This window comes from Oryctolagus cuniculus, chromosome 12 (assembly GCF_051225735.1).
Source record: "Oryctolagus cuniculus isolate XC-2025 breed Fujian yellow rabbit chromosome 12, ASM5122573v1, whole genome shotgun sequence".
Taxonomy (NCBI): Eukaryota; Metazoa; Chordata; class Mammalia; order Lagomorpha; family Leporidae; genus Oryctolagus; species Oryctolagus cuniculus.
The window spans coordinates 100,335,114-100,473,497 of record NC_142878.1 but is presented as its reverse complement, the minus strand read 5'-3'; the positions used below and the strand labels follow the sequence as shown (position 1 = coordinate 100,473,497).

Here is a 138,384-nt window from a genome sequence, read left to right as displayed (position 1 = left end):
AAGTTCCAGCGGGCAAGTGTAACAGAAGACGGTATAATGAACTCCCTTGTGTCCACTTTCCAGCCCGTAATTATCCACACATGGTCCAACTTGTTTCACCCCTGCCTCCGCCCACACCCCCCTTGGGTTATTTTGACAAATCCCAGATAGACTGCCATTTCAACCGTAAGTACTTCAGGATGTATCTCGTAGCAGTGTTTCTCAACACAGAGCAAATCTGCTGCCTGGGAGACATTTGGCAATGTTTAGAAATGTGTTTTTATTATCCTGATGAAGGGGTGCCTACTAAACATCTTATAACACACAGATCTGTCCTCACTACAGAAAGTTACGCAGCCCTGATAGTCATAATGCCTGGGATGAGACTCTGCTCTTCCAGCTAAGAACTTAAAAAAAAAATCGCGATACCATTCTAACATCTAAAAAAGTAGTTTTAAGGGGCTGATGTGTGCAGTTCAGGGGTAAGCCACTGCGTGCAACACCAGCATCCGTATCAGAGAGGGAGTTCGAGTCCCAGCTGCTTTACTTCCAATCCAGTTCCCTGCAAATGCGCCTGGGAAAGCCGCGGGAGATGGCCCAAGTGCTTGGCCCCTGCCACCCATGTGGGAGACAAGGATGGCGTTCTAGGCTCCTGGCTTTGGCTCCAAATGGCTCTTTAGGGCATTTGGAGACTGAACCAACAGATGGAAAATCAATCTCTCTCTCTCTCTCTCTCTCCCTCCCTCTCTCTCCCTCTCTCTCCCTCTCTCTCCCTCTCTCTCCCTTTCTCTCCCTTTCTCTCTCTCTCACACACACATAAATAAGTATAAATAAATTTAAAATACCAAACATGCAGTGTTTAAATTTCCCATTCTGGCCAGCGCCGCGGCTCACTAGGCTAATCCTCCGCCTGCGGCGCCAGCACACCAGGTTCTAGTCCCAGTTGGAGCGCCAGTTCTGTCCCGGTTGCTCCTCTTCCAGTCCAGCTCTCTGCTGTGGCCCAGGAAGGCAGTGGAGGATGGCCCAAGTGCCTGGGCCCTGCATCTGCATGGGAGACCAGGAGGAAGCACCTTGCTCCTGGCTTTGGTCAGACACAGCAGCGTGCCGGCCGTAGCGGCCATTTGGGGGGTGAACCAATGGAAGGAAGACCTTTCTCTCTGTCTCTCTCTCACACTAACTCTGCCTGTCCAAAAAAAAAAATTTTTTTTAAATTTCCCCACTCCTCTTATAATTATTTAAAAGGTTTGTGTGTTTGGATCAGGTAAACAAGATGTACACACGGCATGTAGTTGATAGGTCTCTTAAATCCTTTAGAAATTCTGTTTGTTTTCTTGAAGTATATTTGATGTGGATCCTGTACTATCACATTCTGGGTTTCTCATTTCATCTTTGTGGATCAGACTCCGCCTCTCTCACATTCTGTCACTCTGCCTTTCAAGCAGATGAAAATCAAGAAACATTTTTGAGGCCGGTGCTGCGGCTCACTAGGCTAATCTTCCGCCTGTGGCGCTGGCACCCTGGGTTCTAGTCCCGGTCGGGGCGCCGAATTCTGTCCCGGTTGCCCCTCTTCCAGGCCAGCTCTCTGCTGTGGCCAGGGAGTGCAGTGGAGGATGGCCCAAGTGCTTGGGTCCTGCACCCCCATGGGAGACCAGGAGGAAGCACCTGGCTCCTGGCTTCGGATCAGCGCAGCGCACCAGCCGTAGCGGCCATTTGGGGGGTGAACCAACGGAAGGAAGACCTTTCTTTCTGTCTCTCTCACTGTCTAACTCTGCCTGTAAAATAAAATTTTTTGAAAAGGTTTTGAAGTTCTTTTTTATAGCTAATGTGATTTTTTAAAATATATTTATCTGAGGGGCCAGCGCTGTGGTGTAGCAGGTTAAGCCTCCACCTGCAGTGCTGGCATCCCGTATGGGTGCCAGTTCAAGTCCCGGCTGCTCTGCTTCCACTTCTGATCCTGCTCTCTGTTATGGCCTAGGACAGCAGTGGAAGATGGGCCAAGTCCTTGGGCCCCTGCACCTACATGGGAGAAATGGAAGAAGCTCCCGGCTTTGGATCAGCCCAGCTCTGGCCATTGCAGCCATATGGGAAGTGAACCAGTGGATGGGAGACCTCTCTCTCTCCCCCTGCCTCCCTGTAACTCTGCCTTTCAAATAAATAAATAAATAAATAAATAAATAAATCTTTTTTAAAAAATAAAGAAGTATATTTATCTGAAAGGCAGACAGAAATCTTCCATCCACTGGTTCACATCTCAAAAGCCTGCAACAGCCAGGGCTGGGCTGAAGCCAGGAGCCTGAACCTCCATCCTGGTCTCTGAGGCAGGTGGCAGGGGCCCAGGCACTCAGGTGTCTTCTGCTGCCTCCCAGAATGCATTAGCCGGAAGCTGGATGGAAAGCAGAGCAGAGCCGCTGGGACTGGAGCCGGCGCTCCGTCTGGGACGTGTAACAGGTATCCCAAGCAGCAGCTTAACCCCCTGTGCCCCAGCAGTTGTTGACCTTGACCTTTTTATGGGGCATCATGCAGTATTTCGGCACACATATACAGATACCGCGGGGATCCCGCCAGCAGTGTTTTCATTTCCTGCTCTGTGTCTGGAGTCGCCCAGCTCCTTTCTTGCGACTCTTCAACCGTGCAGAAACCATGCCTATGAACGGTGGTTACCCGCAGTGCCATGCGCTGAGCCGAATACTTGCAGCTGGCAGTGTCTTAGCTCCCTTACCCAAATGCCCTCCCCTGGCTTCCCCCACCCTGCCCAGCTGTTCTGAGCTCAGATCCACTTTCTCTAACTTCACGTACGAGGCAGATGGTGCAGCACTTGTCTTTCTGTCTGGCTGATTTCAGTTAGCGCGCTGCTCTCCAGTCCCATCCATCTCGCTGCAGATGTTAGGAATCCATTCTTTTTCTTTTTTAATGGTTGACTAATGTTGATTGCGTATCTACACCTCATTTTCTTTATCCATTCATCCAGCCAGGAACACCCAGGTTGAGCCCGTATCTTGGCTGTTGGAAAGAGTGCTGATGCTATGTCTTTGATAGTTTGGTTTCCTTTCTCTTGGATACGTGCCCTAAGCGGGATAACTGGTCGACTTTTTTTTTTTTTTTTTTAAGATTTTATTTATTTATTTGAGAGGTAGAGTTACAGACAGAGAGAGAGAGAGAGACAGAAAGGTCTTCTATCCACTGGTTCACTCCCCAAATGGCCAAAACGGCAGAGCTGGGCCAATCTGAAGCCAGGAGCCAGGCGCTTCTTCTGGGTTTCCTCTGTGGATGCAGGGGCCCAAGCACTTGGATCATCTTCCATGGTGGGATTCCAACGCCTGTAGAAAGGCTTCTGCTAACCAAGGGCCGAGGATACGCTTGTATCTTTCCAGAGAATGCGGGACAGCCCATTTGGGTACCAGCCAGAAACAGCTGAACAAGACTGAGAGTCCGCCTTGTTAGCAGACGCACCTGCCCTGTCATCCTACTCTGAGAAACTGCCCATAGCCACATCTGCTACTGCTTTATACCCCACTAGCTCTGGTCAGCCACTCAAATGGCCCACAGCCTGCGTGCAGTCATGCCATTCCTGATTACCACTGTTCCTCATTCCTACCCCCATCTGAGCAAGCACTCCTGTGGTGTCCCGTTTTGAGTGCTGGTTAGTCAATGACGGGTAAGATCCCCTGGGGGACAACCCAAGACAGGCACAGCCACGTACAGAGACCACATGGAAATGGGGTCAACAATGGTGTGGCCAAGAATCATGCCTCCTGTTGCTCAAAAATAAACAAAAAGGGGGAAATTTGGTGGAATGAGAAGGCCATGCCAAGATGGCTGCTGGTAACAGAAACTGCCTGGCAACAGGCTGTGATTGGTTAGGGCATAGACCGCCCCTTGACCGGATTGGCTGCCTCGGCTATATAAGCTGCTGAACCAACTGAAATAAAGGAGTTTGCGGGCTGCTTGCCTCAGGCCTACTTTCACCCAACTCCCAGAGTCTGTGTGGTGACTCCATGCCTCTTGCCCCACCGCACTCCTCCTCTCAGAACAAATCCACCTCAACAATCTTCTACTGCTTTCACAAGCCATCAGCAGGGAGCTGGATTGGAAGTGGGGCAGCCAGGACTTGAACCAGTGGCCTTATGGGATGCAGGCAGCACTGTAAGCAGAGGCTTAGCCCACTATGCCACAGTGCCAACCCCAGCTGGCCATAATTTAAGAGAAAAGCACTTCCTGAGTTCACAATAAAATAATTCTTAATATAGAATACTTGTAATATATGTGCTCATTGAAAGAAAACAAACACTCTGATGAGTAGCCTTGCCGCTTCCTTGCGTGCATGCTTCCCCGCGTGCATGCTTCCCCCATGGTTATTCAAGCTACAGACTCCACCACCTGGTCTCCAAGTGGAACATAAGTTGTCCACTCTCCTGAGCCAGCACTCAACTGCTGATGTCACTGCCAGCATAAGGGGGAGCAAGGAATGGATCCGAAGAACAGCAAGAAAGGGTCAGAGGGGTGGAGGATGGGGCTGGGTGTTGTGGCACAGCAGGTGAAGCTGCCGCTTGGAGCCCTGGCATCCCATATGGGAGTGCCAGGTTCACATCCCGGCTGCTCCACTTCCAATCCAGCTCTCTACTGTGGCCTGGAAAGGAGTGGAAGATGGCCCAAGTCCTTGGACCCCTGCACCCGCATGGGAGACCTGGAAGAAGCTCCTGGCTACTGGCTTCATTTTGGTGCAGCTCCAGCCATTGTGGCCATGTGGGGAGTGAACCAGTGGATGGAAGACCTCTCTCTCTCTCTCTCTCTCTCTCTCTCTCTCTCTCTCTGTCTTTCTCTGTGTAACTCTAACTTTCAAATAAATAAATAAATATTTAAAAAAAGGGAAAAGACGGGACAGCATTGTGATACCACAAATTAAGGTGCCGCTTGCAACACTGGAATCCCATATGAGCACTGGTTTGAGTCCCAGCTGCTCCACTTCGCGTCCAGCTCCCTGCTAATGCACTTGGAAGGCAGTGGAAGATGGTGGCCCAAGTGCTTGGGCCCCTGCTACCTACATTGGAGAAACGGAATGGAGTTTGGGTTCCTGGCTGTCTGTTACAGCCATTTGGAGAGTGTACGAGCAGATGGAAGATTCTCTGTCTCTCCCTCTCTCTGTCACTCTGCCTATCAAGTAAATAGATAAATCTTTAAAGAATTAAAAAGAAGTGTGGGGGATGGGGAGACAGGGTATCTGCTGCTTGCGCGGCCAGGCCCACTGTCACTCCCCTGTCCTTTGTGCCCTGGGGTGCGGGCTCTGTCTCCCTCGAGCTGTTGGGTGGGTTGGGCCAGGGGCTGTACCCCCAGGAGATGAGTAGTCTGGAAGAAAGCAAGGTTAGGGTTTGTTCTGCCAGGTCCCCGTGAGCTGCCTCCTCTCTGCCGACGCTGGAGCTGCGATCAGGCCCCCCTTTCTCTCTCTCGCTCTCGCTCTCTCTCTCCAAACAAGCCCTCGCCGACTCCCACGGGGCCACCCGCTAACGAGTCCTCCTGGACCTGGCCTCCTCCCCGCTCCTAATGAACTTTGCTTCTGATTGCTCAGGCCGAGTGGGCGCCAGTTCCCTGCTGGGACCCTGAGCAGACACCAGTGCACCAATTAAGGTCTCCGAGATGGACTGGCCTGAACTGGGTCGCGGTTGTTGGGTTGGAAAGAGCTGTGTGAATTCTAGAGATACTTAGGAAATGGAACTGCTTTTCCCAGTGTTGGGGACGAGCCGTGGAGTAGAGGGAGGCAAATGCACCCCGGCAACCACCCTCTGCTCCAGCTCCCTTGGTGCCTTTTGTCCTCTCCTGGGAGCTGCAGCTGATATGGCAGGAACCACCCTCCATCCCTGGGCAGAAGCGGGCCGGCCGGAGATCTGTGCGAAGCCAGCACTGCGTTCCACCCCTCCACCTGTAAGTCACGGTGCGCGCTAAGATCCTCCATGGCGTCTTCCGCTCAGGAAATCTGCTTAGCGTCCTGCAGCCTGGCCTCTCCCATCCCTCCTCGTCTTCTGGACACCCCTGTTGGCCACCTAGGAACCTCAGATTCCAGAAACACACTCTATGAAACGCTGGCGAGAAAGGAAGCCAGGGCACAACTCCATTCCGGCTTTGCAGTCACTGGTTTGTGTTCCTTAAGGAAACAAGCGAACCTGTCCATCCGCAGCTCACGTTTGCCAAAAAATTTTGGATTCTGGTCTGCAACTCTAGTTGGATAAGTTTGTTGAAAACTTTGGGTCTTTTTTTTTTTTTTTTTTAGATTTATTTATTTATTTATTTATTTGAGAAGCAGAGCTACAGACAGAGAGAGGGAGAGACAGAGAGAGAGGTCTTCCATCTGCCGGTGCACTTCCCAGATGGCCACCACCACTGGAGCTGAGCCAATGGGAAGCCAGGAGCCAGGAGCTTCCTCCAGGTCTCCCATGCGGGTGCAGGGGCCCAAGCACCTGGGCCATCTTCTACTGCTTTCCCAGGCCTTTAGCAGGGAGCTGGATCAGAAAGTGGAGCAGCCAAGGTACGAACCAGCACCATGGGCTGAGGCTTAACCTGAAAACTTTTGGTCTTGAACAGCAGATATTTGTTCTAATTAAGTTGTGCCCCTACTTGTGCAGAGGACGACGTGGACCCGAGTGAGAGTGTGACCTTGATAACCATGCCACGGTTGCTCCATCTATGAGGAACACACTCCCGTTCCTCCAGGGACAGAGGCACGCAGGCCCGGGGAGGCCGTTTCACCCAGCAGTTAACACACCTACGACCCACCTCAGAGAACGTGGATCTGATTCCCTGCTCGGGGCTCCTCACTCTGGCTTCCTGCAAATGCATACCCCAAGAGGCTGTGGTGACGGCTCACCAATGGCCCACAGGTGATGGTCCCTGCCACCCATATGGGACACCAGATTGAGTTCCCAGCTCCTGGTTTGGGCCCAGCCAAGCCCTGGCCATTACAGGCATTTTGGGGAGTGAACCAGCACATGGAATATTGTGTGTGTGTGTGTGTGTGTGTGTGTGTGTGTGTGTGTCAGAGGGGAGCTATCTGTCTCTATGTCTCTGACTCTCAAAATAATCTTTTTTTAAACAAGGAATAACTTTGGGGCCAGTGTTGTGGCTCAGAGTTAAGTACTTGTCTGAGTCCCATCTGCTGCTCTTCTCATCCAGCTCTCTGCTATGGCCTGGGAAAGCAGCAGCAGATGGCCCAGTTACTCGGCCCTGCACCCACGTGGGAGACCTGGAGGGAGTTTCTGGCTCCTGGCTTCTGCTTGGCTCAACCCCAGTCGTTGTGGCCCTTTGGGGAGTGAACCAGTGGATGGAAGACTGATCTCTCTCTCTCTCTCTCTCTCTCTCTCTCTCTCCATAACTCTGTCTTTCAAATAAATAAAAATTAATTTTTATCAAAAGATTTTTAAAAATAAAAAGAGGGGCCAGTGCTGTGGCGTAGTGGGCAAAGCCGCAACATGCAGTGCCAGCATCCCATATGGGTGCCAGTTTGAGACCCAGCTGCTCCTCTTCCAGTCCAGCTCTCTGCTGTGGCCTGGGAAAGCAGGAAGATGGCCCAAGTTCTTGGACCCCTGCACCCACATGGGAGACCTGGAGGAAGCTCCTGGCTCCTGGCTTCGGATCGGCCCAGTTCCAGACACTGCGACCAATTGAGGAGTGAACCAGTGGATGGAAGACCTCTCTCTCTCTCTGCCTCTCCTTCTCTCTGTGTGTAACTCTTTCAAATAAATAAGCAAATCTTTACCCAAAATAAATTAAAAAATTAAAAACTAACTCCTCCCACAAAAAGCCAACAGAGAAAGGAAAGTCGGTCCCCAACCGCCCTTCCCTACTGAGAGGGGCCTGGTGTGGAATGTGGCCCTGACCTGTGGTGGGGAGGGCCGGGAGCCTGGGAAGAAGCGGTTTCTCTAGAGGTGTTGGAAGGCGGAGAGCACCTGCGGGGTGGGGTCTGCAGCTGCTCTCCAGGGGGAGCCCCCAGCGCAGGCAACATCCACACCACCTGTGAACTTGCTGGGAGAGCAAATCCCCACCCTGGTGTCAGACTGACCAAATCCAGAGCTCAGCGGCGGAGGCCCGACAGCTCTGGGGGGTGTGGCAATGGGAGCCCGAGGCTGGGCCCGTGGCCCCCTGGCCTCCAGGTGTAGCAGATGAGTGGATGGGACAGACAGAGGACGGGGGGCGGGGGGCGGGGTGGCCGCCCTGGGACGCTTCCCTAGGTCGCAGAGGGCTCGGGTCTGACTCTTCCTTCTCACTTCTCTCTGGATGCTTGAAACGCGGTAGAGCAACGAGACGGCCCCAAGCGACCGCCCATCTTTCTGAAGGCCACTTTCCTGTTACCATCATATCCCATCCCCTCCCGTACCGGTCTTCAGACTGACATGGACTCGGAGTTCTAAACCAGGTAAATGTTAAGTCTCCAGCATACTGTAACAAAACTGGGGAGTCACCCAGGAGAAGAGGCCGGTCGTCCACAAAGCAACAGTTAAACCAACAGGAATAAATGCTAGAGAGCCGGGGGAAAAAACCCCACAGTTCTGAGTGATCTGAAAATAGCTGATGCTGACACATTTGGAGACAGTCTCTCACAAGCTTTACGAAGCATGACAAGCATGAGAACAACTTAAAAGCCAACTATAGTCAATGGGCCCCCTCTAGCCCCCTGTCTGTTTTTGTGAATAAAGTTTTATTGGCACACAGCCGTACCCATTTATTTAGGTGTTATCTGCGAGTGACTGCTTTCCTGCTACTGGCAGAGGTGGGGAGTGACAAGGAGACGAGAGCCACATGGTTTGCAAAATCTGGACGAGTTACTCTGTGGCCCTTCTTAGAGAGCAATTCTGCCTGTCCCTGCCTCGGACAAGAGACACCTGTGCCTGAGTGAGACTCCCCATCGAGGCTGGGGATGGCTGTGGTCAACAGCCCGGAGGTGGAGCTAAAAAAAAAAACAACCCAAAAACTCTCAGAGTTTGAATCCTAACCTTTGCCAGGGTAGCCCAGCTTCTGAAAACGATACAGGTCAAGGCAGCATGGAGTTCCCTAGGCCTCTTCCAACCAGGCCTTCTGAGTCCTTCTTTATTTATTTATTTATTTTTGACAGGCAGAGTTAGACAGTGAGAGAGAGAGAGAGAGAGAGAGAGAGAGAGAGAGAGAGAGAGAGAAAGGTCTTCCTTCCATTGGTTCACCCCTCAAATGGCCACTATGGCCAGCACGCTGCTGCGTTGGGCCAAAGCCAGGAGCCAGGTGCTTCTCCTGGTCTCCCATGGGGTGCAGGGCCCAAGCACTTGGGCCATCCTCCACTGCCTTCCCGGGCCACAGCAGAGACTGGACTGGAATAAGAGCAACTGGGACTAGAACCTGGCGCCCATATGGGATGCCGGCACCGCAGGCGGAGGATTAACCAAGTGACCCACAGTGCCGGCCCCCAGGTGCTGGGTTCTAAAATGCAGAGTGGATCTCTAACTGGTGCGACCTCTCTTTGTGCCTCAGCTTTCAAATTCCTGTCCAGATAGGAGCTTTTCTCATGGCCGGCCCAGCCCTGGCTCCAGTGACAAGCGACAAAGAGGACCCAGAAAACTGAAACCCGGGTGCCGGAGACCCAGGGTGACGGGGAAAGGGATGAGAAGCGAGCCTAGTGTTCGCACTGAAGAGTTTCAGAAAGAAGGTTCAGGGCCGCAAAGCGGGGCACCATGGGCTGCTGGGAGTGCGTGCGACGGGCAGCTGGCTGGCTGCCCAGTCGCCCCCTCCCCCGCAGCTGCTCCGAGCGGGAGGCTTTCCACTGTAGACCACAGGCTAAGTCCGGGGAAGGCAGGCTAGAAAGGTGCTGGACTTAGGGTGAGACCGAGCCAAGATGGGGGTGAGGTGTGCGGGGGAGACAAAAGGCCTAAGAGTGAGTCATGGCCGGCACCGCGGCTCACTAGGCTAATCCTCCGCCTGCGGCGCCGGCACACCGGGTTCTAGTCCCGGTTGGGGCACCGGATTCTGTCCCGGTTGCCCCTCTTCCAGTCCAGCTCTCTGCTGTGGCCAGGGAGTGCAGTGGAGGATGGCCCAAGTCCTTGGGCCCTGCACCCCATGGGAGACCAGGAGAAGTACCTGGCTCCTGCCATCGGATCAGCGCAGTGCACCGGCCGCAGCGCGCCAGCCACGGCAGCCATTGGAGGGTGAACCAACAGCAAAGACCTTTCTCTCTGTCTCTCTCACTGTCCACTCTGCCTGTCAAAAAAAAAAAAAAAAAAGAGTGAGTCACGTGTCCGTGGTCGAGCCCCCCCGCCGCCCCACCCTGCGCCCCCAGCTTCCCCTTTGCTCCTTTGCTTGCTCGGCTTCCAGAACGCCCGCAGCCAGGCTGCTGCTTCTGGAGAGGGAGCGCAGCCTGGACGATTCCCCGAGACAGAGACCTGAAGCAGACCACATCGCTGGAAAGGCTGACCTCTGGGGACAGCGACAGAAACGGCTGAGCCCGCACTTAATCACCGGCCCGGGAGCCCGGCACCTGCACACAGAGCTGACTGCCGGCTGCTGAGAACTCAGCGGCTCGTTCTCACTCTCCACCCCCCTCCCCCCTCCAGCCTTGTCTTTTCATGATTTTAAACCGGAACATGTATATGGACACCTCAGAAAGTTCAGGGAAAAGTGGAATTAAAAGATAAATTTATGGGGCCAGCACTGTGGCGCAGTGGGTTAATGCCCTGGCCTGAAGCACCGGCATCCCAAAAGGGCGCTGGTTCGAGACCTGGCTACTCCACTTCCGATCCAGCTCTCTGCTGTGGCCTGGGAAAGCAGTGGAAGATGACCCAAATCCTTGGGCCCCTGCACCCACGTGGGAGACCCAGAAGAAGCTCCTGGCTCCTGGCTTCAGATCAGTGCAGCTCCGGCCGTTGCGGCCAATTGGGGAGTGAACCAGCAGATGGAAGACCTCTCTCTCTCTGCCTCTCCTCTCTCCGTGTAACTCTGACTTTCAAATAAATAAATAAATCTTTTAAAAAAAGATAAATTTATTTGGGTGCAAAACATTTTCAAAATATGCATTTTTTCATAGTACACATTTTCTGTGAACTTTTTTTTTTTTCTGATAGGCGCAGGGAGAGCGAGAGCGAGAGCAAGAGAGAGGAGAGGAGAGCTCTTAACTGTTGGATCACTCTCCAAATGCCCTCCATGGCTGGGGCTGGCTCAGGCTGAAGTTGGGAGTCAGGAAATTGATCCAGGTCTCTCACGTGTGTGGCAGGGGCCCAACTACCTGATCCATCACCTGCTGCTTCCTGGGTCTGCACTGCAGGTAGCTGGCGTCAGGGGCCAGGGCCGGGAATTGAACCCAGGCCCTCCTATACAGGACACAGGTGGCTTCCCCCGCACCTTCACCACCAGGCCAAATGCCCTCCATGAACTTTTTTTTTTAATAAATGCTATTATTCTCCATTTTTTTCTTTAAACACTATATTTTAAAAGTGTTTTAAAAAGATTTCTTTATTTGAATGGCGGAGTGACAGAGAGAGAGAGAGAGAGAGAGAGAGAGAGAGAGAGAGAGAGAGGTAGCACGTTCACACACAGGAGAGACTACTAGTTAACTCTCCGAAAGCCCGCAAAAGCTGAGGCTGGGCCAGGCTGGAGCCAGGAACTCCATCCAGGGCTCCCATGTGGGTGGCAGGGACCCAGGTACTCAAGCCATCATCTGGTGTCTCCCAGGAGAGACAACCGGAAGCTGGATCAGAAGCAGGGGTGGGGCTCAACCCCATACACTGTACTGTGAGATGCAAGTGTCCCAGGCAGTGGCTTATCTGCTGCCCACGTGCCTGCCCCCTCCATGAACTTTTTGAAGACCCCCTCATACTTGCTTTAAAATAAAATGAAAATAGTTAAAGAATGTGTAAGGTAGAGGACAAAAGTTTCCCATAATAACAAAGGCAACGATGATTAACCGTATCTTGATATGTTTATAAAGACGCTCCTTAGTATAATAGGTCTTGGTTCAGTTCCTGTAACAGAGGCTTTCAACAGCATCGATGTTCACGTCTGGATTGCGTAGTAACCCAGAAGCAGTCCCGAGCTACCGCTGTGGCTCCACAGTGCTGGGGCCCAGGCCCCTTTGCTTCCATTGTTCTGTCTCTCTCAACTCACTTTTCCTCTAATGCGCAAGCTGCCTGCTTCCGATCCTGCCTGCAATATTCCAGGTGGTGAGAAGGAGGGAAGAGAACAAAGAAGACCATTCTTGTCACTTAAGGACAGAATCCCCAAATTGCGAGTGTTACTACTTCTCCTTGTATCCCATGGGGCAGGACATGGCCACTTGCCTGCACCTCCCTGTGGGGGACAACAGGGAACATGGTCTTCAGCTGGCCATGTGCAGCCCAGACCTGCCCAGCAAAAACAGGGATTTCTTTCAATAATGGAAGGAAGGGGACTGATGTTGTGGCACAGCAGGTAAAGCCACTGCTTATGAAGCCGGCATCCCCTATGGGCGCCAGTTCGAGTCCTGGCTGCTCCACTTCCCCTCCAGCTTCCTGCTAATGCGCCTGGGAAAGCAGTAGAAGTTGGTTCAAATGCTTGGGCACCTGCACCCAGGTGGGAGACCTGGAAGAAGCTCCTGGCTCCAGGCTTCATTCTGGCCCAGCCCTGAACATTGCAGCCATTTGGGGAGTGAACCAGCAAATGGAAGACCTCTCTCTCTCTCTTTCTTTCTCTCTCTCTCTCTCTCTCTGACTTTCAAATAAGTAAGTAAATCTTTTTTTTAAAAAAAAGATACAAACTCACCCAACACACAGAAAACAACAAAAGTCCCACACCGAGGCACATGGTCACGAACTCTGAGAACGCCACATCTTCAGAGAATGAGAAGAGAAAAACAAAAACAAAGATAAATAACAGGCCTCACAAACCTGAAGGAAAGAGACAGAGGACGAGCGGCTTCCCAACAGCAGGGCTGGACGAGAGGGACCAGAGAGGCAGAGGCACCCACGCCCTCAGTGGAAAGAACCTCTCGCAAAGTCGGCTCCCAGGCCAGCCAGCCTCGGAAAGGCGAGCCATCTGCACCTCACCAGGCTTCCAAGTGTTCACCTTCCAGCTACCCTTTTTACCCCAGGAAACTCTTGGAGACTGTGCCCTACCACAGGAAGGAGTACACACAGCCAGAGGCAACTGGGGTTGCAGGAGATGGACAGAACCGGGCGCAGGCTGAGGGGAGGGGAGACCCAGGCAGAGCAGCCTGTCCCAGAGGGAGCAAGCAGGCCAGGCGCTCCGGGAGAGACGCCCCCTGGGCTCAGGAGAGACTTCCCTGGGCTCAGGAGTCTGTTCACAGTTCCTTGAGGGAGTGTAGGATAAGACAGGTCATGGGGAGTCTGACCAAATAAATCATGGAGGCCATTTACAACTCCAAAACAAAATCTGTACCAAAACAGAACTCTATTCCTCTGTGTAAACATTTAACATGGATTTAGTAAAAGTGATTGTAGAACTAGGTTGAAAGAATCAGAGTGGAGAAAAAAAAATTTGTTTTTTGGTTGGGGCATAAAATAGCCAACCATCCTTTTTTATAATAGAAAGTGAGCAGTTAAAATCAAGTATTTAAATATATCATAAAACAGCAGGATGGGAGGCCGGCGCTGTGGCTCAGCGGGTTAAAGTCCTGGCCTGAAGCGCCGGCATCCCATATGGGCGCCGGTTCTAGTCCCAGCTGCTCCTCTTCCGATCCAGCTCTCTGCTATGGCCTAGGATAGCAGTGGAGGATGGCCCAAGTCCTTGGGACCCTGCACCCATGTGGGAGACCCGGAAGAAGCACCTGGCTCCTGGCTTCAGATCAGCACAGCTCCAGCCGTTGCGGCCATCTGGGGAGTGAACCAGCGGATGGAAGTCCTGCTTCTGTCTCTACCTCTCTTTGTAACTCTGTCTTTCAAATAAATAAAATAAATCTTTAAACAAAAAACAGCAGGATGAACTTATAGTGGGAATTACATCTCTTTGAAATCATAAGCCTGGGGGAGCAGCATGTGGTACAAGAGTTAAGCTGCCACTTGGGACACCCACATCCCATACTGGAGTGCCTGGTTCGAGGTCTGGCTTCTCCACTTCTGATCCAACTTCCTGCTGATACGCACCCTGGGAGGCTGCACATTATGGCTTAAATTCTTGGGTCCCTGCCACCCACATGGGAGACCTGGATGGAGTTCCTGGCTCCAGCCTGGCCCAGCCTCAGCTTTTGCAAGCTTTTGGAGAGTTAATCAGTAGTCTTGGCTTCAGCCTAGCCCAGTGCAGGACACTGCAAACATTTCAAATACACAAACTAAATACACACACACACACACACACACATATATATGTCTGTAAAACTATTTCACTAACTGTGAAACAGTTCGCATCAATCTGATTAAAAATTCAATTAGAAATGATTAATGAGTCACTCTAAGATAGACTGGGAATAAATATGCTCTGAATCATGGAGGGGAATATGGACACAGGACGCAGCTACGCCGGATACCTGCACTGATGGACTCGTGGGCGGATACCACGGGTTTGGCTCACAGCCCATCCCAGTGGCAGAAGCTGAAAGGCTGAAATACATTTTTTTTTTTTTGACAGGCAGAGTGGACAGTGAGAGAGAGAGACAGAGAGAAAGGTCTTCCTGTGCCGTGGGTTCACCCTCCAATGGCCGCCGCGGCCGGCGCGCTGCGGCCGGCGCACCGTGCTGATCCAATGGCAGAAGCCAGGTGCTTCTCCTGGTCTCCCATGGGGTGCAGGGCCCAAGTACTCGGGCCATTCTCCACTGCACTCCCTGGCCACAGCAGAGAGCTGGCCTGGAAGAGGGGCAACCGGGACAGAATCCGGTGCCCCGACCAGGACTAGAACCCGGTGTGCCGGCGCCGCAAGGCGGAGGATTAGCCTAGTGAGCTGCGGCACCGGCCGAAATACATTTTCCAGATGATCTTGAAGCTAGGATTTCAGACACAATTTCAGTTCTTCCGATCCTTTTTTCTCACAGGAAATTAGTACAGTGGCAGTGAAGAAGCTGTGTGAGTGGTGGCTCCTGGGGCGTCCTGTTGTGGAGGTGGCTGATTCTTCTGCCGTGGTTTCCTGTCCCGACAACACAGCAGTCCCCCCTTATCTAGGGAGACACATTGCAAGATCCCAAAGGATGCTTGAAACCAAGGATGGTACCCACCTAATATAGATGGTTTTTTCCTACTTATTTTTATTGTAGATCTCAGCAACCTCAGCATAGAGTTTTTTCCTCCTTTTTCATTTTTTTTTTTTTTTTTTTTTTTTTTTGACAGGCAGAGTGGACAGTGAGAGAGAGAGACAGAGAGAAAGGTCTTCCTTTGCCGTTGGTTCACCCTCCAATGGCCGCCGTGGCCGGCGCACTGTGGCCGGCGCACCGCGCTGATCCGATGGCAGGAGCCAGGAGCCAGGTGCTTTTCCTGGTCTCCCATGGGGTGCAGGGCCCAAGCACCTGGGCCATCCTCCACTGCACTCCCTGGCCACAGCAGAGGGCTGGCCTGGAAGGGGGGCAACCGGGACAGAATCCGGCGCCCCAACCGGGACTAGAACCCGGTGTGCCGGCGCCGCTAGGCGGAGGATTAGCCTAGTGAGCCGCGGCGCCGGCCTCCTTTTTCATTTTTTTTAAAAATTTACTTGACAGAGTTATAGACAGTGAGAGACAGAAAGGTCTTCCTTCCATTGGTTCACCCCCACAAATGGCCGCTATGGCTGGCGCTGCGCTGATCCGAAGCCAGGAGCCAGGTGCTTCTCCTGGTCTCCCATGGGGTGCAGGGTCCAAGCACCTGGGCCATCCTCCACTGCACTCCCGGGCCACAGCAGAGAGCTGGCCTGGAAGAGGAACAACCAGGACAGAACCGGCGCCTCGACCAGGACTAGAACCCGGCGCCCATATGGGATGCTTGTGCCGCAAGGCGGAGGATTAACCAAGTGAGCCATAGCGCCGGCCCTCCTTTTTCATTTTTTTTTTTTTAAGATTTATTTATTTATTTGAAAGGCAGAGTTACACACAGAGAGGGAGACACAGGGAGATCTTCCATCTGCTGGTTCACTCCCCAAATGGCCACAACTGCTGGGGCCGGGCTGGGCTGGGCTGGGCCAAAGCCAGGAGCTTCATGTGGACCTCCCATGTGAACCATATTCTGCTGTTTTCCCAGGCACCTTAGCAGGGAACTGGATCAGAAGTGGAATAGTTGGGACTTGAACTGGGACTCACATGGGAATGCCAACATGGCAGGCAGTGGCGTAATCTGCAGCCTCATAATGCCGGCCCCTTTCTCCCTGTTTTTTTTTTTTTTTTTTTTTTTTTTTTTTTTTTTTAATTGAAAACTTTAACCTTTTCACTTAGAGGAGTTTGGCATATTGGAGCTGCCAGCATCACCACTCTTGAGCTTTGGGGCCATTACTAAGTAAAACAAGGGTTACTTGAACACAAGCAATGTGGCATCACAGTGAACCTGATAACCAAGATGGCTACTGGGTGATTACCAGGCGGGTAGGAGACACAACATGGATACGCTGGACAAAAGGATGCTTCATATCTAGGGCGGGAGGGCGTGGGGTAGCAGGAGAGCTCGTCACGCTACTCAGAGCAGCATGCTATTTAAAACTTATACGAAACAATTTTAGGAATTTTCCATTTCATATTGTTTGACCTTAGTTGACTGCGGGTAACTGAATCCTGAGAAAGGGAAACTGGCTAAGGGGAGACTGCTGTGCCGGTTTAGTTCAAGAGCTGGGAAATGTAGTAACAGCTTTCCAATTCAGTAGGTGGCTTGCTGATTTTCGAAGAGGTGGCTGCCACCTGCGACACCAGCATCCCACATGAGCACCAGTTCCAGTCCGGCTGCTCTTCTTCCCATCTAGCTCCCTGGGAAATCGAAGATGGCTTCTTGGGTCCCTGTCACCCGTGTGGGAGACCTGGATGGAGCTCCTGGCTCCTGGCCCAGCCCTAGTTATTGCAGCCATTTGGGGGAATGAGCCAGTAGGTAGAAGATCTCTTTCTCGCTCTGTCTCTCCTGCAAATAAATTAATAAATCTTAAAAAAGAAGAAGCAGTGGCAGTGACGGAGTTCTACACCCAGGCTGTTAGCCTCATTCCTGAACAATCAGGCCAGAGCTGGCTTCTTCAGTGCTCCAAACAGTCCTTACGCCATTTTATTTCCCGGAATGAATTCTGTTCTTGGAAACTGAACCCAGACAATATAACAGGAAAGCAGAAAATAAACAGTTAATAAAAAGCTTGGTAAATAGCACAAATGCAACTGAAGATTAGAATTCATAAAACAATCAAAACTCTAGCTAACAGAGATACTCCAAGAAGTTCTCTAATCCAGCCAGCTAGCACATATGAGAAGCCCATGAAAACATAATGAAATACCACACAGCAGTTGAAAACAAATCCACCGACACAAATAAGTTTCGAAAACATGTTGGTAGGTGAAAAGTTGCAAAAAAGATTATTCAGCATGATGTAATTTTCGTAAAATTTAGACACATGGATCCTTGCATCATATGTGAAAAAAAAAACATGAATGGTAAATATTTTCATTCATCTGAACACGGTGATTTCTCTCGAGATATCTTTTAAAAATTCCAAGTATTTACAGCAAATAAAAAAAAAATTGAGACTGCGAAGAGACAGAGAGGAGGGAGGGAGGGAGAGAGAGATCGAGAGAGATTGAGAGAGATTGAGATGGCTCTCTCTTTGGGTCCACGTCCCTAACGCAGGGTAAAAGGCTGCGGCTGGGCCAGGCTGGAGCGGGGAGCGGGGCACTCAATCCAGGTCTCCACGGGGGGGGGGGGGTACCAGGCACTGGAGGCAGCAGTGGTGGCCTCCCCAGGGCCGGCACTGGGGGGAAGCTGGGGTCAGGAGCCACGGTTGGAGCTCAGGCACTCCAGGGTGACCCAAGGGACCAGAGCCCGGCCCCAGAAAAATGTCCTGATACGTTGACTCTAGACAGTGTGTGCAGCGCCACTACTGTCACTTTCGGGGCTCCACTCCTCGCCTTCCCTAGCGCACAGCAGGGCAAAAGGCTCTGAGGCTGACCGGCCGGGTTTACAAGCTGGGGCTTGGAGAGGCCGCCTGGAGCCCAGGAACAGGGGCCGCGGCCGCGGAGCCATGAGGCTGCCCCAAGGCCAGGGCGGCTCTCTGAAGTCGGTGCCAAACGAGACGGTTTTAAACTCGGGGCTGCGCTTGAGGAGCGCCGGTCAGGGAGAGGGACGGAGGGAGCGGGGCGGCCGCCAGGCCCAGGCCGAGCGCGCGCGCCCCTCCGCGGGCGGCTTTCACCCCTGAGGTCGGCGGGGGCGGGGTGCGGGGCCGGCGTCCCTCAGACCGGGGCACCCGGCTCCTCCTCCACACGCCGGGCCCTCCAGCGTGGCCCTCCGGGTTCCCCCGGGTTCCCCCGGTCCACGGCCCGCGGCAGGCTCGGAGGGCCGGGAGAAGCCCTCAGCCTCCAGCCCTCAGAACCTCCGCCCGCCGGCGCGGGGCCGGGCCGGGCCGGGCGGGCCGCGCCGAGGGCGGGGCCGGGCGCGCGGGGGCGGACCTCGGCGCGCGCCCGGCCGCTCGCTGTCTCCGGGGCCGCTGCGGCGCCTCTGCCGGGTCGCGCCGGACGACGGGCTTCGGGCGGCGGCTGGGGCGGCCTGAGGACCGACGGGTGGTCCGAGACGCAGGCCCCCGCGCCTGCCGTCTCCCCGTCCTGCCCGCGCCGGGCCCGCGCCATGGCCGCCTCCCCGGGCTCCGGCAGCGCCAACCCGCGGAAGTTCAGTGAGAAGATCGCGCTGCACACGCAGCGGCAGGCCGAGGAGACGCGGGCCTTCGAGCAGCTCATGACCGACCTCACCCTGTCGCGGGTGAGGGCCCGGGGCCGGCGCGGGAGGCGGGCGGGCGGGCGGCACCCGCGCGGCGGGTGAGAGGTCGCCGGGCCGGAGCGATGGCGGGGCCGGGCCAGGGCGGCGCCCGGGGACCGGAGCCCGGGAGCGGGGCCGGAGCGGCCGCGGCCTCGGCGCTCCCCCGCCTCCCCACGCCCGCTGGCCATCTGCGATCCCGGTGGAGGTGGGAGGGTCCGGGGCGTGCGTGGACACCGGCCGGGAGCCCGGAGCGGAAAGCACAAACAGCCCGGAGGCCAGAGCGAGCCGCGCGGCGGCCCCGGGCAGCGCCGCTTCTCGTAGCTCGGGACACCCGCCCCCGGCGAACCCTTCTGGGCTGTCGGCGTGGAAGGCCGCGGGCGCCGCGGGCCTCGGCGTGCAGCCGCAGAGCCCGGCCCCAGGTGGCTTGGGGGTCTTGGGACCTTGATGTGATTGCGAGCCGAGAGCGAGGCTCCCCTTCCTGCTTGGAGGTGCTGTCTCTGGTCCAGTTGACTTTGTTCCGCTCTGGATGTGTAGCGAGAACTGACAAGGTGCACAGCGTCGCTGGCGACCGAGGAGGAGGGACCCAGCGGAACGAGCCGGGCGCGAGCAGGGACTGGCACCTGGCGAGGTTGGGAGGATGGAGGGCCCGCAGCAGTGGCCGCCAGGGTCTGCGCGAGCGGGCAGGCCTTGAGGCTCCCAAAGGCTGACCTTGAAGGACCATCGGGAGCATGAAGGGGGAGGCTCTGCAGATGCCAGGGGGCGGGGAGGGGTGGGGTGGGCGAGCTGAGAGCAGAGGTGCAAACCTGGGGTCCCCTACTGAGCTGCAGGCGCCTTGTGTGGCTAGCGCAGTGTTAACGAAACGTTTTGGGAGTTGTTGCTAAAGTTCTTCATTGGGAAATTTTCACAGAAAAATCCAACTTTATATATTTGCTGATTTATGTTAGAGTGGGGAGACGTGATCACACTCATCCTAAATCCCCCACATGTGTCCGCCAGGGGCTGTAACTTCGTGGCGTTCCCCCTTTCAGGGAGCGTGAAGTCTGGTTTTGCCACAGTCCATACCAGCCCCTTACTGCCCCCCACACTGAGGCTGGAGGCTGGAGCCGGGGGCCGGGGGCCAGTTGCTATGTATGGGTTTATGGAGGTGGTGTGGAGAAGTCGCGGGGGGGGAGTGAAATGTTTCCTGTACTTATATCTCTATCACACTGAGGGGGAATAAAAAAAATAGGGAGAGAGAAAAAGAACTGGAGATTTCAAGAAAATGTTTTCTCGTGCCCTGACCAGCTTCCCTCATTCATCACCTGCTGGCACCCACAGACATTTGCATTTGTGACCTTGGTTAGAGTCAAGGATGAGCTTGAGAAGCTCAGAGCACACTGAAATGAACTGGCGGGTGAAACAGAGGACAGTGTCGGGGCCTGTGGTGGTGTGGATGCAATCATTGTTTACATACAAATGTGTGTACTATATGTGTTTATCTTGAGTCGATCCAATCTCTCACTCAATTCATGAATCCCCTATAAAACATCCCTAAAAGGTGAGCTCATGAGTAATGTACAAACTCTTTTAAAGGCCAAGATTATTCACGCACCCTCAGTGTTCACTTATTAACTTGTATACAAGTCCTTTGCTTATATAAACCAAAACACATGTATGGAATAAACTCAGAGTTACAAACACAATGAGTCCAAGTGAATGTTAATTTATTGTGACAAATGCTATTTAACCGAACTGAATTGAGGCTCTGAGGGTGAGCAGGGTGCCTATGCAGTAACTCAGGTTCACTTGAGTATAGCAAGGCTAATCAACAGTGGCCCTTGTGATCATTCAATGACTACTTTATTCTAGTTACTACAAAATCATTATGACCTTATGCCAGTTACAGGGCATCATTTACATATTAATTCCACTCTTGGTCAGTTGCAAGTGAGCTAATACTGCTTGGGTCCACTGTTCATAAGCACATATGCAAATGATAACATTGAATTTGTTGACCGATATTTGCTTGTTTAAGCATTTTAAGGGTTCTTTTCCAACATAAATCACAAAATTGAAACACCCCTGAAAGAGAACTCTTAGATCCCCAGGCATATGAACATCCAAGCTGCAAAGACCCCAGCGGGAGAAGAGCCCGCCTCGTTCTGGAAGGCAGCTGAGCGGCCTGTGTGCTGACCTGCCCTTGCTGGCCCGTCGGGCATGCTCATTCATGGTGTGGATGTCGGCACTGGTCTGGGTACTCTTGGCCCTGTGAGTTGGTGTTGGACTTCACGTTCTCTGTATAATACAGCCGGTCGTTCAGTTAGCAGGCAATCCTATTTGCCTTGTAATTGGGATGGACTAGTTTATGGAGAATCTTTTTAAAAATCTGGCTTTAAAGATTCAGCCTTGTCAGGAAGCCGTGGGAAATGTTCGAAAAGGGGTGCTAGGAGGCTGATGTGGGTCACAGTGGCTGGGATGGGAAGGAGAGAGAAGAGAGGGGATGCTGCAGGCAGGGGCGTGCATTTGTTCGTGTCTTCATGGCCACTGCTTGAATGCCTACTATGCAGTCCGTGGGGTATGAGTGCGCGGGCAGTGGACAGTGACGACATGGTGCTTTCCTTCAAAGATCTTGTGAGTGTGTTCAACACATTCGTACTGAATCTCTAGTGTGTACCAGGGGTTAGGATGGACACTGCGTATGCGGTAGTGACCGAGCAAAACACCCTCTCCCCAAAGGCTTTAGGATTTAATAGGGAAGACATTCATCTAACAAGTAAGGACATGTTTTGATGAATGCCCTAACAGAAAAAAAAGAGTTCTGGGCATGTTTGGCCTCTTCTAGTAGCCTAAGGGATCGGTGGGAGTGGAGGAGGCGTTTGAGGGTATACGTGTGGAGGGAGGGAGTGTGTGTTTCAGGCACAGGGAACAGAGGTCAGCAAGGAGCCGAAGGGCGGTTTGCAGCAAGATGCTCACAGGGATAAGGTTCAGAGGCAGGATTTGGGACTCGATTGGTAGGACAATGGAAAGTCATTGAAGGGGCCGGACCAGGGGAGGTTTGCATTTTTTAAAAGATCCCTCCAGCTCCAAGGTGGTAAAGGAATAAAAGAGGCGGCAGCAAAGAAGCTGGGTGGAGACCATCATGCCTAGGAAACACGGTGGTGGCATTGAAGGGGGGGGAGTGTTCGCTGATAGTTGGGGGGTGGAAAGGACCAGAGTTGGTGGCTGCGTGAGGGGAGGGAGGAAGTGGGACAGCTCGAGCCGTTCCAGGGTGTGCTGGATCGAATGGAACACGCAGTGGCAGGGTTTGACTGTGCATACGGCGGTTCGTGTGCCTGTGAAGCGTGTGGGTCCAGGTGTTCCACAGGCGGTTGTCGGAGCCTGGGAGGGACAGCTGCGCCAACGGTGCAAATTCGGGGCTCTGGTATGTGGTTGCAGTAGATTCACGGGCCTAGGAGGAAATTATGGAGCAGATACTGCATATCGGTGGCCTGCATTCTGCACGTGGCCTTCTGATGTGGGATTTGTTGTTGCTGTTGTTTTTCGGCCAATATTTTTTTTAAATTAGGGTCCTCAGTGAGTATTGAGAGTGTTCCATTAAAATCTGGACACTGGCTTCTTTGGAAGAATGATAGCATCTAGCAGCTCTCTTCACGTTTCTGCATGGCAATGATCAGTGGCTGTCCCAGTCGTTAAGGCACGTATGTGGCCTTTGGGTGGTCACAGTCCCCACCACTCCCTATAGTAGTCCTCCCAGCGGTGCTGGATGGCTTCACTTACTTATCTTCCCCACTCTGCAACTGTTGGCATTTGAGTTTGTGATCTCTGTGAAAAGGGCCTGGGAGAAGCCCACAGAGTCCCACCATTTCAAGGGGAGGGGAGAAGGAGGAGCCAGCAAAGACTGATGAGCAACCAGGGAGGCCGAAGAAAAGCCAGGAAGATCATGGTGAAGAGGAAGGAATGTCAGCCGACCCACCCCAGCGCTGCTGACTTGGTGTGACGTGATAAGGACGTGTCCTTTGGTCGTTGGTAACCTTGGTGAGAGATGCTGCATTCACAGGGTGCTGGGGAGACGGAAGGTTGTGAGCTTTGAGGAGTGCGTAGGAGGCCCGGTCAGAAACTTGTTCAAGACATTTGGCCGTGACGGGCAACTTGTGTTGAGAAGCCACCAGATCATGAGCTCGGCAACCTGGAGGTTAATTTGGCTTGAACCAAATAGGCTTGGGAAAAATCACTATTCTTTATGTAAAAATAGACAAACAATAGGTGTTATAGAATAAGCCCCTGAGAGGAGCCGAGAGAGGACTAGAAAAACGGGGTTTGTGACGTCCCTTTACGTGTGTTATCTAATGTAGTCCTCCGAATGACCCTGCCGGACGTGCAGCTAGAATTTCCCCCGATCTGGGATGAGCACACTCAGGCTCTGATAGGTGTGGTTGTTTGGCTGCGAGAGGCAGAGCTGGGGTTTTATTCTGGCTGTCATGCCAAATGTCTGTATACTCAACCACTTTTTTTCCATTAGGAAATCCAAATGTATCAGCAGCATTTGTCGAAAAGGCTTCTTTCCCCATTGAATTGCTGTGGCGTCTTTGTTGAAAATCCGTTGGCCGTATATGTGCTCCTGTTTGTCTACAAACTTGTCGTTTTTTTTTTGTTTGTTTGTTTGTTTGTTTTTAAGATCTACTTATTTATTTGAAAGGCAGAGTTACAGAGAGGCAGAGGAGAGAGAGAGACAGACAGACAGACAGACAGACATCTTCCATCAACTGGTTTTCTCTCCAAATGGCTGCAATGGCTGGAGATGGACCCATCCAAAGCCAGGAGCTAGGAGCTTCTTCTCCATCTCCCATGCGGGTGCAGGGGCCCAAGGGCTTGGGCCATCTTCCACTGCTTTCCCAGGCCACAGCAGAGAGCTGGATTGGAAGTGGAGTAGCTGGGACTTGAACCAGTACCCATATGGGATGCCAGCACTGCAGGCAGCAGCTTTACCCGCTGTGCCACAGTGCCAGCCCCACTTAGCTATTTTTAAAAATTGGTTTGGCTACTCTAGATCATTTGAACATCTATAAATTTTAGAATTATCTTGTTGATTTATGGATTAAAGCCTGCTAGGATTTTTGACTGGGTTTGTGCAACTTTTTGAAAGAGGAATTAGTGAGTTTGGATATCATTTCATGGTGGCATTAAAGGAGATTCCACCAAGATGTGTGACAGCAGGCGAAAGGTTAGGGAGAGGCTGGTGAGAAAGTGAGCAGAGGGGGCCAGGAATTAGGTGACAGATTGTAGCTGCCTTGGACAAGCAGGAGAACCCAAGCCTTGTTTAAGGGAAGCTCTTCTCTTCTCTACTCAGCATTGCTGTGCAAGAACACGAGTTCAGTGCTTTCAATCAAGAGAAGTTGGAGGCCGGCGCCGCGGCTCAATAGGCTAATTCTCCACCTGCGGCGCCAGCACACCGAGTTCTAGTCCTGGTCCGGGCGCCGGATTCTGTCCCGGTTGCCCCTCTTCCACGCCAGCTCTCCGCTGTGGCCCAGGAGTGCAGTGGAGGATGGCCCAAGTGCTTGGGCCCTGCACCCCATGGGAGACCAGGAGAAGCACCTGACTCCTGCCTTCGGATCAGCACGGTGCGCCGGCCGCAGCGGCCATTGGAGAGTGAACCAAAGGCAAAAGAAGACCTTTCTCTCTGTCTCTGTCTCTCTCTCTTTCTCAACTGTCCACTCTGCCTGTCAAACAAACAAACAAAAAACTAGTGATGCAAAGAGAAGTTGGAATTCCAGGCTTTTATGTAATCACCTATTTTTTTTTTATTTCAGAGGCAGAGAGACAGATAGCTAGAGCAGGGAGGGGGTGCAGAGATAGAGACAGAGAGAGAGAATGGGGCAGAGATAGAGAGACAGAGACAGAGAATGGGGCAGAGATAGAGACAGAGACAGAGAGAGAATGGGGCAGAGATAGACAGAGACAGGGGCAGAGACAGAGAGAGAGAGAGAGAATGAATGAGCTCCCATCTGCTGGTTTACTCCCCAGATACCCACAATGGTCAGGACTGGGTCAGGCCAAAGCCAGGAACCAGGAATGTAATCCAGGTCACCCATGTGGGTGGTAGGGACCCAATTACTCGAGCCAGCATTGCTGCCTCCTAGGGACTGCGTTAGCAGGAAGCTGGAGTCAGGAGCTGGAGGCAGGTCATCAAGTTCAGAGACTTTGATAAGGGACGTGGTCATCTTAACTAGCATCTTAGCCACTAAGATAAATGCCTGCCCACAATCTGCCAATTTTTAAAATGACAATTTAAAACCTTGAGCGGGTCAGCATCTTGTGGGCCACACAGAGCTCTCGTTTGATCACATCTGCCCATGGGCGGCCGTCTGTGACCTCTGCCTTAGTCTGTTCATTCCTGGGTCCTCATTTTTATTCTGTAAACGTGAAGGTGTTGAAGAAAGCTCAACTTTCTTTCTGGTCCAGTAAATCTAAATTTCTAGGGAGGAAAATTGCATTATAACTCAGGTTTTTTAGAGGTCTCCAAGGATATTCTCTGGAATGATTATAGCGCGAGAAATTGTCCCCCACTTTATCTCTCACGCATCATCGGCATGTCTGTTCTCTCTTAGAATAATTTGTCCAACCACACGCGAGCTCCAGCTTACAAAGTCAGGGCTTCTGACTCCAAGTCCAGTGTTTTTCCTCAGCCGTCTCTGAAGGCTGTGAAGATGGGTGCCTTGGTGGGGTGAGCAGTTACCTGGGAGTGCAGCTTAGCCTCAGATGCAGCCGGGTCCCTCGCTCGGTGGAAGTGACAAGGCTGTGGGTGAGAGTGGGGGCCTCGGGGAGAACACTGGGAAGGCAAGAGCTTCGGCATGTGTTCCTGCTTGTCAGGAGTGCCCGGCACGGCACCTGACGCGCAGCTAAGTTTGCGTCTAAGGGACGGGTTGCCCCTGGCCGGCAGTTTTGTCTAGAGCATGTCCAAGAACAGAGAGTAAAACGCTTCTGTTAAGTGCTTTTGGAACGTTCCAGTGGGAAGTGGAGACTCTATTCTTGCTACTCTGCTACAGATGGGAAAAGCTCACCACGTTCTTCTCACACTGGACTCTGAGCTGTGGGTTTTGCTGCCTTGGTTAGAACCACCTCCCGGCGCAGTAGGTAGTACTTGATTTCTTTTATAAGGTATAAGGAAGTTAAGGCCACCAAACAGTTGGAAGTCCTTGGGTTTTGGAGCTGCATGTTGGAATATAGAGCCATAGGAGGGCGACAGGTTTCTTTCAGTGGGCTGTTATGGGGAGCAGAGGGGTGAAGAGGAATCAAGATTGGGCTCAAGTTGGAAACTGTTGAACCTGGAAGAGGAGGGATGGGGTTTCATGACACTTATCTCTACTTTGTCTATGTTTGGCATTTTTCATGACTAAATGTAAAAACCCAGCAACATCAGAGCGCCTCCTAAGCTCAGCAGTGCATTTGGTCCCCCAGCCTGCACGCTTTGTTGAGACCGCTGAGGGAGAAGTGGAACAAAGGGCAGGAGTATGGCCAGAGTAGGGATGTGAGCCTAGAGAAAGACAGGTGAGCCGTGTGACCTTGGGCAAGTCACCGGGCACCCGGAGTCGGGGTTGCCAGGTCCAGGGAAGCAGGATAACGCAGTCTCCCTGCGGGGCTAGGAACGGAGTGAGCGGAACACCTGAGGACCGTGCCTGGCTCAGCTCTGTGCATCTTCCTTAGTCTTAGACAAAGCCAGAGAGAGATGAAAGGGTGGAAATCTGCCTCTGAGCTCTCATCCACAGCCCCTTTCTTCTCTTTACGAATTATAAGTGCCAAGGGTTATGTAACCACAAAGGTCCTTTATTGTTTTACAAACAGAACTCATAAGGACCAGATTGGACCACTCCGGGGTTTACAAGATCTGTAACCAGTTTACTGCCTTTTGAAACCTGAAGTAAGGAAGACCTTCCCAAAAAGGCAGATGGAAACAGCGGGGTCCATTCTACACCTGCGAGCTTGGCCTTCAGCAGGCCCGTGTGCAGGGATTCAGTAGGCTGTCTTTGGAATGCATTCTAGAGAAATAGATCAGGAGAAGAAATGTCCCATAGCCTTTGAAAACGATTAGGGGGTGGCACAGAAAAAGTGAGGTGAGCGTGCAAGGTCATGCCTAGGTTGTGGCCCCAGCTATGCAGTTATCACACAGAAACATAAATGGAGCCGGGAAGGAACATGGAGGGGAAACAGCTCATGTGCAGGGTTCATTTCCCTTTAAGTTCTTTTATTGCCATCAAAGATTGTGCTTGGCTGCCTACACTTGGGCACTGAGAGGCCTTGCAAGGACACCTCACTATTGTGGCACGTGGGGCACGTGGGGCACGTGGGATATGGGTATGTTCTTTCTGAAAACATGAGTAGAGTGATTAAAAAAAAAAAAAAACAAAACAGAAAGCACTGGAAACCTAAAGGTTGTGATCCTGGAAGCAGAGAAGAGATTGAAGCCACGCCTTTCATTCTTAACCGATTCCACTGCCAAGCGCTGTACTTTGATGCTCGTGGAGATCTTTGCTGTCGCCTCTCAATGGTCTTGAAATGGCTCTGTTTCCAGGTTCAGTTTCAGAAGCTTCAGCAACTGCGCCTCACCCAGTACCATGGAGGATCCCTACCCAACGTGAGCCAGCTGCGGAGCAGTGCGCCGGAATTCCAGGTACCTCCACACGTGTGCTCTCGGGAAGCTGAGGGGATGTGAAAAGACAGGCAGAGCATCCCCTGAAACATTAGATCCCAGAGGATAAGCTGGGCCGAGGGAAGTTCAGCCTTCCCCTGGGAAGTCTGTCGATACTCTCTTTCGTAGTTTCTACGCATGACATAACGTTATCTCACGGTTGGTCTCAGGCAGCAATGTCTAGTAGAAATACAACATGAGCCACATAAGTAATTTAGAATTTTCTAGTAGCCATAGTAAAGGAAACCGAACAGGTGGAATTCACTTGAATGTCACTGAAGAAATTAAAATGTAATTATTTAACCAAATCTGTAAAAAAAATACAGTCATTTCAATTTGTAATTAACAGAAAAAACATAATGAGCTACCTCAACACACTTCTTCTGGCAACTTGATTCATCTCAGTATAGAGGTACTTGGAAAAGCACTCCTCTTCCTTAGCTTTAGAAACGGGTTTCTTGTTTGATGATGTTACATAGAGCAGATCTATGGTGTTCAATGGGGACTTTCATTTGAGAGCCAAGAGGAACTCTTAAATATAGCAGAGATTAGAAAGAGCACAGTAGCACATGTTTGTACCCACTTGCACTGGACTCTTGTATTTACTGTAATGACTTTGGAATCTTACATAATGCTGCCCATGCTAGAGATCTACCTTCACAGACCCAGCAATCCGTATATTGGCCAGTGGGACATTCAGTATCCAAATAAAGTAGGGTTTTGCTTTATACTGGATTTCACGTTTCAGAAACAGAGCCCTGGGGTGGGTATTGTCGCACTGTGGAGTTAGGCTGTCCGCGTCCTGTACCGGAGTGCCAGTTCCACTCTCGGATCCTCCGCTTCCAGTCCGTCTTCCTGCTGATGCATCCTGGGAGGCAGAAGAAGATGGCTCAAGTGCTTGGGCCCCTGCCACCCGCATCAGAGACCCTGATGGAGTTCCAGGCTCCTGGCCCTTCCCTGACTGTTGGAGGCATTTGGGGTATTGGGGAGTACACCTGTGGATGGAATCTCTCTCTCTCTCTGTTGTTCTACCTTTCAAATACATGGAAATAAACATTAAAAAAAAAGAGAGAACATTGTCTAGGTTTTCTGTATTTAAGATACTGATTTTGTGATACTTTATTGTTAACCTCAGAGAAAGTTACCCCCACCAATGCACTGGGGAATGGAATAAATTTCTATTCCTTGGTCTTCTCAGGATTCTTTTTTAATACAGTGGGAACATCCCCAAACCAAAAACCCAGAATCTGAAATGCCCTGGAGTCCACTGGAATGGCATTTCAAATTTTGGACTTTCGGGTTAGGGATGCTCAGCTGGTGAAGCCTATGCAAATATTTCAAAATCTGAAAAACTCAGAAAAATGGATCACTTCTGGTCCCAGGTATTTCAGGTAAGGGCTACTCAGCCTATAGTGTTTACTCTGAAGCAGTCACAGACTTGCAGAGAAGTTGGGAGTACAGTACAAATAGCTGTCTTCGCCCTTGAGAGTGAGGTATTTCCCTGTGTTTGCTACAGGCCAGGACATTGTCTGACATCATCAGGGAGGGAGCTATAGCCTCCTGAGCCGCAGCCCTCACTCAGGTGTCACCAGGTGTCCCAGTGCTGTCCTCGAGAGCGAAAGCGTCCAGTGCAGAGTCACCTGTGCCTCGTTATCCCTGTCTGAAGTGCTCCTGAGTTGGGGACAGCTCTGACTCTCGGGTTGTGGACACTAACAGAGGCACTTTTGACTTTTGGGACCTTGCCGCTTCTGAAGAGGACAGGCGCTGTCTTGTGCAGTGTGCCTCGTGGGCTTGTGTGGTGTGTCTTCTTGTGATGATGCATCTTTGGCCAGAGTAGCACAGACATGAGGTTGCTTTCGTGTCCCCTCAAGTGTGTGGTTTTGATTTGTCCCAATCTTGATGGCGTTCCCTTTATCGGTTCCGGTGGCGTCTCTGCCTTTTCCACTCTAACAGTACCCTTATCCTAATTTGTAATAAGTAAAGATTCTGTCAGGAGGTACTTTATCCTGATCCTCAGTGACTTCGCAGTTTATTCATAATTTATCCATCTCTGTATATAGTTTTATGGTTCCTGTTTAATTCAGTGGGGTATCATTTATATGCATTATTTTTATTTTGGTGCTCAAAAAAGAGAGAGGGAAAAAGAGATCTTCTATCCCTGAGTGACTGGTTCACTCCCCAAATAGCCGCAACAGCCAGATCTGGGCCCAAAGCCAGGAGCCCAGAGCTCCACCTGGGTCTCCCACATCTTCCACTACTTTCCCAGACACATTAGCTGGGAGCTGGTTCTGCAGCAGGGCAGCTAGGACTCAGACCACACTCACATGGGATGCTGGTGTCACTGGCAGCAGCTTAACCTGCTGTGCTACAACACCGGCTCAGAGATTTTTTTAAGTAAACTTAAAAGATACGGTTTACGTAGAGTACACATTAGGTCTTTCAGGTGTGCGGCTGGACGTAGTCACCACTGTAATCCAGACACAGAACCATTCCAGTACCCCGGATGCTCCCTGTGTTCCTTGGCAGTAAGTCTTCACTCTCGTCTACAGCCTCCAGAAAGCGCTGGTCCGTGGTCTCACCCTTGTCCAGAGCTCCCTGACAATAGACTCAAGAGTTTGTAGTCTCTGAGTTCTTCCCGCTTGGCTTATCGCGTCTGAGATTCACCCACACCGCCCCAGATCCCAGGGCGGCTGTGACAGAGCCCCACACGCTCAGAGGCTTAACACAGGAATTCTTTTCTCACAGTTCTGAACCCAGAGGTCCCAAAGCAAGGTGAGGACCGGGCGCTATGTGCCCGCAGAAGAATCCTTTGCCTCTTCTGGTTTCTGTTGTCCTGGCAGGCCTCAGTCCCTGGCTCCATCTTGCTGCTCCTGGCTCTGTGGTCATTTGATCTGCCTCCCTGTTTGTATCTCTTTGTATCCAAGTACCCCTCTCCCTTCTCTCTCTTCAAAGATTTTTGTTTTCACTCTTAATTTGAAGGCAGAGCGAGAGAGAGAGGGAGAGCGAGCGCTCCCATCTGCTGGTTGACTCCCCAAATGATCACAGTGGTCCCAGGCTGGGCCAGGCTGAAGCCAGGAGCTTGGAACTTACTCCAGGTCTCCCATATGGGTGGCCGGGGCCCAACTACTTGAACGAGCAGCTACTGCCTCCCTGGGTGCACGTTAGCAGGAAGCTGGGTCAGAAGTAGAGGATTATTACTTGAACCAGGCACTTGGATATGGAATGCAGGTGTCCAAAGTGGCAACTTAACCACTGTGCCAGGGCCAGCGCTGTGGTGTAGCAGGTAAAGCCACTGCCTGTGGCACCAGCATCCCATATGGGCACCAGTTCAAGTCCAGGCTGCTCCACTTCTGATCCAGCTCTCTGCTAGTGTTCCTGGGAAAGCACCGAAGCCCTTGGGCCCCTACACCCACATGGGAGATCCAGGAGAAGCTCCTGGCTCCAGACCTTCCCAGCTCCGGCTGTTGCAGCAATTTGAGGAGTGAACCAGCAGATGGAAGATCTACCTCTCCCTCTCTGTCTCCCTGTAGCTACCTTTCAAATAAATACACTTAAAAAAAAAAAAAAAAAAAAAAAGAGGCCGGCGCCATGGCTCAATAGGCTAATCCTCCGCCTGCGGCACCGGCACACCAGGTTCTAGTCCCGGTCGGGGTGCCGGATTCTGTCCCGGTTGCCCCTCTTCCAGGCCAGCTCTCTGCTGTGGCCCTGCAGTGCAGTGGAGGATGGCCCAAGTACTTGGGCCCTGCACCCGCATGGGAGACCAAGAGAAGCACCTGGCTCCTGCCTTCGGATCAGCATGGTGCGCTGGCCGCAGCGGCCATTAGAGGGTGAACCAATGGAAAAGGAAGACCTTTCTCTCTGTCTCTCTCTCTCTCACTGTCCACTCTGCCTGTCAAAAAAAAAAAAAAAAAAAAAAAAAAAGAGAGAGAGAGAGAAAAGAAAAAAAAACCCCACTGAGTCAAATCCCACCCCTTTTCTTATCCCGGTCATCATCCTTATCTAATGTGACTCATCTTAACTTGATTACCTTAGCAAAGATTCTGTTTCCAAATGAGGTCACACTCACAAGTTCTAGGAATTAGGACTTGAACATATCTTTTGGGTAGATATAATTCAACCTACTTCATTGCATCCTTTTTGTTTGTTTTTTATTTTTTGAGATTTTTTGCTAATTTATTTATTTGAAAAAGTTAAAGAGGAGAGACAGAGAGAAATTTTCCATCTGCTGGTTCACTCTCCAAATGGCTGCAATGGCGGGGGCTGGGCCAGGCCAAAGCCAGGAACCAGGAGCTTCTAATGGTCTCTCACGTAGGTGCAGGGGCCCAGGGATTTGCACCATCCTCTGCTGCATTCCCAGGCCAATAGCAGGGAGCTGGTTTTAAAAAATTGTGGCTAAAAACACATGTGACATAAAACTTACCATCTTTTTTTTTTTTTTTTAAGATTTATTTATTTATTTAAAAGACAGAGTTACAGAAGAGAGAAGGAGAGACAGAGAGAGAGGGATCTTCCATCCACTGGTTCACTCCCCAAATGGCTGCAGCTGCCTGGAGCTGGGCTAATCCGAAGCCAGGAGCGAGGAGCTTCTTCTGGGTCTCCCATGTGGGTACAGGGACCAAAATACTTCGGCCATCTTCCACTCCTTTCCCTGGAGCATTAGCAGGGAGGTGAATTGGAAGTGGAGCAGCCGGGACTTGAAACGGCACCCATACAGAATGCTGGCGCTGTAGGTGGCAGCTTAACTCACTGCACCACAGCACCTGCCCCAAGCTTACCATTTTACCCCTGTTTAAATATACAGTCCAGTATATTTTATGCATTAAGTATATTCATGTTGCTGTGTAACCAGTCCCCAGGGCTTTTTCATCTTACAAAGCTGAAACTGTACCCATTGAACAGAAATTCCCTGTTTCCTCCTCCCAGCATCTGGGGACCACCATTGCACCTCACCAGGGTGCTTCACAAGAGTGCAGTTGTATGCTGTTTGTGTTTTTTTGTGAATGGCTCATTTCTGTTAACATAATGTCCCCAAGGTTCATTTATGCTGTAGCATGTGACACAATTATCTTCCTTTTAAAAAAAGCTGAATAATATTCCACTGTATTGTGTATATCACATTTTGTGTGTCCATTCATCCATAAATGCACACTTGTGTTGCTTTTGCCTGTAGGCTATTGTGTATAATAATGCTACTATGAACATGATGCACAAATATCTTTTCAAGTCTGTGCTTGCATGGGTTTTTGGTTTTTGTTTTGTTTCGCTTTGGTATGTACCCAGGAGTGGGATTGCAGGATCACGTGGAGATTCTGTTTTTAAGGCTGGAGCTGCCATCCTGCTCTCTCTCATTTTGCATTCCCACATACACCAGGATTCAAGTTTCTCCACACCCTTGTCCATCCCTGGGATTTTGTCTTTTTCTTTTCTTTTGACTATTAGCATCCTAATCAGTGTGAGGTGGTGGCATTTCAGTTTTAAAAATGTTTGGTCATTCTAGTGCATATGTAGCAATAGCTAATTGTGACCTTTATTTGCGTTCTCCTAATGACTGATGGTGTTGAGCATCTTTTTGTATGCTTACTAACATTCTTATATCTTCTTCGGTGAAATGTCCCTTCAGATCTCTTGTCTACGTCGGACAAAATTAAAATTAATTTTCCTTTAAAAATATGTTTTTTCTTAACTGATGCACAGTGTTTGTACATATTTATGGGGTGCGGTGTGATATTTCAATACATGTGTACAATGTATAATGATCAGATTAGAGTGCTTAGCATATCCATTACCTCCGATATTTGTCATTTCTTTGTGTTAGGAACATTCAGAATCTGGTCTGCTAGCTATTTTGAGATCTCTAATTGTTTTCAGGTAGTTACCCTACTGTGCTGTAGAATGTTAGAAATTATTCCTCCTGGTGCTGGCGCTGTGGCGCAGCGGGTTAACGCCCTGGCCTGAAGTGCTGGCATCCCACATGGGCACTGGTTCGGGTTCCGGCAGCTCCACTTCCCATCCAGCTCTCTGCTGTGGCCTGGGAAAGCAGTGGAGGATGGCCCAAGTCCTTGGGCCCCTGCACCCGTGTGGGAGACCTGGAAGAAGCTCCTGGCTCCTGGCTTCGGATCGGTGCATCTCTGGCCATTGCGGCTAATTGGGAGTGAACCAGCAGCTAGAAGATCTCTCTCTCTCTCTCTCTCTCTCTCTATCTCTGCCTCGCCTCTCTCTGTGTAACTCTTTCAAATAAATAAATAAATCTAAAAAAAAATTACTCCTGCTATCCAGCTGCACTCGTGAACCAGCCCACGTCCATTCCCTTCACTCTCCTTCCCTGTCCAGCCTCTGGTCATCGCTCTTCCAGTTTCTACTTCCAGGAGACCATCTTTTTAAACTTCCACATGTAAATGAGAACGTGTATTTATTGTTCTCTGCCTGACTTAACATAATGTCTTCCAGGCTGATGCGGGTTTCCGCAGCTGAGAGGATTTTATTCTTTTCTATGACTGAGTAATATTCCTTGTACATGTAATCACATTTTCTTTACCCATTCATCCTGTGAATTTTCTTATTGGTAAATTGTGAGCATTCTTTACATATTTAGATTACCAGTTCTTTGTCAGTTATATGTTTGCAAGTTTTCTCCTAGTCTGTGGCTTGTTTTTTCATTTTCTTTCTTTTTTTAAATATTTATTTTATTTATTTGAAAGAGTTATAGCTGGCGCCATGGCTCACTAGGCTAATCCTCTGCCTGTGGCGCCGGCACCCCGCGTTCTGGTCCCAGTTGGGGCGCCAGATTCTGTCCCGGTTGCTCCTCTTCCAGCTCAGCTCTCTGCTGTGGCCCGGGAGTGCAGTGGAGGATGGCCCAGGTCCTTGGGCCCTGCACCTGCATGAGAGACCAGGAGGAAGCACCTGGCTCCTGGCTTCAGATCAGTGCAGTGCGCTGGCTGTGGTAGCCATTTTGGGGGGGTGAACCAATGGAAGGAAGACCTTTCTCTCTGTCTCTCTCACTGTCTAACTCTGCCTGTGAAAGAAAGAAAGAAAGAGAGAGAGAGAGAGAGAGAGAGAGAAGAAAAGACAAGACAAGACAAGAAAACAGAATTATAGAGAGAGGTAGAGGCAGAGAGAGACAGGTCTTCCATCACCTGTTCACTCCCCAGATAGCTGCAACGGCCAGAGCCGCACTGATCAGGAGCCAGGAGCTTCTTCCAGGTCTTCCACGCGGGTGCAGGGACCCGAACACTTGGGCCATCTTCTACTGCTTTCCCGGGCCATAGCAGAGAGCTGGATCAGAAGTGGAGCGGCTGGGACCAGGACTGGCGCCCATATGGGATGCCGGCCCTGCAGGCCAGGGCTTTAACCCGCTGTGCCACAGCACCATCCCCCTTTTTCATTTTCTTAATAAAATCTTTTTTATCCTTAAAGTAAATCTTGTCAGTGGGTCTCAATATTCTTAACAAAATTTGAATAGCAAAAGTTCTAAATTTTGATGAAGTATAATTTTTCAACTTTGTTCTTTTATGGTTTGTGTTTTTGTGTCTTATATAACTATTCCTTGCCTAACTCAAGGTCACGAAGATTTATTTTCTTATGTGTTCTTCTGGAAGTTTTATAGTTGCAGGTTTTACACTTAGATAATTATGAGTTACTTTTTTTAAATGCAAAGTGTGGATTTAAGGCCCAGATCTTTTGCATAAGGATTTTGAATTGTTCCCGTATCATTTGTTGAAAAGCCTTGCCTTTCTCTGTTGAACTGCCCTGATGTCTTTGTTGAAAATCAATCGACCACATCTGTGTGGGTCTATTTCTGGACCCTGTCTTCCGTTCCATAGGTCTCTTTGTCTTTCATTCTGCTAAAACCAGCCCAGCCTGTCTTGATTACCGCACCTTTATGGGGAGATTTGGAATCAGGTAGGGGGAGTCCTCTAGCATTCTTTTTTAGAAAATTGCTTTGCTTATTTTAGTTTCTTCTCTCATCCATAGAGTTTGAATCAGCTTGTTGATTGCTGCAAAGAAGATTGTTGGACTTCTAAATGGACTTGACCCTGTAGATAGGTTGAGGAGAATTAACATCTTAATAATATGGAGCACAGGAGCACAGATTTTGATTCAAGCTAAGTTGCTTAAATAATCAATGTACACATAATCCTCCCCCTTTTATGTTTTTCCTTAATTTTCAATTTATAAATCAAAATTATATATATTTTATGGCAATCAATTTGATGCTTTGTATACAGGGTATTTCAAAAATTTATAGAAAATGGAATTCAAAGGTAGGTTTATTGTGGTGCAAAAATTTTTGAAATCCATATGTAGCTTTTTTTATAATACACATTTTCCATGAGCTTTTTGTAGACCTTTTGTGTGTGTACCTTGTGGAATGGCTTAATCAAGCTGATTAAGATATACGTTGTCTCACAGCTTGCTATTTTGTTTGTTTTCTGTGGTGAGAATCTATTGTCTTAGAAACTTTCGGGTATACAGTATGCTGTTGCTAGCCATGGTCACCACGGTGTGCAATAGGCCTCTTGCATGTGTTCCGTTTGTTTACTCCTTTCAATATTTCTAGATCAATCTGCAGTTTGCAAAACGTTTCCACATCTGTTCTTTCGCCTAAGCCTTACAATGACATTGGTTGGTAAAAGCAGAACTACTTGGTTAAGGACTGATTTTCTATCCTAATGGAGAATCTCCAAGCACATTCTTTTCCTCTAACTCAGTGGAGCCTTGTACAGTGAACACACACTTATCAGATGGGTCAACGTGAGCCAGCTTTTCAGGCTGCCTTCTGATATCCTCTGTGAGGCATGGGTCACCAGGCCAGGGCGAGGGCTGCGGCCCTCACCTCAGCGTCCAGGCAGGACCTAGCAGGGCACCCGAGAGGCTTAGAGGAGGAAGTGGGCTTATCTTCTGCCCCGAGGGTGAGGGCTGTCCCTTCTAGTTAGGGGAGGGACCTCTCTCTGCTACCTGGTTCCAGTGGTTATGACAGCAGGGGCACTGTTGGCCAGATCATCCGGCAGTCAGAGAGAGAGAACTGAGTGCTTCTCGCACTGTAACCAATCATACTTTTTACATCTTTGACTTCTACATTTTGACAAAATTGCATCATCTTGTTTATAACCCAGCGTTTATAGATTCTAACTAATTTACAGATTTATTTATTTGAAAGGCAGAGGCAGAGGCAGAGAGAGAGAGAGAGAGAGAGAGAGAGAGAAATCTTCCATCCGCTGGTTCACTTCCTAAATGACCACAACATCCGGAGCCGATCCTACGTCAGGAGCCAGGAGCTTCCTCTGGGTCCCCCACACGGGTGCAGGGGCCCAAGGACTTGGGCCATCTTCCACTGCTTTCCCAGCCCATAGCAGGGAGCTAGATGGGAAGTGGAGCATCTGGGACTCAAACCAGCACCCACAGCGCCAGCCCCTAGATCTAGTTAATTTAAGAAACAATCTGGGGGCCAGTGCTGTAGTGTAATGGGTAAAGCTACCTCCTGCAGCACCAGCATCCCATGTGGGTGCTGGTTTGAGTCACAGCTGCCCCACACCTGATCCAGCTCTCTGCTATGGCCTGGGAAAGCAGTAGAGGATGGCCCAAGTCCTTGAGAACGGTACAATTGTAGATTTTTAATTCAATATTCAAAATAAAGATAGTGGACAATGACACATTAACAAATTAGAATTACTGGGGCCAGCACTGTGGTACAGTGTGTTAACGCCCTGGCCTGAAGCGCCAGCATCCCATATGGGCAATGGTTCGAGACCTGGCTGCTCCACTTCCGAACCAGCTCTCTGCTATGGCCTGGGAAAGCAGTAGAAGATGGCCCAAGTGCTTGGGCCCCTGCACCTGTGTGGGAGACCTGGAAGAAGCTCCTGGCTCCTGGCTTCGGATCGGCGTAGCTCTGGCCATTGCGTCCAATTGGGGAGTAAACCAATGGATGGAAGAGCCCCCCCCACCCCTCTCTCTCTCTGTAACTCTTTCAAATCAGTAAATAAATCTTTAAAAAAACAAATTACAGTTACTATAGATCAAAATTTATTCTTTATAGTTTAGTCTCTAAAATAGCTTTTTAGATATCCATAGACAAATTTTCAAGACATTTTCTTCTGATTAGAAATGTGATACTCTTATTACAGAGAACAGTAACATCTTTGTTTCTTATTTTGTCTTTTTCTTTGGATAGTTTTGCTGTGACTTAGTATTTTTTTTTTAAGATTTTATTTATTTATTTGAGAGGTAGAGTTACAGACAGTGAGAGGGAGAGACAGAGAGAAAGGTCTTCCTTCGGCTGGTTCACTCCCCAAATGGCCGCAATGGCCAGAAGTTCGCTGATCCAAAGCCAGGAGCCAGGAGCTTCTTCCAGGTCTCCCACGGGAGTGCAAGGGACCAAGCACCTGGGTCATCTACTGCTTTCCCAGGCCATAGAAGAGAGCTGGATTGGAAGAGGAACAGCCGGGACTAGAACTGGCACCCATATGGGATGCCGGTGCCACAGGCAGAGGCTTAACCTACTGCTCCAGCGCCAGCCCCAAGTGACTTAGGACTTTTAACATCAGTGTCATACTGCATGTATAATTTTGTAGCTTCCTTTTTTGTTGTCTTGAATATTTTCCCATGTGTTTAAATGATCTCCAAGAAGCATTATCTCGTGAATACGGCATAAGGTAGCACATAGATATAGCACAGCTTATTTCATTGCTCCCTTACTGCTGGACGTGTGAGTTGTGTTCACTATTAGTTCACTGTGTTTGTGTGTGTGTGTGTGTGTGTAAATTGATCATATACTAAGCTGAAGAAATTCTCAATTAAAAAAGGAAAAATTAAATCAACAGAATTGATAAAATTATAATTAGTAATTGAATTTAAATTAAAAACTCTAACCATTTAAAAATTTTTTTAATCTTTTAAAAAACCTGTGAGATACATTAACAGTGCTCAGTTAGACTATATATAAAGCAGAAAAAGTTTACATTTACTGTAACTTATATATTCATGTCAAATTTATAATAAAATATATACTATATATATATTAAAATTTATGTTTATGTATAAAACACTTGCTTTGCTTCAGAAATGTGGGAGACTGAGGCTGGGGGAAGGGAGCAGAAGCAGGTTTGCAGGAAGATGAGCCCTGCCCACCCACAGCCCAGGGAACACTCTCAAGGCCAGGGAGCTGAATTCCACATGGGTGAGACCCTTGAGGTGTGAAACAAGAGGGGCTGGTCCCCAAATGGTGTAGGGCAGAACCACGAGGTGAACACAGCCTGCACCTGTCGTCTCTTTCTGAAAGTTAGAGGTGTGGTTCCTTGATGCTAGTCTGGCCGGCTTTGGAGTCAGTGAGTGCACCCACCTTCCCCTGAGTCTCCTCAGGCAAATTTCAGGATTCTGTGAACCTCATCTGTCAATGATGGTGATGATGGTTACTTGATAGGTATGTTATAAGGATCTAAAGAATGCAGAATAATCGTAGATTTTTACAAACTAAAGTACTAAGAAGAGTGGCCAGCGCCGCAGCTCACTAGGCTAATCCTCTGCCTAGCGGCGCCGGCACACCGGGTTCTAGTCCCGGTCGGGGTGCCGGATTCTGTCCCAGTTGCCCCTCTTCCAGGCCAGCTCTCTGCTGTGGCCAGGGAGTGCAGTAGAGGATGGCCCAAGTGCTGGGGCCCTGCACCCCATGGGAGACCAGGAGAAGTACCTGGCTCCTGCCATCGGATCAGCGCGGTGCGCCGGCCGCAGCGCGCTGGCCGCGGCGGCCGTTGGAGGGTGAACCAATGGCAAAGGAAGACCTTTCTCTCTGTCTCTGTCTCTCACTGTCCACTCTGCCTGTCAAAAAAAAAAAAAAAAAAAGTACTAAGAAGAAGTCAGCAATGGAGTAACAAATAGTGCTTGGCCATAGGTGGTTATTTAAATGTATATTAATTAAGATTAAATACAGTTAAAGGTTCAGTTCCTTGGTTGCATAAGTTGTATTTCAAGGGCCCGGCAGCACGCGTGGCTGGTGGCTGTCCTGTTGGACAACACTGCCCTGGACAGGGGGCTTGCTCGCTGCACTGTGGTTCCCAGTTTCAGCCCCTGTTCCATCTTCACTCCCCCTTCACGGCTCAGTGCTTTACAGTGCTCTCCTCCGCCCTTCCCTTCATCGGCACATCACATTTCAGTGTCTTGGCTAAAGTGCTGTTGGAACGATGAGAAAAGCGCTCGCTTAAACTTCCTAGCAGAAACTTTTAGCCTCCGCTTAACTCCTGTGAGGTTCACGCATTTCAGAAGAGGATGCCTGCAGTCACATCTCTCGTGCGTGGCACGTCACCGCAAAAGGTGGTGGTGACTCTGAGAAGCCGTGTCACAGCGTGCGCCTCTAAGTGGCTGCCTGGGTGAACAGCCTTCCCTGGCCTGGGAAGGGTTTCTGCTGGTCTGCTGACCTCTCCCTCCTCGCAGAGAGGAGCTGATGCTTCTCCTCCAATATCACTCATTGAACGATACCTGAATAAATCCAGCGGAGTTTCTTGAGCACCTACTCCAGTGGGCTCTGTCGTAGGCATAGGAGACATGGAAAGGAGCGAGTTTGCAGCCCGTCCAGGCCTTGTTTGACAAAAGCAGCCTGGTGTCCAGAACCAGAGGCCCTCTGAAGAAAGGCTGCTGTGCTGCAAGCCACAAATGGCCTTGGAATCTTGGATTCTTTCCCAAATGGCTCTGTCCTGAGTCACAGACCGAGTCTCCTTGGAGAGCTCAGAGTATCTTCTTGTGCCATCTAATGGTCTTCAGAGATGGCTGTGTCTCTCAGGCCACCTCCCAGCTCCTCCTGTTTCCTGACCATCTCTCTGGTTCTTTTGTCTCCTGGAGCTTTGGCCACGACTTGCCTTAAAGCCTCTGCTTCCTGTGGGCCCCGCCCAGGACGAGGCCATGCTGCCAAACGGGCCTGGGTTTGGGTCCTGGTTCTGCCACTCTTTCGACCTATGATTTGGGACATTTTCTCAACTCTCTAAGCCTATTGGGGAAAAAATACATAACAGGGATAATAATTATAATACAACAGAGATAATAATAATAGTTGTCTAATGAGATAAGCTGAGATTATAGGAGGCCTGGAGACACTGACCACGGGATTTGGGAACTCAAGTGTGACAGGGGAGCTACGGTGTAAAGATAACTGATTCCTTCCCAGCCACTAACTCAATTCTGTTTGTGTGTTCATTCATCATAGTTTGTGGCTTTTGTGGCATAGTCATCTGCTCAAAACCTAAAAGTGAGAGGGAATTTTGTTCCCAAGGTCATCAGCCTTAGCCAGCCCTGCTGTTGGGTACAGCTTGCTCTCTGCCAGCCATGAAACAATATGCTTCATCCAAACACTGTTAGATATAATGAGATAGGGCAGTGACCTTGGGTTTCTGCGTGGGCTTTAGAAGATCCCATTTACGAATTATTTCAGCATGAATTATTTCCAGGAAAGCATTCCACCGATTACTGATGTCGTCAGTTTTCTGTTGGGTCTTGTTTTCTTTTTCGGAGAATGACATTGACTTCTATCTAGATTCTGGTCAGGAGTCCATACCTCCCAAACAGCAAGCGCTTTGCAACTGTGACTTTCCGGTCTCTGGTGTTTCATCTGTTTGCGGGTTTGCCTGTGATTCTGACTTCCAGCAGCATGTTCTCCTCTTCTGTCTAAGGAAATAGTGAGAAGCACAGAAAGTTAGCGGGTTACTTAATAGTTTTGGAATGTGCATCTGCCCCAAAATAGGAACTGTGACCAAGACTATGGTTGTTGTGTTTCAAATACAGATTGGAATAGTACTGTTTCCCCTTCCTTTTTATCTAACCACATGTGTTGAACAGGAGATGTTTAGCATGGGAGAGAGAGAGAGAGAGAGAGAGGGAGAGAGAGAGAAGTAGACAACTCGTGAATCTCCAGTAGCCTGGATTAAAGTCTTTGTTTGACATTATGGATGGGGCAAGGCCACGCGGGCCCTGGGTACTGAATGAGGAGCATCTGTGCTCATGAGCGCCTGAGTGAGAGACCCGGAGTCTTGCCATTTCCATTCTGCCTTCTGCAGGCCCCTCGTTGTGTGCAGTGGAGGGCCAGGCACAGTGTGGATGCTCGAGGTCCCCACGTTGAGCCCCCAGAGAGAACTTCAGCAGATTGAGTGGTGCTCCCTCAACTGAGTGTCTTTGTGCCAGAGAAGCTGGAGAGGTGGGAGGCCTCTGAGAAGTCCGTCCCGTGGGTGAGACCGGGCCCTGCTGGAAACGGAACTCCGTGCGGACTACACTGACGACATCCGTTTTCCTTGCAAGAGAAGCTTTAGGGCAGCTTCGTGGTCTGATGGGCAAAGGGTCAGGCTCTGAATTTAGACGGGGGCTCTGCCACATTCCAGCTGTGTGACCTTGGGAAAGTCACAGAGCAGCTTTTTGCCTCAGTTTCCCCACCTTAAAACGGAGATCATACAGGTGCCAGCATTTTTGGCATTTTTGTTTTGTGATGTATGCCCGAGTCACTGTAATAAGCATCCTTAGAACCCTTGGCTCATTCCTCTCATTCGGCCCTCACTGCCACCTCTGCCCCAGGCTGGCTAAGCACCAGGTGACCACTTCCCAGAAGAATGTCCCTTTTTATTTTTATTATTATTTTTTAAAGATTTATTTACTTATTTGAAAGAGTTACAGAGAGGCAGAGAGACAGAGAGAGAGGTCTTCCATCCAGTGGTTCACTCCCCAGGTGGCCGCAACGGTCGGAGCTATGCCAATCCAAAGCCAGGAGCCAGGAACTTCTTCTGGGTCTCCCACATGGGTGTAGGGGCCCAAGCACTTGAGCCATCCTCCACTGTTTTCCCAGGCCACAGCAGAGAGCTGGATCAGAAGTGGAGCATCCGGGACTTGAACCGGCGCCCCAAAGGGATGCTGATGCTGCAGGCTACGGCTTCACCTCTGTACCACAGTGCCGGCCCTAGGGTGTCCCTTTTTAAGATTAAGCCTTCTGTTCTGCATTTGTGAAATAGGGGGCATTATTTCATGGGTGTGACCCTGCTGTGAGCTGTGTCACAAGTAACTTGTTCTTACTAATAAAGTGCCAATGCTTCAGAATTACTTTTAAAAATTGTTAGAGCTCAAGCAAGGTTGTCCCACTGCAGCATCATTGCTGTTCATGTACACGTTGAGAAGTAGGAGAGTGCGGGAGAGGACGGTGCTGTGCCCCAGGGCTGGCCACACGCTGGCCTTGCCTGTTGGGACACAGGCCCTGTGTGGGGGGCAGGAAACAAGTTTGAGAGTGGCTGGCCTGGGGGTGCTGTTGTGTCCACCCCGGGGTGCCACTCATGCCGGTCCACGTTCACGCACTTCCACGTGCACGCCTCTGCTCTCCACGATTGCAGACCTGAGTGCCACTGTCCCCAGCCCTGCTTGCCTTGTCCAGACAGGACAGACGCTAGGAAGACTCTTGGAACTGTTCCGGTCAGCTCCGCATCACACTAACAGCACGCGAGACTTGTCCTGAATTTATTCATTAATAAATGTAGAGTGCCTGATGTATCATTTGGTTTATAAGGATAATTCAGAGAATTACTGTCTATTTAAGAAGCTAAAATCAAGTATGATAGACTGGGTGTGAACTCAGTAACTGTCAGCAACAACATTGGCTCTGTTCTTATTTTTCCTTTTTAGCTTCTATTTTTAAACTTCTATATTCAGGAAAAGTAGTGCATTATGTTTGTTCATAGCTTTGTCCTTTATTCTTTGTTTTTCATTATAAAAATAATGCATACTCATTGTATACGATTTGGAAAATGTTGAAATTTAAAAAGAACAGAAAAAACTAGCCATATTTCCTCCAGTAGAAATTGCCATTTAATTTTCATTTTGTTTATTTTTCATGTGTCTTTATACAGGTGGTATCGCTCTTCGTATTTATATCCTGGCTCCTTTTCTCTTTCCCTGCTGTTACATAATAATTATTTATCCATGTCATTAAAATTCTTGTTAACCACAATTCTAATGACTAAATAATATTCTGTCTTATATGAGTTAATGTTTATGGCCTCTCCCCAAAGGTTGAACATTTCTGTTGATTCTGATTTTCCTGTATTATGAATTATATAATAATAAATACCTTAATGTATGACTCATCTATTTCTGATCATAAATTTCTACAAGTCGACTTATTCAGAGTAGAAATTAGTTTTGTTTTGTTTTGTTTTGTTTTTTTCTAATTTGAAAGGTAGAGAGAAAGACAGCACTTGCCAGCTGGTTTACTCCTGAAATGCCTCTGACCTCAGGGGTTAGGCCAGACCTAAGCTGCAAGTGAAGAACTCAAACCAGGTTTTCCACACGGGTGCTGGGGCCCAGCTCCTCGAGCCATACCAGGTCTACATTAGCAGGAAGCACCCGGACTATGCGCTGTGGGATGTGAGCATTCTAACTGGCGCTTTAACCACTAGGCCAAGTGCTGTTCCAAAGCGTAGAAACGTGCAAGCTGTCGCACATGGTTCTGCTGCTTTCTGGCAGTGATGATTCATTTAAGGAAATTTCTGACACTGATTGTCTTGGATATTTATTACCTTAACTATAAGAGAACTTCAGCCTTTTGAAATCTAGCATTCCAAGCATTTGTTGAGTATTCAAGAGTAACTCTGAAGTCCATAACATAAAGTAGTTTGCATATTTACTGAAGCACAAAATTGAATCACACGGGCCAAGGGGCTGATGGGTGACCACGGCTGCCTGGCAACGTCTCATGGAGGCCTCACAGCCTCCTAGGCACGACCTCTCCTACACAGACCTGAACACTTAGTGTTTTTGAATATAGAGAACTTTGAGAGTTGACTGTATGCAGGTATGCCCAGAAAATCTGTGACCATCAGAAATGGGACTTGAGAGAATAAAGGAGTTTGTGCAGTTAGATTCCTAGGAACAGCAAAGGTTTGTGAATGCCCATTGCTTTCTAACTGCTTTCTAAGATTTATGAACCTGTCATTCTAGAAAATAAAGCCAATGTAATTTTTGCTCTGGCTGATTATATAAGATTTATGTATGTATACGAAAGGCAGAGTTACAGAAGAGGCAGAAAGAGACACAGAGAGAGAGAGAGAGAGAGAGAGTCTTCATCTGCTGGTTTACTCCCCACGTGGCCGCAATGGCCGGAGCTGGGCCAGGAGCTTCTTCCAGGTCTCCCATGCAGGTGCAGGGGCCCAAGGACTTGGGCCATCTTCCACTGTTTTCCCAGGCCACAGCAGAGAGCTGGATTGGAAGTGGAGTAGCCAGGACTCAGACCAGCACCCCTAGGGGATGCCGGCGCCACAGGCAGCGGCTTTACCTGCTACACCACAACACCAGCCCAGCCACAGCAGCCAGCTTGCTTTGATTTTGAAAGCGTTCTATGTATTTTGGTGGGAATGTCTTATACTCTTAGCTGGGGAAGAAAGTGTGTGGAAAGCAATCTAATCAGTTCCACACAAAAGAAACACTGCTTAGACCAATCACAAATGTTCTGCAGTATCTGCCTAACCTTGTTCTGAGTAGACCCACCCCTCCCCAGCCCCCGGATCCGCAGCCCCAGAGCAGCCTGCCCCCCTCTGCTTCTGAGCGCTTCCCGGTTAGGTTGCTTTGTCTCCCTTTGCTGACTGGAACGCGTTGCCTTCCATCTGGTCTCCAGAACACTTCTTGTTTTATTTCATAGCCTCCTGGCAAAGCAGCAGCCCCAGCCCTTCCTCTCCCAGATCTGCCTCTTCCCACTGGAGGTCCCTGGCACACACAAAAGTCCTCTTGCAGAGGTTCCCGCTTCTGCACTCTGATCCTCGTGGTCTGGTCAAGGCGTCTTCCTGATGCTCTGGCTGTGGCTGCAGACGGAGTCTGTCTGGTTCCTGGTTTCTGCTGTCCCCTTCCTCACAGGCCTGGGACCACTTGACCCCGACCAGGTCAGCTTCCTGGGTCTCTAGATCCCAGCCTGATCTGAGACAGAGGGATGGAGGCCACCTCCCAGTCTGTAACTTGGCCTCAAGTCACCATTGGCCTTGTGCCTGGGCTCTGATAACTGGACCCTTGTCTGCTGCTGCCTGCCAGGATCCCATGGTAACCTGCTGCATTTCGCTGGGCCTTGTTTTTATCGGCCTCCCTCCCAGGGACTGAAGTCCCGCCTTGAAACACAAACACGCAGCCTGCCTTTCTGATTGGACTGGGGAGGCCCCAGCGTTTCTCCTGTTCGGTGGTGCTTGCAGTCAGGGAGCTTGTGTTCTGGACACAGAGCTCAGTAAATGGTAACTGTTCTTTCGGTTCCCTGGGCCGAAACCTCCGAGTTGTCCCTCACTGCTCCCTCCGCTCCCCCCCAGCCTGAGCTTCAGCAGGTCTGACTGCCCTGGGCTGGACTGCTGTCGCCTCGCCCCTGGACTCTTGCAGGGCCTCCTGACCAGGGTCCTGATGGAGGAGGCCTGTCCCCTCGCCGTGCATTCTCAGCACTGCCGTCCGAGTGAGCCCTCTGAGATACGAGCCGATCGTATCACTTCTCTTCTCAGAATCCTCCCGTGCTTCTCATCCGGCTCGGCGTGGGACCAGAGCGCCCGGGGCCGTTACCTCTGCTCTTACCTCCTTCTGCACGTGTGCACGTGTGTCCAGAGCCCTGCCTCCCTCACTGCAGCCCAGCCACGCTGGCCTTTCTCTGCTCCTCTCTGCCCGGCACGCTTCCTGCACGTTCCTGACGGCTGACTTCCTCATTTCCCTTAGCTGTCCACTCTGTCGCCCATCTGTGAGGCCTCCCCTCTAAAATCACAGACCCCCACCCTCTCTCCTGCTCTGTTTGCCTCCTGATCATTTATCGTTATCCATCATACTCTAGGTTTTTATTTATTTATTTTATTTCTGTTCTGTCTGCTCCATTAGGATGTAAGCTCCGTGAGAGTAAGCATGCTTTGGACACTACTATATTTCCAAAGTCTAGAACGGTCCCTGGTCAGGGTATGAATTCAGTAAATATTTGTTGAATGGATGAATCAGATTGTTGAATGTTTACTCCTGTGTCAGCACCATTCTGAGCACTTTTAAAAAAGATTTATTTATTTATTTGGAAGTCAGAGTTACAGAGAGAATGTTCCATCTGCTGGTTCACCCCCAGGTGGCCACAATGGCCAAGGCTTGGCCAGGTCAAAGCCAGGAGACAGGAGCTTCTTCCAGGTCTCTCACGTGGGTAGCAGGGGCCCAGTGCTTGGCCCATCCTCCACTGCTTTTTCCAGATCGTTAGCCAGGAGGGGGATCCTAAGTGGAGCACCTGGGACATGAACCGATGCCCATATGGGATGCCGGCATTGCAGACAACAGCTTTACCTGCTATGTCACAACACTGGCCCCTATTCTGACCATTTTATATATATTACCAAATTTTAAAAAATAAATAGATTTTATTTACTTATTTATTTGAAAGGCAGAGTCACAGAGAGGCAGAGGCAGAGAGAGAGAGACAGAGAATCTTCCATCACTCTGCAAACAGCCACCACGGCCAGAGCTGGGTCAGTCCAAAGCCAGGAGCCAGGAGCCTCTTCTGGGTCTCCCATTCAGGTACAGGGGCCCAAGGACTTGGGCTATCCCTCACTGCCTTCCCAGGCACATCAGCAGTGAGCTGGATCAGAAGTGGAACAGCCGGAACTCGAACTGGTACCTGTTTGGGAATGCTGGCGCTGCAGGCCTGTGCTTTAACCTGCTGTGCCACAACACCGGCCTCACCAGATTTCAACAGTAACCTTATGTGATGGTCCTTTTGTGATCCCTACTTTACAGAAGGGTGAGAAAACTGAGTTTTAAGAGGCCCGAGAAGATCTATCTGAGCTACTAGATAAATATTCAGAAAGGGATGCGTGTTAGAATGAATAGGATGTTTAGTATTGACAGAATTGCATTCAAGTCTCAGCTCTGTTTATTGCTGGTTGAGCATAACTCTGTCTCCACATCAGTTTCCTCAATTAAAAACACAGTGATTCCACCTCTCAGGCTGTTGGAAGGATTAAGTGAGGTCATGGGTATTTTATGTTCATGTGTGTTTTCCTGGTGGCTGGTGAGGTCGAAGCTTTCTCATAGGCTGTTCCATTTTTCCCTCCTGGGAATTTCCAGTTCCTAGCCTTTGCTTAGTTTTATTTTTGTTTTCTTTTCTTTCTAGTTTATAACATTTACTCAGTTTGTTTTTTTTCCTTCCTTTCTCCTTTCCTTTTCTTTTCTTCCTCCCTCCCTCCCTCCCTCCCATCAAGTTGTATGACTTTATATTCATCAGCTTTTCATCATTAAAATGAAATACCCAAGAAAACTAACTTTTTTAAGTGAAAAGGTTTATTTAGCTCACAGTTTTGGAGGTTCAAGTCCAAAATCAGGCAGTCCCATTCGTTTGGCCTTTTTTTTTTTTTTTTAAGATTTATTTATATATTTGAAAGGCAGAGTTACAGAGAGGCAGAGAGAGAGCGAGAGCGAGAGCGAGAGAGAGAGAGAGAGAGGTCTTCTGGCCGCTGGTTCCACTCAAACCCACGGGTTTGGCCTTTGATGAAGGATCAGTGGTGGACATGGCAAGTCAGGAAGCAGAGAGGCTGGGCTGCACTCGGGCTTCTGTAACCTGTCTTGGGAACTGCCTTCTGAGGACATGCTCCCAATGACCACCCACCTGCTAAACACGATAACTGGATTCAGTTCTACTTCCTCAGTACTGATAACTTAGAACTTTGGGTTTAAAGTCCTGTGTGAGTTCGGAAACCAAGTCGTGTTCAAACTGTAGCATTGCTCTTTGAGCATTAGGGAACCATGTTTTCTTCCAACTAGTTTTCCTTACGCTGTCTTTTGTCATTTAGTGATGTTTCCAGAATCTTCTTTCATTCATATAGTTAGAGATCCAGTGTTAGCAACAGATGACGTCGGTGAGAAGACAGCTCTACTCATGCCGCACGTGTTTCCTGAGGGCCAGAAACTTTGGTGCCCATTCAGTCGGGACGGCTGTAAGCCCTGCTTCCTGTTCCCGTCACTAATGGGAGCTCTCAGCTTTGGTTTTAGCAGATTCTTGAAAGGAAATGTGTCTTCTCAGAGCCAAGTAGACGCAAACATTTCCCAGACTTTGGCCACAGAATCAGAAGTTTCCGAAGACTTCTGGAATGTGTGGGCGTGGCTACCAAGCTATCAGGCCTACGTCGTCCCCCGTGGACAGTCTGCCTTCAGCTTGCTGCACCCCCCTCCACCATGTGGCATGAAGATGGCAGACAATGCAGGACTTGAGAGGTCCCCGCGGGCACCCCCAGTAGCTCGGCGCACAGCTCACACGGTCAGAGACCCTGGCACAGTTTCTGCAGGTCGGGCTGTGGAGAATGAGCGCAGCACCCTAATGTCACCTGCCTGAGACGCAGGTCTTGTTTGGGTCTGAACAATGCAAATGAGGCCCTTGAAAGAACTGCCAGGGCTCCTGTGCTTGCCCTTGAGGCTCAGGTGTGATTTGTGGAGACGTCTCACACAAAAGCTGTCTTTAAGCCACTTTGGGGCTCTCAGATACCTTTAATGCCACACAAGTCCATTTCCTGACCAGCAGCATCAGTAAATCTCTTCCATTAATCTCCGCAGCCTACCATCCAGGGCATTAAAGAAAACAGAATGCTCACGCGCTGCCTTGGCGCCTTAGCCTGGTGGTGGTCAGGGGTCGGTCCCTGGAGTGAGACTGTGGGGACCCAGTGGCCGACTTCCCACTGCCGGCCTCGGGACCAGAGTCGGAAACCTCAGCTTCTCGCCAGCGAGCTGTGGCTGCAGCAGTACCTGAGCTACAGCTGTGGGAATTAAATCAGTGAACACGTGCCCGTGCTAGACAAGTGCCGCGCACAGATGTTGCTCAACGGATGTTGCAAGGCTCCTGGTACAAGGTTCCTGGAGGCTGAGCATGCCAGCCGTTGGCCGTGACTTGAGTGAATTGTTGCTAGCACTCCCCTCTCTCTGCAAGGACCCTATCTAGGGCCAGAGAACCCAGCTTTTGCGGTTTATGTAAAACTTCTGAACTTCCATGGGGGCCTGTCCCATCCTAGTGACTCTCCCTGACGGGGCAGGAGCGCTCCCACTGAAGTCCTGAGGACAGCAGGCCCCACGTCCAGCCCTGACCTGGCGCAGCCTCCAGGCGGGGCGGTCAGTTCTCCCGAGGCCCTCGCAGTTTGAGTCCGGTGAAATCTGGTCCATTCATACGAAGCGGCCCTCCCCTCCGACCTCACAGCCCGCCTCTGACGGGCGGGTCCTGAAAGTGAGGGAGGAGGCATTACGTCTAAAGCAAGTTTGTGTGTCCCACGGAGCTTTTGCATGCCCACGTGTTGTGGCCATGGAATCAGCCAAAGTTTTGTTCCAGTTCCCTACAAAATTGCACAAGAGTCAGGAGTTAGAATTTGTCCTGATGTTATGAAACAGCCCGTTTTTATACTTTAAACTTTCAAATGAAGCTGTAGCTGTTTGTTAAGACTCTGGACATTTTCCAAGAGTCAGAATAACATCTGTGGGAGATTCTACGTAGGCCTTGATGCCAGATTTTGCCCGTAGTGCTTTTCCCATTCGAAGACAATGGTCTGTGCTCCCAGGAGCTCCCTGGGTGTGGAAGTTGGCTACTGCTCAGCTCCCTTCCGTCTTTGCCCCCAGCCTCCTGGGAGGGGACTGCAGAACGCCGTCTCCTCCCCGTTTTCTCCCGTGACCTCTTGGGAGGCAGTCGCTGTGGTAACCACCAGCATGCAAGGAAAACACCCACAGCCCTTAGGAGGTGGCGGGGTGTGGGGGGACAGAGAGCCCCGTGGACCTGGGGGTCCTCGTGTGCCCGCGTCTGACTCCTCCCCATCCCGCACACTGCGTTGCTGTCCCCCTTTACTGGGGCTCCCTTCAGCAGGAGCCGGCCCAGGTTCACGCAGGCGGCAAGCGGTGGCTTATCTTTCTCAGGCCTTTGCTCTTACTGAGCAAATTAAACAAGTAGAGACACAGAATCAATCCGTTTTCAGTGAGGAAATACGCTTCATGCTTCCTTTTTTGCACTCCGGGTAGAGGCCTCTGTCCCGCCTTGCTGCGGCCATCAGCTGCCCAGTTGAGAGCCATTTTGCTGGTTCCTTCTTAGATTATGTTGCATTTCTTCACTCTCCCAACCAACCTGAGGAGTCTCTGCTCATTTAACCCTACTCTGATCCAAACCACGCTCCCCTTCCTTCCCCTGACCACCAACACCTCTAGACTGTCCCCTGGACACTGGAACCTGGTCAGGAAAGGCCAGAACTAGGAGGTGACAAGCCAGAGCGGGAAGCAAGCAGGGTCTCAAGGAGACCCGGGGAATGGGGGCTGTCAGCAGGAGGTGGCCACACAGGTCGGTAAGCTTCCCGGATGTTTGCGTCTATCTGTGCTCAGTATCTCCCACCCTGCCATCTTATCATTCATGAAATTGCTCAAGAGAGCTTTCTACCAGCCTGGGCCTGTTTGGTCTCTCAGTGGCTTTTTGGGGTTGATTTAGAATTCATTTAGAGCTATCATTTAAAACTTTGGAAGCAGCGTATAGGTTAAAGTGAAACTCAGAATGAAGCCAAGCGAAGAATATTAAGAGGGAAGTGTTGATGAGGAGCCGAGCCGAGCTTTGGCTGGGCTCCCGCCAATGGTGGCCAGCTGTCACTTGGCACGGGCGGTGTTCCGTGTTGACCGCCTGCCCTGGCACACAGATCAGAATTTCTAGAACCAGAATGGAGCCTGCCGCTCTTTTGATGCAACACTGAAAAGGAAATTGGTGATTCGTTTGGTATCACTCTAGTGGGCAGGGGGTGCTGGCATCAGATTCTGCTGAGTTGGTCTGCAGGCTTTCAGCCTCTCCATGCCACTGGACCAGCACGTCTGCCTTTGCTGCTGAGTGAAGGTTGCCCTTTCTCCATTTCTCTCTCCCTCCCTCCCTCCCTTCCTTCCATTCTTTCAGGCAAGATTTCTGCCCTTAGCATTTGGGACTGCTGTCCCTTCTGTCACCACCACTCCTGGCAAACAAGTGCTCAGTGTGTGCCGCGTATCAGGCCCTGCCATGGCCGCATCTTTGCCTGTGCCATCTCACCCCCACCCCCCCAGCAGCCCCAGAGGAGGGGCTGTTCCCACCCCGCGTGTGGGCTCAGCGCAGCCCGGGCGCCTTGACCGTGGAGCGGCCGCGGTGGCCGCCGGCTGTCCCGCAGCATTTGTTCTCCGGTTGAATTACTGAAGCAGAGTTGTTTGCGCTGAATGCAGAAGTCGAAACCTGTAGAGGAAACTCAACCCAGAGTATTTCTTGAAGAAAAAAGAAGCTGTTTCCTGATTTCTTGATTGCCTAACCCCATGACATCATGAGGGTGAGCTCTGGCTGCTCCCTGGCCTGCACTGAGCAGGAGGCGGAGAGAGCTTTCAGGAGCCTCAGATGCTGCTGGGGGCTTCGCCCCTCTTTGATTGGCTGCGCCTGACAGCGGCTTGCTGAGCCCGGAAGCCCCCACGCCCCAGCCCGCAGGGCAGGCTGCTGAGGCCCCAGGGCCCGGGCCTGCAGTTAGCTTTCGTGTCCTGCCCTTGGTCCTGACCTGCTTTTACTACAGACCCTGTCTTGCCTGTCCTCAAAACCTTTTGTCTGAAATCCCAGCTTCCACGCTGCCCCAGACCCTTAGGGTTTATTTGGATTTGCTGAGGATAGAAAGAGAAACATTTGGGAGTATGTTTGTTGTCACCGTAGGCAGTGACAGGCCAGTGACATGCGGGTTGAAGTGGCGGGGTGACCCCGCAGGCGTGAGTCCCAGAGGTGGGCTCCAAGCCCGTCTCCTTCCCTCGTGAGCTTTGCACTGAGGAACGCAAGCTTTCCAAGCTGCGGTCTTCTTATCTGTAAGATGGGGCTAATACCAGCACCACCTCACAGGGTTAAATGAGGTGATGTCTGTGCACTCCTGGCACAGTGCCTGGAACACGATAAATGCAAGTAAAGGTTAACTGTTATCAAAATCACTGTTCAGCTGCCTGACCCACTAAATAAGGAACAATATCTGAGGTGGTAATGTTGGAGAGGGGGAGGGGGTGGTGAGTGTGTCCTTGTCTGTCCATTACTGCAGACATTGTGACTTGGGATACGACTTTTTTGCGAGCAGCTTAGGAACCAGTGTGAAGAGTGTTAAGGTATTTAACTAGTTGATGGATTCTATTTTGAGCACTGTATCTGATAAAGTAATCTTACACTATCAGAAGAAAGCTTGGGCCTGCTGATGCTGCAGTGTCATTTCTCATAATGAATAATTGATTCCAGTAAAAGAAGGCACATGTGCTCAGTGAAGGTTAGCATTATGAATGTGTAGATTCTGCAGCTACGTGGAAAACGACTTGCATTGCTCTGTGGAACAAAAAGTTTTTTATTTATTTGAAAGAGTTACACAGAGAGAGAAGGAGAGGCAGAGAGAGAGAGAGATAGAGAGAGAAAGAGGTCTTCCATCCACTGGTTCACTCCCCAGTTGGCTGCAATGGCCGGAGCTGCACCGATCTGAAGCCAGGAGCTTCTTCTGGGTCTCCCACGTGGGTGCAGGGGCCCAAGGATTTGGGCCATCTTCTACTGCTTTCCCAAGCCATAACAGAGAGCTGGATCAGAAGTGGAGTATCCAGGTCTCGAACCGGTACCCATATGGGATGCCAGCACTGCAGGCAGCAGCTTTACCCACTATGCCATAGCGCCGGCTTCAGAAACAAAGTTTTAATAGGAGTGCCAGGTTGCATGCACTGATGATGACACTTGAGTATGTGACGTTCTCACGTGGCTCCTAGGACGGAGCTGGCTGTCTCCAGGGTCTTTAGGACATTGCCACTCGGATGCTATTTTTTGTCTAATGTGGCTTTAAAAAGTTGCCAAGGAATGAACAAAGCAGAAACGTGATCCGATGCCTGTGTCTCACCCACCCGTGGCACCTGGAGCCTCAGTGGGGTAAGAGATTGAGTTTCTTAGTGAGCGGTGAGATAGGGCTCAGAGGCACAGTGAGGATTCACTTGTATCTTATGTGGGTTTCCTCTCAAATTCTCTTCGTGTGCCCGCAGTGCAGAGGCCAGGCGGGGTGTGGACGTGACGTGATCACTTCCTCCTGACCTCCACACGGAGATTGTGAGCAGTCATTTCAGTCATACGTGCATTGTACTGATGTTCTTTTTTTTTTTTTTTTTTTAAGATTTATTTTATTCATTTGAAAGGTAGAGAAGAGAGAGAGAGCAAGCGCTTCCACCCACTGGCTCACTCACCAAATGGCCTCAGTGGTGAGGGTTGGACCAGGCTGAAGCCAGGAGCCTCCTCCAGGTCCCCCACTTGGGTGGCAGGGGCCTAAGTACTTAGGTCCTCCTCCACTGCCCTGGCAGGTGCACCAGCAGGGAGCTGGAACTGAAGTGGAGCTGCTGGGACTTGAATGGGTGCTCATATGAAATGCAGGCATTGTAGGCGGCGACTTAACCCGTTATGCCATAACATCAGCCCATCGATATTCTAATAACACTCTTTTATTACCATTTTCAGGGGGAATTTTGTTGTGTTTTGTTTTCAGCAGCTAACCTGGTAGAATGTAAATGAAACCATTCGTTTTTTTGAGAGACAGAGAGTGTTGCCCATCTGTGATGGCTGGGGCTGGGCTGATCCAAAGCTAAAAGCCAGGAACTCAGTCCAGATCTCCCATGTGGGTGGTAGGGACCCAACTACTTGAGCCATCACCTGTTGTCCGCCCTCCCCCTCCCCCACTCTAGCCAGCATCTCCATTAGCAGTGAGCTAGAATCAGGAGCAGAGCCAGGACTCAAATCAGGCACTGTGGTGTGAGATGTGGACATCCTAAGTGGTGTCTTTAACTGCTAGGCCAAATGCCCACCCCTCATCACTTTCTTACAATTATAGAAGTTATGCATCCCCATAAGAGTTGATATAATCCAGGAATCCGTGAAGAACAAAGTAGAAGTCCCCAGAAAGGAGAGAGAGCTTAGTCTGGGATGCCTGTGGCATCCTTGATGATAAAAACAGTGGGCTGCTGTACTTTGGCTTGCAAAAGGCTCATCCCTAACAGGGTGCAGCAAAATGTTCCCTGGCCAAAACGACTGTCAGAAAGGTCTTGTTGAAATGCCCAGCTTTGAAATACAGCTATGGATGAACAGGCACACGAGTGAGACTGCTGGGTGCGAGCAGTGGTTGTTTTGGATGGTAGGACCACAGTCTGTGTTCCTGGACTCTGTAATGTGGTATATCTCACTTCCTCGTAATTGAAAATCCGCTTGCTGGAGACACAACAATGACCCTGGCGGGCAGAATATCAGTCCAGACACTGCTTGATGAACCCACGATAGCAGCTGGAGTGCATCAGAGTAGCACCTAGCCCAGACCAGAGTAGGGCAGCACCAGGGAAGGCTTCCTGGAGGAAGAGGTGTCTGAGTGGGACAGGGTTAGAGTGGGGGCGAAGAAAGAGTTTTAGCCAAGTTGGAGGCAGGAGAAGGCATGTGCTGTCTGAGGACCTGGACGTTTGGGGAGTATGGGGGTGGGGTTATGAGCCAGTCACATCGCAAAGGACTCGACTTCCTTCTTAGGGGGTTTGATTTTGTCCGAAGGCAATGTAAAGCTATTGGGAGAACATTGCCTACTTTTTTTTCTTATTTATTCTTCTAAATTTTTGTATAAAATACACGGTTGCTGTAAAAAGTCAAATTTCAGAAGCATATAAGGCGACTTTGAAGGTCTCCCCTCCAGTCCGTCACACCCGGCTCTGGTCCAAATCCGCGGAAGTGTCTGTCGCTCATCCTTGCTTTTGTGCCCTTGCAGGAGGTCTCTGTGTGTGCGCCGGCTTCTGGGCGCGTGTCCGCACTTTCTCTCCCCGCAGATGGGAGGGGTTCTCCCCTTTGGACAGCTCTTGGCACCTGGCACACGTCTGCCCACGGCAGTCCTGGTGTGTGTCTTTCCTGATGGCAGCGGCGCAGTGTGCCTTTACACAGGGCTGGCTTCAGAAGGTGCACAGCTACGCATGGGTTTCACCAAGCTCCCACAGCTGAACAAAGCGATCTTTTCATCCGCTGTGTGAGGCGCCCTCTCATAGCTGTCGGGCCTTTGCCTGGCCAGGCTCTCATGAGGGACGTTGAGTTGATTACGTCTGTTTTTTTTCACTTTTACAAAATATCTCAGTAAACATTCTTGCTATACATTGATTTCTGTGCGTCTACGTGAGGTTATCTGTGGGATAGATTCCCTAAAGTAAAATAGCTAAGTAAGAGGCTTTGTATATTTAAATCTAAGGTCACATTTGCCAAAGTATTCCCTAGAAAAGGCATGACAGTTTCTGCCCCCCCAACATGACAGGTGTGTCTGTTTCTTCATATCATCTTCACCACTGGATATACCCAGTTTTTTTTTTTTGAAAGACAGAGTTACAGAGAGAGAGGTAGAGTGAGAGCGAGAGCGAGAGAGAGAGAGAGAGAGAGAGGTCTTCCATTCCGCTGGTTCACTCCACAATTGGCCACAATGGCCAGAGCTGATTTGATCTGAACCCAGGAGACAGGAGGTTCTTCTGGGTCTCCCACATGGGTGTAGGGGCCCAAGGACTTATGCCATCTTCTGCTGCTTTCCCAGGCCATAGCAGAGAGCTGGATTGGAAGTGGAGCAGCTGGGACTTGAACCAGTACCCATATGGGATGCCGATGCTGTAGGCCAGGGCTTTAATCTGCTGCCCCATAGCGCCAGCCCCCTGGATATACACAGTTTTTAAAAATCATGGCAAAGGGGGCTAGTGCTGTGGCGCAGCGGGTTAAAGCCCCAGTTTATAGTGCCAGCATCTCACATTGGCACTGGTTTGAGTCATGGCTGCTCCACTTCCCATCTAGCTTGCTATTAATGTGCCTGGGAAAGTAGTGGAGGATGGCCCAAGTGCCTGGGCCCCCACACCCACATGGGAGACCTGGAAGAAGCTCCTGGCCTTGGCCTGGCCCAGCCCCAGTTGTTGTGGCCATTTGGGGAGTGAACCAGCAGATAGAAGACCTCTCTCTGTCTCTACCTGTTTCTGTAACTCTGTCTTTCAAATAAAGAAATAAATCTTTTAAAAAAATATTGTGGTAAAAACACACAGCTTAAAGTTGCCCAGTTTTATTATTTTAGTGTACAGTTAAATAGTGTTAAGTATACACATATAGTTGTGCAAAACAGATCTCTCGAACTTTCTCATCCTGCAAGACAGAAACTGTACCGTGAAACCACCACTGCCGCCGGCCCGCCCAGCTCCAGGCAGCTGCCCTCTGCTTTCTGTCTCTGTGAATCTGCCTGATCTAGCGAGGTGCCTCAGATCAGTAAGATCATACGCTTCTTGTCTTTGTGACCAGCTTATTTCACTTAGCATCATGTCCTCAAGGTTCGTCCAAGCTGCAGCATGTGACCGGACTTCCTTCCTCGCGGGGCTGAATGGTGTTCCATTGTGTGCGTGCCCCACATTTGCTTTACCCATTCATCCGCTGATGGACACTTGGGTCGCTTCCACCTCTTGGTTATTGTGAGTCATGCTGCTGTGAACGTGGGTACGCAAATACCTCTTTGAGACTCTGCTAAAATTCCTTTTTATTAAAATAAGTTTATTTGCTTATCTATTTTAAAAGCAGAGTGACAGAGAGAGAGGGAGAGACAGAGAAAGATCTTCTGTTTGTTGGTTCATTCCCTGAATACCTGCAAACATCCAGGGCTGGTCCTGGCTAAAACCTTGAGCCGGAAACTCCATCCGGGTCTCCTGCGTGGGAAGCAGGGACTCGAGAGCTTGAATCGTCGTCTGCTTCCTTCCTAGGCACACGAGCAGGAAACTAGAAGTGCAGCAGCCAGGCCTTGAACCGGTGCCTCCCACATGGAATGTGAATATCCTCGCAGCAGTTTAAGCTGCTGCACCACCATGCCATCCCTACCTTCAGTTCTTTTGGGTGTACACCTAGAATTGGGAATGCTGGACCATACAATAGTGCTGTTTTTAGGTTTTTTAAAGGAACTGTCATATTGTTTTCCATAGTGGGTGCGTCATTTCACATTCCCACCAACAATGCACAAGGGATTCTAACTTCTCCTGTTCCTCTGTTTCCATATCAGTGTGTTACTACAGCTGTATAATATGCTTTTCATTTAAGTTTTAGTTATTTGTTTTTTGGAGAGAGATACATGAACAGATACGCCTATGGGTCAAAAGTATGTGCAGTATCGCTCCCACCTGGGTCCTAGACACCCCGGTCACCCTGATCACGCTGGTCACCCCCACAGGCAGCAGTTGTCACCCTTGCTTGTCCCTTCAGGGCGGTTTGTGTACACATCAGCAAATGTGAGCACATAGCCACTTCACTCTGCACCTCTGCCCAGGAGGTGGGGAACAGTATCATTTCTGTACTTTGCTCTTCTCACCTAATGTGTCCTGGGGATCTTTCCATATCAGTTCCCAGAAGCACTCTTATCTTCTTATCCCATGAGTCCATAGTATCCTACCATCCATTTACCTGAATTTATGTAACTAGTTCTCACTCACAGATTTTTTTTAAAGCATGAACTACGCTGCAGTGAACAACACTGTACAGGGTACACAGACAATTTCACATACATGCAACTTTTGCTGCTAGAGAACCGTTTGGAAGTAGAACGGCTGCAGCAATGGGTATATGCCTTTATTGTTTTCATGGACATTGTCAGTCACCACCTTAGAAACCATACCAGCTTACCTCTCTCCCTGTTTGCCCACATCCTCCCAACCCAGCGTTTTGTCAAACTTTTTGATCTTTGTTAATCTTACAGATGAAAAATCGTATTTTACTTTGCATTTCTCTATGAGTGGGGTATGCTTTTTTCCGTATTTCTGACCATGTGTATTATCTTTACAGTGATCAGTCTGTTCATATCTTTTCTTTTAGGTAGTTGATCTTTTTCTTACTGATTTTTCAGGCATTTTCAATAAGTGTGTTAGAGAAAGTAGCCATTTATCTGTGCTATGAGTGGGAAATATTTTCCTGGTTTGCCAGTTACCATTTGACTTTATTTTATAATGGATTTTTTTTAAAGATTTACTTTATTTATTTCAAAGTCAGAGTTAACACAGAGAGAGAAGGAGAGGCAGAGAGAGAGAGAGAGAGAGAGAGAGGTCTTTCATCCACTGGTTCACCCCCCAATTGGCTGCAACAGCCGGAGCTGCGCCGATCAGGAGGCAGGAGCTTCTTCTAGGTCTCCCACATGGGTGCAGGGGCCCGAACACTTGGGCCATCTTCTACTGCTTTCCCAGGCTATAGCAGAGAGCTGGATGGGAAGTGGAGCAGCCAGGTCTCCAACGCGCCCGTATGGGTTGCTGACACTGCAGGCGGTAGCTTCTCCTGCTATGCCACAGCGCTGGCCCCAGTGGATTTTTTTTTCATCCAGGCTTTAAAGTTTTGTGTATTATCAGAATTTAATGTCTAGTTCCACTGTTTCTACCTTTTTGTCACAGAAAGTTGTCTTCTTTGTTTCTTGTGACACCTTATGCTTTTGTTTTTCAATTTAAAACCTCTGATCCATCAGATGCTATGCTAATGTAAGATGTGCAGTATGGATCTTAATTTTTTTTTTCCAATCTGTGGCCTGCTGTCCTAATACTATTTATTGAATGACTATCTTTTTTCTACTCATTTAAAATGCCACTTTGATCATATACTAAATTCGTACAGGAATTTGTGTTTTGAGAATTCCTCTTCCTTGTATTGATACTATGTGCCAGTATCTCACTGTTTGGGTTCTCATAGCTTTATATTACATGTGAACAACTGGCAGGGCTGATTCACTCTGATTTTTCCAGGCTCTGCTTGTATGTTTGATTTTCCCAGATGAACTTTAAAATCGGCTCATTGTGGTCTTATTACAAAATTCTCTCACTGTTAGGTTCAACACAGCTGAGTGGCATGGTCGGGTCTGTTACTGTGTATGGTGTGGGAGTTTGGTTGGAAGTTGAGACAGAAGGACCAGCGAGGGACCAGGTAGTTACAGTGGTGGGTGGCGAGGTGGGGAAAGTGGAGGAGTTGAAGGTCAGGAGGTCGCAGTGACCAGGCCTGGAGATGACTGGGAAGGAAGAGTGCCCAAGGGCGACCCTCGACTCTGTGCCTTGGTCGGTGGCTCCCCAGACTTTGCAGATGCAGGGAGGGGCTGGCCTGGGAGCTCTCACACTCTGTGAGCCTGTGGCACCCCCGGTGCCTGCAGGCAGTGCTGGGAGAGGGCCGGAGCCTGTTGCTTGAGAGGGGTCCTGGCTGGAGACACAGTTTTCATGTGACAGCATTCAGGACCCTGGCATCTTAAGGACAGTCAGGAATTCGGGATTCTGCCAAGGGGACTAGAGAGAGACCCCCGAGGGGCAGCGGGAGAAGGGCAGAGCACCGTGCCCAGGAGCCAGAGCTGAAGATCGTTTCCAAAGAGTGCATTGCCCGTGATCCCAGAGGCTTCCAAGAGGTCAAGTAACTCAAGAGCTGAAAAAGTCCGGGTGGATTTAGTGAGAAAAGTCCATGGTTGTCGGAAACTTCCATGGAGTCGAGGGCGGGGGTCGAGGGCAGAGGACGCGGAGTTGAGGCAGCTCCTTCCGCCAAAACCTGGCTGTGGAGAAGGGGAGAGGCCCAGGGACCAGCAGAAGGGAGGCGACCAGGTAGCCGCTCTTTCTGTCGCTGCCCCTCTCCCGCAGCTTCGCCTGGGAGACGCGGGCTGGGCCTGATGCCCTGCCAGGGCCCTGGGGGAGAGCAAGGAGAGGAGCTGGCAGGGTTGGGGAGGTGGGCCAACGTGATGGCCTGGGAGAGACCATTGCTGCGTGTCCAGTTACTTGGAGAGCCTCTAGGAAGCTGGAAATCGGGTTTAGAATCTGTGGGAGATTCGATTTAAAAAGCAAGGTGTAGAACAGTGCGTTAGTGTGCTGCCATGCACAGAAGTCATTTGTGTTCGTATTTGCTCTGCTCACATCACTGCTGTTTGCACGGAGGCACGAGAGTCTGCTTACCCACTGGAGGTGGGCTGGGTAGAAGGGAGCAGGGTTGGAGGGGCCTCGTCACCATCCGTCGTTCTGTTTTCATTTGTTACAGATGTAGATGTGCTACTCATTCAGATCATTGGGCCTCAGCTGCTTGGTCATCTTTAAAAGACGGCCAGTGCCTGTGAGGTAGAGCGTGCTTGTCCACTCTGCCCCGCTGGGTCCCGCTGGGTCCAGCAGCCCGGGAGCGGATGATGGAACACGGGGGGCCTCGGAGGCCGACTTGGAGGGAAGTAAGTAGCAAGGGGCAGTCACCGTCCTGGCCCAGGCGAGAGCCTCACGTGGCGCTCCCCTGCCAGTGTGGCATGGCCCAGTGACAGTTAAGCCTGCCTTTTCTGGTCTCCCCATTACCATTATAAGTTATTTCCAGAAACTGCAAAAATCTCAGTATTTTCCCAAGAAGAGGTAAAATACACAGAAAATGAAAAAAATAATTCTTTAGGATTTCTCAGTAAGTTTAATTATGGGTTTACAGCAAGTGCCTGAATTATTGCACTGATTCAACGTAAGTTACTTTTAATCTCTCCTTTTATATTCTATACTGATCGCACCCCTCCCCACAGTGGATTATCAAATAAAATGGAAAAAAAAAAAACCTTAGAACTTTGAAATCCCACAGAAATGATCAAATTCATTAATGATAATTTTGCCTTTCCATTTTCTAGGGTACCAAATGTAGTGAATCTTCTAGTGGAGGCATGTATTTAGCCAGGACTGTGTTAACTGAGCCTAATTTCATTGATGAAAATCCTCAGTGATGGGCAGGTGTTTGGTGCAGCAGTTAAGATGCTGCTCGGGACGTTTGTACCCCATGTCGGAGTCCTGGGTTCACGTCACAGCTCTGTTCCCAGTTCCAATTTCCTGCTAATACACATCCTGGGAGGAAGCAGCAGGTGATGGCTCAAGTCGTTGGGTCCCTGCCGCCACGTAGGAGTCCTGAATGCAGTAACGGACTCCTGGTTTTCAGGCTGGCCCAGCCCTGACTATTGCGGACATTTTGGGAAGTGAACCAGTGGATGGGAGATCTGTTTCTTTCTCTGTCTCTTAGATTAAAAAAAAAAAAAAATCTTCATCTGGACTCTATCTTCCATTCTTGTGGAGGCCGAGGAACTTGACCAATTGCCATCCCCATCTGGATTCTCACTGGTGGACAGCTGGAGCCAGGAGCCAGTGGAAGGTCAGATCGTTAGCTTTATTTTTGGTGGCTGAGTAACTCCTAAGGCTCCACAGAACTGGGCTGGGATCAAATGAGACATCCTCCTCCTCCTCACTCTGCTGGAAGGGAGGCCAGCTGAGCTTGCATTGGCTGTGCCACCAGGGCCCGTCCCTCCTGTCTCGGGCAGAGAAGCTGGGGAGGCGCGGAGAGCCTGCCCAGACACCTGGGAACCAGGAAGCCCCCGGTGCTGCTGGGCCTGGGACACACGAACCCATCCAGAAAAGGGGCCCCGCTGGGCATGGCGGCTCTCACTCGCTTCCCAGTTGGCGTGGTTTGTGCTCCCTCCCTTCTGTAGGCAGAAGGGGGACTTGCCGGTCAGAAAGGGCCTCTTTGTGTGAGTCCTGCCAGTTTTTCTATTTGTTTGACAAAAGGAATGCCAAACCAACTCAGCTCAGAGTCTCCCAGTGAGCAACTAGATTCAGTTGCAGTTTTAACTCATTAAGTGGAGACTCAGGCCCCACGGCCCAGTTCTTCCACTTGCGGCAGCTGGGTTCCTCATGGAGACCAGTGTTCCTGGCGTAAAGAATTTTTAGCAACCTCTAATCTGGGCAGATCGCCTCAGGAGACAGCAGATGCTTTAAGGACACTGCACAGCGCGGCCTGCGGGAGAACATACCAGAACAAGGCTGCATGAGAAAGGGTGGCCTGCCTGGGAAAGCATCTGTTCCCGTCTTCAAAGCAGTCTAGCGGCAGCGGACGGCCATTGGGTTGGATTGGCTGACCTGTGAGGTCCTCCCTTGCTCTGGAGACTGTGTGAATCAGACAGACAGGACACTGTGTCTCCTCGTGCTCAAGGAGTCTGATGAGGAAAAGTGCCCTTTGCTCTTTCTCGTCAGAAACAGGATATCAGTCCTTAACCCCCACGTGCTTTATTTAGGATTGACCTGTGCCGTCATAGCTAGCCAAATATTATGGATTATTTTATTCTTTCCAGACATGTTTTCTCTTTTCTAGTTCCCTTGTGAAATTCTATACTTGTTTTTTAAGTGATGGAGCAGGTGTTTGGCACAGCAGATAAGACACCATCTGGGTCACCTGCATCCCATGTCAGAACGTCTGGTTTCGGGTTCCAGTTCTGTTTCCAATTCCAGCTTCCTGCTAATGCACACCTGGGGGGCAGCAGGTGATGGCTCCAGTCGTTGGGTCCCCGCCTCCCTGTAGGAGCCCCAGATGGAGTTCCTGACTGCCAGTTTCCACCTGGCCCAGCCCGACGGTTGTGGACATTCAGGGAGTGCACTAGCAGTCAGGAGATCAATATTCTCTCTCGCCTTCTCCCCACCTTTCAGATAAATAAAGATAAATAAAAATTTTTAAATGCCATGAGTAGGGTGAAAAATATCTGTTTTGTTTTGTTGGTTGTGGTGGAAAACTTGGCCTTCATTCCTTTTTTGGCATATACACAGTTACTGGGTCTGAAAAGGGCACCCTTAATTTATTACAGTGTCAAATTTTAATTAAATAACTAAGCTGTTTATTTGGAAATTAAAAACGTTTCCAAAAGTAGAAAATAGAATGAAGAACCTCCATATGTTCGTCACCATTTCCAATATTTCCCACATTTGCCACTCATTCATGTATTTGAAAAACAGAAGAGAGTGAGAACAGTGAGAATGAGAGAGAGCGGGAGCGAGTGAGTGCACTCCCATCCATTGGCTGCCACAGCCAGACTGGACCAAGCTGAAGCCAGGAGCCCAGAACTCAGTCCAGGTCTCCCACGTGGGTGGCAGGGTCACTGGTGCCTCCCAGGGCACACATTGTATGAAGCTGGAGCCGGCAGTCAGAGCCGGGACTGGAGCCCAGACACTAGTATGAGATGCGGGTGTCGCAGGCCGCAGCTTAACTGTGGCACCCAGTGCCTGCCCCTCACCTCGCTGCTCAGCCCATGTATTCCAGTCGATTGCAGGTCACAGAGCTCTGAATGCTGGGAAGCGTCTTGCCGAGTGCAATGATGGTAGTGAGCTGCCGTGACTCAGGGCAGCAGGACCGTGGAGGCACAGGCCCGGCAGGCCGAGCTGCCACGACTTTCTGTCACAACTGTTTCTCACGTGCGCTTCCTACCTCCCTACTGGACCTAAAAAGCCTTCAAGGACTTGTTTGGCCATACTCTGTGGGCCAGTTCCTTCCCACTGAACCACTCCCGAGACCAGGCTCCTCCTGCCCCGCCCCGCCCCGCCCCGCCCCGTCCCAGCTGTAGTCTGAGCTCATCAAAGCCCGGGTCTTCCCACTGCAGTTCCTTCTAGAGCTGGAAGAAGCGAATCTGCTTCCGCTGGAGCTGATCACTGAGCAGACCCAGCTTCCGCAGAAGGTGCTGCTCTCGTCCTTGTCATGTTAGCTTCGCCCTGCCACCCGGCACAGCGGCACATCGCACCAGCAGGGAGGTGGGGCGGGGCGGGGTGACGTGCCCTGAAAGATAGCAGTGTGCCGTAGCCCCTGCCAGGCCTGTGCCATCCTGATGAGGATTTGAAGCTGGTATTCTTCGTTTTATTATGGAAAATTCCAGCGGTGAGCAGAAGTAGAAAGACTAAAGTATATCTCATACAGCCTTTGCCAGTTTCAATAGTTACCAGCATTTTGCCATTTAAAGGTTTTGGTCATGCACCCTAGTAGTAAAACAATTTTATGTCTCCTATGTGGGTATACACAAGTTGTTTATAAGTTACACACATATACCGCTCTACTGTGAGACAGACACAAGAATACGAAACCAGCGGGCACACAGCTGTTTCCCCCAGCCCCTGTCCTCTGTACTCCCTGGCAAGCACGCACTCCACTTTGCAGTCTGATTATTTGGGAACATCACGTTCTTCACCAAAAATGTATTGGAAGCCATTCCGTGGAGGACTCTGAGTGCTGGAGGCTGGGGTCAGAGGTCACAGCACACGGCCTGCTCCCAGGGGCGCATACCTGTGACCTCTATCACCTGTGCCTGAACAGGAGGCCCCAGCCTGCACCTGAGACCTCGCACTCTGGGCGTGTTTCACGCTTTGCTGGATTTCTTCTTTGGCAGATTATTTTGCCTGCTCCTCTTTGATCTTTCTGATTGGTTTGATTATTTTGTGAGTGTTGATCTTAGCTGCCCTAAAAACAAACAAAAACCCCAAAACTGTTTTATCTCTGTCATTTCCTGGAGTAATCTTTTAGCTTAGTTTGTCTTATTGACTTCCTTCTTATCTTTCATTTGCACATAAGGACTAGGAAGGGACACAACCGATACCAGTGCCAGGCCAGGCCCCAAGTTAGAAGGCTGGGGCAGGGGCCGGCACTGTGGCATAGCGGGTAAAGCCACCCCCTGCAGTTACAGCATCCTGTATGGGCGCCAGTTCGAGACCTGGCTGCTCCACTTCCAATCCAGCTCTCTGCTATGGCCTGGGAAAGCAGTGAGAGATGGCCCAACTCCTTGGGCCCCTGCACCCGCGTGAGACCTGGAGGAAGCTCCTAGCTTCGAATGAGCCAGCTGTAGCCATTGAGGCCATTTGGGAAGTGAACCAGTGGATGGAAGACCTCTCTCTCCCTGCCTCTCTGTAACTCTGCCTTTCAGATACATGAATAAATTTTAAAAAAGAAGGAGAAGAAGGCTGGGGCCAGCACCTGCCCTGGTCTGCTCTGTTTTCACAGCGTCTTTCCAACCCTTATGCAGGATTCATTTGATGCTAGGGAGAAGAACGGATCCCAGAGGTATCACAGACATGGGCTGGACCTTGAGTGCAGTAGGTAAGTTGCCAATTAGGATGCCTGCATCCCCTATTAGAGTGTCTGGCTTCGAGTCCCAGTTCTGTTCTTGATTCTAGCTTCCTGCTAGTCCACATCCTGGAAGGAAGCAGGTGATGGCTCTAATAGTTGGGTCCCTGCCACCCACAAGAGACCCTGATGAAATTCCCAACTCCGGGCTTCAGGCTGGCCCAGTGTGGAGGTGGCAGGGTGATGGTGGGGGTGGTGGTAGTGAGTCAGCAGATAGATGCTCTCTGCCTCTCAAAAATAAAAATAATAATAACTTCATGTTATTTAAAAGAAGCAGCCAAACTACCCATCCAGGTGGTTGAGAGACTCTGAGGGGTTAGGTACCCTGCAACAGTGGAATAGACTGGCAGGGTGCTGAGAGAAAAGCCGTATGTAATTCCCAGAGCAGTTGGAAGCCTGCCAGGAGTTTGTGAAGAGAAAATTCTGCCCTCTGGCATATTCGAGGGTATGTCGGAAAGCCTATGGAGGAGTCGCATGTGGCATAGCAGGTGAGGCTACCATCTGCAATGCTGACATCCCAAATGGGCTCCGATTGGAGTCCTGGCTGCTGTACCTGTGATCCAGCTCCCTGCTGGATCTGGGAAAGCAGCAGAGGACGGCCCAAGTGCTTGAGCCCCTGCACCCCTGTGGGAGACCCAGAAGAAGCTTCTGGCTCCTGGCTTCAGCTCAGCCCAGTCCCAGCTATTACAGCCATTTGAGGAGTGAACCAGCATATGGAAGATCCCTTTTTCTATCTCTGTCTCTCTATATAACTGTATCTTTCAAAAAATAAATCTTAAAAAAAATTCATGGAAAAATGGAATTAAAAGATTAGTTTATTTTGGTGCAAAATAAATTTTTGAAATCCATGGCCGGCGCTGCGGCTCACTAGGCTAATCCTCCGCCTTGCGGCGCCGGCACACCGGGTTCTAGTCCCGGTCGGGGCGCCGGATTCTGTCCCGGTTGCCCCTCTTCCAGGCCAGCTCTCTGCTGTGGCCTGGGAGTGCAGTGGAGGATGGCCCAAGTCCTTGGGCCCTGCACCCCATGGGAGACCAGGAGAAGCACCTGGCTCCTGCCATTGGATCAGCACGGTGCGCCGGCCGCAGCGCACCGGCCGCGGCGGCCATTGGAGGGTAAACCAACGGCAAAGGAAGACCTTTCTCTCTGTCTCTCTCTCTCACTGTCCACTCTGTCTGTCAAAAAAAAAAAAAAAAAAATCCATGTGTAGTTTCTCACAATGTCCATTTTTGGAAATCCTACATATGCATTGATTTCAAAATTGTTTTGCACCAAAAGAAATTCATATTTTAATTCTGTCATCCATGAACTTTGTGAAGTATTGTCATATAAACAGCAGCCACTGTTGGGCTCTAAAGTTGACTACAAACATAATTTTTTTTTTCATTTTATTTGAAAGGCAGAAAGAGATCTCTTGCATCCACTGATTCACTCCCCAAATGCCCACAGCATTTGGTTAGGCCAGGCTGCAGCCAGGAGCTAAGAACTCTCTCAGGATCTCCCAGGTGGGTGGCAGGAACTCAAGTACTTGAGCCATCATCTGTTGTTCCCAAGGTGCATTAGCAGGCAGCTGGATCATGGGTAGAGCAGGGACTGCAGCCAGGCACTCAACACGCAGTGCAGGTGTCCCAAGTGGCAGCTTAACCACCACGCCCCAGGGCCCACCTGCAGCCGGCACAGGGAGAGTGAGCAGCTCCACCCGGGAGGCAGGCAGGGCCTGCAGGTCTGACCCTGGAGATCTGTGTTCGGCTCTCTTCCTTTCTTCCTGATGGTGGTATAATAGAGTCTAACCAAACTAGGAAGTCATTTTTCATTCTGCTTGGCTTATAACGTAGAATTAAAATGACCTCTTTAGCCCACAGCAGGGAATTCATAGCATCCTCTTGGTTGTGGGCAGGTCTTCTGTCAGACTCCCTCCCCTTGTCATGAGAACGAAGGCCTAGCAGTGACCTCCTGCTGATTCCCAAGACTGTTGCTGTTCCTCTGTTAGCACTGTCTCTTTAGGAAGGGGACTCTAGAACTTGTTCTGTCAACCACGGCTGCGTGTCGCTACGAAGCTCTGCAGTCCTGGAGGAACCTGCCTTAATTCCTGAGCTTGCCAAGTCTCCACTCTCCCCAGTGGGAATTTGGTCAGTACCACTTACCAAGAACTAAAGAATCAAAGAACTAAACACCATCTTTGCCTATAGAGATAGATGATGAGTTTAAGACGACTTAAGCAACTGGGCATCCCTAACGCAGAATCCCAGAATCTCAAATCTAAAACTTTCCTGTGCAGCTCCACACTCGGGTCCAGACTTTGGAACAATTTGGATTTCAGAGCATTTTAGACTTTGTATTTTTGGATTAAGGGTGCCCAACCTGAATGTAGAGAAATTTAGAATGATTGAAGTAGCATTTTAATTCTGTAGGAGGCAGCATAGTTTTGGCCAGTGGATTTAGGACTTTTAGCAAACCATTGATAAAATATTTATTTAGACACCTGCCCCAACTGAAACTATGGCTCCCAGTGCCCAGGTGTAGATGTGTTGTTTATAGAGCCAGGGGTCTCAGCAGGGATGTTGTCCTCTAATTGTACCTTAGATATTCACTAGATTTATAAGAGCATGATAAAATTTATTTGGAATTTTTTTTATTATAAGTGAAAAGATTTATATATTTATGTGAAAGGCAGAGTGACAGAGGAGAGATGGGGAGGAGGAGAGAAGAGAAGAGAGAGAGAAATCTTCCAACCTTGGGTTCATCCCCACATGGGTACAATGGCTGGGGCTGGTCCAGAGCCCAGAACTCCATTCAGGTCTCCCATGTGGGTGGCAGGGGCCCAAATACCTGGGCCATCTTCCTCTGCCTTCCCAGGTGCATTAGGAAGCTGGATTAGAAGCAGAGCAACCAAGACTCAAACTGCTGTCCCAATATGGGATGCTGGCATTGCAAGTGATCACTTAACCCACTGCACCACAATGCTGAACCCAGGGAAATCTCTTAATAAATCATTTTTATTTTTTTTTCTGTATATGTCAGCAAAAAGCCCACCAAAAATCATTGATTTTTTTGGAGGCCATTTAGCAAGGCAGGTGAAGGGGCAAGATGAAGAGCACACAGCTGCCGGCGCCGCGGATCACTAGGCTAATCCTCCGCCTTGCGGCGCCGGCACACAGGATTCTAGTCCTGGTTGGGGCGCCGGATTCTGTCCCGGTTGCCCCTCTTCCAGGCCAGCTCTCTGCTGTGGCCCGGGAGTGCAGTGGAAGATGTCCCAAGTGCTTGGGCCCTGCACCCCATGGGAGACCAGGAGAAGCACCTGGCTCCTGCCATCGGACCAGCGCGGTGCGCCGGCCGTGGCGGCCATTGGAGGGTGAACCAGCAGCAAAAGGAAGACCTTTCTCTCTCTCTCTCTCTCTCTCTCTCTCTCTCTCACTGTCCACTCTGTCTTCAAAAAATAAAAATAATAATAATAAAAAACACATAGGATGAGTTAACATTTGAAGGTTGCCGCTCACTGTCTGTGTGACCTCTGTGGTTCTCAGTTTCTTGTCGGTAACAAAAGTGGGGAAGTGCACTCCAGCATGGCCGTGATCCTCCTGCCGAGGGCTGGAGGCTGAGAGATGCAGCTTGTTCTGCCTACGTAAGGTGTCATGGAGAGCCTGAGGGGCTCCCTTCCAAGTGCCCTATTTTTGTTGTTGAGAGGCTTTTTTTTTTTTTTTTTTTTTTGCTTCCTGGGTGGCTGCTGAGATGGTGGAAGTCGCCTCACCAGGGACCCTTGGCTCAGGCTGGCATGTTGGATTCACAGTGTCAAATGATGTGGGCATCACCCTCCCGTGTAATCCTGCGTGATACTGAGGCTTCCCGCCAGCACGCACTTCCAGTGTTGACAGTGGTGTTGCTTCTACAGCCATTTCATCAGTCTTTTCTTCATCTCTGGTTGTCGTGTCTGTAAACGAAGTTGTTGGGGGCTGTCTTGTATAGAATCGCCCTATTTGAGACTATTGATCGCACACCTTTGTAAGGATGCTAAGCTTACGTTGTTGGATCTAGACGTTCCAAAGGAGCTATTTATCTGCTTCATCCTGGTCTTCTGCATGGCTTCCATGCACTTTTAAAAGCTCCGTAGAACTTCATAATGCAAGAATGCCTTTGGTCATCTTATTGTCATGTAGAAAACCATATTTCCCTTGGAGATGTTTGCAAGTCGCATTGCTCCTATTTTCAGTGGCTCCACACGGAAGTCCAACGATAAGCCGCAACTGATCTTTGTATTTTGCTGCAGAGGAAGACATGTGTGTTGATTGTTCACACATAAAGAATATGCTGTAGCACGTAGACTTTTAGTAAGGATCACCCCCTTGAGTAGACAATAAGCAGCTCTCCAACTCTCAGACCTCACCTTACTTGATAAGTAAACACGGACTTAGTAGGCATCTGCGCATGCGTTGCCAGTCAGGTGAGAAAGGTCTGGGGTTTCTGATTAGCCAGCCATGTGGCAGACCTACTTAAAGAGCTGATGCAAAGACAAGTCACATCGACAGCTCAGAACTGGATTAGAGGAGGTCATTTCCCCCTGGCAGAGGTGAGCAAATGCAGCTGCAGTTTTCAGCCGTGCTTCCCAGGACACAGCTGTCCACCGAGCTGAGACGTGGGCACGCCCGTGCTGGGACACGCAGACGGATGCTGCACGTAGAGATGCCTAACTCTGCCCTTTCCCATGTCCTGTTTCATCTCAGAAAGAGCCCCGGCACCAATGTTAGTCCTGTCACCCCCACACTGCTCTACCTCTGGGTTGTCCAACACTGGACCCCATGTGTCATCATGGATGAGACTGTGTGCATGGAGGCACAGACGCTCTCCCCTTTTCCTGTGGTTCTGAAACAGAGCCCGCATGCGACACCCTTAAAACACAAGGGTGCCCATGTGTGGGTTCTTGGACTTCGTGCCCCCGTGTTGCACTCCAGCAGTGGGAGCCTCCCACTCTGTTAGCCTCTGGGACTTTGATGGGCGCTTGTTCCGTCACCGTCCTGCACGTTGGTCCTGAGAGACTGTGCCTGTCCTCTGTGCGTCTCCCGCTTCTGCAGCAGTCTGCAGGAGCGTCCCCTCTGTGGGCCGGGCACCCTCATAGCAGGAAGAGCACTTGAGAGCTTCAGTTTGGACAAGATGAACGTCACATCCGCTCATAAGTCATTGGCCAAAGCAAGTCACGTGCCCAGCAAGTTTTCTTCCCCGCTGTTCATCAGGTGACATGGCTCGGGCAGCAGGTGGGAGGCTTTGGGAGGCTCAGAGTGCTGAGGAAGTGTCTAACGACGAAGCTGTGACCATAAAAGGCCTGTGACCTGCTGCTCTCCTGCCCACGCCACCGGGCCGTCCAGCCCCTTCTAGTGCTCAGGCCACCCTGGGACAAGGCCACTCTCACATCTGTGATCCCATTTTGTGTTTCTCATTTCCACCTCTATGGATAAGGAAGATGAAGTGCAGGATCCTGAACTTGAACTGTTTCTCTGACCCTAAATCGTATGTTGTTCGAGCTGCAATCTGGAATGTCAGCCCCATGAACCTTAGAGGTGAAATACTGCACACTGGCTGAGCTAATAAGCATGAGGATTATGAAACATATGAAAATCTGTTTATGAAATAATGTCAGGTGCAAAAAATAGATTACAAAAACATATGTTCTCTGTGAGCCCAGCCCTGTAAAAGCTATATATGGGTAAAACTGGAGAAGGGACAAAAAAGAAGTACTCAGCCTTAAGGGTGCAGAGTTTTATTTTTATGCTTGAAAGTAGACTTAATAAATACATCTTTGCATAACAAAATTTTAGCCCTCAGCAAGTGAGCGACTGGAGCACGTATCTGTTGTCTCGGGTGCTCTGGGACCCAACGGCAGGGCCCCTGCCAGGCACCCGCTGCTTCGCAGGCTTCTTCAGGCTGCAGCCGCCCTGCTGGACACTGGCCCTAACTTCCCCGAGGAGCAGAACAGGCCCCAGTGACTTGAGACGCCAAACAGAGTGCGGACTCGGAGCAGCTACTGCAGGCGCAGAGAGTTGAGGTTGAACCCTGGGGAGAAAGAGAAGGAAATGCCAGCTGTCAGCCGAGATCACGCCCCCAAAACTAAGTCTGAGTCTAAGCCGTCAAACAGGGTTCGGGCCAGAAGAAGTTAATGCAAGAGCGGCAACTGTCAGTAGAAAATAAAGGTGTTCGGGGAAGCCTGGGAGATGTTTCCAGAACTTTCTGCTTTGGGGAGCCATTCGGCAGGCTCTCAGTGCCCCGTGCAGGCCAGTCTCCAGGAGCCCAGTCTGGCACAGACTCCTGGAAGAAAACGTATGTTTTCAGGTACATTCAGCATGACTGCAGCGAGTGGGCGTCACTTCCAGAGAGAACACGCCCTTTTCTTTCACCTTGAACAAAGGCGTTGGTCTCAACATTATTTCCATCTTTGATAACCAGGTTTCTGATCCTGGATGTGCTGCTGGAGGCGGGTGGCTAGCCCAGTGGTTAAGACGCCGTGTCCCGCTTGGGAGTGCCTGGGTTCCACCCGTGGCTCGGGCCCCGCCTCCAGCTTCCTGCAGGTGCAGCCTCAGAGGCAGCAGGGAGGGCTCCGGTGGCTGGGCCCCTCACCTGCACGTGGGAGACCTTGGTTGAGCTCCTGGCTCCCAGCTTCAGCCTGACCTGGCCCCAGTCGCTGTGGGCACTTGAGGAGTGAACCATTGTGGGCATTTGAGGAGATGGAAATTCCTTTTCTCTCCTTCTTCCTCACTGAAAAATAAAAATAAAATTTTAGAAAATCTGCTGAGGGTACAGTCCTTGATAAACAATGGTTTTCCCATTTATTTATTTTTGTATTGATAGTAGCTCTTTATTTAGACACATTTTTGTTTAAGTCATGTTTCCTGAATAGATGAACATAATTAAAAATCATTTAAGAAGGGACAGCTTATTTATTTGAAATGCAAAGTTAGAGAGAGAGAGAGAGATCTTCCATCTGCTGGTTCACTCCCCAAATGGCCACAACGGCCAGAGGTGGACCAGGAGCCTCCTCCAGGAGCCTCCTCCAGGTGTCCCACGTGAATGGAGGGGCCCAAGTACTTGGGCCATCTTACAATGCTTTAGCAAGGAGCCAGATCAGAAATGGAGCAGCTGGAATTCAAACCAGTGCCCATAAGCGATGCTGGTGCTGCAGACAACTTAACCCACTATGCTGCAACGCCGGCCCCAAAATAAATAAATCTTCAAAAATATCATTTAAGCGCCCATACTAAAGGTGCTACTGGGGCCCCTCAGAACTTTTAATTTTATGTAGAAGGATAGTCTAAAATTATAAATTTTCTCAGCCAATTATGTATTTTTTCCAAGTAAACCTAATAAAAAGTAACAAGAAGTTGTGGTCATATTTTTGTATGTCTTTTCAAAGTCATTGTAAATACATATTTGATTTTGAAGTCATTCAGATTTTAGAAATGAGAAGCATCAGGCCGGCGCCGCGGCTCACTAGGCTAATCCTCCGCCTAGCGGCGCCAGCACACCGGGTTCTAGTCCCGGTCGGGGCGCCGGATTCTGTCCCGGTTGCCCCTCTTCCAGGCCAGCCCTCTGCTGTGGCCAGGGAGTGCAGTGGAGGATGGCCCAGGTGCTTGGGCCCTGCACCCCATGGGAGACCAGGAAAAGCACCTGGCTCCTGGCTCCTGCCATCGGATCAGCGCAGTGCGCCGGCCGCAGCGCGCCGACCGCGGCGGCCATTGGAGGGTGAACCAACGGCAAAAGGAAGACCTTTCTCTCTGTCTCTCTCTCTCACTGTCCACTCTGCCTGTCAAAAAAAAAAAAAAAAAATGAGAAGCATCAGAGTCCTACATCAAGGTCTGTGCCTCTCTCATCAGATTTGAGACTTGTAAGTGTTTAATTTTGAGCAATTTCAAAGCCTGCAAGAATAGAACAATGAATTTGTGTATACCCTTTCTCCTAAATTCAGACTGTTACTATTTTGCCACATTTTCCTCTCTCCCTTCCTTCCTTCCTTCCATTTATTTGAAATGTCCACAGTAACCAGGGCTGGGAGCTCCATCCGGGTCTCCTGCGTGGGTGGCAGGGACCCAAGTGCTTGAGCCTTCACTGCTGCCTGCCATGGTGCGCGTTAGCGGGGCTGGCACTGGGGGCAGATCGGGGACCCCAACGCGAGGGCTCTGATGCAGAACGGGGGCGTCCCGAGCTGCTGCTTGATCGCTGGGCCAGGCGTCTGCCCCGTTAGTTTTCACTCATTTCATTTTATCATTGCCTAGAATAGTAGACTGTATACAGATCCCACTTCCCAAACCTAAGACCTGGAAATCTCTCCTCATTAAGATCTCTTTGTGAGTTTACAGATTTTGATTATAAAAGTAGACTGGGGCGGGGGGGGAGGGGGGGCGTGGCGCTGTGGCACAGCAGGTTAAAATCCTGGCCTGAAGCGCCAGCATCCCATATGGGCGCCGGTTCTGGTCCCGGCTGCTCCTCTTTCGATCCAGCTCTCTGCTATGACCTGGGGAAGCAGCAGAGGATGGCCCAGGTGCTTAGGCCTCTGCACCCACATGGGAGACCCAGAGGAAGCTCCCAGCTCCTGACTTTGGATTGGCTTAGCTCTAGCCATTGCGACAATTTGGGGAGTGAACCAGCAGATGGAAGACCTCTCTCTGTCTCTACCTCTCTCTGTAACTGTCTTTCAAATAAATAAAAATAAATCTTTTTTTTTAATAGATTGGAACTATTAAATTAATTAGCCTAGACATTCTCTCAGCCCACTCAGGAGAAACCTCATGTGAGAAAAATCCATGTGTTTAACAAAGAAAAATTAACAATCCGTTCTCAGCTTGAGGAAACTGCTGCTGTGACAGTGCAGTGCGCCTCGCTGCTCCTTGCCTGGTGGGCCAGCTGCTCCGCACGGGATCCCGTCGACCTCAGAGAGAGTCTGTTTGAAGTGATGAGCACGTGAGACAACCAGTGTGTTGATCGCGTGAGCTAATCACTCAGTACCTCAAAACATCACATTACACACCGTGAATAGGTGCAGTTTTTAGTGGCAGGTAGAGAAAGGAGACATGTGCTCATGTGTTTCACACTCATGCAGGGTTCACACGTCCATGCCTGGGCATGCCCCCCCCCCCCCAGACTGTCCCGCCTGAAATTCCGTCTCTGATAGCCAAGAAGGCGCAGTCTCCAATGTTAAGAGCCTACTCTGAACATCGCTTAACAAAGATTTTGGATTTATTGGCCCTGAATTTATCTTGACAGTGCTCATACTTTGATTTGTACTTTTTAGGGAATAGCAAGTTTGTGTGCCTTCCTCTGTATTCAAGTCGTATTCCTTTTCTCGTCTTGAACTCCAGTGTGAGTAGTGGAGTGTTTGGGTGTAAGGATCAACAATAAGAGGGGTGGGGCTGGTGTTGTGACACAGTAGGTAAAGCCGCCACCTGTAGCACTGGCATCCCATATGGACACTGGTCCCAGTCCCAGGTGCCCCACTTCTGATCCAGCTCCCTGCTGTTGGCCTGGGAAAGCAGTAGAAGATGGCCTAGGCCGGCACCGCGGCTCACTAGGCTAATCCTCCGCCTTGCGGCGCCGGCACACTGGGTTCTAGTCCCGGTCGGGGCGCCGGATTCTGTCCCAGTTGCCCCTCTTCCACGCCAGCTCTCTGCTGTGGCCCGGGAAGGCAGTGGGGGATGGCCCAAGTGCTTGGGCCCTGCACCCCATGGGAGACCAGGATAAGTACCTGGCTCCTGCCATCGGATCAGCGCGGTGCGCCGGCCGCGGCGGCCATTGGAGGGTGAACCAAAGGCAAAGGAAGACCTTTCTCTCTGTCTCTCTCTCTCACTGTCCACTCTGCCTGTCCAAAAAAAAAAAAAAAAGAAGAAAAGAAGAAGATGGCCTAAGTGTTGGGCCCCCGAACCCATGTGGGACACCTGAGTGAATCTCTTGGCTCCTGGCTTTGGCCTGGCCCAGTCCTGGTTGTTGCAGACATCTGGGGAGTGAACCTATGCATGGAAAATCTCTCCCCTCCCTTCCCCTCTCTGAACTCTTTCAAATAAATAAATATTAAAAAAAAATGACAGGGGTGGCTGATGAGAACTGGTGTGGCCAAGATTTTCTGATTCTTTCCTTGAAGCCTCAAATCTGAATTTTTCAACACTCTAAATTTTGTAGAACCATGTAAAAGGGACTGTGCAGGTGGGTACTCCGTTGCTTGTCAGTGTGTTTCTGTGTTAAATGTACCTTTTTCACATTTCAACTGAACTTCCTAGTTTGTAGTCTCCTGATTCTCCACCCAACTCTGATTAACGTTTTTTAAATATTTATTTATTTGAAAGGCTTAGAGAGAGAGGGAGAGACAGAGATCTTCCATCCTCTGGTTCACTCCCCAAATGGCTGCAACAACCAGGCATGGGCCAGGCTGAAGCCAGGAGCCAGGAGCTTCATCTGGGTCTCCCACATTAGTGGCTAGGGGCCCAGACACCTGGGTCTTCTTCCAGTGCTTTCCCAGGCCATTAGCAGGGAGCTGGGGGAAGCAGAGCTACCAGGACTCGAACTCCTGCCCAGATGGGATGTGGCATTGCTGGCCTTGGGTTTACCCACTACCACAGTGCTGGCCCCACGTGAAAACTCTTACACACTGTTCTTTCCGCATTCCTCTTAGCACACTAACTATTCTGTAATTACATGAAATCAGTTCCTGTGCTGTCATTTGTTTATCCTGCCACATGAACATATAATGATCAAAACCAGTCTTTTCGTCTGCTGTTAGCAGTTACTGCTCTTGTGGGTGACGATTTCGTGGTCAGAGACCAACTGTCCTTCCCTTCTCTCTGCAGCCATCACTCCATCAGGCGGACAGCGTCCGGGGAACCCGCCACCACGGCCTGGTGGAGAGGCCGTCCAGGAGCCGTTTCCACCCACTGCACCGGCGGCCCGGGGAGAAGCCTGGCCGGCAGATATCCTTTTTCACGCAGGGCAGTGTACATCTTGAGGTGTCTGCAAGGTTTGGGGGATTTCTCTTCCCTGCAGTTCTCCCTTGGCCTCAGAATCTTCATTTCATTTGATGAATGGAGACAATAAAAGTAAATGAGTTGGAAAGTAGACGCTTCCCTGCAGCAGCTGTGCAAGACCGTGGTGGGCGTTCGCTCTACCAGAGCGCACACAGAGCTCGTGTAGTGAAATAACAGAACGTAAACAGCCTGTCATCTAGCCCCGTGCAGGGTGTTCCCAGCATTGTCTTCTGAAATCAACAAAGTGAGAATCAAGCCTGACCTCCCATCAGCTTGGAGGGGTTTATCCATCCAGCGAGAAGGGACAGACGGCCGTGTGACTTCCTTGTGTGAATGCTGACCTGCTGACCTGCTTTTGGAGCTTTGGGAATTTTATAGGATTTTCTACTTGTGCAGTTTCAAATGCAATACTTGGCAACCAAAATCTAGCGGTGGTGTTCAGGAAGATTCTCGTCCAGTGGTGCACACTCCACCGAGCGCTGTGGCCGTGAGGTAGAAGTAAGGAGAAGGAGGTGGGAACTGTGTCATGGAACCAGTCCCTGGCATGTGCGCCGGCCTCAGGGATGGAGAACTGAGCTGGATTTTGTGGAAGCACGGAGAGGAGGGCCAGCAGGGCCCCTGCGGTCGCCTCGCTCTTCCGGGCAGCAGGCGCAGGGAGGAGGGTGAGAGCGCTGCCGAGAGCTGGATTCCTGGCAGTGGTGGGAGCTGGCCCCACAGGCCCCACAGGCCCCACACCAGGAAGGGGGGGGGTGGCGCGGGCTCTGCTGCCAGGCTGTGTGGGGTGATTTACATGTCCTTTAGTCCTGAGCTCACTGGGTCCTTTATTTCTTCACCCGTTTTCTCCCATGAGGAAACTGGGTGTCAAAGGACCCCAGTGCTGTGGTGGGGGCCCCTGGCCTCAGTCCAAGTGCAGAGTGCAGCCGAGGCGCTGACCCCACATCCCCACCTGGCGCGCCTGCAGGAGGGAGACCCCAGGCGAGGGGTGGTGGGCACAGGGGTGGAACCACAGCACGGCTCGCCCTCAAGCTTCTTGCGCTTGTTCATCTGTTTGGAGGGGAGGACGCCCACTCCAGGGAATGTTGAGGGCCCCGCTCCCCTCCGCCCCCTGCGACACAGCACGTTTGGGCCTTGGAGGTACCCTGGCTTCTGGTTTGGTTTGTTCTGTGGCCGCCGTCTGGCATTTGGGAGAGTGGAAATGATACGCAATCTTGAGAATCCCTGTCAGGAAAATGTGATGGCTTTGACACACAGTGCAGAAGGCCGGGGTCATGGAGGCAGGAACTCACACACGAGGGGTGCTCATGCATCAGACCCCTTTCAGATTACCTGACTTGTCGAGCTAAGGACTGATTTAACAGTATCTTAAAAAAGAAGTTTCAGTTCCCTCCGTCTCTGGCCAGTGCTCTGTGTTTATATTGTATTAGATATTGTACACGTATCTGAAGGTACTTTAAAAAGTTCATGGGAAATAGCATTAAGATAAGGTTATTGGGGTGGGTATCTAGCTTGGTGATTAAGTTGCCTATGTTGCACAGAGAGTACCTGGGTTTGATTCCCAGCTTTCTGCTAAGGTAGACCCTGAGAGGCAGCAGTGATAACTTGAGTGGTTGGATTCCTGTCACCCACTGGGAGACCTGGATTGAGTTTGTCACCCCTGGTGTCAGTCCTGGCCCAGCCTTGGCCATTGTAGGCATTTGGGGAGAAAACCAGTGAATGGGAGCTCCTGTCTGTCTCTCAAATAAATAAAATACTTTTAGAAAGATAAGCTTATTTTGGAGCAAAAACATTTTGAAATCCATGCATAATTGCTTCATAGTATGCATTTCCATGACCTTGTCAAGAAACCCTGTATATACTGACGTATTTCCCTATGGCTGTTGCAGATACTTTTTGAAACAGGTGGGGCCTAAGTAGATAGACGTACACATAGCCTTGTGAAGGGGAAGAACGGAAGAAGGATTGGAAAAGAGGAAGAGGAAAATGTTCATTCCTTAAGAGTGATTTAAGAATCTACTGGTAGTCAGGCCCGTTTCAGACACCGTGGAGCTAACAGTGAACGTTGTGCGGCCCCTGGTTTCCAGTTGCTTACCGAGCAGTGGGAAAGGAGGTTGCGCAGGCAGGCGCCCTGCAGCTGGGGGAAGCTGCAGCTGAGCCAGCTCAGGAGCCCTGTGAGCACCGACCTGTCACGGGGTCCACAGGAAGATAGTCAGAGGCTTAAGGCTAAATAAGAAGGAAGAGGAAAATGTATTCATTCATTCAGCAGCTGGCTGCAGAGCCCCTCCCCCACGCCGGGCACTGCCCTGAGCAGCCAACACCCCCTGATGAGTGAGAGGGCCCGCCCCTGCCAGCTTGAGTCTGCAGTCCCGTGGGAGATGACGGAGAGCAACTGGCAGGCGTCACCGTGGAGAATGACTACAGACGGTAATGTGGTCGCACACAACATGTAAGAGGGCAGAGCGGCCAGGGAGAGAATGTTCCAGGCAGAGGGACCAGGAACGTCCCAGAAGGGAAGACTAGACTGCGCAGCGTGTTTGGGGGGCCCTGTGTTGTACCCTAGGTATGTGTCAGAGGGCATGACCTGACTCCATGTGAGTCCATCAGCAAAGCTGGTCAGTCTGTTTCTAGGGGAAGAAGCCGCAAACACCAAATTAGTACGCAGATAAATAAAGATGTTCAGGCCAGCACGAGTCTGATTCCCTCGTCACAAGCCTTTTAACGCCTCTGTAGTCTCCTCTGAAGCCCTCCCTAACTGGGTCTGGGGACTGGACATTTGTGAAGAAGCTCTGTAGACTGGATGTGCCCACTTGCGAGATGGGGTCTCCTCTCGGGAGTCAGGGACTGTGAGCTCCTAGGAAATATGAAAGTGGCCTGCTTTTTTGTTTGTTTTAAAGATTCATTTATTTGAAAGGCAGAGTGACACAGAAAGAGTGAGATCTTTCATTCACTGGTTCACTCCCCGAATGGCCTCAGTGGCTAGGGCTGGGACAGGCCATAGCCAGGAGCCCAGAGCTCCATCTGGGCCTCCCACATAGGTGGCAGGAGTCCAGGTACTCAGACCATCTTCTACTGTCTTCCCAGGTGCGTTAGCAGGGAGCTGGTTCGGAAGCAGAGCAGCCAGGACTCAAAACGGGAAGCTAGTGTTGCAGGTGGCAGCTTTGCCAACTGCTTGACGGCCCAGTAGCATGATTTTGTATCGCAGGTGTTAATCTAATTGAGAACTTTGAATGGGGCTGGGAGCCCTTCTCTTTCATAGCCTGCCTTCTGTTGGTTGTGAAATAATTTGCTGAAAATTGTTGCCTTTCACATTTGTCTGTTGCCTTTCCAATGAAGTTTTATTTATCACTTGAAAGTATGAGAATTGTTTTTGAACCTTTGTTAGAACAAACAGGAAAAAATGTCTTTAGAATTCCCTTATGGCAGCTTGTTTTTGGACTTGGGCGTTCTTTAGGGATGGCGGGCTGGCCTGGACAAGGGTGCAGGTCTGTGAGGCAGCAGTGGCAAATAAAGTGGACATTGTTTAACAGCAGCCCCAGCTTCCTTCCAGAGTGGGCAGCCATGGCAAGCAGAGCCCTGGCGCAGGAGATTCCTCCTGCCGTAGGCGGCGGAGAGCAGCGGGCGCTGTGGGCACCTGTGGCCGCCACAGCCAGGAAGCAGCTGGGCCCTCACTACGCCCACCCACACAAGCCTTGTAACAAACTTGCTGCAGCCGACATGCCCTCCCGTTGACCCTCTGAACTCCCAGCATAAATTCTTGAGGCTGTGGGGCATACACTGAAAGAGGAGCAGACATGCCAAAAACTCGTAGAAGATGCCGTTTCCTGAAGGACGTGTGTGGTATCGAAAGGAAGTAGCACAGGTGCGCAGAAAATCCCCCAACCATGTTGATAGCTCACCAACTTGAGCCACTGTAGAGGACGTCTCGAGCCCGCCCCGGGTGACAGGGACGCTCCTCTGGGGCGGCCTGGAATTGACCCTTTGCACCACGAGATGAAACGCTAGGACACGGCCTCCTAGGACACTGTTTCTGTGAAATGCGTGGCCTGGGACATCCGAGAGACCCTGGGCTCTCTGCTGCTCCCAGCCTGCCTGTGTAGCAGGGCTCTGAGAAGCCCTGCACTTAGGACACTTCTTCTCTTTAACCCAGGGCTTTCACAAGTGACAGGATCGCAGAATGCAGTTTCTGCCTGATAGTCGCGTCGTCTCAAAGGACAAGGACACGTGGGTCTTTGGAGTTTTGAGAGAGAAATATTACTGCAGGATTCTACCTTCAGCCAGTTGGGCCACTCATGAGCTGGGGGGAGACAGGAAGATGCGGGTGCCAGGGCTCAGGGCGATCCTTCGGGCTGGATTGGAAGACGGAGATGGAGGTGAAGGGACAGGAGGAAGTAGGAAACTCGAGGGGGCCAGAATGGGACCAGCTTTCTGTATTAACTGGGGCCCTGGCACTTGTCCAGGGAGGTGGGCCCTGCCCCACAGACTGTCCCTGGCAGAGTCCCAGTGCAGCAGAGAGAATGACCAGCCTCCTGAGCCCTGCCCCAGGTGCACACTCTCCCCGTGGGGACAGGAAGCTCTGCTCACCCTGCCGCAGGTCAGGCAGCCCCGAGAAGGCCGGGTGGGACTTGTTTTGAGCTTCGGTGGCTCCGTAGCCCCACCCCAGCAGATGGCCTCTCTTATCAGCGGAAAGAAGAGCTGCTCCCCTTCCTCTGGGGAAGAGTGAGTCAGAACCTTTCCCTCGCACACGCCCCGAGCTGAGAGAGCAGGAGTCCCCGTTGTGTGCGAGGCAGGGACAGAGGAGCTGCCTCTACAGAGCTGTGAGGACTTGCCGACAGAAGCAGCAGGCTGGGCTGGCTCTGAGACCCCCGAGTGAGCAATGAGGAAAGGCTGGGGGTGGGGGTGGGGTGGGGGACTAGTTGGACGTGGGTCTCCTGGGTACCTGTGGTGGAGGTTGAACCCTAGCAGGCAGTTGGAAATAGGGACTTGGAGGTCACGGGAACTGCTGGGAGCTGGAGGTCTGGGTTGGTGAGGTTCTGGACTGTGGGTGATCATTGGAGCCCACGCAAGGGTAGAGTTGGCCACGGCAGGTAGGAGGACAGCACTGTCCACCTGAAAGACTGGCGTGGGCCAGAGTGCCCCTGGGGTGTGCTTCCTGAAGTGTCTGGGCCAGAGGCTGCAGCCTCCTGCTCCCCCTCTGCCTGCTGCTAGATTCTGAGTCCCTTCCCCAGAAGGGAGGGCAGTGCGTGCAGGTGTGGGCGGGGCTGTGAGGCCACAGGGCCCCAGGGGCCTCAGGACAGAAGGCAAAGGTGATGGAAAGGAACACGCAGGGGAAAAAGCTCCATGGTGGTGTGGGGGTGTTTCCTTTTTGGGAAGATTTATTTGTTTTATTTGAAAGGCAGAATGAAACCGATAGAATATGAGAGAATCTTCCATCTGCTGATTCACTCCCCAAATGCCCACAACAGCTGGGTCTGGGCCAGGCTGAAGCCAGGAGCCAGGAACTCCATCCAGGTCTCCCACGTGGGTGGCAGGGACCCAAGTACTTGGTCATCATCTGCTGCTCCCAGGTACATTAGCAGGAAGCTGGACCGGAAGGGGAGGGGCTGGGTGCTAACAGACACTCCCGTATGGGCTGTGTGGGCATCCAAGCAGTGGCCTCACCCACTGAAGCACAACACACACACACACACACACACACACACCTGGTGAAGATATTGTTAAACTTTAATTTCTATTACATCCATTGTAGCCACTTCCCCCTTGCTTATCCTTTCATTGTCCCTCCTTTCTAAGGGGAAAACACTGCCAGCCAAAGGCTTAGCTAGCTTACCTACCTGGGGCGGTGACAGAGGAGGAGCTGCCGTGGCTTGTGGAACCCGGAGCCGGCGCTCATCTTCTGCTCACAAGGGGCAGCCAGCAGGTACTCCAGGAGGCTGCTCACGTCAAATGATAAATTCAAGTTTACAAACAGCTGTGTTTTCTGTATTAAGGTGGTTCTTTCAGGCACGTCAGTATTCGTGAGTAATTAAAGTCACCTGAATGAATGAAGTTTTCTAAACTCTTCCAAAGAATAAACCTAGGTTTTTCCTTCTGTGGAGTTTAACCGTAAGCTTGTAGTGCCACCGTTCTTGGGTTTTGAAAATAGCCGCTCGATCATGGGGCTGGTCTTGTGGCACAGTGGATTAAGCAGCTGCCTGCGCTGCGACACCAGCATCCTGTAGGAGCATCGGTTCAAGTCCTGGCTGCTTCACTTCCAATCCAGCTCCCCGCTCTTGCACCTGGGAGAGTAGCAGAAGATGACCCAAGAGCTTGGGCCCTGCCACCCTCGTGGGAGACCCAGGTGGAATTCTAGGTTCCTGGCTTCAGCCTTGTGGCCATTTGGGGAGTGAGCCAGCAGATGGAAGTTATCTCTTTCCCTCCCTCCCTCCCCCCCCACCAACTCTGCCTTCAAATAAATAAAATAAATCTTTTTTAAAAAATCCATTCAACTAGGTGAGACAGGATTAACAGAGTTGACCTTGAGGGTGCCGGTGTACCAGACAAACTTCTGTTGCATGAAATTAAGCCCTTCTGGACAGAGATTGATCAAAGCCTGCAGGAAAGGGAAAGGCAGAGCACACAGGCTCCTCCCCTAGGGGCTCTGCTGAGACAGGGCCAGGCCGCGGCTCTCACAGGCCTTCTCCCTTCCGTACTGCCTTCGCCTCCTGTGTGCCCCCTGTGCACTGTGCTCATCTGAACTCCGCACACATTCAGCCTGACAGTGAAGGCTGAAGAAATGGCTCTCTTGAAAGTGTATCTGCTTTATTATGTTGGCTCAGGGCCAGATCTTTTTAAAATTTATGTTATTTTTTAATTTATTTGAGAGGGAGAGACAAATACAGAAAGATCGTCCAGCTGCAGGTCCCCCCCCCCCCCCCGCGCAAATGCCTGTAACTGGCCAGGACTGGGCCAGGCCAAAGGCAGGAGCAAGGAACCCAACCTGGGTCTCCCACATAGGTGGCAAGGACCCTGGTATTTGGGCCATCTCTGCTGCCTCCCAGGGTGCATTAGTAGGAAGCTGGAATCCAGAGCAGATCCAAGACCCAAACGCAGGCACTCCAGTATGGATTGTGGGTGTCCCAAGCACCATTTAACGGCTCTGCCAAATGCCTATCCCGGGGTCAGGTTGAGAAATAAGGTAATGGGGGCCAGTGCTGTGGCATAAGCCTCCACCTGCAGTGCTGACATTCCATAGGGGCGCCAGTTCAAGTCCTGGCTGCTCCTCTTCTCATCCAGCTCTTCACTTTGGCCTGGGAAAACAGTAGAAGATGGCCCAAGTCCTTGGGCGCCTGCACCCGTGTGGGAGACCTGGAAGAAGCTCCTGGCTCCTGGCTCCTGGCTTCAGATCAGCCCAGCTCTGGCCGTTGCAGCCATTTAGGGAGTGAACCAGCGGATGGAAGACCTCTCTTTCTCTGTCTCTCCTCTCTCTGTCTATAACTCTACCTCTCAAATAAATAAATAAAATCTTAAAAAAAAAAGAAAGATAATGAAATAGGACAAAGAAAACAGAAAACACATAGCAATCTTAATGCTTCTCCCAGCAAAGTGAACGTTTTACCCTGGACCACCAAGAACTCACTCATGTGCATGTGTTCCTGATTCTAGATGTTGCATTCACTCAGCAGCCCCAGGCCAGGGGCTAGGTCCCCTCTCCTGCTGCGCCCGGGCAGTCGATATGTCTTTTACTGCTTCTGTCCTCCTTCCCAGAAACTACAGGTACTTATTTTCTGTTTTCTGTGTACTTGGACTTCAAATTTTGGGCGACCAAAATAAGTTTATCGTCCATTCCGTTTTCCACAAATGGAAATTTTTTTTTTTTTTTTGCAGTGCACAAGTGAGGCAGGATTATTTAAAAGAGAAAGAGTGAATATACATTCACGCGTGAGTGTTTGCAGCCCTGCATGGAAAGATGCCTGTTGCAAGTGGGCCAGAGAGTTGCCTACAAGGAGGGAGCGTGGGAAGAGGCTAGAGAAGAATCCGAAAGCCAAAGACAGAAAGGCTTCCCCAAACTTGTTGAAGTCCCCGCACGTCATCTGCCTCCTGGGATTGTTAGGGTTAAATGAGTGTGAACTCTCTCAGCACAGGCCTGGCGCAGACCACGTGTGTGTTAATGTCCATTGCTAAATTTTCAGTGTCTTCATGTATATGTTGTATCTTCTTTGTGATTTCACCTTAAGAAAGGAAGGTTTGCAATCCAAAGTGAGGCTGACAGCTGCTGAGTGTGTCAGTGATGGAGGAGACAGTGGCATGGGTGTGGGGTTGGTGGGTGACGAGGAGGCCGTGTTCCACCCGGGAGAGGCGGAGAGCAGGGTGTGGGGTGGAGCCCAGGCCGCTGCAGTGCAGTTACGCAGCCTGCAGAGCCTGGTCTTACTTCGCTGGCTGGAGGGTCCCTGAGAACAGCACAGGGAGAGACCTCTGAAGATTATCCAGGTAACTACGTCAGCACAAACAGCGCTGAGTCAGGGTGAAAGGGGTACTTCAGAGAGGCTGTGGAAAGTGAGATTGAAAGGTGTTTCTTTCAGCACAAAATTTCTTTAAATCCATGCCTAGCTTTTTTTTTTTGTAACACATGGTTTGAGGCCCCTCATAGAATGCCGCATCCCATGTATCTCTGTGCACTGGGAACGTGGGTGCAGGGGACAGCAGGCTGACCCCCCTGGGAAGTGTGCACAGGTCACTCTGCGCTAAGGGCCAGGGGTCCAGCTTCCCATGGAGAAGGTGTACCTGCTGGCTGTGCTACTGGGCCAGGGAGCACAGGGTGTCCTGAGACTGTGCCTGGGTGCCGACTTCATGCTCCCCCGGGGGGACCCCGGGCTCACCCTGAGAGGCAATCCTCTTCTCCCTCAGGACTACCCTGCTTGGTCCTGCTTGTATCAGGAGCCATGCCTGAGCCAATCGCTCCTTCCGGCGGTGGCGGTGGCGGTGGGGGTGTGAGCCTCCTTGACTGGGAGTACCCGAGTCCTTCCAGGGGCGTACAAGGCCTGCAGGGAACGGCAGTCTTACAGGGGTGGGCCGGCAGTGGAGGCCATTCTCTAAGACGAGATGCTGGGCAGGTGAAACAAGCCAAGGAACGGCACGGAGAAGCCATGGGTAGAAGGTGGAGGGTGGGCTGTCCCGGAGGGTGGCAGCGTGGGAGGCCTGGAGGATGAGCGAGAGCCATCGGGTGGGGGAAAAAGGTGGGAGACAAAACGGCACTGTCTAACCCTCCGCAGCTCCGGCTTCTCAAATTGTGCTTCAACTTTGCGTTACTTTTATTTTTCCTTTATTAAAAATTCTACTTTGATGGAAGTGCTTTTGGAGCCAATTACTCTTCACAGCCCTTAGACGAGAGCTGGCCGAGGTAAGTCGTAGTTCAGGAGGTGTGATGCGCACGGGCATTTGTAGGTGATTTCACTATATTTTGTCCACCTTGAAAGTGTCAGAAAAGTCTAATACAAAACGTAGAATCTTGCTTTCTCCTTAAAAAAAAAAATCTTTCCATGTCTAATCTCAGGCTTGCATGAAAGTCAAAATGGAAAGTTATTTAAGTAAATCGAACTCTTCACACCTAAAACCAAGTAGAAACACACTCGGCGTACATTTACCAGCAGAATACTCGGATCTGCTATTCGTGCATCTGAGACATTGAACCATCAATGCCTTTTCTTCCGGGGCCTTGGTAAAGCTGCTGAGAAGAATAAGGACCCCTGAAGTGCCCCTGTGCCCGGCCTCTGAGTGCTGTTACCCCGTTAGAGAGGGTGGCGGGCGTGAGGCTGACTGGAGCAGACTGCTGCGGCCACGGTGCGTGTGGGTTCCTGTCCCGCCTCCAGGGCAGACGTGGGAGGCACTTGAAACGCACTTGTCGGGAGCACTTGGCTCCCTGAGCCGGAGCCTGCTCCCTGTCCATTCTCTGAGCACACACAGAGTGGACGCTTGCTGTGAATGATGGGGCTAGGGCTGGGGAGGGAAATGAAGATGGGGAGCAGCTGGCCTCCACCTCAAGTAGGGCTTCAGCCACCCTGAAGATTCCTGGAATTCAAGGTCGTAGGCCAAACACAGTGTTTTATTTCAAATCAGAAAAAGCCATCTCCAAACTGATACTTCCCTTAAGTGTATCCAAGAGCAAATGTCTTATGCTTTCCAGAGCACTAGGGTGAGTCAGATTAACGTTTCGTTTTTGAACCTTTATTTATTTGAAAGGCAGAGTTACAGAGAGGGAGAGACAGATCTTTCAGCTGCTGATTTCACTCCCCAAATGGCCGCAGCAGCTGGGGCTGGGCCAGGCTTCTGAAGGCAGGAGAGCCAGGTCTCCCATGTGGGTGCAGGGGCCCAAGCACTTGGGCCATCTTCCACTGCTTTTCCAGGCACATTAGCAGGGAGCTGGATTAGAAGTGAAGCAGCCAGGACTCTAACTGGCACTCACATGGGATGCTGGCGTCACAGACTCTGGCCCCAGACTGACGTTTCTGTCACCTGGGTAACTGTAGCAGTTACATTTCTCTTCAGTGACCGTCCATAGGCGAACGCAGGCATCTGCTTGCAGCATTCCCAGGGCACCACCTACGCACACACTCAGGGTGTTTCATCTGCAAAGAGACCTTCTGTCCCCTGGAGAGGAGCTGGCCGTCAGTGTGAACGATTTCAAAAGGCATTCAGAGAGCCTGTTTGCCTTTATTTTTAAGTCCTCCTGTGCCCAGCATTGAACCCTGCGCTGTGGGTTTGCAGCAGTTTTTATCAGGAAATCAGAGACACGGGAACCAGGGAGCTCATTCTGTCTGACCTCGTTTGAACAATGATGTGCGAGCTGGGTGAGGCATGGGGCACTTGTGGGTGCCTCGCAGTGTGTAGCAAGGGAGGAGAAGACCAGTGCTCAGAAACAGGCCGTGAGCTCTCCTTTACTCCCTGCGGGTTGAACTTCTTTTCCTTTTATGTTGCTCTGGCTTTTAAAGGCAGCAGCCTCCTTGGAAAGAAGAAAAGCATCCAGGCTTCAGGCTGACGGCTGCGCTTAACAGGTACGTGGACTGTTTCCTGGTAGAAGTCAAGTTTAGAGGAGGAGACCAGGCAATTTGACTGTTCTGATGTTCCCTACGTATTATCCACTTACCACAGTGTGTTTATAGTTGATGTTTAAAGAAAATCCACCATTTATTGCGTGTCTACAGGAGCAGTGTCACACAGTGTGCAAACATGAGTTCTGGGTTGGGACTGTCAGGGTTTGCCTCCTACTGTGGGACCCTGAGTAGATTATTTTTTCAAAGATTTATTTATTGTACTTGAAAGTTAGAGTTACACAGAGAGAGAAGAGGCAGAGAGAGAGAGAGAGAGAGAGAGGTCTTCCATCTGCTAGTTCACTCCCCAATTGGCCGCAACTGCCGGAACTGTACTGATCCGAAGCCAGGAGCCAGGAGCTTCTTCTGCTTCTCCCATGTGGGTGCAGAGGCCCAAGGTCTTGGGCCATCTTCTACTGCTTCCCCAGGCCACAGCAGAGCTAGATCGGAAGTGGAGCAGCCGAGTCTCGAACCAGTGCCCGTGTGGGATGCCAGCGCTGCAGGCAGCGGCTTTCCCCGCAGCACCACAGCGTCAGCCCCCTGAGTAGATTATTTAACACCTGTAGGCCTCAATTTTGTCATCTAAGAAGTAGAGATAATTGTACTTGTATCATGGGGCAGTTGTGAGGATTGGATAAGTTAATACAGGGGAAGCATCAGTATTCCATAAATGTCAACTATTAGCATGATGATTTTACATTCTTCAGAGGACATTTGTTGCTTTGTTTTGCTTTGTTTTTCTGATTTGAGGGAAACTTATTTTCATCCAGTGGTTCACTCCTAAAATGCCCACAATAGCTGGGCCAGGACCAGGGTGAAACCAGGAGCCCCAAACTCAATCTAGGTCTCCTACACGGGTAGCAGGGACCCTAGTACTTGAGGCGTCACCTGCTGCTTCCCGGGCTGTGCATCAGCAGGAAGCTGGAATCGGGAGCCGAGGCTGGGCTTGACCCCAAGCACTCCGACACGAGAGGCGGATGTCCCAGGAGCTGTGCGGGATGCTCATCCCTGGACCACTTTCTCGACCTTGACAAAACCCTCCGCAGAGTGTTCTCTCTCCTGAGACGTTAAATGACTTGTCCAAGGCCCCTTAGCCAATATGCAAAGGAACTGAGGTGAAAAAAGAAAAAGAAAAGTAAAAACCCTTTTTATAGTGCAAAATTTCCAACAGACACAAATGAAGAATGGTTGTAAGAAGCCCCTTGTGCCTGTCCTCAGCTTCCATCCACCGTCACGTCTGCCAGCCCAGTCTCTTCTGTCTGCCCCCCAGCTCCCACCTACATCCCGTGGCCCGCTGGGTGTACGGTGTTTACCTGTAAATTTCACTAAACACTGTAAACATACTTAGCAAAGTGAACAGTGGCTGCTGGGTGTGGCCTGTCACCTGGCCTGCGTTCCCATTTTCCCCGTTGCCTCTGTGCATTTGATGGGCTTCCCTCGGGTCTCACTGGATGTGTGAAGAGCTGGACCCTGATCCCAGAGCCCGCGGGTTCTCAGATGCACTGTGCATCCTTGTTGGCCTCTTCCCTTCTCTGAGGACCACAAAGAAGCATTTTGGGCTCATTTGAAGTCACTCAGAAGCCATTCTTACGGCAGTTTGACCCTCAGATAAGATAGATAATTGTGTCTTGGCACCATAGCTGTGTATAGATAGGATCTGTGTAGGAGAGGAATTTGCTAAAATCGATGATTTCCAAACTTAAAAAGATTTTTTTGGGAGAGAGACAGATAAACAGGGAGCTCCCTCCCACCTGTTCACTCCCCAGATGCCCACAATGGCTAGGGATGGCCTGGGGCTAGAGCAGAAACCCAGTTATTTGAGCCATCACCACTGACTGCAGAGGTGTGTGTTAACAGGGCTGGGTATCAAACCTACTCCAGCGTGGGATGTGAGCATTTTAATTGGCAACTGAACTGCTAAGCTAAACACTTGCCCTTCAACCTTTTTGTCTGAAGTCTGCTTAATACTTCTAAAAAAAAAACACTGAAACCCTCAAAGAGCATTTTCTGTTATGAGTTTATCTATTGATATCTATCTGTTGTTATTAAAAATTAAATGGAGAGATTTTTAAAAAGAGACTTCTTAATGCATTTAAAAACAATAAATTATGTAACATAGATGATATCTTTGTTAAAGGAGACACAATTTTTTTTTAATTTGACAGAGTTAGACAGTGAGAGAGAGAGACAGAGAGAAAGGTCTTCCTTCCATTGGTTCACCCCCCAAATGGCTGCCATGGCCGGAGCTATGCCGATCCAAAGCCAGGAGCCAGGTGCTTCCTCCTGGTCTCCCATGCGGGTGCAGGGACCCAAGCACTTGGGCCATCCTCCTCTGCCTTCCTGGGCCACAGCAGAGAGCTGGACTGGAAGAGGAGCAGCCAGGACTAGAACCTGGAGCCCATATGGGATGCTGGCGCCACAGGTGGAGGATTAACCAAGTGAGCCATGGCGCCGGCTCCCAGGAGACACAATTATATTTTCTAAAATAAAAAACATTGCCAAGGGAGGAAATTAGAGGGAGTTTGGAAAACGGGTCCGCAAACAGTCTGACGGAGGCCGGAAGCTCCAGTGCCACACAGCACGGTGCCGTGACCACAGTTCCCAGTGAGGCGCTGTGCACTGCCCACAGAGCCGGAAGCCACAGAGGACAGGCGCTGCCTGGCTCCCAACACAAAAGATAAGGCATGGGTCACTGGCTGCCCTGGCCGACCAGTTATGCCATGCTGCACAGAACCCCATGGAGATGTACAGGCATTACATGTTAATCAGAGTTTTCAAAACTTAAAATCTTTTAAACCTTAAAATGGGAGCAGTGTAAAGCAGTTTTCTATGAAGCACAACTTAACTGGAAAAACGTTTCCTGAGATGCGTGTCGTGCCTTTGGCAAACCTGGAGCAGCTGGTTGTGTGCGGTGCGTGACAGCCGCGTGGCTGCCGGAAGACCCCGTGCCCCACGAGGAGGAAGGGCCGAGGCAGAGTGCACTTTAGTGTTCCTTTGAGAATGGCCTTGACCTTGCAGTCTGCCTGCAAGGGCTTGGGAACCGTGGCTGTGGGTGACCCAGACACCTGGCCCACACGTCCTGCTCCCAGCCACCTCCTGCAAGGGGGAAGGCAGGCGTGAGAGGGCAGCCTGGTGTGAGGCCGCGGGCGTGGGTCCCTGCACCCTCGGCCTCGCCGTGGGGCTGTGCGCGTACAGGCTTTTGGGCACAGGTGAGTCCCTCATCACCGCCGTAAGGGACTCCAGGTAGGTCCTGGCCCCGCGATCGGGGGTGACTGTCAGCGGTTATCCTCGCCTTCTTCCCCGTTGGTAATACCCAGCAAAGAACATCACATTTTCACCAAGGAAAAACGGATTTTCAGTCAGACTCTCTCCTCCCCTCCTTAGGACCAATTCTGACTCTGCTCTTCACACGAGTGCTCTGAGCACCAAGCCCCAGGACCCCTACGGAGGAGGGGCCCCGTCGGCCTGGCCTGCCCCGTGCATGGGTAAGACCCGCAGGCCCCTGCTGACCGTGCTGTGCTCCCGCTCTGTCCTCAAGGAGCCGAGAGGCAGAAGCTTCCTCGGCTCGCACCTGCCCTCTGCCCGCTCGGCCGGGCCGAGTGTGCCGGAGGAGGCCGCTGGGAGGCTCCCTCTCCCTCCCGGGCCACTGTCCCGCCTTGGCAGCGCTGGGCCGTCCACTCCCTTCCCTTCTCTCAGCATCCTCTTAGCCGTGGCCTATTGCCCCTGCTTCCTAACCCGTCTCCTTGCTCCTGTCTGCCAGCCTCCAGCTGATTTTATGCTGAGTTCCTGAGGGGCCTCTCTTCCCGCCCAGGACCTGAACACACTGAGGAGCAAGGACCGAGGGAGCTAAAGAGCAGCTTTGTTACTGCCGGACCAGAGAGGAGGAAGCGGCTTCTCCCTGTGGGTCCAGGCCTGACAGAACTCCCAGGGGCCAGCAGTCCTGGCCCCAGTGTCCCCCGGTCCTTGGGAGGGGCTCTCGGCCAAGCCTGGGGGCAAGGCGGAGCCCGGTCAGAGCCAGCAGCACCTGCCCAGCCTGGTCTCATGCTGCCAGTCAGACCACCAGTGAGTGACAGGGTGGAGAGGCTCCCAGTGGGCCCGCATCTGGTCATCGTATGCCCCTGCTTAAAGCCCTTGGTGCCACCACCTCACCTTAAGAAGGGCCCAGGATCCGCCTGTGCACACCTCTCTCCCATGGCCACTCCCGGCCTCGCTCCCCACGGCAGCCGTGGGAACCTCTCAGGTCTGGCCCTTCCTCTTGTTCCCTTCTGGCCTTCTATTCCGCATGCCTGGCTCCCCTGGCTGTGACCTCTGCATCCGGGGCCTCAGCTGCGCGCCCTTCTGTGGAGCTGTCCTTGGCCCTCTCACTCCTCAGCCGGCATCTCCACATCCCCCTTAACCTCCCAGAGCTCCCCATGCTGCCCCTCCTGGCCGCCGCTCCTCCTGGCCAGGCTTCCCTCCCTCTGACAGCGTCTCAGTGGTCCTAGTGCAGCGCCTGGCTCAGTGGGGCCTCCCTGGAGGGGGAGTGAGAGCAATCACACATGGCTCCCACAGGGAGACTCACTGGGCACTAACGCCTGAGGCCTCTCCATTGGGATGCAGCCCACGGCTGCCCTTCAGGGCGTCAGCCGTCCTGAATGATCCATTCCCTGTGCAGACGGACTCGTCCACAAGTAGTTAGGGCCATGGGAATAAATAAATGTTGGTTTTCTTTACTTTCTGGACCATTTAGAGCCCAAATAGTCTGTTCCCAGGAGAACACCGTTGATTTTATTTCCTTGCATATAAGAGGAATGGGATTTAATAATTGTTGCTACATTTGTTCCATTGGTGCAGTCCAAGAAGACTCCATTGGCCTAAACAAGGGTTTGCGTATCACATATGAGAGCTCTCAGGACTGGCTAGGGCCATCCACTCATGTCTCCGCACATGGGAATAGGAGAGTGAAGTTGGCGGTAATGTTGGAATCAGATACAGGCCCGCTGCTCACTGCTTAGAGAAGTGGGCTGTGTGGGAACCTGGAAGCTCAGCTTCAGGGTAGGTGGAGACGGGGCTATGTAAACACAGCCTTAAAAAAAAAAATAAAGTAGACACCATCAGTGCAGGGCCGGTGGGCGCAGCAGGGCCTGCGTGCCTGGACTGAGAGCCAGCAAGATGGACGGATCTCCGCCCCGAAGTGCTTGCATTCCTGCCTCTGCCCAGCCTTCGTTCGCCCTCTGCACAAAGTTTATGCTTCCCTGGAAAGGACCAAAGGCCTAGAGGGGCGAGGGGATTGTATGTGGTTTAGGTAAAGAATTTTTGAGGCCGGCATGCAAAGAGAAAAAGTAGGGAAAGTGATGACGGGCGACGGAGTGTTTGTGCAAGAGTGATGTAGCCTGCAAGGGGAGAAGTGCGGGCCGTCAGAAGGTGTCAGGAGGATGCGTAAGGCCAGCACAGGAATCCAAGCGTTGATGCAGGCAGACGGCAGGAAGACGGACAGACGTCCTGCAGCGGCGTCCCTGGATTTACCGTGGCTGTGGCCATCTCAGCTTTTCAGATCAGCTGACAGTGTAGCCTGTGACAGCCACAACAGGGCCGCCTGCACCGTGCGCCTGCGCCCGCCTCGCCCCACAAGTGCAGCGGGACTCAGAAACACATCCAAATATGGGTGTGTTTACACGAGAAAGCCAGTGTGTTTAAAATATTATTCAAGTCTCCAAGGATGGGAATTATTTCTGGAGAATTATATTTGTTGGTGGGAGCTATTTAAAATAGTTTCATGCATTTTCCTTCTGTAGTTCATTAGAGTTTTTCATTTTCTTTCCTTTTGAATTTTAAAAATATCAACAAGCTTTGCAAAAAAAAAAAAAAAAAAAACCAGGTATTTCTTATAATAAGACCAACCAAATAAAGCAAAGATTAGAAAAAGGACTGGGAACGTGGAGCCGCGAGGCTGCACCGCTCTCTGCAAGTGGAGACCGAGCCCCGAGCCCCGAGCCTGGCGTGCTTGTCCATGTTGCCACCGGGAAGGGGCTGAACCCCGCGAGCAGTAAACAGTGCCGTGTCCGAGAGCGCGGTCTGTGTCCGAGAGCTGTCAGTCCCACGTCAGTCATCCTCAGCACAGTCATGGCGCCGCATGCCCTGGCAGCAAGTGCGCCTGAATTACCAGCAAGCTTGTGCGCTAGCCCCCGCCCCGCCCCTCCTCTCCTCGCCAACAGGGGGTGCCCCCAGTGAGTGGTCTCGAGCTAAGGGTGCAGCTAGCGTGAGAGTGGCCTTCTCTGTGCCCAGTGTGGCTGCTGAATGTCACTACCTGTGGGGGGTGGCAGGTGCTTTGGAACCCAGGGACCTTCTAACTCACAGTAAGCTCTGAGCTGCAGAATTGAGAGGGTTTTAAATGCAGTATCCCTGAAAGGTGAAAGTGCTCATAACACTTGATCACCTGGCTGGGCTCAGGGTACAAAACATCCCAGGGCTGGAGGAGAGCAAAAGGACGGTCACCCGGGAGGCAGGGGGCCCAGGACTCATCCTAGGCAAAGCACCTTCCCCTCACCCTCCCAGCTGCTCTGCAAATCTGCCGGCCTGGGGGGTTATTTTAGGCCATTGGGCCTGGGAGTGCACAGGAGCAGCAAGGCCTCGGTCCCACGCTGTCCAAGAGGTCAGCTCTCCCCGTCCGGGGCCACGAGGCTTCCTGGAACGCAGATGCAGCCTTGGCCACCCTGTCCCATGCCCTGTGGGACTGATGAGACTTGATTTCCTCTGCTTCCATATCCAGTCACAACTCGTTCCTGTGTGTTTTTTTAACCCTTTGTTTGTAGCTGGTAGGTTTTTTGTTTTTGTTTTTTAGCGTAGGCTTGGATGTTTGGATTAGATGCCAGCTTAGTGCTTCCGTCACCTCAGCATCAAACCCGAGAGCCGTGTTTCTTGGCGCTCGCTCCCACGCCCTTCTCACCCGTTCAGCAGCTGGGTCCTCACTGCGCTCTTGGCGTCTGCAGGTTGCCTCCAGTTTGCCCTATTTTCCGTGCTTGCGGTCGGTGCCCTGCCTTGCTGCTCTTGTCCATCCCATCATGTTGGTTTCCTCCCTGCCCTCCGCGCCTTGAGGCTTCCTCCTCGGATCCATCTGATATCTGCTGCAAGACCCTCTCTGAAGCTCAGCTGACACCTGGCCACACTTCTCACCAAAGCCTTCCTCTCCCCAGCCCGATCTCCCATTCTCCCACCCTGTGCTGCAACCAGGCTGTGCCTCCCCCTGCCCCTGCCACACAGCTCCTCCTCTCACCCTTCTGACTCTGTACAGGGCAACCCCTTCAACCTCACCTGTGCTTGTCTAGCTCCTTCCAGGGACAGCAAATTGGCTAGGGACAGGGCCATTCTGAAGGCACACAGGTGGCTCCAGGCCCGGAACTCAGGAGCAGTGCAGTCTGGGGGCTGGGAGCGGCCTCCTGCATGGAGTGTGTGAAGGTCTCATGAGATCGTATGTGTGAGGTGCCTGGCCAGTCGTTAGCATCTTGTTATCATCTGCGTCCCTTTGCACATAGCTCAGGTGCCTTCGTCCTGGGCACTAACAGGTGCATTTTCACAGGCAGTCCTCAGTGGAGTCTATGGTAATTAAACCACAAGTGATGTTGACACACTTCACCGAACCCTACCAGATGGGCAGGCAGAGCTTGGGTTTTCATTTTCAATTGGCTGACCACATTTTAGTGAGCAGGTGGTCGCCTTCCCTGCCCTTTGCTGATATGAAGGTCCCGGGGAGCAGAGGCATTAGAAGCTGCCTGCTTCCCCTCTGACAGCACTTTGCCTCTCAGCCCCTCATTTTCTGATGCTCTGTTGATCCAAGCCCCTTCCCTGGATGCGTTACACTGCTGGTTAAGTGAGCAGCCGCCCAGGCCAACCCTCAAAGGGCAGGGCCCAGCACCTTCTGCCGTGAAATCCCAAGATGATGCTTAAACATGCGGGCTCTTCAGGCAACTCTCGCACCTTCTGGATTGAAATCTTTGAGTGGGGGGCCCAAGAATGCACATTTTAGCATGCTTACCCAAGTGGGCTTTCTGTTCACTGAAGTGAAGTCCCCAGGCACCGGCTTGGGTTTTAAGAGAAGTCCTGTGTTTGTGCACGCACTTAAGTTTGTGCACCTCTGGGTGCTCCTGGGGCGTCACTGTTGTGCCTGCCCCGACCTCTCCACGGGTGCCATGGCATTTGCTGCAGTGCCCTGTCTTCTGCCTGCCTGGCATCACTGGCTCCACTGAGCCTTAGTGCAAGAGCTGAAGAAGTCAGTGTCGAATGAATGACTACGAGGCATTTTGTTGAAGTTTTACAGAGTAATCAGGTTAACGTAGATCAACCATATCCAGAAACTGAGTGAGCTGTAAAGGCTTGAGAACGCAAAAATTTGTCCTTGTTCTGTGCTAAAAACTCATCTTGATGTATTTGATTGCTCCAAGGAGAATGGTTAAAAAAATTATATTGTTGGCACAGTCTTTTAGTTTTAACTTGGAGCAATAAGAAATCCTACACTTTGTCATCTGCAACATATCCTATAGGATTAAAGGTAACTTATCCAGCCAGCACTTACTCCAGGTCAGATTGTAAACACTTTGTGAAGAGCTATCACATTTACCCTTTTTTTTTTTTTTTTTTTTTTTTTTTTTTTTTGACAGGCAGAGTGGACAGTGAGAGAGAGACAGAGAGAAAGGTCTTCCTTTGCCTTTGGTTCACCCTCCAATGGCCGCCGGCCAGCACATTGCGCTGATCCGATGGCAGGAGCCAGGTATTTATCCTGGTCTCCCATGGGGTGCAGGGCCCAAGCACCTGGGCCATCCTCCACTGCACTCCCTGGCCACAGCAGAGAGCTGGCCTGGAAGAGGGGCAACCGGGACAGAATCCGGCGCCCCAACCGGGACTAGAACCCGGTATGCCGGCGCCGCAAGGCAGAGGATTAGCCTAGTGAGCCGTGGCGCTGGCCCACATTTACCCTTTAACTTGACTTAGCCGCCAGATACATGTATTTTAAATAATTTGTGCAAGAGTTACGATCAACAACTTCTAGCAGCATGGACCCTCCGGTTTGTCCCTAAGGACACCAAGTGGCGACAGGGCCCTTTGAAGTTGCCCCAGCCCCCCTCCCCCGGGCATTTGGAGGAGCGCTTCCATCTTTGTAGAGAGGGCCTCAGGCTTCATCAGAAATTGTTCTTCACTCAGCACAGTAGCAGCGAGAAAATTTAAGACCGAGACAATTTTAAAGAGAAGCGGGTGAGAATCAAATTTACATGCAAATTACCCATAGCTTGTTTTTTTTTAGTATAAATGGTAACATGCTGTCGCTCCCCCTCTTCACGGAGGAACGACACTAAACCCTGCCTAGGCTTCATATCCGAGTCACGGCACCATTATGTCGCTCCCCGTCTTCGTGGAGGAACGACACAGGACCCTGCGCTGTTCTTTCGTCTGCTCGGCCCTCCCCGGGTTTGCTGCTGGTTCTTCCCGGGTTGGCTACCGTCCCTTCCACCTCCGTGGAAGGGCGGTTCCCCCTGGCCACTTTCCCCACTTCCGCGGAGGAGCGGCATACCACCAGCCGGCTCTCTCGGGGGCTGCACAGGTGTTCCTCTTAGATGTTCCCTCTTAGATGTTCCTGGTGCATGTTGTCTCTCTCCTCCTTTATAGTCCTCCTCCGCCAATCCCAACTCTGCTACCCACACGCCGAGTACGCTGCTCTCCTCCAATCAGGAGCAGGATCAGCTCCTGGAGGTCATCACTCAAGTTGGCAAGAGGCAGCTGCGTAGAAGCTGTTTTCTCCTCTCCCAGCGCCATATTGTGGGAGAGCAGATGCATAGAATAAGTCTTAATTCCAGTAACTCAGTCCAGTCCAGGTTGCTCCCCACACATGCCTTGAAAGATCAAAATGGCCTTAGAATTTCCAGAATTCGATTTCAACTCAGAATGTTGCTAATCTCACGAACAAGTGGGAGTGAAGGCTCCGCCTGAGTGCTCTTTATTCTTCCTCCCACCAGGTTTCTGCGATGGCGAGAATGATGGACATGGGGAAGGTAGGTAGGCCTTCTTTCAGCAGCGCGCCCCCCAGTGCTGGCAACTGCTGCTTGGTTTGCTTTCCTGAGGTGCTGCAGAACACGAATGCCAAAGGCAGGGTGTGGTTAGATTACAGAGGTTCCTTGTCGCCAGGTCCCCACAGTCCCACCGTCACATGAAAATCTGAATGAACCGGTCACTTGGCAGTCAGCGCCATCTGTGCCATCTAGGAAGCCTCTGTGAGTCAGTAATTGGCGACGTAAATCAACAGCGCCGGGGCAATGCAGATCGGCTGCGAAATGAGATTTGTCATCTCCTGATGCTGAGTTTCATGAAGCTAATTAAAATAATGCTGGTGAGCCACCATGGACAAAAACAGTTCATTGATTCATTCAGTAACCAGGCCCCCAAACCTCCATAATCTAAAATTTAATTCTCATCATATGAAAATAAACAACCAAATTATGCTCGTATGTCACAGAGATAAGGGTCATAAGATAAACGGGGGACAGTTCTCTGGCATCACCCCGCGTGCTCCTTTTCTGGGCAAGCCTCGATAGGCCATGAAAAAAAAAATCATGAGAAGTGAAAACATCTAGCACAGATGATCTTGAGGCCAGGTGAAGAAATGGCTTTAGGGTTGTTTGCATTCCCCTAGTGAATTCTTTGAAGAGCTCCCAGCAAAACCTGGATATGAAAAAGAGGCTGAAAACAATGGTCTCAGAGAACCTTGGGTCCCACCTCCCTCAGCCCTGCAGCTGCCCCTGGCACCCAGCAGCACCCTGCAGCCTCCAGCCCTTGCTCTCCCATTTCATGGCTTCACACACGTGCCCTGCAGGCTGCTGGGAGCCAGCGTTTCCCAGGCACTGTGTGCAGCCCCTCCCAGCAGCCAATGCGGTAACAGGCTCCACCCCGCACGGAGCTGGCAATACAGCCAGTATTCACGTCAGCCCAGGTGACCTTTCAGGAAAGAAAATCAGGCTGTGGGCAAAATGAGCTCTTCAGCAGTGACTTGGGTATCAGGGCACCGGGACGCTGAGAAAGCCTGGGGCAGTGCTCACGCGAGGGCTGGCTGTCCAGCGCCCCGTCTCGGGCTCACCCCATCCGTACCTGGTTCATTTTATCTCAACTTCATTAAGTAGAAGATCCAGTAAACTTCCTCGTAGGCTTTTTGTTCCAAGCCCTTCTGTCAGCTCTGCTCTGAGGCTGTGGTCCCTGTTGTTAAGTGGCTTCTTCCTGGACTCTGGGTAGCCAGGCTCAGGCAGGACAGCCACGGCAAGTCACCCCAGGGGCTTACGTGGTCACTGAGCGCTCACCTGTGACCCAGCCTCCTGCCTGACGTCAGGTCATTTGTTAATTCCTGAGGGCTGATCCTTGTCTTGTGGCCTGGAGAACAAAAGTCCTCGCTGGCTTTGCCCCTCGGCATTCCTGTTTGGCTGGTGTGACTGAGGGAGTTGGGGCAGAAAGCCCTGGAACAGCCCGCGAGAAGCCAGGCTGGTGTTCAACGGCCAGCAGGGGCCAAGGGCACTGTCAGCGGCCCAGTCTCAAACCCTCAGGTTCCTGGCTCCCCTCCTGCCCTCGGCCCAGCCGAGTCTGTCTCCAAGGCCCTCGTGTCCCTCCGAGGCCTCTTCCCTCCGCACTCTCCTTTGCCCACCTGGCAGGGCCTCCCTGACCCAGCCTCAGCTTCCACACTTTCTTCCCTGCCACCGCCCCTTCTGCAGCTACTCTAAGTGTGGCTTAACCCCCGCCCCAGAATGCACTTGTCCCCTGTGTCCAAAGGGCTTCCCAGTCCCAGCGCCTTCCCGGGCGCTTCCCAACTGCTAGGTGGCAGCCCTGGGGCTCTCTCGGGCTCAGCCCTGCCAGGACTCGATGATTGGCTCCTTAGAGGCTGAACCTGAGTCTCGTTTGTCTCTGCAGCCCCTGGGCTGGGCTAAGGTGCAAAGCGCCTCCCCCCATTAGACTGGCAATAACTATTTCTTAAATCGGTCATTTGTTTACAAAGACGATTTGCTTGGCGAGAGGCGGGCGGCTGCCTTCTAATGCGATGAATGTGCTGCTTTTCTCTCTCCCTCTTGCAGTCGTGTCTTTTCCTGGCCCGGTGAAAGAAGAGAATCTGTTAAATGTTCCAAAGCCACTGCCAAAACAGCTGTGGGAGACCAAGGAGGTGGGTGAGCGGCGCTCGGGGCGTGTGGCGTCCAGGAGGTTGGCACTCAGAGACCAAAACAAGAGGATCTGTCTGGGGGCAGGGATCAGAAGACCATCCCAGGGGGTGATGCCTCAAGCTAAAAGTTCCCTAGTGTGTTGCTGACTGGGTGCAGTGGCCTGGTGGCCTCCTGTTCTCAGGTGAACTTACTCATCCGAAAGCCTCTCCCTCCCCCACATCGCCTTCGTGTCCTGAGAGTTCCGGAACCTGCTGACAAATCCCAGGCAGGTTTTTTCCGTTTTGTGACCAACATCTCTCCATCTCCAGCTTCAGTCCAGAACAAATGACAACCTTATTTAAAAAGTATTTATTTTTTAAAGAGTTTTATTGATTTCCATTGTATGCGTGAGGCAGGGAGACAGAGAGCTTCCATCCAGTGGTTCATTTCCCAAACGACCACAACAACCAGGGCCGGGCCAGCCCGAAGCTGGGAGCCGGGAGCTCCGTCTGGGTCTTGGATGTGGGCGGCAGGGGCCCTGGGTGCTCAGCTCGGCCTTCCCTCCCATAGGGAAGTGATCTTGGCCTTGAAGGACAGCAGGCATTCCAGCCGTACTGCCACATTGGTGCGTGTGCTCGTGCTGTCCCGAAACCACCCCCACCCGTGGAGCACCTGGGAGCCGTCTGGCTCAGGCCCCGCCTCCTGGCAAGTCTCCTGAGGCCTCTGTGAGCATTTAGGAGATCTTGAAATTCGGTTTTCTGAGACGAGAGGGATATGGTGTTTAAGCTTGGGAGGGGAAGTGAAGGGAGGCAGGATTCGAAACGCTCGTGTGTGCACGCAGGAGAAATAGCCAGGCTGTGTCTTCCTTGGCCGTGAGAGGCACAGATGCCTTTCTCAAAGGACAGCTCCGGCTTCCCCAGCGCAGGGGACAGCGGCGCGAAGGAGGGGCCCCTCCATCCGTTCCTGCGGGTTTGTGGTGCCCGCTCCTGCCCGCCGGGCGCGTGTCTCCCGGCTGAAATACTCGTCCCCTTCTGGCATTCCCTCTGTTTTGTTTCCTTTCCTTCCCCTCAGACCCGGAGGAGCAGGAATGTCAGCGGGGGCTCCAGAGAGTTCGGGGAAGGGATGCCCCCGTCCCCCGTGGGGTGCTTGCGTTCCAGTCCCAGCTTCCTGCTGATGCAGACCCCATTCAGAGGGGGTGTTTTTGCACCAAAATAAACTTTTAATTCCATTTTTCCATGAGCTTCTTGAAGAGCCCTAGTATTTACAGATCCCACGTGGTGGAAACATTGGCCTTTTTGGAGAAGATTGTATCCTGTGTCCCACGCGCTGGCACTTGCGGGGGCACAGGGACCCCCCCACACACACACACAGGGTGAGTAAGCCCACTCTGTTCGTCTCTCCCCAGGTTCAGTCCCTGTCAGGGCGCCCTCGGTCCTGTGACGTCGGAGGTGGCAAGTAAGTGACGTTTTCTCGCAGTGTGCGTGGGGTTTGGGGGGGCGTGCTGAAGGCTCCGATGGACCAACCTGCTGCGTGGGCCGTTCGGACCACGCTCTCCTTTGGTCCTGTGTCTCACGGGTTTAAAGTCGTGAAGCCACATAACCGTGGTGACGGGTAAGACTGCCAACAGACGGCTCGTGGTAAACGCATACGCGCCTGGTGGAGGCAGAAGCAGGCGTCCAGGGGAGCCCGCTGGCCTCGTGCCCTGCCAGGCCCTGGTGTCAGCTGCCGTGATGGCCTCGGGCGAAGGGGAGCAGAAGCTAACAGACCCACAGAAGCTGCTTCAGGGAGCACCTGCACATGTCCTCTGCCACTGAACCGTGCACTTGAATGTGGTTGAAATGGTACCTGTTAGGAGTGTGTGTGTGTGTGTGTGTGTGTTACCAATTTTTTAAAAACAAGATAAAGGTCGGCGCCGTGGCTCACTAGGCTAATCCTCCGCCTTGTGGCGCCGGCACACCGGGTTCTAGTCCCGGTCAGGGCGCCAGATTCTGTCCCGGTTGCCCCTCTTCCAGGCCAGCTCTCTGCTGTGGCCAGGGAGTGCAGTGGAGGATGGCCCAAGTGCTTGGGCCCTGCACCCCATGGGAGACCAGGAGAAGCACCTGGTTCCTGCCATCGGATCAGCGCAGTGCACCGGCCGCAGTGCGCCGGCCGCGGCGGCCATTAGAGGGTGAACCAACGGCAAAGAAAGACCTTTCTCTCTGTCTCTCTCTCTCACTGTCCACTCTGCCTGTCCAAAAAAAAAAAAAAAAACAAGATGAAGAAATACAAAAATTGGCAGCATCATGCTCTCTCTGGAAACACTCGTTAATGAATGGAGTTAGTAGTACACAGCTTGAGAGCTAACAGAAGTGAAGAAAGAAGCTCACTGAGCCTGAGGGAGGGGGAGGAGGGGCGAGGGGTGAGGACACCCACACGGTACAGCCACGCAAGCCGAGGCTGCTTGGTGCGTGGGGTTGGATGCCAACAGTCGGGCGAGGCAGCTGCAGGTTTTGGGGTCGCAGCTGCTCCTCGCCCCTGGCCACTCCGAGAACTCTGCCAGGGCCTCCCCAGGGACTGCCCTTTGGGACGTGGTGGGCAGGGACCTGACAGCTCACGGGGCTGTTTTTGTCCCTCAGCGCAGCCCTGCCCATTCCCAAAGAGCGAGTCTTCCCAGGGCGCAACCAGCGTGCTTTGACTGTGAGACCCTTGCCGATCTGATGTGGCCCCGACACCGTCTCAGGGGGTCTGAGAACCCCGTCTGCTTCAGGCAGCCCTCACAGGCGATGGTGCCGCGAGCCCAGCATTTCACGGCGATGCGTTCCAGTCACGCCCAGACTCTTTTGGGCTGGTTAAATATGAACTCCTGTCAGCTAACAGCCTGCTGAGCTGGGAAGAGGGTGGGCCCTTTCTCAGAAAGCCTGCTGGACATGCGGCCGTACAGAGAGGCCCACCTGCCCAGGGGTGCAGCCAGGGCCAAGGTGGCTCAGGCCAGCCCGAGACAGGCATGCCCGGGGCTCAGGAGGATGCAACTCGTTTACCCCACGTGCTCTCAAGCAAGCGCGTCTTAGCTAGAGAAAGTTCTCTCTTGGGCGCGTGTTGGAGGCAGCTTTCCACTCAGTGACTCCTGTTCATTGACTCCCTCGTTCTGCACGCTGGGGAGAAGGTGAATGGAACAGCACATCCAGGCCCTGCTTGCACGGGGCGCGTGCTCTAGTGCAACACTAGAGACATGCAACAACAAGCAAGCAGTCAGGACCTCGTGTGCCCGGGGTTGGTCAGTGCAGCAGAGACGGAGAGAGCAGGCTGTCTAGGAAGGCCTTTCTGGTTAGAGGACATGTGACCCGGATCAGAAGGGAGGGCGCCAGGCCCCAAGGCAGGAGTGGGCTGGGGCACCCGGAAGCTGGCGGAGCTCGGATCTGACGTAGAGCCGAGCCGAGTTACTGGAGAGTTCAGAGCCAGGGAGAACGTTACCTGCCATGGATCCGAGTCAGCGCTGGCTCCAGGAGATGGCGACTGTATTTGGAAAGCGACCACCTGTGCCCCTCTCGGCGGCAGGGACGCTGCTGGGCGTGCCCCTCCTGACGTGGCTCCCGATGGCCACAGCGTTTTCCTTCCTCCCTCACCCTCCTCACTGCCTCATTGCCCGCTCAGACCTCTGCTCCTTTTCCTCCCAGGCACTGAGCCCCTCTGCTCCCGTGGGGGGCAGCTCTAGCGTCTCCATTCCACTTTAACCTCAAACCATCCAAAAGACAAGGTTCACATCCAGTTTTTCTACAGTTAGAATTATTCATCTTCCACCGGCCAGCCAGACACCTCTCCTCCATGGCTGCCCGCCCCCCCCCCCCCATTGTCACCAGCAGGGAGTGAGGTCAGCTCTCTTCCTCCAGTCCTGACACCACACCTCCACGGCTGGCCCCGCTCCCCCTGCCCAGTGTCACCTGCAGAGGAGTGGGGTCAGCTCTCTTCCTCCAGTGCCAGCACACGGGCCCCTCCCCTCCACGAGGGCTGCCATCCCTGTTCCTGGCCCTGTCTGGGGCACCTCACCACTGCTTATCCCTCTCTCTTGGTTTTCAGACTTCTCAGCCACACTTTTTCAGAAATTATTTACTTACTTATTTGACAGAGAAAAACAGACAGACACAGAGAGACAGCTGGAGCTGGGAGCCAGGAGCCCAATCCTGGTCTCCCACAATGCAGCGGGACCCCTTGGGCCATCAGCTGCTGCCTCTCCAGCTCTCCATTAACAGGAAGCTGGAATCAGAAGCAGAGTTAGGACTCGAACCCGGGCCCTCCAGTGTGGGAGGCGGGCATCCCAAGCAGCGTCTTAATTGCTGTACCAGCCGCCCGCCACTCAGAAAGAGCGTTTCCTCTCTGGGCTTCCTGCATCCTTGTCCAGCCCTTGACCCGCCCGGCCTGGCCTGGCCTCCGCGAGCCAGCGGGACTGTCAAGAGCACCAGTTACATCCTCTAGGACCCACCGGGTGGGTGACATCCCTAGCCCATGCCGCCCTGTGTGACAGAAAGTCCTAGTGTCTAGACTGGAAATCATCTTAACATCCCCTCCCTTTCCCCCGATCTACTCATTGCCCTCCTGGGTCCCTCTCTGAGTGGGCGGCCCCGCCAGCCGCCACCCTGGACCCTGGGAGTCCTTCCCCAGCCGGTCCCCATGCTCCTGTCACCTCTGGGCTGGCCGTCCACCCAGCACCATCAGTGGGCACTCACCGCCCACCGCCAGGCTCCGCTCCTCGCACCTCAGGCGCCCTCCTGAGAAGCATGGAGCCAGCCTTCCCCGGGCGTCTCAGGTCCGCAGTCCCCAGTGCTCTCTGTCTGCATTTCCAGCCCCACCTCTCTCCATTACCCCCTCCTCCCAAACCAGACCCTGCCACGGTGGCCAGGGCACATGGTGTGGTTTCACGCTTGCCCGCTCCTGCCCATGCGTGGCTTTCCTGCCTAGGACGCCCAAGTCTTGCAGCCTTCAGCATAACCCAGACGTCCTCCAGGGAGCCTGCTGGTCACTCCCTCCACGCGGCCCGGGTCCAGGCTCTGCCGGGCCCTGCTCAGTGGCCCAGTCGCGCTGTACCATGACTTACCCTCTTCCTGGCACTGTCTCTGGGCTCTGTCGAGTCTCCTGCAGGCATGCACTGGACTGAGGGACGAGCCCTCAGCTCCATTCATTCCAGGCTACCGGGGCCTCTCCAGCCATTCTCCTCTGCAGTCCCTCTTCCTAGCACAGGCCTGGGTGCTGTGAGGGTCCCAGCTGCTCTGCACCCTCAGGCTGTCCCCGAGCTGTGACCACAGTGGCCTCTCTAAGTGCTGTGCCACAGCCAACCTGCAGTCATGACCAGACTTCAGAGTGGCGCCACCTTCCCTGTGAGGTCTCACTCACCTGCCTCTCCCGCTTCATCCCTGCGCCCCTGGACTGTGCCACCCCCGTGCTGCTCCAGGTCCTTGGCTAACCCTTCCCTCCGCGGCCCACCCTGATGGGGCAGCTGGGGCTGTGGTGCTCCCAGTGGCACTGTACCCACTGGTTATTCGTAGCCCTTACTGGACCTGGCACGCAGTGCTTCCGCCTGTGTGGCCTTTTCAGGCTTGACCAGTCTGTCACACGTGCCTTGCAGTGCGTGAGCTCCGAGAATGGCCCCCTCAGACCTGGGCTGGGGCCCCTTCCCCAGCCCTGCCCTTTCCAGTTCTCGTGGGGTGTGGAGGCCAAGGAGAGCCACCACCCATGCACCCCCCAAGGCCTCAGGAGTGGCTGGGGAGGCTGCAGAGCTGGCGGGGTAGAGCAGGGGCTGTGGACTGCAGCCCGGGCCGCCTCTCGCTGCATGGTTCTAGCACAGAACTCCAGAGTCTGGGAACTCCACATCTGAGTGTGGCCTCCCGAGCTATCCAGGAAGTACAGTTTGCCAAGACTGAAGTACAGAACAGGCTCACTGAAGGGTCTGTTCCTTCCATACAGAACTTTCTATTTACTTTTTAAAATATTTATGTATTTGAAAGAGCTTCGGAGAGGCAGAGAGAGAGAGAGAGGTTTTCCATCTGCTGGTTCACTCCCCAGATGGCCACAACAGCCGGAGCTGCACTGATCTGAAGCCAGGAGCCAGGAGCTTCTTCCGGGTCTCCCATGTGGGTGCAGGGGCCCAAGGCCTTGGGCCATCTTCTGCTGCTTTCCCAGGCCATAGCAGAGAGCTGGATCAGAAGTGGAGCAGTCAGGACTCGAACCAGCGTCCATATGGGATGCTGGCACTGCAGGCAGTGGCTTTACCCACTATGCCACAGCACTGACCCCTTGATTTGTAACTTTTAAGAATTGGAGCAGGTGGTATGTGGCCCCATCTGCAAATGTTAGGGGTGAGCCTGACCACTCCTTCTCCTTGACCCAGGTCTCCTACATGGGCGGCAAGGACCCAACCACTGGGACCGTCACCTGCTGCCTCCCAGGGTATGCGCCAGCAGGAAGCTGGAATCGGGAGCAGTCAGGGCTTGAACCCAGGCACTGCGGTGCAGGGTGCAGGCATCCCACCCCTGCTACGGCAGACACCCACCCCGTAGCTTCAATGAATGAATGCAGCATCTCTTTCTTACTTTAAGTTTATGGAGACTATATTTAAAAATATACATCTTAAAATTGAAAAACATGTAGTTCCCTGGAGATGTTTATTTTTGGTTGGAAACTCTGTCCCAAAGAACCATATAACATAAGTGGTGCCTCACATGATGGCTTACAATTTTCACAGTGCTTTGGCATCCGTCACCTAACCGGGCCTTAGATATTTCTGTAGGGCGGGGATAGGTGACCTCACCCATGTAGTGCAGGAGGTAAAGGGGTTGTGCTCTGAGGTCTCGGAACATGGAGCGCAGGCCCAGCCAGGCCGTCTCTGACGTCCCCTGCTCCTGTTTGGCAGGGCAAGGCGTTTCACGTGTCCTGTTGCCAACAGCCAGGCGCATTGTAGAAAGTGACGCTTACCTTCCTTCTTTCAGCGCTTTTCCACATAATGGTCAAAACATGGGCCTCTCCCCCTTCCTGGGGACCCTGAACACGGGCGGGTCACTGCCAGACCTCACCAACCTCCACTACTCGGCGCCCCTGCCAGCCTCCCTGGATGCCAGTGACCACCTATTCGGTGGCACAAGTATGGGGAACAGCGTGGGCAACCTCCCGGCTGCAATGACCCAACTGGGGATAAGGAGCTCCTCCGGTAAGTGTCCCCTGCCTGTGTCCCCTGCTGGCTCGTCCACAGCAGCCCCCGGCCAGCGGCAGCAGCCAAAGCTCCGTTAGAGGCACCCATCCTCCTGCCGCCTCCACGCACTGCTGCTGTTTGCCTCCGGGGCTCTCTCTGTGGGATTTGGGGTGAGCTGGGACAGCATCGATGAGCCTCGTTCCTCATCATCTTCCCCAGCCCTGGTCTCCAGGGGACTTGGTGACCATAACCAGAGTCAAGAAATAACCATCTGTTCCACATTGGCTGAACAGTGGCCCTGCCCTTGTCGACGGAGGGCAGTGTCTTACCATTTAAGCCGTCTCTCGAGAGCCCTCCATTTCCCCCTTGGAGTTCAAATGAGAAGATTTTGAAATTTAGAAAGCTTAAGTGGCTATAGTGAAGACAGCAGTATTCAGGAAAAAATTTTATATATATATACATATATATATATATATACACACACACACACACCCAGGTTCAAAGTCATCGGTCCAACTTGCCAGAAGCGCCTAGGGCCGTGCCCTGGAAGCGTTGCTGTGCAGGTCTGATTGTGCACGGTTCACACACACCCCGTGAAGCTCTCGCTTGGGCCGTGGCAGTGCCGCCAAGGCAGACGCTGCAGGACAGCCGCCGGCTGGGAAGGCGTCCTCCGCGGAGGCCATGTGTGCTGCCCCGTGGCGCACGCAGATCAGAGCTCACCGGCAACCCGACCTCACTCGGGGCAGTCACTGGCAGGTCCTCTGATCACTCCGGTGTTGCTGCCACTGTGCAACACCACTCCAGGCTTAAAGAATTACTGTTAGACGCCTCCTTTATTCTGGTTTTCGGGGCTTTGGGGGTCCTTTTGTTGTCCCTAATAGTAGCAAGTCTTCCATCCACTGTGTCCAGGCGTTCATGTTCAGAACTCAGTCCCTGTGGGCAGAGCCCCTGTGCAGGGAGTGACCAGGCTGGACTGTGGGCAGAGCCCCTGTGCAGGGAGTGACCAGGCTGGACTGTGGGCAGAGACCATGTGCAGGGAGAGTGGCCGGCTGCAGGGCGCCGTCCGGGGTCCAGTGTGTTTCGAGGATTTGCTCTGGAGGCCAGGATGTTCTTTGTGGCAAAGACACCGGCCTCACAGCTTCCATGTAGAGGCTCTCGGGACCTGTAGAATCTCTCGACTCGGAGCCTGGGCAGGTCTCCGTCTAGGCGAATTCTCCATGAGCAAGGACAGCCGTGGCCACAGAAGCAAAGCCACGTTTTCACACGGCACCCGTAGGTCTAGAGGAACCAGGTGTTCTCCGATACAGCCCTTGACGCTGCTTCCAGCTGAAAATCTTACTGGCTGTTAGCGTCCACAGAAGAGCGTTGTGTGGTCCAGAACAAAGTGCTGAGAACCTGTGTCGAGTTTTGTCTTGTTTTAAGGATTCACTCCCCAGATGCCCTCAACAGCCAGGGCTGGGGCTGGGCCAGGCTGAAGCCAAGAGCCAGGAGCTTAATCTGGGTCTCCACGTGGGTGGCAGGGACCCAAGTGCTGGGGCCATCATCTGCTGTCTCCCAGGCACATTAGCAGGGAGCTGGAGTCCAGAGCCGGGAGTAGAACCCAGGGTATCTGCTACTGGATGACGGCATCCCAAGAGGTGCCTTACCTGCTGCCTGTCCCCAGGGTCAAGATTTTATAATTGTTATGCACTCCTTAAAATGCTCGGTCCACAGGTTTCTCAAGGGTGTTTGAGCTCTTTCTGAATGAGGTTTTCCCCCTTAATCTAAAGTCAGGTATTAGCTTGAATTCCTATTTGACCCAGCCGCGTCTCTGACCTTCTCCCAGGTTGCTGAGTGCTGGGAGACTGCCCAGGCTTTTGTCATCGCCGTCTTTCTACCTTTTAAAAACAATCTCACCAGCTCAGAATGCCTGATTTTATCATTTTTTTGGTTTGCATCACAACAATTGTGGAACACTTAATTGTTTATCAATAGAAAACAACACAGTGCGCTCACCCCCGCTGCTGGTAGGAGGATGCTGGACTGAACTTCAGAACACGGCTTTGCGGGGTGAGACTACACGTCCATTCGCCGAGTGCCGCCGCTCCGTGCCAGGCCTCGTGCACCTCCTGACCCTGCAGCCCCAGGCTTACTCATGTGAAGTTCAGCCCTCCCTCAAAATAAACACAGCACCAGCTAAAACTTCCTTTCCCTGAATTAGACTAGGCCGTGATGAGCAATTTCCAGAAAAACAATGAGAGGGACCCTGGGGTGGGAGGTGGGGGCGGGGCTGTGGGGAGTGTCCCTTCCTGTGACTCCCTGATGAGCTAAGGGCCTTAAAGGCCTCCTGGGAACACAGCTCCCAGAGGCCACAGAGGTCCAGGCAGCGCTAACGGGATCTGTCGTTGGGCCCCAGGTTCCTGCTCCCCACAGCTGGCGCCGGTAGCATCGTCCATCTCCATGTGGGTGGCCCAGAGCCCCTTTGCCCACAGGGACAGGAGGGAGCTTTCGCTGGTCTCTGCGGTTTGGGATCTCACCCGTGACCTGTGACCGTGTTGTCTGCAGGGCTCCAGAGTTCTCGGAGTAACCCTTCCATCCAGGCCACGCTCAGCAAGATGGCGCTGTCCTCGTCCCTCAACAGCCACCCGCAGACGTCAGCCGCCAGCGCGTCAGCCCTCCAGCCCTCGCTGCGGCTCTTCTCCCTCAGCAACCCGTCTCTGCCCACCACAAACCTGAGCGGCCCGTCTCGGCGCCGGCAGCCACCTGTCAGCCCCCTCACGCTCTCTCCGGGCCCGGAAGCGCATCCCGGCTTCAGCAGACAGCTGTCGTCCAGCAGCCCACTGAACCCCTACCCCGCCTCGCAGGTACGGACACCTGCCGTGGGTGAGCTCCGCGCTCGCAAGTGCAGTCAGCTCGCCGACACGTAAAACCAGGGAGAGCACGAGTGCGGGCAAGCTAAGGAGCATTAATGATTTCTTAACAGCAGAGGGCCGCGTTGGTGCCTCCAAAGCAAACACTGACGGGTGCCCAGCCCCCGTGACTGACGCGCTGCAGGGTGGGAGAGAGGGCAGCCCGCACACGTTCCAGCCGGGCTGGCCCGAAACAGCCGAGGAAGGCAGGCGAGGGCTCCAAAATTGGAGCCCACAGGTGCTGCACTACAAAGACCTCTTCGCTGGTTACCACCACGGAGTTGAAAAACTACATTGTCGTTGCTGCTGAGATAGGAGGTGTGAGGACTGCGTGTCTGTTGGAGGCACGCTTTGCAGCCATGGCTCCCTTCTAGAAATCCAGGGGCTGAAAACATCGTGTGTTGACTCACTCATTTATTTTTATTCTAAACTCTTAGGGTGATTCTCCCTGCACAACCAGCAACGAGTAGGATTTTGACCCTTAGTGGTCACACCCTGGATCCATTAGAACATCATTAACTACTGACTGCACCGCCATAATGAGTAATGATGTGGCGAGGAGCAGCTGACAGAAGCCCGCGGGAGGCGGTGGGAGATTCTGTCGTTAGTCACCACTCACTAGCTGTGAGAGCTTGATTTTATGAGTAATGCCTCCAGGAGGGGCTGAGGGGGCATTTCATAATTTCCTTATGGTTCTCCGGTTGTGAGACTGTGGCCTCGGGTGTGCAAGGGCTCCTGCCTCCTAGCTGCATAGGGGGCTCTGTGGACTTTTTTTTACAGGGTTTAAAGAGTCACTTAGTCCTAAAAGGCTTGTTAGGAAATAGCAGCCATCTTCCCCTCTCTGTTAACCATATTTCTCACCTCCCGGAGAGGGCCCCTTGGAGCCGTGTGAGCTAAGCTCTTTGGTACCACCGTGTTAGTTCAGTATTTGTTCTAGACTTGGTGTCAGGCACTATCTGATGACCTCACACCATCACAGGTCTCGATCTCGTTCAACTCTCTCACAGCCCCCACCTCACAAAAACACACCCACACATTTTCTGCCCACCCTCATGGCTATAATTTTAGTGAGAACAATTTTCAGCGCCTGCACTGGGGTTTTTTAAAATTATTTTTAGAATTACAGAGAGAGGAGGAGAGACACAGAGAGCTGTCTTCCATCCGCTGGTTCACTCCCCAAATGGCCACAACAGCTGGGGCTGGGCCAGGCTGAAGACAGGAGCCTGGAGCTTCTTCTGGCTCTCCCACGTGGGTGCAGGAGCCCAAGTACTTAGGCCATCCTCCACTGCCCTCCCAGGTGCATTAGCAGGGAGCTGGATCAGAAGTGGAGCAGCCCGGTCTTGAACTAGTGCCCATATGGAATTCCGGCACCTCAGGAGGAGGCTTAACCTGCTACACCACAATGCTGGCCCATAGAGGGGTTTGTAGTATACCATGAAATAACAAAATGAACATTTTTTTCTCTCCTGGAGTTGATAAATATCTGACTTTTTTAAAAAAATACTATTTAAAAAAATCTTATATGAGAGACAGAGACCACTGCCATCCACTGACTGACTCCCCAGATGCCCACAACAACCCTGCAGGGCCAGGAGTTCAGTCCAGGTCTCCCGCATGGAAGGCAACGACTCAACTGTTTGAGCCACCTCCTGCTGCTTTCCAGGGTGTTGGTCCCAGGAGCAGGGCTGGGATTCAGACTCGGGCACCCCGCTGGCAGCTTAGCCACCAGGCCAAAACCTACCCCTAAGTTCTTTTGTTAGCCTGCTTTTCTATGTATCTATTACAAATTCAGTCCCAACTCCTGGAGTTGATTTAAAAAAAAATCTTGCCAAAGCTTTACAGGAAAGAATACATGTGACCTGATATAACGTTGTTTTTATTCCAGCTGCCACTTAATTATTAATTTGCCTACATACAGAATTCTTGGCCGGCGCCATGGCTCACTTGATTAATCCTCTGCCTGTGGTGCCGGCATCCCATATGGGCGCCGGGTTCTAGTCCCGGTTGCTCCTCTTCCAGTCCAGCTCTCTGCTGTGGCCCGGGAGGGCAGTGGAGGATGGCCCAAGTGCTTGGGCCCTGCACCTGCATGGGAGACCAGGAGGAAGCACCTGGCTCCTGCCTTCGGATCAGCGCGGTGCACCGGCAGCAGTAGCCATTTAAGGGGTGAGCCAACGGAAGGAAGACCTTTCTCTCTGTCTCTCTCTCTCACTGTCTAACTCTGTAAAAAAAAAAAAAAAAAAAAAAAAAAAAAAAAAATTCTCAAGTTGAAATAATTTTTCCCTGGCCTTTTGGTTTCCAGGGTTGCTGGTGGGGAAACTAGCACCGCCCGGTTCTTCAGGCTTGGACTAAACCCTCCTTTTTCCTCGGGGGGACTTGGAGGGTCTCCCTTCTGTCCCCAGTGCCCCGAAGCCTCGCGATAGCGCACCTCAGCGTGAGCCCGGGTGTCTGCTGGGCTCCTTCCTTCCGGGAACTCGAATCTTTGGTTTCTGGGAAGTTTTCTCTAATTGCATCTCCCATGATTTCTTCCTGTCAACTTTCTCCGCTCTCTGCCCTGGAACTCCTGTCGCGTGGATGTCGGACACCAGCGGACTTTCTCGGGATGTCCCCTCTCTCTCTCTCTCTCTCTCTCTCTGTCTCTGTCTCTTCCCTCTCCTCATTTGCACTCTGCCTTCCGAAAGCTTCTCCCCCCGTAGCTTCCAACCCTGCTCCGGAGTTCTCACTTCTGTTCTAATGTTGATTTTCTTAGGGTATATTTATTTGACAGGCAGAGAGAGAGAGAGAGAGTCTTCCATCTGCTGGTTCACTCCCCAGATGGCTGCAAGGCTAGGGCTCTGAAGGGCCGGCTGACCCCGGCAGGGACCAGACCGTCTGGGTTTACCTCACTGCTTGTCCCCTGCTGTCCCCAGTTCTAGAGCGCCCAGGGAGGTGAACTGCATTGCTTCCTGGTTTTCCCCACTGCCAGCTTGGTGTTTGGCTTCCCGGCTCTGCTGAGCTGGTGAGCGCTTGTGCACCTGCCTCTCGGCCCCAGGGGCCATCGTGTCCGCCGCTGCCTTTGTCCTCGTGCTGCCTGTCACGTCAGTGTCATGCACGGCTGTCCCCGTGTCGCTGCTCAGCGTCTTGCTTGGGAGGGCTCAGGGGACAGCACAGCTAAGTGTCTTTTTCGATCCTCCTTCCTTTAAGTCGTGCCTTTCAAAAGCATGATTTTCACCCGGAAGGCTGAGAGGAAAATCGGTCAAGTCGGCTGTTTTCTCATTTTTTTTTAAAGACCACGGACACGTCACAGAGTGGGAAGCGCTTTGCGGGGAGATGAGGTTGGCCGTGGACGTGGGAGGAGCAGCAGCGGCCTCCCCCCGCCCCGCCTAGAATACTGCAGACAGGAGGAGGCCCGGCTTCCCTCTCCTTGCCGCTTCCTGGCCCGCAAGGACGCTCAGGGCTGACCGTGGCCGTGTGTGTTTGTCCCACAGATGGTGTCCTCAGATCGAGGCCCACTCGCCTTCCTGCCCACGGAAGCACAAGCCCAAGTGTCTCCACCGCCCCCTTACCCCGCCGCCCAGGAGCTGCCCCAGCCCCTCCTGCAGCAGCCCCCTGCCCAGGAGCCCCCCGCCCCGCAGCCCCAGGCGGCCTCGTCACTGCCACCGGCAGACTTCCAGCTGCTCGCGTCCCAGGTAGGTCCCGGGGGAGCAGCAGGGAGGAGGGGACTGGGCTCGGCGGGCTGAGTTCCGTGCTCACTGCTCGTCTGCTTCTTCCCGGAAGGGCTCATCTTTGACCAACTTCTTCCCCGACCTGGGCTTTGACCAGCAGTCCCTGAGGCCCGGCTCAGCCTTCCCGCAGCAGGTGCGTGACCCCCGCCCCGCCCCGCCCCCCTTGGTGCATACACTCCTCCATGTGGGCTGTTGAACGGGTGACATTCAGGGCGCAGTGGGCCGGGCACCCCACACCCCACTCTCACTGTTGCTGTTCTGTGGCTCCGACAGCCTTGAGCCGTCCCACTCCTAAGATGCAAGGCAGGGGCCATGGCAGGCAACTGGCCCATCCCCTCCGAGGCCCGGGCAGGTCCTGGTCTCAGGAGCCGGAGAAGGTGGCGCCCCCAGCACTGTGTGCGGCTCCAGAGAGGGCAGGGGCTGCTTCCCTTAAGCCATGTTGCTTGGCTTCTGCACCTCTCCCGGCACTGAGTCCGTGGGTTTCCCAACATTCCATGCAGTCTGCCTCGCACTCCCGGGCAGATTAAGGAGTGGAGGAAGGGCTGGGCCGTCTCCAGAACTCGGTGCGAGTGACGTAGCCGGCCACTTCCTGAGTGGGCCGTGTGAGGGCAGTGGCAAGAGCTCCCTGCCCGCACCCCGCCTCCCCATCTTCTCAAGAGCCCATTTTAGTCTGGGTGAGAATCAGCGCCTCCCCCCGAAAATGATGGAAACTTCTTCTTGGAGACATCTTTGAAAACAGGTCCGAATTAATTTGAGGAAAGGCTCCTAAGGCAGCCCCCGCCCCGTCCTCAGGCGCCCGCGCCCCTGCCCGGGCTTTGTCAGAGGGAGGTGCGCATGCGCCCAGTTCAGGAGTCCGCCTCCTCATCTTCCTCAACCAAAGAGGGAAACAGCCCCTTGCTTCCTGGCTGCACATAGAGCCCTCGAGGGCTCCTCGCGGGGGCGGATGAGGAGGGAACCGTGGCCATGCACGTGCCTTGGAATGGCGAAGCGGGCAGGGCTCTGTGCGGACAGCAGTGCCCGGGGCCTCGGAGACAGCCTGCCTGTGCGGTTCTGGGCGGGGTGCACCTGCCGCGCACGCACAGTCCTCACCCCGTGCCCGCGACGTGTGCAGGTGCCCCTGGTGCAGCAAGGCCACCGGGAAGCCCAGGACTCTTTCCACGTGAGACCAACCCTGTATTCCAACTGCGGCACCTTCCCCAGCGCCCTCCTGACAGGTGAGCGCGGGCGGCCCGCGGCTTCCCCACCCTCGCCGGTAAGGGGAGCCCACAGGGACCGTAGCGAAAGCCCCTTTCTGAGATGCGGAGAGGGGTCCGAGCCAAGCTGTTTCTAAAGTGGTCTTAGGTGACTGACAGCCCTCCGACGGGAGAAACCCTGTGAAAACTGGGAGGACGTGGAGTCCCGGGCGGGAGCTGGGGCCCCGGCGTCACTGTCCGGGCAGGGGAACCGCAGGAATGGTGTTGGGGGTCACCATCTGCTTTGGCCCTCGGGCCACCTAATCTGCGCTGTCCCGCCCCCCCCCCCCCAGAAGACTCGAGCACCAGCCTGTTCAAAGACCTCAGCAGCGCCCTGGCAGGCGTGCCCGAGGTCAGCCTGAACGTGAACGTGGACGCGCCCTTCCCCCTGGAGGAGGAGCTGCAGATCGAACCCCTGAGCCTGGACGGACTGAGTATGCTCAGTGACTCCAGCATGGGCCTGCTGGACCCCGCTGTGGAAGAGACGTTCCGGACTGACCGCCTGTGACCCGGGACACTCGCTCCCTGCAGCGCCCAGACCAGCTCCCGTCCCCGCCGTGCCCTGCCCCAGGCCGCGGCCGCGTGCGCGTGCGCGCTCATCTCCGTGACCCGGCCATCCGGTCGGCCCCTGTGCGCACAGCCCTGCGCACACGCAGAGAATCCACGTCACAGGAGAACCACTGATCTCAGTCGCCTTGAAGACAGGGCCTGGGGCAGGAAGCAGCCCGGGGCCGCGGCCTGCGGTGCTGGCTCAGCGTGCGGCCGGGGCCCTCTCTGGTCCATCCACCCTGGCTGGAGGATTCCAGGCTTAGCCGAGGGCGCGGCTCCGGCGCGGTGATTCTAGCTGGGAAGAGTTGGATCCGGACCCAGGGCCAGGCTGGAGTTGGGAAACTGAGCCCTGCTTGTCCTCCCGCGGCCCGCGGTCCCTTTGCTGCTGTTGCAACTGCCGTGTGATCCTGGGAGCAGAGGAGCCTGGGGGGGGGGGCCATGCTGCACCCCCCCAAAACTGCAGCCATGCAGGGCCAGCGGCTGAGCCCCCCGCTCCCCCCCACAGCTGTTTCTCTGAGGATCCGGGGTTCAGTGCAGCCCCACTTGACCACAAGTGCCTAGTGGGCAGGGCCTGTGCCTTTCTCAGCCTTACACCAGCGAAGCCCGGTGCCCGTCAGTGCTCACGGCGGGGGCGCCCGTGCGGCTGTCCCTGCCCCTGCCCCTGCCCTGCTTCCAGGCTGTCTAACCTGTAGCCATCCTGCACCCTGCCAGAGCTCAGAACCTGAGCTTTTCCTAGACTCGTGCCTACGGTTAGGTGAGGCCCTCGACTGTGAGTCTAACCTGAGGTGATTGTGTCCAGGCCAACCCCGGCGCCCTCTCTCCCTCCCCGGGGTTCTACACCAAGGCCGCCCGAGGTCTGGGGCCCCGTGCCTCCTGCCCAAGCCCCCACCTGCACTTCCCGCTCAGATTTGTGTAGAGAGAAGCTTGGCAGTAAAACAGAGGCCCAGCCGTAATGCCCTGAGGGACAGCGTGTGGCCAGCCTCCGCCTAGTCCGCGGGCCGGCCCCCGAACAGGAAGCTACAGGGGACAGAGCGAGCCCTCGAGGCTGGGTCTGGGCAGAGAGGAGACAGGTGGGGAGGAGAACACTGAAGGAGACATGGAAGGCTCTGGAAGCTTTGCTTGAGCAGCCACTGCCCTTCCAGGGCTCAGGGATGTCACCGTCAGTCGGCCGGCTGCACCCACCCAGAAGCGAGGCCGCACGCTCCCACAGCCCAGCTCAGCGGCCAGCCCAGAGCCCTCCCAGCCTCATGGCCGTGCCGGAGGCCTCGGAGGGGCTGGCTTCGGTCCCGGTCCAGAGTGCCTTGTCCTGCCACGCACCCCAGTGTACAGGAAGAAGCCAGCTCCCGGGTCAGAGCCCCCAACACCTGAGCTCGCCTCTGAGGCGCGCACGGCGGGTGCTCGCATTTTCAGTCTTGTTTCTCTGAAGAGCGCTGCTCCCGGCATCACAGCCTCGTGCCTCATGCCTCGTGCCTTACCCACGGGGACCCCGCCGGCCTGCACCTGCCTGCACAGCAGTGGTGCCTTGCCGCCCACAGCCAGCGTCGCCCGGGCTCTGTCCGCCCGTGGGTCCGTCCAGGCGGTCTGTCTCCTCTGCAGAGGTTCTGGGCGCTGCACAGCCCGGCTGGCCCTGCACCTGCCGCCGTCCCCAGTCCCCAAAGTGTGAAGTGCCCAGTGTTCTCCCTCGTCCCGTTCACGGCAGCTAAGCCACGCGTGCTCCCGTTCTCCCCCGTGCGGCTTGGGCTCTGGGGCGGGGTGTCCCGCCCACCTCGGCCCCGCCACCCCTCCCTCGCCAGTGTCCTGACGCCCGGGCCCCTGTTAACAATATTTAAAGATTGGACTTTGTATAAAGTAGCTTCCGGGTTTTATAATGCGTCATTTTACATCTTTCGTAATTAAAAGCAGCACGAGGAGGTTGGGTGCGAGTTTGGCGTCTTTCTTCAGCTTCAAGTGGGGTGAACGGAGGGCACCCTCCTCTCCCCACTCCCGCCACGCTCAGCTTGGAGCAAGGGCACATGGCTCCCCAGGGGCTGACTCTGTCTTTTGTGCCCCCTCCCCGCCATGACCGACACCCCTTTGGACCCTGCCCAGGCCTCTGACGCCCCTGGCCACATTGTCTGCCTGTCTCTGTCCCTTGTCCCTGGGCCCTGCCCTCTTTCAGATGCTCACACACCTCCCCCCACCACCCCAGCCCTGTGTCAAAGATGGCCCCCACCTCGCTCCCGTCCTGGCCTGGTGGTCTGGCCGGTGCCCCCAGCACCCTGTCTGCCCCTGTGAGAAGCCGCGTCTCCTGCCCACACTGGAGAGCCCCCGTCCCGCTCACCCTCGCCTGCCTGGGTTCTCCGTGTCTGGGGTCCATCTCCCTCCTCGGGCTCCTGCCCTCCCCCGGGCCAGCCCTGAGCCTCCCGCTGTGGCTCTTGCCCAGCAGCCCAGGGCTGTGTCCCCGCCTCACTCCACGTCCTGCCCTCCCATCCATTGCCCCCGTCTGCTGGCTCCCTCTGCCTGGCCCTGTTGGCCCTCGGTCCCTGACTCCACAGCCCTCGCTGATCCCAGTCCCCAAGGCCCCTGGCCTCAGGCTTTCATGGACCCCTGCCCGGCTCCAGTGGGCTTCTGGTCAACACGCCGCTCACACCTTTGCCCCCAATGCATGCACCCCTCCACCTTCTTAAATCCGCCATCCCCTCTTACACCCTGCCTGTCTGTGCAGGCTGGGCCCCAAATCCACCTGCGCCTGTGGATCCTGCACGATTCTGAGTCCACCTGATTCCTCACCTCCTGTACCTCTGTCTACACCCCACCCTGCTCTCCTGTTCCTCTGTCTATACCCCACCCTGCTCTCCTGTTCCTCTGTCTACACCCCACCCTGCTCTCCTGTTCCTCTGTCTACACCCCACCCTGCTCTCCTGTTCCTCTGTCTACACCCCGCCCTGCTCTCCTGTTCCTCTGTCTACACCCCGCCCTGCTCTCCTGTACCTCTGTCTACACCCCGCCCTGCTCTCCTGTACCTCTGTCTACACCCCACCCTGCTCTCCTGTTCCTCTGTCTACACCCCACCCTGCTGACCTGTACCTCTGTCTACACCCCACCCTGCTCTCCTGTACCTCTGTCTACACCCCACCCTGCTGACCTGTCCTCTGTCTACACCCCACCCTGCTCTCCTGTACCTCTGTCTACACCCCACCCTGCTCTCCTGTTCCTCTGTCTACACCCCGCCCTGCTCTCCTGTACCTCTGTCTACACCCCACCCTGCTCCTGTACCTCTGTCTACACCCCACCCTGCTCTCCTGTACCTCTGTCTACAGCCCACCCTGCTCTCCTGTACCTCTGTCTACACCCCACCCTGCTGACCTGTACCTCTGTCTACACCCCACCCTGCTGACCTGTCCTCTGTCTACACCCCGCCCTGCTCCCCTGTACCTCTGTCTACACCCCACCCTGCTGACCTGTCCTCTGTCTGCACCCCACCCTGCTGACCTGTACCTCTGTCTACACCCCACCTGCTCTCCTGTACCTCTGTCTACACCCCACCCTGCTGACCTGTCCTCTGTCTACACCCCACTCTGCTGACCTGTACCTCTGTCTACACCCTGTGTTGCTCCTTCTTGAGGCTCTGAGCCCTCTGAGGGAGGGGCCATCCTGGGCACTCAGCTCTGTGCCTTAGCGCCTGGCACAAAGCGGGTGCCTAAGTGCTTCCTGGCTGTGACGTTCCCTGCCCCAGCGTGGGTCACAGCCTTTACCCGCAGCCAGTTCCCCAGCCCTCCCTCTTAAATTCACGGTCAGTGTCCTGGGCTGGTCTCCCCAGCCTTGCAGCCGCCTCCCCGCAGGCTTCCGCCCACTAGGCAGCCCCTGGTTCCCCTTGGCAGTTAGAGTGACAGCTCTCACGTCTGCTCGCTGCACCCCAGAGTCCTCAGCTGTCAAAGGAACCGTCTCGCGGAGATGAACTCTGTGCTGCGGGCTCTCAGGGCTGGGCTCGCACATAGTGAACAATCAATGTAATTGTGAGCATGATTTCTCCCCTGAGTCTGCTGTCCCTAACACAGCGCACACGTGGCTGTAGAAATACTGAGTCTGTACAATGCTCTTTTTGAGATACAAATTGCGGCGCTGGGAGGAACATTCTAGATTGAGGTTCGTGGCCCATTGCTGATGGGAGAAGGATGGGCTTGCGCGTTTACCAGAAGCCAGCTACATGTGGCCGTACCCAGTGTGGACGCTAGATGGCGCTGAGAGCGCAGAATGACTAGTTCCAGCGCAGCCTTAGCACTGGGTTGGCTGCGGGTTGGTTCAGATCGAAATCCTTGATGAGCGAGAGTTAGAAGTATCCTTAGTGGCCAGCGTGGACTGTCAGACACTTAACAGGACGCAGCAGCCCGAAAGAAAGATGGAGCAAAGAGGGGCCGGGGCCGCCCAACTCAATCAACAAGGGGGTCTGATGCCAGGTGCCTGCGACCCAGCACTAACTACCAAGACTCCCGAGTGCTTCTGGGAGCGCTCTCTGGACCACGATACCATGAAGTGCACCCCTCGCCCCACAGAGGAGGGCCTTGAGCAGCCCCTGGAAGGATCTCAGGTCCAGGCCCTGCTCTGCCCGTGAGCCCCGCCTTGGGCCGGACATCTGCTCTTGTGGGAATTTACAATAATAGCTTTTGGCCTCAATAATAATAGTGCATGCTCATTACAAAAATGCAGGGAGAGGGTCCGGCGCTGTGGCGCAGCGGGTTAAAGCCCCGGCCTGAAGCACCGGCATCCCATATGGGCACCGGTTTGAGACCCAGCTGCTCCACCTCCGATCCAGCTCTCTGCTATGGCCTGGGAAAGCTGCAGAAGATGTCCCAAGTGCTTGGGCCCCTGCACTTGTGTGGGAGACCAGAAGAAGCTCCTGGCTCCTGGCTTCAGATCGGCGCAGCTCTGGCTGTTGCGGCCCATTGGGGAGTGAGCCAGCACATGGAAGATCTGTCTCTCTCCCTCTCTAACTCTGCCTCTCAAATAAATAAATAAATGTTAAAGAAAGAAAGAAAAGAAATGCAGGTTAGAGGAGGGCCCAAAGCTGCATTGTCCAGTGGTGCTGAGCCCTAGGACCCAGCCATCGATGGAGACATCGCCCACGCCCACTGGACATGGTCACAAAAATGAGCTCACACAATGCATGCTCCTTCAACAAAGAAAAACGCAGCCTGAATGTAGGCTCCTAGGTTATTTCTCCAAGGAATTCCTTCTTCCAACTGTAGGGGGCGTCTCTGGCCAGCCTGCCGCCCAAGGGTAGGAAATGAGCTCACCCACCCTTCCCAGATCTCTGCGAGTTCCCATTTTACATTGTCAAGGTCTCCACCAGCCACATCCTGTCCTCAGCACGCGTTCCCACGATTGTTTGCTGCCAGGCCCGTGTGCGGGGACCCCCTGCTCTCTGCCTGTGTGTTGTTGTCACTAACCGCCCCCTCCCCGCCCAGCGCCGGAGCCTCCTGGACTTTGCCGGGAAGGAGTCCAGGTGCTGGGCTGCGAGGCTGGAGACCTTGACCCTGACGTGGGGCCCGGGTGGGGAGGCGGAGCTTTGGACTTGGCCGATTTATGCCCAGTGAAACTTAAACACGAGGAACAAGCCCCGAGCCTTCCAATATGATGACTTGCTAAAAGCGGAGTCTTGAACTTGTACTGGGCCGTGCACAGTGGATGTTTCAGAATTTGAAAACACAGCGCATGCCTGGGATGGGAACTGCGTTCAGAGACAGAATGTACCAGGCTTCCGGGCAGGGGCTCCCAGACCCGCCACAGCCGAGCAGTCGCCGCCCCCACCAACACACACACATGCACACACACACACATGCACACACACACGCATGTACACATGCTCACACGCACACATGCACACACACTTCATCTCTTTGCTGGCAGGCCCCCACCATCATCTCCAAAGCCTGGGTCCCACGACACCTCCTCCGTGAAGCCCAGAAGCCTGGATTCTCCTTTGGCAAGCACTCCCTCCCTCCACCCCCACCCCACCCCCACCCCACCCCACAGTGGCAGGAGTGAAGCTCCAGGCCCTCTGCCCCTCTAGAAGAGGGTTTCGGGCACAGCACGTTAAGCCACTACCAGGCTGCTCCACTTCCTATCCAGCTCCCTGCTAATGCACGTGGGAAATCAGCAAAAGATGGCCCCGGCCGCCCATGTGGGAGACCCGGATGAAGCTCCTGCTCCTGGCTTCTGCCCGGCCTGGCCCTAGCAGTTGTTGTGGCCATTTGGGGAGTGAACCAGCAGATGGAAGACTCTCTCTCTCTCTCTCTCTCTCTCTCTCATTCTGCCTTTCAGATAAATGCATCTTTAGGAACTAAAGGTTTTCCAACGAGGTCCCTAGCTGCCCCCTCCCACCAGGAGGCCGTCCTGCCTCCGTCAGTCCAGACAGAAGGCACCTACAGGCCCTGGTGGGCTGTGCTGTGGGACTCGGCCACTGGAGACGTGAGCGGGGCAAAGCCTCGGCACAGCTCTTCCTCCTGCGCTTCTGCCGTGGCCAGAGCACAGCTTCCCCCAGGTCCACGGGCAGTGGGGGCGTGGCCTGTGTCATTCCATCCTGACTCCCTGGTACCGAGCTGCATGGTCCCCAGCACTATCGGTGCCTGCCTGTCCACCTGTACCCTTTGGGAGACAGCCCTGTCTGAGCAGAGGGCCCAGGCCTCTGGGTCCAGGGCTCACTTGCCATTTTGGACAGGGAAGATCAAAAGCCCTGAGCCGTGGTACCCAGTGTGGGGAGCACCAGCGAGCACGGTGGCCATGACCCTGGCAGAGCTAATGTGTGAAGACAGGGAGAAGACGCCATCCCCCGCCCCGAGGTGCTCCCGGACGCCGACTCAGCTGGGAACAGCCGGCCCTGTGCACGGCGTCTCCGCCCCGACGTGCAGACCTGTGCTGAAATGTAACTCACAGAGAGAGCAGCAGCAACTACTGCTAATCTAAGAAAACCACCGCAACAAGCCACGGCCACGCGAGCTGCTTATTTCTAGAACTTTCCGTGTACTATTCTCAGACCATGGTTGGCCACAGTAAGCGAAACTGCGGGTTGGGTGGGGGGGATGATGGGCAGGTGGGGGTGGCAGCCGGGAGGTCGCTGGGCTGTTTGTGCAGACAGATACAAGGAGCCTTGGGCGACAGGAGTCGCAGAACGCTGCTTCGCAGAGCGCCCGCGTGCCCGGGGCAGGGTGGCCAGCTCCCCAGCAGCACAGACCCGCCTCGGAGAATGAGCTCTGGGCGTCAGGATTCTGGGACCACGTGGGGCTGCCAGCCAAGCTCTGGGGTCAGCACACGCTACCCATCACCGTGCTGCCGCTATGACCCAGGCTCCGCCCACCTCAGCTGCCTTATAATCCAACATCCTTCTATTAATCCATATCGTAACCGCTGAAGCTAAGTTCAAGTGTGTGGGGGGGGATGGGGGGATAAGCTATTTATTTATTTATTGAATTTATTTGAGATGCAAGAAACGGTCATGGAAATCGCCCATCCACGGTTCACTCCCCCACACGCCTGCGATAGTTCCTGGCTGGCCTGAAGCTGGGAGCCATGACTTCAGCCTCTGATTCCTACCTGGGTAGCAGGGAGCCAACTGCGTCTCGCGGGATGCGAAACAGCGGATGCTGGCCTCCGGAGTGGAGCCAGGACCCCAACCCGGACCCCCACCCCAGAGGGGACACCAATGTCCCCAGCCGCGTTTTGGACTCCAGGCCAAAGCCCCGGGAACAGGACCCTGCCGAGAGGGAAGGGAGGCACCCCTGGTCCTGTGCCAGGACAGCAGGCTCGCTCAGGGGCGTGTGTACAGGAACACGACGTGCAGGTGGCGCTGCGGGGGGCCCGAGTGCCCCGCTCTGGGCTCCTCCTGGGGCTGCGCCTGCCACGGGACAGGACCTGTCGAGGGACCCAGCCTGCAGGCGGAGAAAAGCCCAGGACTCCGTTTACTAAACAGACAGCAGGTGCAGGGGTCAGCTCCACCCCTCCCAGCCTCCAGTCCCCAGCCCCCGGCCTCAGGCTGGCCTCCTTGGTCTTAACTCTGTTTGCTCAAAGCCGGGCCTGTTAGGCACCCAGTCTTCCTCAACTCAACTCTGCAGGGGGCTTTGCCCCTGCCCACGAAGCACTGGCCCAGCCAGGGCTTTGCCTCGCCCTGCTGGCAGCCAGGCCTGGGGGAGCCCCGCCCCCAGGGGGGTGCTTGCTTGGCCCATGCGGGGCCATCCTGGGTGTGGATGTGGCTCCTGCTGGCCCCGGTCCCTGGGGGCTGCCTGCCCCGTGCGTCCCTGCTCCTTGGGGTCCAGCAGTGGCCGGGAGATGGTGAGAGCAGCTTCCTGGGCCAGCTCCTGTCTGAAGCCGCAGGCCCGTGCACTGCTCCCAGGAGCGTCCTGTGCTGCCCCTCACGCCCCTTGGACCAACATGGGGGCCCCTCGGCCCCAGCTCAGGGCAGCAGCACAGATGCCTTTGAGCAGCCCCGCGACGTCACTGTCACACTCACTACGTGCCAAGATCAGGATAAGCGACTGACCAAGAAACCACACACCTGAAGAGACTCACACCATGGCGCACACTCAGGGCTCTGAGGGACTGGCTATGCAATGGCATACACAGTGCAGCCTCGGTGTGTTCTGAGCCACACCGCCTAGGTTTGGGTGAGGACGCTCTGTGACCTTCACACATACAAGGTCAGCTGGTGACCCAACTCTCACACCGTGACTCCTTGTTACAGCTGCACTGGCCGGAGACGGCACCGTAATGTGTGCTGAGTGCCCCCTGGAGCTTCTCACTGCCTTGTGGTGACCAGGCGGGGGCCTCCTGCCCACCGCGGGCTGACCACCAGTCTGGGGATTTTAGCTGTTTTGTGGTTTTTAAATATTTATTTATTTGAAAGGTAGAGTGAGGCAGAGAAAGAGAGGGAGAGAGAGGTCTTCCATCCATCAGTTCACTGCCCAAATAGCTGCAACGGCCGGAGCTGGGCCAGGTTGAAGCCAGGAGCTTTATCCGGGTCTCCCACATGCGTAGCCGGGGCCCAGGCACTTGAACCATGTTCTGCTGCCTTCCCAGGCGCATTGCGAGACACACCCTCACTTGTCCGTTAAAGCGTGGACGTGGACGCAGGAAGTGCGGAAACGGGAGACTTCATCAGCCATCTTGGAGATCTGCTGCCCACTGGCCAGGCGCGCTCTGGGGCAGCCACAGCGGGCTGTTTTCTCCCAGCAGCGGCCCCTCACTGACCGAGTACCACGGAGTAACCATCTTCCCAGAAGTGACCACGTTTCGTCACCTCCGTCTGTTTCCGGTTCGTGCGAACGATCTAGCTGCTCAGTGCCGTTTGCTCTGGGACCTTCCAGGTGGGTGTACTCCGCAGTCTGTGACCCGCGATGCTGGGTAGCTGCCGTGACTTTCCACGCGTCTGCGGGCTGCTGGGCTATTACGCCAGCTCGTCCTTAGCAATGTCCTGCTCACAGCGGAACACCTTACTTGGAAAACAAAGCTCGTGTCTTTACGCCTCACGTCCGCGGCAGGAAGCCCAGCAGCCGGGACTGCGACCAGGGCTCCGATATGAGATATGTTGGCGTGGACAGCTGCGGCTTAGCCGCGCCGCCGGCCCTGGCAAAACCCTCACTCTGTCCCGAAGATGTGACGCCTCAGATCCGGACGCCTGCCTGCGGCAAATGCATTTAAAGCCACAAGAAGCGGTCTGGGAAATCGGCTGTGTGATCACAGATGAACGGACGGGGGAGACACCAGCTCAGACGGCAAGTGGAGCGCTGGTCGCAGCCTCCCCTGTCCCACCGCTGGGCCTTAAAGACCCACCAGGAGAGGCCCTCTTTGCCAGAAATCTGGAGGAGCGAAGGGGCCAGGAGAGTGGGCAGCAGGTGGATGGATGCAGCCATCAGTGCGAGGGGCTGTGCCACGGCCGGGACAGACAGACGGGGAGCAGGCGCCTGGAGGGATGTGGGAGTCGCTCCTCCCCCGCCCCTGCTCTGAGCAGCAGGCACCCAACGCCACCTGCACGTAGCTGGGAGACAAGGGCCAGCTGGCAGGGCTGGGGACTGTTTACCACACAGGTGAGGACACAGCTCATTTGCTTTGTCGATGACAAGAGCCCCTGGATCGGTAAGACAACGCCCACAGCGAAACGGGGCAAGGAGAGAACGAGAAACAGCTCATAACAACCCGAGAAGACGCCAGGCCTCACTCAGAGTTGAAGCCACGCCGAGCTACACAACAGTGAGATACACCCTGCTCCCCATTAGCGAGGAGGCACGGGGCGTGCCGGGGCTCCGGGCTGGGCCGGGAGTGGGATACACGGCTCTTCGGCTCTTCGTGCGGCAGGGACGTCAGTGGAGGCCACCTTTCTGGAAGACAGTTTGCCCTCTGCAATGAAGCAGAATTAGGAAGATTCTAGAAAATCTGATAAAGTGTTTTTGTATTCGTGCATTCAGGAAAAGCTTCCTAAGCAAGATACAAACCGCTGTGCCGGCATCCCATGTGGGCGCCGGTCGGAGCCCCGGCTGCTCCTCTTCCGATCCAGCTCTCTGCTATGGCCTGGGAAGGCAGTAGAAGATGGCCCAAGTCCTTGGGGCCCTGCACCCACGTGGGAGACCCGGAAGAAGCTCCTGGCTCCTGGCTTCGGATCAGCCCAGCTCCAGCCATTGCAGCCACCTGGGGAGTGAACCAGCGGATGGAAGATCTCTCTCTGTCTCTACCTCTCTCTGTAACTCTGTCTTTCAAATAAACAAATAAATCTTTAAAAAAAAAGAAGAAGAAGAAAAGAAAAAAAGAAATCATGAAGATTCTGTGATGCCCAGAGACCGCAATGAAGACAGTAGCACCAAGGAGAGGAACGCGGGTGGTCCCCGCGTGCAGCCAGGGGTGGGGCGCAGGAGCCCTTCCCTTCCCTCCTCCCTCACCCCGCACTCTCAACAGACCCCAGGAGCAAGCCGGGCCCAGTGTCCCGAAAGGGCAGGCAGGCCTTGTGGCAGAGGCTGTGGCACGTGGGACCCCTGGGAGACACAGAGCAGCCCCGAGCCCTGTGCCACCTCTGTGGCTGCGCACTCTGGCCACACGCTCGCTCGGTGGCACCGTGGGCACAGGGGCCGGCTCTGCTTGTCTCAGACGCTCCCCACCCCTCCTCTCGCCTCTCTGCTGATCACAAATGTTCTGTGAGGCTCAGCGATTTTTAAACATTATTTATTTGAGAAGCAGAGAGACACAGAAAAAGACAAATGGGCAGAGAGATCCTATCTGCTAGTTGACTCCCCAAATGTCCAAAATGCCCAGGGCTGGAGCTCGCTGAAGCAGGTGGCTGGGCGTTCAATCCACGGCTCCCGTGTGGGCGCCAGGAACCTAATTACTTGAACCATCGCCACGGCCTCCCAGGGTCTGCGTTAGCCCGAGCCTGGAACCAGCTGCGGGGCTGTGGGTTCCCTGCTGTGGGAGGCGGGCCTCTTAACTGGCTTTTTAACCCGGAGGCTAAACACCCACCCCAGTGGGTTTTTTTTTTTTTAACATCCACCTGCTCTGAGGAATTTGCATATGAATTGCAAGGAAACCTGACTACCAGGGGAAGATGTAGAATCTGAGCCCCGTGACAGAGCCCAGGCTGAGCCTGCTGTCCTAGCCAGACCTCCCGGGGGAATGGGCGGCTCTCACGTCTGCCCCGGGAGAGCCCTCGGAGCCGGAGCCGAGCCGCGTGGGCGGCTGGGCACTAAGGAGACTGTCCCTGGAGCGGTGCCGAAAAGTGGTTCAGAAACCGAAGGGGGCGGGGGCGACAGACCTCACAGCAAGTGGGGAGGTAATGAAGAGAGTTTTGACGAAGGAAGAGAAAATGCCAGGCTTTTAGAATAAAAGGTAGAGGTGGAGTGCAAGGGAACAAACAAATCTGTGGCACAGAGGCAATGATCAAACTCTCCCTCTCTCTCTCCCTCCCTCTCCCCCTCTCTCTCTCCCTCCCTCCCTCTCCCTCCCTCTCCCCCTCTCTCTCCCCCCCTCTCTCCCTCCCTCTCCCTTTCTCTCTCTCCTTCCCTCTCTCTCTTCCTCTCTTTCTTCCTCTCTCTCTCCCTCTCTCTCTCTCTCACACACACATACACATGCACACGCACTACCAAAATTCACAGGGCTAAGAGGGTTTTGTGTTTAAAAATTTAAATATATACATATATATTTAAGGAATTATTTTATTTCAAAGACAGAGAGAGGGAAAGATGGAGATTTTTCCCATCTATTGATTTACTCCCCAAAAGGCTACAATAGCTGGGGCTGGTACAAGCCAAAGCCAGGAGCCTGGAATTCCAGCCAGCTCTCCCAGGTGAGTGCAGGGGCCCCAGCACTTGGGCCATCCTCCACTGCTTTCCCAGGTGCATTAGCAGGGAGCTGGATCAGAAGCGGAGCAGCCGGGACTGGAACCGGTGCTCCCATATGGGATGTCAGCATTGCAATAGCAGCTTGGTCCACTGCACCACAGAGCCAGCTCCAATTTTTTAATTTATTATTTATTACATTACGGCCTGCTTTCCCAGGCCATAACATAGCAGAGAGATGGATCGGAAGTGGAGCAGCCGGGACTCGAACCGGCACCCATATGGGATGCCGGCGCTGCAGGCGGAGGCTTCACAAACTGTGCCACAGGAAGCTGACTGATGGAAATCTGGGGTCACCAGGGCAACGCAGACCCAAGGGCCCTGCGAAGGGGAGCCCTTCCTCCTTCCAGCCCGGCTGTGAGCACCGAGCATGGGCCACTGCCCTCACCCCTGGGCCTCGGGCGCTGGGGGAGCCAGCCATCTAGGGCAATGGGGACTGACCTGGACCGCCAGGGCCACGGGCTAGCAGGGCGCCTGGGGCTCCAGCCTCTGGACGCCGCAGGCCCTGGGCGGCGACCTGGGGCAGACTTGCGGAAGTGGTGCCAGGCCCTGGCGGTGAAGGGTGCACAATGAGAAGCAGAGAGATCCAGGCCGGGATGGGGGCAGGTGGCCAGGGGCTCCCCGTCTCAGATGCTGCCTCCAGTTCCACCCCGGGGCGGGGTGGGGGGGAACTAGGATCCCGCTGAGCCGGGGGCAGTCTCAGCCCCCTTCCTCCTGAGCCGGCCAGATGGTTTCACCACCAGCCATGAGACAGCGCCCAGAGGCCCATTTGGAAATGAAGGAGCCCCCAGGAGCACGGCCCGAACTCCCTGCCTCGTGCCCCCCCCCCCCCGCGGCAGCCAGGGCTCACAGTGGGGAACAAGCTTGTCCTTCCGTGTGCACCCTGCGCGTGGAGTGTCCCCGTGCACAAGCAGCTGGTGGACAGCGGCCTGCAGAGTTCGTCTGGCTGCTCCCTCGCAGTCACCTTGGTCCCTTCTGCGCTGTGCGGTTAATAAAGTCGGCAGTATTTTTGCAGCCTGGGAAAAAAAAAAAAAAAAAGCCCAGTCACTTAAGTGTCATGCCTGCTGCAACATTGACTTAATGACTGGAGATGGGGAAAAAAAAAATCCCAGCGTCTGAATAGAGAAACACACTTGGCAAGCTTTGCTAGCCTGGCTGTGGGTTCGAGTTCCCAGAACGGGCAAAACCCAGGGACATGCTTTAAACGCAGTTGACAGACAGACAGACAGACTGACAGAGCTCCCATCCGCTGGCTCACTCCCCAGATATTCACGATGATCGCTGGGGCTGGGCCAGGCAGAAGCTGCAATCCAGGTCTCCCACGTGGGTGGCAGGGAACCAAATACCTGAGCCATCGCTCCTGTCTCCCAGGGTCTGCGTTAGCAGGAAGCTGGGGTCAGGAGGCAGAGCTGAACATCAGACCCAGGCCTCCAACATGGGACGTGGACTTACAACTGCTGCCTCCTGGGCTAGACTAAATGCCCACCCTGGGACACACTTAAAAAAAAAATATTTGTTTGTTTGAAAGGCAGAGTCAGAGAGAGAGAGAGAATCTTCCATCTGCTGGTTCACTTCCTAAGTGGTTGCAAAGGCTGGGGCTTTTCATGTGGTTCTCCCATGTGAGTACAAGGGCCCAAATGCTTGGACCATCTTCCACTGCTCTCCCAGGCTGATTAGCCGGGAGCTGGATTGGAAGTGGAGCAGCTAGGACTTGAACTGGTGCCCACATGGGTTGCCGGCGCTGCGTGCTGCTGTTTAACCTGTTATGCCACAGCACAAGTCCCGGAACTCAACTACATGAGCCATCTGCTGCCTCCCAGGGACCCCATCAGCAGGAAGCCGGAATCACCCGGCACTCTGCTGTGGGATGGGAGCGTCTTAACCGGCTTCCTACATACTCCACCAAATGCCTGCCCCAAGAAGATGGCTCTTTGCGTGCTGCCCACCGCGGGAAGGGCACGGAGCCCCGAGTGAGGGATCGAGAGACAGCTCCAGAGGCGGCCGGGGATGCAGTGAGACTTGAAGGGCAAGCCTCAGATGGCAAAGCGACAGGACGCCCTCAGCAGGAAGGACCTTGGGGACAGAGAAGCCAGCAAGGGCAGGGAGGGAGAAGGGCGACAGCGAGAAAACTGAAATGACCCCGCCCCGCTGGAGCCGGCAGCAGGGCCACCGCGGTGGCACTAAGGTGTGATGATGGATGGGGGTGGATGGGGGGCGAGAGGAGGCGCCCAGGGACCGCCAGTGCTGGGAGGAGGGGACACTGCAGTCCGGGGCTCCCGTGGGGGACGCAGGCCTGTCCGACGCGCGGTGGGGGCCGGCTGTGCGCGCTCAGCGCCTGCAGCTGCAGGGGCGCTCCCGCGCTGCTGCCCGGAGCCCCAGGTCTGCAGGTGCGCAGGCCCGGAGAGGCTTCCTGCAGCGGGGGCAGCCGTCCACGGCCTCCCGGAGAGCAGCTGAGCGGAAGTTAAGGAGGGAGCGGCGAGGGCTGCGGGGGCCTCCGCGGAGCCAGGCGGTGCGCAGTGCGCCGTGACTATGGTGCAGCCTTCAGGGCTGTGGGCAGTGACTTGTCGCCAGGTGAGAGGTGCCCCGGGGCTGGCACTTCAGCCTGAGCTGACAAAAGCCACAAGGGAGGGGTAGGCCTTGTGCTGGGGGGTTAATCCGCCCCTTGGGACGCCCACATCCCTTCCAGGTGCTGGTGGAGTCCCGGCTGCTCCACTTCTGATCCAGCTCCCTGCTCCTGCGCCTGGGAAGGCAGTGGAGGATGGTCCAAGTGCTTGGGCCCCTGCCCCCACGGGAGAGCCCAGGTGGAGCTCTGGGCTCCTAGCTTTTGCCTGGCCCAGCCCTAAACAAATCGGCTGTTCAGGGTGCTCAGCTCCCGCCCCCACCCCGGAAGTCAGCTGCCAGTGCCTGGACGGAGAGGGGCCGGCCCTCGGTGAGGATGTGGGGTCGGTGGGAAGGTGGTGTCACCGATCCCGTCTGAGCCACGGCTTGCTCCGCTGTGGGTGTGGGAGTCCGCGGCCGTGTCGGCCCCGCAAAGCCACGGCGATCCCGTTCTCCCTGGGTTTCCTTTCCCTGAAGTTCCCCGAAGAGACGACTGAAACCAGGGTGGGAAAAAAGGTGAGATCCATGTGATGCCATAGGGAGAGAGCAGGCAACAGAATCAACTCCTTGGCCTGGTCTCCAGCTTTCTTGATCATTACGTCTGTGTCTTGTTTTAAACAGAGAAGGGAGCTCCTCTGGGTGCCTGCAGACGGGGATCAGAGAGATGGAAAGATGCTGGGGTGGGGGGAGGCCGGAGGAGCTCGGGGGGGGGGGTGCTTTTAACAGGAGCACTGAGGGCTCGGGAGGGGACCGGCCTTAGACAGGGAGAAAACCATGGGTGTGGGGTGGGCACCCGGCTCGCTGGCGGGTTCGTGCTGGTCCCTGCCATTGCTGGTTTTCTCTCTAGAGTGCTCTCTTTCTTCGTTGTCCCGATTTCTCTGTTTGTCCCTGCGATGTTGTACAGCAGCCTGGTTACCCCCTCGTCTCCCGGCTGCCCCGTATGGGGCGGGCTCCAGGCAGCGGCGCCTCCAGGCAGGGCAGGGGTGGGGGTGGGGGTGCAGTCAGACAGGGGTCTTCAGGGGGCTCCAACTCTCCTCTCAATGCTTTCCTTGAACATGAGTGTTTTGTTTTATTCTTACTCCTTTTTTTATATCCTATTTAAGAAACGCTTTAGGAAGGCCGGTGCCGCAGCTCACTAGGCTAATCCTCCACCTGTGGCGCCAGCACCCTGGGTTCCAGTCCCGGTCGGGGCGCTGGATTCTGTCCCCGTTGCTCCTCTTCCAGGCCAGCTCTCTGCTGTGGCCAGGGAGTGCAGTGGAGGATGGCCCAAGTGCTTGGGCCCTGCACCCCATGGGAGACCAGGAGAAGCACCTGGCTCCTGCCTTTGGATCAGCGCGGTGCGCCGGCCGCAGTGCACCGGCCGCAGCGGCCATTGGAGGGTGAACCAACGGCAAAAGGAAGACCTTTCTCTCTGTCTCTCTCTCTCACTGTCCACTCTGCCTGTCAAAAAAAAAGAAAAGCTTTAGGAGTCGGTGCTGTGGCGTAGCAGGTTAAGCCACTGCCTGCAGCACCAGCATCCCATATGGGGGCTGCTCCACTTCCAATCCAGCTCTCTGCTATGGCCTGGGAAAGTAGTAGAAGATGGTCCAAGTGTTTGGGCCCCTGCACCCACATGGAGACCTGGAAGAAGCTCCTGGCTCCTGGCTTCAGATTGGCCCAGCTCTGGCCATCGTGGACATTTGGGCAGTAAACCAGTGGATGGAAGACTTCTCTCTGCCTCTCCCTCTCTGTAACTCAGCCTTTCAAGTACAGTAAATAAATCTTTAAAAAAAAAAAAAACACTTGTATAAATAGTAAGGGCCAGGCATTTAGCCTAGGGATTAAAATGCTGGTTAAGACACCCGCATCCCACATCGCAGTGTCTGCGTTGGATTCCTGGCTCTGGCTCCTGACTCCAGCTTCCTGCTACTGCACACCCTGGGAGGCAGCAGCTGATGGCTCAAGCAATAGGGTTCTTGCCAGCCACGTGGGAGACGCCGATGAAGTTCCTGGCTCTTGGCTTCGATCCTTCCCTCCCCCCACCCCCCAACTGGCCATGTGGACATCTAGATCCTGAACCATCAGATAGGAGCTCTCTCTGCCTGGAGGAAGTGACTATGACTACCCAGAGCCTGCCTGTGCCGTGCACTGTGGTGGCTGGGGGAGGAGAGCCCCCTGCAGGTGGCATCGCAGCATTACAGGAACAAATGGGAAGGGAAATCGTGCAACAAGGAAATAAACTCTAGAGGCAGGGGTACCTGAACGCAGCAGCTCTGACACAAGGACTGCCAAGCCGGGGATGGGGGAGGGGAGGGCCGCCTTGCAGCCCAGAAGCCTGCGAGTGCACAGCAGGAGCTGGACCTGGACTGACCCCTCCGAGCTAGTCCTGGCCGAGGCCACCCTGAGCTGGGCTAGCAGGGCGCTGCCCGCCCTTCAAACCCAACCTCCTACACCGGTGCCTGCCCCAGGAGAACTCATTTTCAACAGGCGGACAACAAGTGGTGAATGGCTTAAGAATTGCTGCCAGGTTAGCAGGTAGTGTGATTTTAAGGATTTTTTAATGTTTTTTTTTTCTTACAATGTTTTTGGTTTTGGTATCAGGGAAATATTGGCCTTAAAGAAGAAGAAGGGAGAGGCCAGTGCTGTGGAGTAGTGAGTAAAGCCACTGCCTGCAGCGCCGCCATCCCGTATGGGCGCCAGTTCGAGTCCCGGCTGCTCCACTTCCGATCCAGCTCTCTGTTGTGGCCTGGGAAAGCAGTAGAAGATGGCTCAGGTCCTTGGGCCCCTGCACCCATGTGGGAGACCTGGAAGAAGCTCCTGGCTCCTGGCTTTGGATCAGTCCAGTTCTGTTGCAGCCATCTGGGGAGTAAACCAGCAGATAGAATATCTCTCTTTCTCTGTCTCTCCCCCTCTTTCTCTGACACTCTGCCTCTCAAATAAATAAGAAGAAGGAGGAGGATGAGGAGGAAGAGGAATGGGGGAAGTATTCTCTCCTCCTCGAGTCTGTGTAGGAATGGCATTCTTTTCTCCTTAAATATTTGGTAGAATCTACCAGTAAAGCCATCAGGGCCTGGCGTTTTATTTGTGAGAAGGTTCTTTTTTATTTTATTTTATTTTTTTTTTTATTTTTGACAGGCAGAGTGGACAGTGAGAGAGAGAGACAGAGAGAGAAAGGTCTTCCTTTTGCCGTTGGTTCACCCTCCAATGGCCGCCGCTGCAGCCGGCGCACCGCGCTGATCCGATGGCAGGAGCCAGGATCCAGGTGCTTTTCCTGGTCTCCCATGGGGTGCAGGGCCCAAGCACCTGGGCCATCCTCCACTGCACTCCCTGGCCATAGCAGAGAGCTGGCCTGGAAGAGGGGCAACCGGGACAGAATCCGGCGCCCCGACCGGGACTAGAACCCGGTGTGCCGGCGCCGCAAGGTGGAGGATTAGCCTATTGAGCCACGGCGCCGGCTGTGAGAAGGTTCTTTAACTGCAAATTCTAGCTCTCTCATAGTGGGCTATCAAATCACCTGTTTCAGGGCCAGTACCCACCACCTGCAGCTCCAGCGTCCCATATGGACGCCAGTTCGAGTCCCGGCTGCTCCACTTCCAATCCAGCTCTCTGCTATGGCCTGGGAAAGCAGTAGAAGATGGCCCAAGTCCTTGGGCCCCTGCACCCATGGGGGAGACCCAGAAGAAGCTCCAGGCTCCTGGCTTTGGATTGGCACAACTCTGTAACTCTGCCTTTCAAATAAATAAATAAATCTTTAAAAATAAAATCACCTGTTTCTTCTTGAGTGTGCTGTGCTGGGTGAGTCTTTTGAGTAATTTATCCATTTCATCAGTTATCAAGTCTGTTGGCACAAATCATTTATAATGTTCCCTTATAAGCCTCACAATGCCTGTAGAAGCTGTGGTGATGGTTTTTCTTTCCTTCCTGGTATTGGACATCAGTGGTTTCTTTATCTCCCAAATCAGTCTGGCTAGAAACTTATCAATTGTATTGATAATCTCAAAGAAGCAGCCTTTGGGTTCTTTGGTTTTCTTTATTGTTCTTCTGTTTCTGATTTCATTGATTTCCTTGTTGATCTTTGTTATTTTCTTTCATTCGCTTGAATTCTGTTTAATTGCTCTTCTTTTTGTAGTTTCTTTTTTCAAAAAAAAATTTATATTTGAAAGGCAGAGTTAGAGAGAGGGAGAGATCTTTCATCTGCTGTTTCACTCCTCAAATGGCCCCAACCAGCTTCTTCTGGGTCTCCCACGTGGCTGCAGGGGCCCAAGCACTTGGGCCATTTCTGCTGCTTTCCCAGGCGTATCAGCAGGGAGCCAAATCTGAAGTGGAGCAGCCAGGACTCGAACAAGCTCCCACATGGGTTGCCAGCGCTGCAGGCTGGGGCTTTAACCTGCTATGCCACAGTGCAGCCCCCACCCCCTGCTAGTTTCTTAAGGTAGACACCAAGGTTATTGATTTGAGAGATTCTTCTTCTTCTTCTTCTTCTTCTTCTTCTTCTTCTTCTTCTTCTTCTTTTTTTGACAGGCAGAGTTAGAGAGAGACAAAGGTCTTCTTCCATTGGTTCACTATCCAAATGGCTGCCACCGCCCGTATGCTGCGCCGATCCGAAGCCTGGAGCCAGGTGCTTCCTCCTGGTCTCCCATGGGGTGCAGGGCCCAAGCTCTTGGGCCATCCTCCACTGCACTCCCGGGCCACAGCAGAGAGCTGGCCTGGAAGAGGGGCAACCGGGACAGAATCCGGCGCCCCGACCGGGACTAGAACCTGGGGTGCTGGCACTGCAGGTGGAGGATTAGCCTAGTGAGCCGCAGAGCCGGCCCCTTTCTTCTTTTCTAATATAAACTAGTGCTGTGAGGACTCAGGCCTTAGCGACTCCTGCCTATTGGATCAGGCCTCATTCGCAGCCAGCCTGACTCCTGATGGCCACTTCTCAACCCTGACTATGCATTAGAACCACCCGGTGAGCATCTAAAGTTAGCCATGTTCAGTCCCACCCACCCCAGGCCAGGTGAACCCACATCTCTGGGAAGGAGCCCAGAACTGGAACTGGGAAAGCTCACCAGGCTGTTCTATTCTAGTTAGCTAGTTAGTTGGTTAGTTAGTTAGTTAATTAGTTAGATTTGAAAGGCAGAGAGATCCTTCTCCATCCGCTGATTCACTCCTCAAATGCCCACAACAGCCGAGATGGGCCAGGCAAAAGCCAGGAGCCTGGAACTCCATCTGGGTCTCCATGTGGGTGGCAGGGACCCAAGGGTCTGAGCCATCATCCATGGGCATTACCAGGAAGCTGGCATCTGAAATACAGATGGGACTCGAACCCAGGCCCTCTGGTGCGGGATGTAGGCACCCTAAGTGACGTCTTCACTCCTGCAACACCCCCCATACACACACCTGCCATTTCCTTTTAATCAAGGAGGCTTTGGAAACCACGCAGCTCTGAGGTTCGTCTTTGGGTCACAAACTCCTCTTCTTGTCTTTGTATCTGACATCCTGGTGTCATTCTTTCTGGTGCTCGAAGCATCCCACATTGGACCAAGGAACATCACCATGGCTCCAAGATTTAGGAGAGACCAAGATTTAGGGATATATTCATTGACTCTCTCCAGTGCAGAAATACCACGGTTTTTCCGATTGCCTCTTTTCACCCTCCGGAGGGGCCTTTCCATTAAGCAAGTGAGCGGCCTGCCAGCCATCTCGCCACGTGGGATTTGGGGGTCAGTTTGGGTCGGTGGGGGGGTTTCTCAATGTTGGCTCCATTGCCCTGTGGGCTGAGCGCGCTTTGTTGTGGGGTCCTTCCCAGCACTGCCGGGCGTCCGGTTGCCTCCCGGGTCCTGCACAGCCCTGGACGCCAGGCAGCGCCTCCCCAGCTGCACCCACCCAAAAGTCTGCCGACACTCATTGCCCAATGCCCTTGGGGGCGACAAAATCCTTCTCCACTGAGAACCGCGATGGCCTCCCAGACTGAGTGGAAAACCAAAGAAAATCCGAACCCTGCTGTGGCACGAGTGACAGCTTCCTGCCTCTGTTTCCCCAGTGGTCTGATGTGGTCGGAGCACACCTTCGGGAAAGCCCTTAGACCTGCAAGGAGCCATCAGAGGGAGGGGCAGGTCATGTGCCAGACTGAAGCCACAACTCCCTGCCACTCCTTCCCCTGGGCCGGCTGTGACGTCACCCAAGGCTGAAGTTGGCTCAGACACTGGCATCCCCACCGGGCCTCTTCCTAACGCGGCCTGGCTTAAGACTTCATTTTCCTGTCACCCAGGGAAAGTCGCATTTAATTCTTACCAGATGCTGAGTGAGTTGTCAGGACAGCAGACAGCATCACCCCGAAACCACCATGAGTCACAAGAACAAACACAAGTTTTATTTTCTCGCTGCAAAACGGGGATTTAAAATAGCACCTTGCCCTTTTACAAGAAAATGCACCAGGTTGGACAGGAGGCTGGGATCCTGCTTGTGTAACGTGCTTGTCAGGGAGTGTGGGGCGTAACACCGCAGCTCCCCCGGGGTAGCCAGTGTGTGAGGTCGGCTTCCACCGCATCTCAGGGGGGATCTGAGACTCGGGTCCCCAAGGAGGAGGTTCTTCCGGGAGAGGAGTCGCCCCAGCTGGTCCTGGAGAAGCCCAGGCAGCCCGGAGCCTCGTGGGCGCCTGTTCCCCCTGGCCCTGCCTCTGCCTGCTGGGTGCTGGGACCACACTCCGATTGTCTGTGGGTGTGAGAAATGAGCGGGGAGGGAAGGAGCTGGGCCCACCCAGGCACTGGATGAGTGGCGCTCGCGGAAGCAGACTGCAGGTTGCGCTGACACACCAAGCAGTGTGGCCAGACAGCCACCAGGAGGCGCACCTGCCCTCCCCGCCCAGCGCCTCCCTGTCCCCTTCCAGCTCCTGGGGGGCCTCCATGTCCTCCTGGGACTTCCTCTTGTGGGAGGGCCAGCATCCAGCATCCACCGCTTGCCACCTGCCACCATGCCAGTCGCTTCTGGGTGGCACCACCCCCCATGCTCCACCCCCGCCCCCACTTGTTCCGGCACAGGAGGGGCCGGGAACACCCAGGGCCGAAGCTGGACTGGGTGACGCCGAGGGTGTGCTGGCCGGAGTTCTCCCCGTGGAGAGACCCACGTGGAGCACTCGAGGCTGGTCGTCCCGGCAGTCACTGTCGTCACGGAGACACGCACCGGCTCACCCGCCAAGGACAACCAAGTGGGACTAGGGACAGCCAAGACTGACAGCTCCAGGAGGAGACCCTGGGCCCCCCAGGAATCAGGTCTGCCTCTGCGTCGCCTTGGGCCGTTCATTCTCGTGCTTCTGTAGCCATCTGGCCATCGACACTCAGGCAACCCGGCCCTCCCGCCCTCACTGCCAGTCAGAAGAACCCGCACGAAGAGCAGGGGGGAGCTTCCGCCTCCAGCCCCGCCCCCACCCCCTCGGCAGCCCCGCCCTGTGCATCGCAGCCTGGGGAGCGGCATCAGGCCTTGGCCCACCCCCCCACCCCCACCCCGGGACCCGTGCAGGTAGCAGCCCTCTCCGCACAATGAGACATATCTCCAGACTTGAGCAAACCTCCCCTGGGATGTCCAATTGAACTAGGCGAGGACCAACGACCCCCCCAGCAGCTGCCAGGTTCCCCCACCTGGTGTCACTGGCCTGCTCCCTGGGAGCCCCGTGCACTTGAGCGACCCTCACATGCCTGTCACAGACGGTCCTTCCCGCAGACCCTCCTGGGGCCACCCTCCCCTCTTCTCCCCAAAGCCCCCTCTACGGACTGCAGAAAAGGAAACGCGCCTCCCGCCACGTGGGGGTGGGGCGGGCAGGGGCCGGCGGCACAGCCCAGGCCCTAACGTCGGCATCCCGCCTCCCCAGAGCTCTCTGTGAGCTGCAGGTGGGTGGTCGCTGGCGGCCTGCTTAGGTGGTCAGGCCTCCCTCACCGCAGGAGCCCACAGGCGCAGTCTCCCCTCCCCAGGGGGATTCTTCCACTCCGAATGATCAGCCGCTCTCCCTCCCAGCTAGAACCTTCCACCGACATTTAAACACGTTTAAATCGCCCCTGAAATTTAAATTTGACCCTAAATCTTCTAGCAGCGGCCACCCTGATTTCTCTCCTCCCTTCAAAGCCGAATGTGTGAAACAGCCGTCTGCACCCACAGCCTCCCTGTTCTCACCTCCCACGCTTCCAGTCTGGCTTCCGCCCACACAGATCCCCCGCACCGGCTCTCCACGGTGGGCGGTGGTCTCTCAGCAGCAAGGAACCGGGGACAGCGCTGGCCAGGAGCGAATCCCGCTGAGGGGGCCGGCAGGGAGGGCAGCTGCTGGTGTCACCCGGACCGGTCAGGGCGTCCTGCGCACGGCAAAGGGGAGTTTGTGAACACCCCCAGGGGGGATT

General features: G+C 53.2%; 1 protein-coding gene and 3 long non-coding RNA genes across 6 annotated transcripts; 2 read left to right on the top strand and 2 right to left on the bottom strand.

The window, feature by feature from the left end:
- Nucleotides 1-18,190: 18,190 nt before the first annotated feature.
- Nucleotides 18,191-116,995, top strand: CRTC3 (CREB regulated transcription coactivator 3). Of its 3 annotated transcripts, none has more exons than XM_017337564.4 (15): nt 18,191-18,806; nt 27,349-27,447; nt 76,186-76,305; nt 85,671-85,732; nt 87,321-87,383; nt 90,804-90,904; nt 97,403-97,438; nt 99,497-99,582; nt 100,965-101,014; nt 106,516-106,733; nt 109,260-109,558; nt 113,068-113,268; nt 113,357-113,437; nt 114,416-114,518; nt 114,833-116,995. In XM_017337564.4, exons 1-15 carry the CDS (start codon nt 18,675-18,677, stop codon nt 115,042-115,044), a joined length of 1,863 nt encoding a protein of 620 aa, XP_017193053.1. In that variant the 5' UTR covers nt 18,191-18,674; the 3' UTR covers nt 115,045-116,995. The 3 variants fall into 3 exon arrangements, with proteins under 3 accessions (XP_017193053.1, XP_089166867.1, XP_008273538.2); XM_008275316.5 differs by having other exon boundaries at nt 18,198-18,806; nt 114,830-116,995; XM_089310741.1 differs by lacking the exons at nt 76,186-76,305; nt 85,671-85,732 and having other exon boundaries at nt 18,195-18,806; nt 114,830-116,995.
- LOC149123193 (uncharacterized) lies at nt 64,883-84,002 on the bottom strand. Its single transcript, XR_016218352.1, has 3 exons — nt 82,188-84,002; nt 71,972-72,109; nt 64,883-71,410 (listed from the first exon to the last, which is right to left on the bottom strand). It is a non-coding gene; the product is annotated as an uncharacterized LOC149123193 (long non-coding RNA).
- Nucleotides 76,316-84,348, top strand: LOC149123192 (uncharacterized). Its single transcript, XR_016218353.1, has 3 exons — nt 76,316-81,222; nt 83,998-84,108; nt 84,220-84,348. It is a non-coding gene; the product is annotated as an uncharacterized LOC149123192 (long non-coding RNA).
- LOC149123191 (uncharacterized) lies at nt 97,596-99,488 on the bottom strand. The gene is made up of 2 exons (XR_016218354.1): nt 98,529-99,488; nt 97,596-98,105 (listed from the first exon to the last, which is right to left on the bottom strand). It is a non-coding gene; the product is annotated as an uncharacterized LOC149123191 (long non-coding RNA).
- Nucleotides 116,996-138,384: the final 21,389 nt, after the last annotated feature.

Excerpts from the sequence above, each read along its gene's own strand:
- CRTC3 (XM_008275316.5), top strand. The coding sequence starts at position 18,675 with ATGGCCGCCTCCCCGGGCTCCGGCAGCGCCAACCCGCGGAAGTTCAGT. Across the intron at positions 27,448-76,185 it reads GCAGTGCGCCGGAATTCCAG|CCATCACTCCATCAGGCGGA; the intron begins GTACCTCCACAC and ends TTCTCTCTGCAG. Across the intron at positions 76,306-85,670 it reads GGGAGAAGCCTGGCCGGCAG|TTTGATGGAAGTGCTTTTGG; the intron begins ATATCCTTTTTC and ends TAAAAATTCTAC.